The 144,179-nt window shown below is 41.2% G+C and overlaps 2 protein-coding genes and 3 long non-coding RNA genes across 6 annotated transcripts; 4 read left to right on the forward strand and 1 right to left on the reverse strand.

The window, feature by feature from the left end:
* Positions 1–11,611: 11,611 nt before the first annotated feature.
* On the forward strand, positions 11,612–44,619 carry LOC112433846 (protein NLRC3-like). Its single transcript, XM_076882275.1, has 8 exons — positions 11,612–12,366; positions 20,127–20,276; positions 20,383–20,496; positions 24,861–24,937; positions 25,054–26,893; positions 28,404–28,580; positions 41,054–41,230; positions 44,424–44,619. The coding sequence occupies exons 1-8, from the start codon at positions 11,612–11,614 to the stop codon at positions 44,617–44,619; spliced, it is 3,486 nt and encodes a 1,161-aa protein (XP_076738390.1).
* LOC143416863 (uncharacterized) lies at positions 29,482–37,209 on the reverse strand. The gene is made up of 2 exons (XR_013097113.1): positions 36,513–37,209; positions 29,482–33,395 (listed from the first exon to the last, which is right to left on the reverse strand). It is a non-coding gene; the product is annotated as an uncharacterized LOC143416863 (long non-coding RNA).
* Positions 44,620–50,188: 5,569 nt separating the features above from the next.
* LOC143416877 (uncharacterized) lies at positions 50,189–53,538 on the forward strand. The gene is made up of 2 exons (XR_013097134.1): positions 50,189–50,515; positions 51,191–53,538. It is a non-coding gene; the product is annotated as an uncharacterized LOC143416877 (long non-coding RNA).
* Positions 53,539–63,174: 9,636 nt separating this feature from the next.
* On the forward strand, positions 63,175–64,660 carry LOC143417137 (uncharacterized). Its single transcript, XR_013097356.1, has 3 exons — positions 63,175–63,803; positions 63,935–64,073; positions 64,312–64,660. It is a non-coding gene; the product is annotated as an uncharacterized LOC143417137 (long non-coding RNA).
* Positions 64,661–68,527: 3,867 nt separating this feature from the next.
* Positions 68,528–116,257, forward strand: LOC112435713 (protein TANC1-like). Of its 2 annotated transcripts, none has more exons than XM_076882497.1 (16): positions 68,528–68,811; positions 76,039–76,161; positions 78,574–78,855; positions 79,147–79,301; positions 82,565–82,796; positions 82,907–83,073; positions 87,703–88,310; positions 90,399–90,507; positions 90,745–90,867; positions 92,073–92,309; positions 108,507–108,680; positions 111,202–111,280; positions 113,697–113,811; positions 115,314–115,484; positions 115,649–115,797; positions 116,117–116,257. In XM_076882497.1, exons 3-14 carry the CDS (start codon positions 78,606–78,608, stop codon positions 115,378–115,380), a joined length of 2,316 nt encoding a protein of 771 aa, XP_076738612.1. In that variant the 5' UTR covers positions 68,528–68,811; positions 76,039–76,161; positions 78,574–78,605; the 3' UTR covers positions 115,381–115,484; positions 115,649–115,797; positions 116,117–116,257. The 2 variants fall into 2 exon arrangements, with proteins under 2 accessions (XP_076738612.1, XP_076738613.1); XM_076882498.1 differs by lacking the exon at positions 68,528–68,811 and adding an exon at positions 74,759–74,945.
* Positions 116,258–144,179: the final 27,922 nt, after the last annotated feature.

A 144,179-nucleotide genomic window follows, 5' to 3' on the forward strand; every position in this document is an offset into this window, starting at 1 on the left:
CTGTCTGGTGGCGCTCACAGTAGTCTGCTGTGACGGGGACCTCGAGGACTAATGTTACAGGGAAATCATTAGGAAAGTGCTTTGGACTGAGCTTTACTGAAATCTCAGTTTTCCCCCTGTCGGAGAGCTCCACCACCTCCACCCCTCCTCCTCCTATTCCTTCTTTTTAAACGTCAGTGCAGGTACCGTCTCCCTCCGTCCCATCCCTGTATTTTTGTTACATAGAACTTAGTGGCTGTGCTCACTGTTCAATTCAAGTTGGTTTAAGAGAGATGGTAGTTTAAAAAACACAAAAACAAGCTGTTTTGGTAAAGCAATATATATGATTATTAAAGATAAAATATAGTGTTAATTTGTTTGAGTTCCTTCCCTCTCTCTTTACTTCTCACTCTGTTTTGAAGCATCTGCCTTCCAGCAGATGGGGGAGACTGTATTGGCAGCTGCTTTCCAGGAGGATGTAGCTCATCTGTATCGCGAGGCCTGTTGGGCCATATACGTCCTAAGAGTAAGAGTAATTTCCTGCTCTCTCTTTTCCTCTCTAACTTTTCCCTGTGTGCATTAGGGCTGCCACAAACGATTATTTTGATAGTCGACTAGTCACCGATTATTTTTGCGATTAGTCGACTAATAGGATTAGGGCTGCACGATTAATCGTTAGAAAATCGCGATCTCGATTCAAACTTATTTGCGATCTCATTTCCAAATGACGATTTAAAAGAAAGAAAAAGAAAAAGACGACGACGATTGTACCGCATTTTGATCCGGGACGTACTCTGCATGAAACCAAGTGCTCACTCTTCCTGCTCAACAAATGACAAGGGCGGAGCCTTATACCACGTGATACAGAAGCTGTGCCGTGTGATGCTAATATTAGCAGGGAAAAAACAACGGTAGACTGGTGGGTAATAAGCGCATGAATAATACAGAAAACAGAGATTGGAGACGGGAAACTGTTCTTGAAGTACAGAGAGAGATAGAGAGAGAGCTAGCTGTGCATGGAGTGTGATTTTAATAGTCGTGGAAGCAAAACAGCAAAATTAATGACATTGATCAAATGTGAAGCGCAGTTTGCTGCTTCTTTTGCTGCTGGCTCTGTGAATTTTGGTTGGAGAGACAAAACCTGCAGCTCAGAATCAGCGCAAGAAGACGTAATCGCAGCGCGGACCGGACGCATCAGGATCGCTAAGCTCCGACAGCGTGTCCGTCTACGAGCGGTCGGGTGAGAAAGCCGAGAAAGACAAAGTTGATTCTGATGCGTCGGTCCGTTCTGTGTTTACGTGTTTGTGTGGAATCAGTGTACCTGCTCTCATTTACATGGATTCGCATTTGCGACCAAATTGGTTGCACTCTAGAGCCCTGTTACTTGATGAAAGTTGGTTTTGCAGAGTTAATCTTGCAGCTCAGCCACAGCATAGCCCTCAGCAACCAAGAGCATGCTAGCGGGCCGTTGTTATTATGTTATTACTGTGCTTTTCGGAAAATAAGGCACTCTAAAAATCAGTCCTTTGATTTTTCTGGAAATCGACAGTGCTCCTTATAATCCGGTTTGCCTTATGTCTCTACCAGCTTTGCACATCTACAGACTGAAATCTTTGCCCATTCTTCTTTGCAAAACAGCTCCAGCTCAGTCAGATTAGATGGGCAGCGTTTGTGAACAGCAGTTTTCAGATTTTGCCACAGATTCTTGATTGGATTTAGATCTGGGCCCTATTTCAGGAAGCCGGTTTAGTGCAAACTCTGAGTAAGTATACCCTGAGTTAACGAAAACTCTGGGTTTTCGGTTTCACAAAGCGAGTTTAGATTAATCCTGAGTGAGTTACTATGACGACACACTCCGTGAAGCTAACCTGCCCCCTAGCAGGTTTACTTCAACTAACCCTGACGTTCTCCGCCTCTGTGTCGGAAACCTGACTGTAGGAAGTGTCAGACATGGCGTGCTCCTTCCTTGAAGAGCCAGTAGATGTTGAAGCCCAAATTCTCCGCAGAGCTCTCCGCCGGGAGAGAGTGATTAGAGCGCGTTTGGACATTTTATCATTTCCTGATGATTTTCTGTGTGAACGTTACCGTTTTTCAGCACAATCTATAAGTTATTTGAATAACATCCTCAGGCCTAATATTGCTCATGTGACACATCGCGGACATCCTCTCAGTTCTGTACATATTATTTGTATTGCACTTAGGTTTTTTGCAAACGGGAGCTTTCTGTATAATATTGGTGACGCTGAGCACGTTTCCAAGGCTACCATCTGTCGGGCAGTCAGGAATGTTACAGTTGCACTGAAACGTCTCCTGTACTCGTTTGTGGTGTTCCCCCGTCATAGACCCACAAGATTTATCAAAGAGGGATGCCACAAAATTGCAGGTAGCAGGATGAACAAAATTTAATTCATGATGTGGTGATACTTGAACTACTACTTAAATTGTACATTTATTTTCACGGTTCCCAGGCGTGATTGGCTGTATAGATGGCACTCACATTCCAATTAGGGCTGGGTATCGTCACTGATTTCTAGAATCGATTCAATTCCGATTCACAAGGCCCCGAATCGATTCGATCCACGATTCGATTTAATTCGATTCGATTTAAATCTGGGAAATTTTGACAGTCAGAAATATTATAATTCAGATCAGTACATTTACATATTTTTGTATCAATAAAAAGGAAGCTGACACACGCAAGACTTTATCACAGGTGTGAGCATCACAGCAGAGGCCTTTGTGTCAAAGTAGCTGAGGATAAAACACAGAAAAACATGAAGGTGATTTTCCTGGCCTGGGATTTTATAAAAATATTCTGCAGTACATCAAAAACGAAAGAAAACCATTAATCAACATATGAACATCACCTCTGAAGTTACAGCGGTTTTATTACAGACACAGCGTTTTGCATTTTGAATAATTTTAAAAAGTTTAAATTTGTTCAGTATTGAACAGCAGAAATGAGGTTTTCTTTTCGGAAGAATGTAAAAGGGAAAAAACAGCGGCCGACAGCCTGTAAACAACAGTAGACTTGTGCGTAACAAGCAAGCGAATAATGAAGAAAGGGAAACTGTTCTTGAAGTACAGAGAGAGAGCTGTGCATCGCAGTGGAAGCAAAACAGTAAAAGTCTGAGTGAATTCATGACGATGTTTATGTGAAGCGTTTGGATCTTCTTTTGCTGCTGGTTCGGTCAATATTGTTTGGAGAGAGATCAAACTAACAGCTTTAGAATCGGCGCATAAAGGGTGTGCACACAAAGCGCAGACCCGCCGACAGATCAGAGTCAGCGAGCTGTCGGCTTTCAGCCCCGACTGTGAGAAAAGCGACATCTAACTGATTCTGATCCGTGGGTCCCGCTGTGTGTTTAAGTCTTTGTGCAGAATCCGTGTTCCTGCTCTCATTTACTGTCTTAACTGTTTGGTGGTTCTTGAAATTTTGTGAGATTTCACCTGAGATTCTGGCATTTTGGGCAAAATAAATTTATATTAAAAAATCGATTCAGGATTTTAATGAATCGATTTTACGTTATCCAAGCCAGAATCGATTTTAATCGATGAATCGATTATAAGAACCCACCCCTAATTCCAATCATTGCTCCTTCAGTAAATGAAGGAGACTATGTGAACAGGAAGTCGTTCCACAGCATTAATGTACAGGTACATAGTTCCCTGTAGCATTTCAAACTAACAAATCATTTCATTATAGTAATGGATGCTAATTTGTGTTCTCTGCACTGTGAAGATCATATGTGATGCTGCCAACATTATCACAAATGTGGAAGCCAAGTGGCCAGGCTCTGTGAGTGGTGGTGGTGGAGGACCCCCACCTGTTTTTCGGGCCTCCTCTTTTTTTCTAGTGGCCATAACGGGTCACATTTGAGCATACAGAGTAAGCAAATATGTACTTGTAATGTGCTCAGATGATTTCAATAAGTGCTTACAGAAAGAAAATTAATGTAGCCTCTAACTGCAATTGATTTACATCGGACAAAGAGACCAAGCACTATGGCTCAATTACACCTTACCTGTTTGGTATTTGGTGAGTATTGAGTTGTATTTTTGTTATTGACCAAATACTTATTTTCCACCCTGATTTACGAATAAATTCTTTACAAATCCTACCATGTGAATTCATGGATTTTTTTTTTCACATTCTGTCTCTCACAGTTGAAGTGTACCTCTGGTGCAAATTACTGACCTCTGTGTAACGCGGTTAAAGGACCAGGGCGCCTGACTGCAGCCTCATAGACAATGAGCTATCAGATTAAGATTCGACTATGGAGCCTGAGGGTGTGAATAAAACACAGGAAACAAAAGTAGAGCTCAAATATATATATATTATGTTTGTTATGAGAAGTGTATAGACGGATGTACAAAAGAAATAAAAACATATGCATATATATCACAAACAAAAATAATGTTGACAATACAAAACAGCTTAGTAGGTTCCAAAAGGAGGTGGGATGAGGTGTAGTCCAGTATGTGATTTAGTTTAGTTCCATGGACCCGTGATAGGTCATTGTCAACAATTTGTGATTCAGTCCATAGGTTCACAATTCCTACCGCAATGTAGCGGTGGTCGGGTGGCTCGCCATCTCGCGCTGATCAGGGCTGATCGCGGGAGAACAAAAAAACCTGACCTAAACAAGGTCAAAAAACAGAAATTATCATTCACAGAAGAAAATGAAACAGCATTCTACTGCTGTGACAAAATAAATACATAAATCCATAAATAACAAAGTCAAGTAATCAATGCCACGTTTCATACAACAATCAATAAACCATCATCTCTTATAATGAATGTCATTCTAAATACTATTATAGAAAGACATTCTCATGGGTCCCATCAAAGTATATCAGCGTTAAAGCTAATAAATATTATCCAAAGTTAATCAAATATATTTACAAAACTCATTTAATCACAGGTGTTGCGCAACAGATTCAATAATGTAAATGGAATTTAACTCAATGCAAAATCTCATAGGCCGTTTCGGCATTTCATCAGAAAAGTAACAAAAAACATCCAAAACGGACAAAACTACAAAAATCAAATCACTCATTCAACTCTAGATACGTTAAGTCAACATTCGGCCATAATGGAATAAACAAAAACAACAATATTCAATAGATGACACTAGTAATTGCACTTACTGTCGCTAGCCTAGCATTAGCTTACCGGCATTGTAGGATGTGCGATCGCGGCTCCGCATGTACATTAATTGTGACAAAACAAAACAAACAAATAACTCACCGTTGAGTCGAGTGTGAGGTAGTGTAAAGATGAATGAATCGGCCGGGTTATTGCACGCTGTCAACTGGCCTGTAGTGCAAAATTTGTCGTGATCTGACAAGTACGCCAACCACAGGGACAACAGCAGCCAGAGGAGCAGGGACATGCAGCTGATTGACCCGGAACTTATACAGGATTCATTCCCGCCACAATAAAGGGACTGGCGGAAGTGGGGTCAGAAGTTACCGTGGTTACATCTGTCATCATTTTAAGTGGGGGAACTTGCACAATCGGTGGCTGACTAAATACTTTTTTGCCCCACTGTATGATCCACCGGTGGTGATATTTTGGTATTTTGTGAGTTCCTGATTTAACAAATCAGCTCTTTAATCCAGGCCTGAGAGATTGAACTTTAAAGCGCTATAAAATATTCTTACTGAAAACAGTCGCAAAGTATTTTTCTCCATGATTATAATGATCTTGGGAGAAATTCACTTATATGGGACACTGATCGAATGAGAAGTCCCGAGCCTAAAAGGATTGCAGCGAGTCAATCCAGTCCAAAAACAAGGAACTGTTTCCTTCAAAATGATGACGTCATCTTGCTGGTGATGGAGGCTCGAATAGGTTGCGCGTGAGACTCCATTATCAGCAATATCTGGTATGAATGTGTGTGGATGTATGCATGTGACTGGACTGTGACGGACTGACGACTAAAAGTTTAACTGACTTGATATTGAGACAAAAACGGTACCGACTTTAGGATTAGTGAATGTCCACAACAATTCACCCAGCCTGTAAAAGAAGGGTGGATGTTTTGTCTTGCTTTGTTTTGTTTTTGCAAGAACAGAAGGATGATAGAGACTAAGGGGGGAGGCTGTAGCTTCACATGAGTGTGAACTGCAGACTGAACCCTTTGGTTGCTAATTTTGAGTTACTGATGTTTGCATTAAGAAAATTGTGTTTTTAGTAGCTGTAGTTCGATTAATGTATCATATTATATGGTTGGGAATGTTAAATGCTAAAGTGAAGAAAAGGTTTGATTCCACTCATGACGGAGCAGGTTATTATTAACCATAGCAGGTCACTGTAAAGAGTCAATTAACTTTTATAGAGGTAAAAAAAACAAAAAAACAAAAACCTCCACTGAGGTCTATGAATAACAGGGGAATGATAGACTTGCCACACTCAAAATGGAGATATGTAATGATAAACACTGGTCCCCGTCTTTTGGGTGCTTTCTTGAAATAGTCAGCAATTTAAAAGTAAGATAGACACAATGTCCTCCTGAGACCCAGGGAGGAAGAAAAAAGAAAAAAAGGAAAAGCATTTTCCTTTTTTTCTTTTTCTTTTTTTCTTTTTCAGATAAATCAAGTGTTGGGACGGTAAAAAAAACACATTACAAAAACAAAATTGTCTTTAACTAATTTTATTTAAATTTTACAACATGTGCACTACAGTGCACAAGGGGAGTTCATTGATCACGAATGTGAAACTAACAAAATTCAAGAGCTATTTAAGAAAATTAAAAGCTCCACTGAATTTGTTGTAAGCAGGATATTAAAACTTATTTATATAACAATATAATAATAAAAATGTAGATCAGGGACCAACTTAGAAGTCACTGACACTTCACTAGCTGTAAGCCATTGGTTCAGGAACAAGTGATTGCACTGGGCTTTCTATTTCACAAAAATCAATTCATTTATGATATCTGAGGAAGTACTGTGATTTTTTTATTTGGAGACACAAAGCAACATTTGGCACTTCCCACATCTCACATATGTTTTACTGTTGCACCCAACCATTCTACAACTGAAATGCCTTGGACTGTTAACCATCTCAGGCAAGTGGAGGGAACCATATTTTGCTACACTCTCATCTGATTGGGGCCTCCTTTTCTTGATTTTTGGAGAGAACTCTTCATTACTGGTATTATTCAGGTCTTGTTCACATGTTTGTCCCTGGTTTCTCAGCCAAGAGGAGCTTGAACTCCAGATACTGGGAGTTCTTTTTGCACATTGAGATCATTGATAACTTTCAGCAAAGACGTGATCGTGTAGAAACAATCAGGTGTCATGGATTCAGCTATAAATGCGACTCTTATTTTTTACTATACTGGAAATCATTCCTGCATTTTACCCATATTTTATTTTTAACTCAAATCAAAATTCCAGATTCTCCTACATGTTGGTTTTGGACCAGATAGGACGACAGATTTCAGGTGGCCCTGTGTTTTTCTCTATCACATCTGCCACTGCATCTCGATAATCTTTGTGTGGCTCCTCCTGGGTTCTCACCCTCTCCTATCTGGCTCACATGACTCTCATCTTCTGAAAAATCTCTGTTTGAATCTCGCTCAATTATTCTGTTAAGAATTCTCTCTGCCTTTGTCAAAGAGTTGTCTACTAGGAAAAAGTGAAATAAATATAAGTACAAAGTCCCGACGTGCACTAGAGTACACATTAATAAATTAGTCATGTTCTCTGTGAAACTCAATAAGCCTAATTCTTAAAGACCCCTCAAATTATTTACTAGATGTTTATTTTTTGAAAATTAATAAAAATCTGAGTTTAACAAAACATTTTAAATGTAAATATCAAGCTTACCTTTCTTTCTTCCTTAAAATGTGCTGGTGGGCATGCCAGCCATTTTGAAAAGGTGGGAAAACAATTGGCAAGGCCACACCCCCACACATGTGATATAATTTTAAAGGTACTGTTGTCCTCTCTAAGAAACATCAGGACTTAGAGGAGTGGCAAGTAGAGTATGAGAGCTACAAGAAAAAAACTAAATGTGTACTGCAGTGTGCAAAAATGAATTACTGGGTCATCAGGGGGTTATGAGGGACATTTATAAAACTAAAAATCCCACAAACCTTGAAGTGCACTTGAAAAGCTCACACAAGAAGGTTAACCTAGCTTACCTTGAAGAGCTCATCAGGGGGAGCACCCCCCCCCCCCCCCCCCCCCCTCCTTGAAGAGCTCCCCCACTTAACCAGCATCCCCAGAAAACAGCTAACCCCAGATAAGGCAGCGTGATGCGTCCCGAGACAACAGGACTGGGACATCTAAATAATTGTGTGAGTCAATCGCCTTCAAAAAGTTTATCAATTCACTTGAACCAAAATTAGGAACACCCGGTGCTGCAAGAGTTAATAGTCTCAATACCCAAGGATAAGCGGAAGAGCATGATTGATATGATGGAACTGGGATTTGGTTACACTTAATTTTTGCAAAACACAACTAAAACTATAACTGAAACTAATCAAAACTAAACTGAAATTAAGGATGTTCAGAAAATAAAAACTAGACTAAACTAGCGACTGATTGGTAAAAACTGATTACAACTGGTAAAAATTGAAAATCTGGAGTCGAAGCTAAATAAAAATAAAAACTAATGAAGATGGCAAAACGTTTAAAACCCTGGTGCAGAGATTGGCGAATCTGACCAGGAAATGTTATAAAATGGATTGTCGGAACAGCCAGCGTTAAAGTCACCTTTGACAGTCCAGACTAAGATGGCGTTGAACATCTTCAGGGCGGAAAAGGGTTGGTGTGACCAAGGTGTGGTTTGGCTTGTTGTATGTATATTTTGAGATCATATGGCTCTGGATGGACCAGTTACCAGGCCATGGAAGGAGGACAGACTCATTGACTGAGGAGAAGGAATTTTCTGGGATTGGAGATCCTCTGGGTGAGTGGTTGACTGAAAGCATGCATAAAATAAAATTTATCTGTTGTTATTGATTGGTAATAGATTGATAATTGGCCACATTTACAGCTGTATTGACTTGTTGTGGACGTAGTCGACTTCAGGTTTAAGCACTCTAATCAACAGGTTGAAAATAGTGACATTAAAGGAAGAGTATGCAGCGCCACCCTGTCAGACGCCAGTGACGGTGGAGCTTAGTGATGAATCAGGTGAGCTGCATTCATGGTTGACTCATAGCGGAGTTTCCCCTGCTGTGGTCAGTAAGGGGAGATCAGGGGGAAATAAGATTTAAAAGAGGCATTTATAAACGTTTATGTGTCAAGTGAAACGGGATAAAAGGGGGTGTTTTACTCTTATTTTGGCATCAGCTTTATTATTGCATCAGAATCATATAACTAGCATTGCATTAAACATTTATTGAAGTTTTTGACATTGTACTAACATTTGTGTTCCAGTGATTGTTATAACCGCAGGTTAATTTTCTATTTACAGGTGTCAGGATAATCATACGATCTTCTATTGCAGGTGTAACTATGATCATTTTCAGACATATTGCAGTTTGTTGCTCATTATAGAGTTGTGCTCAAGTTAATAAGGGTTAAAAGCTACAGTCAACGCGATGTTTGGCTGATCTATGGTGTGGAGTGACTTCGAGCATAGAGGGCCGCACGCGCTTACATAACATTGATATCATGTTATTCTTTGTGATTTTTATTCAATTATGTCTTTAAGCTAAGTTTTAAATAGTGGCAGTTAATTAAATGACATTCATTTAAGATTATATACTTGAGTCAGAGCATCATACGCAGATCAACTTAACAATCTGGGAAACCTTGTAGCTGCCTAACCTTTTCTTTGAATGTTCTAGCTCCGTTGATTTGACACATTGGAATGTGTCAAAAAAAGGGGGGGGGGAAGTTGAGTTTTAACATCAAACAAGGATTATTTGAACATTTTTATAACTTCATTTGTGTCTTTAATAACTTAGGAATGGTAAAGCTTAAGCTAATAGCGGCCCGAGAAGTTTCCGGTCTTTTGTAGAGAATCAGTGAGAAGCATAAATCATTATTTCCATGTGTAAGCATCAATCATTGAAATGAACTGAATAGCGTTTAGAAGATTTGTTAATTTGTTTATCTTTTGTTAAAAAGAGTGGTTTCAATAAGTTTCAGACACACCTTGCAAATGTGCTTATGATGAGTTGGCACTCGGCCTTTTGAAGGTCATAAGCTTCGTTCGGCGTGATGGTCCGGACTGATAAAGTGTAGGAAATGCCTTGAGTGCAGAGGGCTAAATGCAAACACGCTTACACACACATAGGATATGATTAGAATAAGTCCCTGGGACATTCTGAATATTTTAGACCAATTCTGAATCACTAGAAGGTCAGTAGATAACAACATTAGATTATTAGGGTTAGGAAGAGAGGTGTTTTGGTTTTCTGTCTCTTACAGAGAAAGGGACAGACACCAGACGAGGTCACAGATATGCGAGGATCCTCCGCAGCAGAGACAGACACAGTGACTGCCGAGACATCAACTGGGTCCAAGTGTCATGGCGTTTGGGCTCCAGCTAGTCACCACAAAAGGATGGATCCCATAAACACAGCAATAACCATGAAGGGGTTGGCGGAAATCCAGGAACACCAGACCAACGAAGTTCGAGAGGCTCTTGGGCAAAAAGGGGGACGCGTTCCTGATCTTTTTCTGGAGGATACACAGATCGTTGTTTGAAATCGGGGCAGAATAATCCCCTGATCTGTGCCACGACTGAAGGGTTGTCTAATCCCTGAGGTTGAAGAATGAAGAGCAGAGGATCACCCAACTGGAAGACACTGGTAGCTGCAGCAATAAAATAAAGGCTAAAAGCTCCTTGGACAGAGGTTCTAGTCTGAGTACGTCGGAAGGGTATAAGGTAGCACCAAAATAAAGCTGTGGGAGAACTGGGGAGTGTCATCTGTACCTGCTATTGTTGGAATAATAGTTTTTCTTGCATCTGAACTGCACAAACACAGAGGTCATCTCACATATGGTTCGCCCCTCAGGGGGACAAAGGGCCTCAGGAGTGAGAAGAGATGAACCCGGCGACACTGGATTATAGGGTGTTGGTGAGCTCATTATTCTAACGAGCTCATCAGGGGGAATTGTTAGATTATAATATTATTTTATGCCATGTTATACCCCTAATTAAAGATTGTGAATTATTATGTAGTTTTAGTTTGCATCATTCTCCTGAATTAGAAGATGATAACTATTGCATTTGTTAAACTGATTTGCATTACATTAGACTGCTGATTTATTGTGGATGAATGATATTGTTTTATGATGCATTATACTGCTGAGTTATAAGAAATACTGTTTGCAGAAAGTCATCACCTTATTGGTCTGATTAGAAGAGAACAGAACATACTGGAGTTTTCTGCCCCATCTCAGCAGGAGCAGATAAACGGGGAGCCAAGGTCGTAGCTTAGGCGCCGTGTGAGAGAAAGGATGTGAATGTTTAGGCTTTTATGATAAGGTGGAGGCACCAGAGGCTATAAGAGTTTGAGCAATGTGTAAAGGATACTGGCAAGTGGCTTTGGCACCAGAAGCGAGAGAGCTGACAGCCTTCAAAACTCCTTTTGGTATGTACCAATTTAAAGTCATGCCATTTGGGCTTCAAGGTGCACCAGCGACATTCCAACGATTAATGGACCATGTACTGAGAGATGTGTCAGCATTCTCTGCAGCATATCTGGATGACGTGGTGGTGAACAGCCAGTCCTGGGAAGAGCATGTCATTCACCTACAGAAGGTGCTACACTCCATCAGAATGGCTGGACTGACTATCAATCCCAAGAAGTGCTCCATAGCCAAGAGAGAAGTGGAGTACTTGGGCTTTGTAGTTGGCTCTGGGAAGATAAAGCCGCAGGTTGGAAAGATTGAAGCAATTCAGTCCTTCCCAGTTCCGACAACAAAAAGGAAGGTGAGAGGTTTTCTGGGTCTAGTAGGCTGGTACCGGAAATTCATACCTTCTTTTGCAGAGCGATCCACTGTACTGAATGACCTCACAAAAGGCTCAGCCCCCAACAAAGTGCGTTGGACAGAAGACTGTGAGCAAGCATTCAGAGACCTCAAGGAAGCAGTTTGCACACATCCAGTTCTACACAGTCCAGACTTCAACAAGCCATTCATCTTGCAAACTGATGCTTCAGGAGTTGGCCTTGGTGCTGTCCTTCAGCAAGAGGTGGATGGTGAAAGAAGGCCTGTGGTGTTTCTGAGTCGGAAACTACTCGACAGGAAGACGAGGTATTCGACGGTGGAGAAAGAGTGCTTGGCCATGAAATGGGCTATTGAGGCCTTGAGGTATTATCTTCTGGGACGTCACTTCACTCTGGAGACTGATCATCGTCCCCTCCAGTGGTTGAACCGCATGAGGGATGCAAATGCCCGCATTGCAGGATGGTACTTGTCTTTGCAGCTTTATGACTTTACGGTCCAGTATAGGCCAGGGAAGTCAAATGTGGTTGCTGATTGTTTATCTAGGATGACAGAGGACTGAAGCACTTCGCGCTCAAGAGAGGGAGGAGGAAATGTAAGGAAGAGGACTCCCTTACTGTATTTTTTTTTTTTTTGTGCCTGTCCCGTTTGGCTCTTTTGCCATCAGAATTATTGTCTAAAGGCAAAGAAAGATGCCCAACGGATTTACTTTACCAAATTGACCATCCCAGCCTTGCCGTAATGGTCCATTTGATTCACCTTTTATTGTTCATTTCATTTTCACTTACTGAATACGGGACAGACTTGACTGTATTTATATTATATGTATAGCACTTTAGAGCACACCTTTCACTTTATTAAAAGCACCTTATCAAGCAATTTATGAGCATTGCACTTTAAGCATGGATTTGCACACAAGAAGTTTAAATATTTATTGACTATTTATTGGGAATTTTAAAATCAGTTGGTAGCCTTATTTCAGATCCTGCACAGCTGCTCCTCATCAAGGAATGTGGTGGTTGTCTGTCAGGAGAGAAGAATGGTGATTGAGATTGTGATTAAGGTTTACCAGTAAGGAAAACTAATGCAAACGTGTGTGTGAAATCTAGGGATAAAAGTGGTGCAAATAAGTGTTTGTAAGTTAATGATTACTCACCTTTCTTGCCTGTGTCCTCTTCAAGGTGTTTGGGCAAATGTTTCCCCTGGGGTCCAGACACCATTTAAAGGTTCCGGGAGAGACCATTGGTAAAGAGAGTGTGGTGAATCTTTTTGTGCTTGGGTTTCTGGGTTTTTATAATATTGGGTTTGGTGTAACATTAAGTGTGAAATATTTATTAATATGTAAATGTGGAAATGTATTTATGTATTTATTTATTCTAATTAATATATTGTATACTGTGGTGGAAGGTTGGGATTTAAGAATTTACCTGAGAGTGGAATAATGGTTAAGTCTGTGACAGCTGAACATATTTAAGGCTGCCAGTTGTCATTAGAGGTGGATTTTTTGTGCTGTGAAGAAGCTCGACAAGTTAATTGTTGTAAGGAGAGCCATATAGCAAATAAATACTTTGTTCCACTACACTTGCCTTGGTCTGTCTCACTGTGTTTCCAGCCGCTAAGGGCCGCCCTGTTACAAGGACAAACAGCAGCACATGTTCTCTAAATGTTTGCAGTCATTTTTAAATGACGCTGATACTACATGAGACATTTTCCACATTTATTGTCTTTGAACAGAGAATAATAAAGCCATCAAACATACACAGGCTTCTGCAAATACAAACTTCTGTGGTGCATTTGATGACCTGCAGAGGAGAACAAGTTGGGCTTTTCAGCCCTAACACAACAAGAACAGCTGTGGAACCATTGGCCATTTGCCATAGTGTAGCTGAGTCAAAACAGCCCAAGTGCTGAGAGGGAAAACATGATGATTTATGTAAAGTCATAACTGGCTGCAGCAGCTGAGCTTTGACCTGTGAGCTGCAGCTTAAGCTTCTTTTATGGTTCAGTGTTTAATGTTTAAACTGTTTATGGCTGCACACACGCCCGCAGTCAGGTTGTATGCATATTGAAATATTATATACAGTGTGGCAGCTGACCTTTGACCTTTGACCTGCGAGCTTCAGACTCATTGCTGGTGTGAGGTGTTTACTATTGAAGCTTGCAGACACACCCACATCCTCTAATTTGTTCTCAGGGTTGTTCAGTGTGTTGGAGTTGGAGCAGAAACCTGCTGCAGGTTAATTATTGATCAAACAATATCACACAAGGTGCAGCAGCTGACCTTTGACCTTTGAGCTTCAGACTCTTTGCTGGTGTGAGGTGTTTAATACTATTGAAGCTTGCAGACACACCCACATCCTCTGATTTGTTCTCAGGGTTGTTCAGTGTGTCGGAGTTGGAGCAGAAACCTGCTGCAGGTTAATTATTGATCAAACAATATCACACAAGGTGCAGCAGCTGACCTTTGACCTTTGAGCTTCAGACTCATTGCTGGTGTGAGGTGTTTAATACTATTGAAGCTTGCAGACACACCCACATCCTCTAATTTGTTCTCAGGGTTGTTCAGTGTGTTGGAGTTGGAGCAGAAACCTGCTGCAGGTTAATTATTGATCAAACAATATCACACAAGGTGCAGCAGCTGACCTTTGACCTGCGAGCTTCAGACTCATTGCTGGTGTGAGGTGTTTAATACTATTGAAGCTTGCAGACACACCCACATCCTCTGATTTGTTCTCAGGGTTGTTCAGTGTGTTGGAGTTGGAGCAGAAACCTGCTGCAGGTTAATTATTGATCAAACAATATCACACAAGGTGCAGCAGCTGACCTTTGACCTTTGAGCTTCAGACTCTTTGCTGTTGTGAAGTGTTTAATGTGACTTCAGCCTGCAGACACAGAGGACTGATGAAGCAGAAGATTGTCTCTGTTTCTACACAGACCTGGTCCAGACAGCAGAGCTGCAGAGGGAAGACGTTCATGGGAAGAAGCTGAGTAAGTGCAACGTCCTCTTTGAATCCTGGATCAGGAAGTGAAGCCGGGGAATATTTGGTGTTTCAATAAGGTTTCTGTCTTTGACTCAGTCTGCTGTCACTTTGTTTCAGAGAGAAAAAGAGATTTCAGATTAACTGCATTATATGCTGAGTAACTAAATGCTGCTAGTCTGTGGTGTCACTCCCAGCAGCATCACGTCATTTCTTTACTCTGACCTTTAACATCAGTTAACTTAGCTAGCAGAGCAGCTAGCAGTTAGAGTATGAACTCTGTGTCAGCAGTCAGCTTGGTCCTGGTGGTCACCTGGTTTCATGTTTGCTGATGATCCAGATGTGTCCACATAATTATTTATTTCTGTAAATGTAAAGACTTTACAGATAAACAACAGCAGCCCTCTGGCTGGACTCTAACCTGTGAGTTTCCTGTGACTGAAACCACAAGCTGACATTTTCCTTCTGAAGCAGCTGAATGGATGTTTAAGTTTAACTGCATACATGGTGCAAATAAACCCGCTTTGGATGGTTTGGAGGCGGAGCCCAAAGCAGGACAGGATTCTAATGTGATTGGTCACTTTGATGAGGTGGCTGGAACTCAGGTGGTCGAGCAGGTCACCTGCTAACCAGAAGGTTGGTGGTTTAATGCCAGTCTGCATGGTGTCCTGGTGAATGTTCGACAGGAAACACTTAGACACATGGAAAAAGTGCTTGTGTGAACGTACAAGTTGTGTAAAGCTTGTGTTTGAAAAATAAAGTTTATTTCTTATTATTTATTTTATAATAAAGTTTTTTCCTGTGCAGCAGTGGAAATACTGACAACTATAGCTGGATTATTTATTTGAACTCTTTTAAACCAGAGGCTTCAGACGCAGGTTCTGCAGCCTTTAATGGTAATAGTCAAAGTGTGATCGGTGAATTGTGAGCAGCAGAAAGGAGGAAAGCACTAATGCTGGCACAAGGGGCCACAAGCCAGTGTACTCCAAGTGCCAGCCTGGGTAAATGGGGAGTGTTGCATTAGTAAGGGCCTTCTGAACTAAAGCTTTACCAAATAAAATGCGTGGATCATAATGAATAAGACTGTCATGCTACTGATGGCTGAAAGAAAAGGAAGAGGAGGAAGGAGGCATGTTAGGAGTAGGGATGGGTATCGTTTAGGTTTTATCCGATACCGGTGCCAAACCGGTACTTTTGAAACAGTGCCTGTGCTTAATCGGTGCTCGAATCAGTGATTAAAGAATGGAGAACACAAACTTTGTCCAAAAACCTCTCATGTTTTTATTTTTAGCAGTCTCTCTTTTTCTGCAAAATGATAATCAAGTTAGCCTTTTCTGTTGATACAAGATACCTCCTTTGGTTGGAACCGGTGCTTAAAGAATGGAGAACACAAACTTTGTCCTGAAACCGCTCATGTTTTGTTGTTTTTTTTGTAAAAAGATAACAATGTTAGCCTTTTGTGCAGCTATAGGGCATATATGGTATCACTCTATCAAACAAGAAGACAGCAGCATGTAACTACAACGGTGTTTGCTTGTTCACCTTACATTAATGTAATAACGTGGTTAGCCTACTCAACGTAAATTACACACAAACAACATTAAGCTACACACGCAGAGAAGAACAGCTGCTGCTGCCGTCATCATCCTCATCATTTCTGCTCCTCTGGCAGGGCTAGGGGCCAGGACTCTCCTCTTCAGGTTCTTGGGGGATGTTGCTAACTCCGTGTCCGATAACAGGCACCACACCCGCAGTAGTTGTGCTCGGTGTGAGGTCTTGCAGGAAGCTATCAAATACGGTGCATTTCTCGGCTTAAAAAAAAAACCACTATGCGTCGCCGGGTGTTTCATGGTAAACAGACTGATTCTTATATAGCGCTTTTCTACTCTCCCAGAGTACTCAACATGCCACATTCACCCAATCACACCAGCACTTTATCTGTACTCAGTGCTTTCTAAGTACATTCACACTCCGAATGTGGAGAGCAAGTTGGGGTTAGTATCTTGCCCAAGGATACTTGGCACGAGGAGCCTGGGATCGAACCATCAGCCTTCCGACCAGTAGGTGACCAGCTCTACCTCCTGAGCTACAGCCTCCCTGTTTCACCAGATTCGAGGTGTTACCTCCTTTGCACAGTATCAGCTTAAAGCACTTGTTGCAGGCTGCTGAGTTTGCATCTTTTGCTGTGAAGTACAGCCAGACTTTGACCGCTTAGCCTTGGGCATTTTTAATCTGTCGCTCTGCTCTAAAAGAACATATGTACCGGGGCCCGCCTACTATCCTTGGAAAGGTAAAATGATTGGCTAGAATCCAAAGTGTATGACATCTCAGGAAAAAAAGCACCAAAATGTGCACTGCTTTTCAGTCTGGTTACTACCGTTTATGTCAGACCCGGTGCCATAATGACATCAGATACCGGTGCCCATCCGCAGTTAGGAGGCAATGGTAGAGAAGGAAAGACAGGAGATGGTAAATGGCCTGCATTTGTATAGCGCTTTTCCTAGTCCATAGGACCCCAAAGCGCTTTACACTACATTCAGTCATCCACCCATTCACACACTGGCGATAGCAAGCTACATTGTAGCCACAGCTGCCCTGGGGCGCACTGACAGAGGCGAGGCTGCCGGACACAGGCGCCACCGGGCCCTCTGACCACCACCAGTAGGCAAACACGGGGTTAGTATCTTGCCCAAGGATATTTGGCATGCAGCCAGGGTGCAGCCTGGGATCGAACCACCGACCTTCTGATTAGTGGCTGACCTGCTCTGCCACCTGAGCTACAGCCACCCAGAGTGGAGGTGATGTATCTAAATGCATCTGAACAAAGCAGAAGTGCACACCAAACTCAACGGATAGTCAAATGTAGAATCACAGAACAGAACTGCAGGCTGAGTTTGGATGTTTGTCTTTCACACCTCTCTGTGTCTCACACACACAGTGACGTCAGACACAGTCACACTCACTGTTCCATCTGCTTTGTGCACAAATTCATTACTTTCTTCCTTCAATGATCTACATACTACGTGCTGCCCAGTGAATACTTTGCAATGTATTCCATCCCCTTTCAAGGCAGAATTACCCAGTTTATTCCCCATTACAAGACAACAATCAGTCACACTCACACAGACCACGTCTGGCCCGCACTCGCTCACACGTGCGTTTACCCACCAATGAGAGCTCTATCCTCCTTACATATTGGTGGATAAACCAAACACTCAACGCCCTCAGTGGCAGAGGAAAAACCTCCTTTCGGTGGAGCAACCATCCTTAACCCTCCTTAAAAACTGGCGAAGAAACCAGACCTCCTTAGAATAATTAAAAAACTGGTGGGGAAACCAGACCTCCTTAAAAAAAATAAAGAAAAACCGGTGGAGAAACCAGGTAGCTTCTAAAACACCATCTGTTTTAGAAAACAAAACAGATGGTGAATTCTTTAGAGAATTTTCTAGAAATCTTTTTCTTTCAAAACAGAATTCAGAATATTGATCTTTGACATGGAAGCTGTTTCTACAGGATCCTGATGGACACTCAAAGCTTTCATAAAATGTTCTCATTAGTTGTTTGCAGCAGAATATCACCTGATGTGAACCAAAACAACAAAAGTGCTCTGCACATGTGTGTGAGACTACAGATTCTAGAACCAGAACTGCTGATTTCATTACTCTGAACTTTTAAAGGCAGGTTTTGTATCTGAGAGCAGGGACACTTGCTGTGTTCAGTGTGACTCGTCTCTGCAGAAGGTCAGGGCTCTGATAGTTGCAGTTAGCGGGTGACTTACTGGGCAGGTGGCTCCTGAGTGTCTGTGGGAGTCAGGGTTCATTATGGTCCTGGTTGCTACTGGAAATAAAGAAACAAAAGGAGTGTGTGTTGTTCAGGAAGTACAGACTGTAGCTCAGCAGGTAGAATTACTAACTGGAAGGTTGGAGGTTTGATCCCTGGCTGCTCCAGTCTGCATGCCACGGTATCCTTGGGCAAGATGTGGAACCCCGACTTCCTCTCCGATGCATCCATCATAGTGTCATTGTTAGAAAAAGAAGTGCTTGTGTGAATGAAGCACGCTGTATAAAATGCTTTGACTGCTCATACAGAAAAGCAGCTCATAAGAACTGGTTCATTTTCCAGATAATTCCACTATTAAGACAACAGACATTTGGGAGGCTTTCTCTGAGAGTAACACTGAAAGTCTTGCTGCTCCTCCACAAAATGAACTTCAGATTAAAGACACAGCTCAGCTAAACACAACTCAAACTAATCTACACTATTTTTCTTTATTACGCAGCGTTTTTATAACTATTTCCAGATGTTTCTAAAGATGAAAACAGAATTAAACTCCAGCCTGATGCGTTTCTGAGGTTCCTGACTCTGACCGTCCCTCAAACGCCTCTCTGGGCGTTTCCTTCCGTCGCTTTTACTTTCGCTTTCGTGAATGTTGTGGCGCAGTTGATCGTCTTATTAAATTCAGTTCTTTGCATTCTTTTGGCGGCGAAGAAAAACTGGGCTCAAAGTGGTCAAACTCAAAAAATGATCTTTATTTTACATTCCCGGGAACGGAGAACTGTTAGGCGCTATCATGCACCCACAGCTCTGAAAAAAAAATCACAAGCTGCATGTGTATATATATTTCTGCTACGTCACATATAGTTTCGATCAAAACAACTCCTTACATAGTAGCAGTTGATGACAATGACAGCTGCAGAGTTTGTGTCTGATGTATTAAGTATGAAACACTGTTGGGCTAAAATCTGGTCAGAATGAATCCAGGTGCAGGTGTGTCAGTTTAGGACCACTGGACTAACATCCAAGTGCTCACAATATAAAGTGTATTCTGTAGTAACATCCTGGTGTTGCAGCAACAGTCCCACATGGAAACGTCAACACTCAAACTCAAAATCTCTTTTTGTCAACAATAAAATGACAGCAGACCAATTTGATCAAAGTTGGTAAAAAGCTTCAGAAATTAGTAAAATATTAAAAAGTGTCTTGATGCTCAATCATCCAGTAAATCCCCAAAAAGTTGATTCTGTTCATCTGGATGTTTTCAGCAGCATGGATCAGTGTGAGGACAGAGAGGAGGGAGTCCCTCCCTCTAAAAGCACTCTGTGTGGGGAACATGAGAGCCAGACCAAAGCTCAGAGGTGAGATGACCATCTCTAACTGTCCATGACTCTTCTCCATGTCACAGCTCAGCACTCACATCACTGCTCCATCATTATTCACACTCATACCTCTGTGTGTGTTGTTTTAAAGCCCAGAGCTGTGGGGCGTACCAGGCTCAGCTGGACATAACCCTGAAACTAATCCAGAGCCTGGACCTGAACCCAGCTGTGTTTCCTTAAAGAGCAACAGGTCGAAGGATGCTGGTGTAAAATTTAACAAAAGACTGTTATGTGACAAAGAGTAAGTACATTATTTTTATGAGATTGTTCATCATGTCTTTAATTTAATATTTCCAGTTTTTCCTTCCTGTCTCATGAAGCTGTGACATTTATTGTTTTTCTTTTAGGATCAATAAGAGGCCAGAATCTCCTGGACCTGAACCCAGCTGTGTTTCCTTAAAGAGCAACGACTCGAAGGATGCTGTTATAGACTTTAAAGGCTGTTCTTCTGCTGCTGAGAGGTAATGTGTGTCTAGATGTTGTTCCTGACTCTGTATTTCTGAATAAATCCTCATGTTTAATATCAGCTCAGCTCTTTTTCACACACATTTCTATGTTGGTATGTGAAGCGGTGTGTGTTGGAGTGTTTCCACAAACACAGCAGTCAGAGTGGAAAGAGTGGATGTTGTAGGAGGTGTTTGTGTAGTGAAGAGGCTGAGTGTCTGTAGGACTCCAGCTGCTCCAGCAGGTGTCTCCTTTGTGCTTTGCTTCAAACACAGTGTAGGGAGGAGCTTCCACTCAGGTGTTTCAGGTGTTGCTGGATGGAGGAGGACAAATAGTTTTTCCCTTCAGTGACACTTCAGCAGCTCAATGTTCTGGGAGATGTTTGTCTTTATGAAGGTTTATGGATTCTTGTTCTTACTTTGGTTAAACTGAGCAATACATTTTCCATCTAACATTTAAAGTAAATTTCCAGGTGAATAAAAGATCTGCAGCTGCAGCCTCTGTGATGTTTCACAGTCTGAAAGTAACAAATTCAACCAGAGTTCAAACAAAGGCTTAATATACGTGTGTGTTTGATATAATGCCAACAAGTACAAACAGGTGTTCTTACAGGTCTTAATCACAGAGGTCTGATAAGTCTGGTGACTTTCACACTCAGCAATTTTGCTGCCTTTTATTTTATATTGGCCTTTTTAAAGCCCTTCAAAGTCTCCCACATTCATACAGAGCTTTTAACACCAAACTCCTTTACAGTCCTTCTCCTCTCACACACGATCACACGACTGATTTGTCTGCAGCAGCTGTGTTACTGCTAGTATTTTATTATGTGTGTAATCTCCTCATATTGTTCCTGTGGTTTAGTTTGACGTCCTTCTACAAACTCAGCTGCTCTGTTGCTGATACACGTCTCCATGAATATGATTGATCAGATGCTGCCAACACCATGTGTTTCATGTGAGCGCTCAGCTGAAACCCTGGGTTGACTTATCGAGTTAATAACAAGCTTCACGTGACTGTGAATGCTAAAGTGAATCCAGATAAAGGAAAGAGACCCTGCTAATGTTGGACTCACTTCTTAGTGTAGATCCCAGGAGGAAGTTCAACATAGCCATTCTTTGTGCTAGCTCGACCAAACCTGAGAGCACAGTGCAGGATAATGATCATCATCTGTCTCTGTCAAGGACATTTAAAATCCACAAATAACAAACATAATTATATTTGATCATTAAAAATATGTTTTCAATTAAAAAAGCATGAGCACACTGGTGGATTACAGAAACATGAAAACTGGTTAACAGTAAAGTTAATTTAGGTGTAAACAAAGTGTCAAACATACTTAAGTAGAAGGACTGATGTTTGTGTTAAAATACCCTCTTAAAGCTGAAATACTGATTCAACTTCTTTCTCCAAAAGTTGATTCTGTTCATCTGGACGTAGCGTTTTGTGGGAGAAACATTTCGTCTCTCATCCAGGTGACTCCTTCAGTCTCAGCTGACTGCAGGATTCAATCTTATAAACAGGACATTTGCATAATGACTGAAACCAGCCCACTGAAGGAACAATGGGCTGTGAGGTCAGTTCCTTAATCTTAATTATGCAATTCTCATGACCATTGATCAACAACCACTGATCAATGGTCATGAGTACCATTCACAGAGAGTTGGGGAACGGCTGCAATCACAGCATGTAAGATGGTGACAGATGTACCCTTAGGCCCCCTCCTCAATTCAGAGATGGTCTTTCCCTTTTCACGTAAATGGCCTCCTTGACTCCGCCTTCAAACCAGCGTTCCTCCCTGTCCGGGATGTTACATCCTCATCATTGAAAGAGTGTCCACTGGCCTGTAGGTGTAAATAGACTGCAGAGTCCTGGCCTGACGAGGAAGCTCTTCTGTGTTGTAGCCAGAGGTTGTTTGGTTTCCTCGATGTATAAATCCTGCCAATCGTCCTGCACTTAACAGCGTACACTATGTTACTCTGTTTGTGTCGGGGGACCCGATCCTTGGGGTGGACCAGTTTTTGGCGCAGCGTGTTTTGGGGTTTAAAAGCCACAGAGACCCGGTGTTTAGAAAAAATGCGACTCAGCTGCTCCGACACTCCTGACACATATGGGATAGCTACAGGTTTTCTCTTAGGCAGCGGTTGTCCTTCTCTCCTGGATCGACTGGAACTTTCTTTAGGAGCCTTTCCAGCTTTGACAAAAGTCCAGCTGGGACACATTTACGCTACGTCCAGATGAAGAGAATCAACTTTTGGAGATTTACTTTCCTGGATGATTGAGAATGCATCAAGACGTTCCTCCTAAAGTGTTATTCAGAAAAAATGACAAAAAAAGTTTTAAAAATAAGGATTAAAATATTAAAAACTATGTTTTTGAGTTTCCTGATGTAGCACAAAAATATATGAACATAACTGTATATAGGACAGATATTTTACGGTTCTTTTAGGCAGCACCAAAAAACAAAAAGACTATTTTTAAGCTGTCTGAGGTAGTGAGTCAACATGTCACACTGGGTCAAAGGTCAGGGAGTAAAAGTGTGTTTTAAAGGAGGTTTAAAAGCAGCGAGTGAAGGAGCCTGTCGAGGTAAATCGTTCCATAACTGATCAAATTCAGTTGGTGGACCTCTGTGTGAAATCAAGCATCTGGTTCACAGAGAGGATAACCCTCACATGGGCTGTACAACATTATATAGGGAGACATTGTATTTTTATTTTATTTTTTATTCCTATTTATTCTATTTATCCCCTTTGTATATTTTATTTATATCTGTCTCTGTATTTATATGTGTGTGTGTGTGTGTGTGTGTATATATATATATATATATATATATATATGTATATATATATATATATATATATATATATATATATATATATATATATATATATATATATATAATAAAACAATTCTGTAACTGTAACTTCGGTCGTTGCTGTGCTTTTTGGAAGTCGAATTTCCCAGAGGAACCCACCCGAGGGATTAATAAAGTTCTATCTTATCTTATCTTAAAAACAGAGATTATCGTAGCCATCGCTCTCTCGCATGGACGTGGCAGTCTTGCTGTCTGCTGCGAATCCTCCCCGTACCTCCGTGACCTCGTCTGGTATCTGCTCCCTCCTCTGTAAGAGGACAGTAAAGGAAAACACGTCTCTGCCCAGTCTTGGAAATCTAATCTTATCATCCATTGTTCTTCTAGGGCCTCTTCTTCTTGTGGCCTCAGCTAACTGCTAATATTTAAATGGCTAACATTAACATGTGTGCCAGCCAGGTTCACATTTATGATGAACTATGATTAATTAACTGATGTTGAAACTGGAGCTTTACTGACCTCTGAAATTCCTCCTAAAGTGTTATTCAGTGTTGTGACAGTCAGCTGCTTCAGCTGCTGCTGGGATGGGCTGTGGCAAAGAGAACAGAGAAAATCCAAATCAGAGTTTTTCTCTGAATTAAAAGCAAGGAAACAACAATATATTCTACATGGTGAAACTGATGGTTTCTGGTGTTTGGGTCTGTTTTTCTGTATTTATGCAGATAAAGTGTAAACTCAGATGAATTATAGCATCAAATGTTAAAGGAAAATATCAGGATGAGTGTCTGTGAGCTGAGAAGGACGTGAAGCGAGCAGTTTATCCCAGAGCTGAAGCTGCTCTGTGTGCAGAGATGAGCTCAGATTCCTGCTGTGATTGATCAACAGTCACAGAAATGTAGACTTGTAGTTATTACTGCAGTATGGTCACAGCAGATACTGATAAACATGTATTATGAGGATGATGATCAAGTTTCTCACTCTCTTCTTTAAATCTCAGTTTGTTTCTTCTTCACAGTTTATCTGTTAATTTATTAATGAATAACACTGAAAGAGTTTCTGTTATATTTCCCCTTGAACATCAGCTTATTAGGGCGGCATTAGGAAATAGCCCCCCTCCAAAGAATGAATAAATGAATGATGATAATAATAAAATGATTCAAAAGCAGAGCTCAGAGTGGTAGAATGGTCAAACATGGATCCACGGGTGGTTCAACTGCATTTGGTGACGTGACTAAAGCAAATCTTTCAAATAATCCCACCATCAACGGGATGTTGTCTCCTTTATTACGGTTACTTTACTTGGTCACCGTGTGAATTTCTTGGAAATGAACCAAATTCTTTTATTTGTTGGTTGTTGCATATTTAACCTCTACAGTCAGGAAAGGAGGAGATGAGGCCTCAACAATGTTGGGTTGTAGCTGTGCTTCAGGTTAGAGTGAGTGTCCATGGAATAAATGTAAGTCAGTGAACTGGAAACATGACTGTGTTCAAACTTTGTTTTCCTTTTTATAATGAGTCTAATCAAAGGTGGACAGAAGTATCTCCACTGTGACTTTTCTGTGTCACCATCAGAGCTTCTGCACAGTGTGGAGAAAGATCCAGAAGCAGAGCTGGACTGCAGACAGCCAGTCAGAGCAGCTGTGTACAAAGTAAGACTGAACATCTGTCTGCTGATGGACTCATTTCTGAAAACTGGACTTCTTGTGTTGTTCAGACATTGAAGAGTTTTCTTTCTCTTTAGTCTCATTGTTTTTCTTTCTTTCAGCAGATGTTGGTCTGCAGGAGGTTTTAGATGAACATAAGATCAGTCTGAGGAGGAGATGTGAACGTGTGACTGAAGGAAGTGATGAAACAGGAAGTAGAACCCTCCTCAACAGGATCTACACTGAGCTCTACATCACAGAGGGACAGAGTGAAGAGGTTCATACCCAACATGAGGTGAGGCAGCTGGAGACAGCTTCCAAGATGGACGCCCTCCATGACGCTCCAATCAGGTGCCAGGACATCTTTAAAGCCTTACCTGACCAACAGAGACCCATCAGAGTGGTTCTGACCAACGGCGTGGCTGGTGTTGGAAAAACCTTCTCAGTGCAGAAGTTCACTCTGGACTGGGCAGAGGGCTTGGAGAACCAACATGTCAGTGTGGTGGTTCTGCTTTCATTCAGGGAGCTGAACCTGATCAGAGATGAGCAGTACAGTCTTCTGGAGCTGCTCCATGTTTTCCATCCAACATTACAGAAGGTCACAGCAGAGAAGCTGGCTGTCTCTCAGCTTTTGTTCATCTTTGACGGCCTGGATGAAAGCAGACTTTCATTGGATTTCACCAACAGGAAGCTGCTGTCTGATGTCACACAGAAGTCATCAGTCAGCCAGCTGCTGACAAACCTCATCCAGGGGAATCTGCTTCCCTCGGCTCTCGTCTGGATAACTTCCCGACCTGCAGCAGCCAATCAGATCCCTCCTACATGTGTTGACAGGCTAACAGAAGTAAGAGGCTTCACTGACGCCCAGAAGGAGGAGTACTTCAGGAGGAGATTCAGTGATGAAGAGCTGTCCAGCAGAATCATCTCCCACATGAAGACATCCAGGAGCCTCCACATCATGTGTAGTATCCCAGTCTTCTGCTGGATCACTGCTACAGTTCTGGAGCACATGTTGACTACAGAGCAGAGAGGAGAGCTGCCCAAGACCCTGACTGACATGTACTCACACTTCCTGCTGGTTCAGACAAAGAGGAAGAAGAACAAGTACCATGAGGGACGTGAGACGAGTCCACAGGAGCTGACGGAGGCTGACAGGGAAGTTCTTCTGAAGCTGGGGAGGCTGGCGTTTGAACATCTGGAGAAAGGAAACATCATGTTCTACCAAGAAGACCTGGAGCAGTGTGGTCTGGATGTGACAGAGGCCTCGGTGTACTCAGGAGTTTGTACAGAGATCTTCAAAAGAGAGTGTGAGATCTTCCAGAAACCAGTCTACTGCTTTGTTCATCTGAGCATTCAGGAGTTTCTGGCTGCAGTCTACATGTTCCACTGTCACACCAACAGGAAGACAGAGGTGATAGAAGGTTTTCTAGGGAATTTCCGAGAAGAATACAAAAACAGATCTTTTTTTAAGAACATGTTCAAGTCTTATAGCTTCCCATCACTGGATGTCTTTTTGACTAAAGTCATGGAGAAATCCCTCCAGAGTAAAAATGGCCACCTGGACCTGTTTGTTCGCTTCCTTCATGGCCTCTGTCTGGAGTCCAACCAGAGACTCTTAGTAGGTCTGCTGGGTCAGACAGAGATCAGTCCAGAAATCATCCAGATAGTCATCAACAACCTGAAGAAGATGAACAGTGATAAAATCTCTCCTGACAGAAGCATCAACATCTTCCACTGTCTGATGGAGATGAACCACCTCTCATTATTTCAGGAGATCCAAGAGTTCCTGAAATCAGAGAACAGATCAGAGAAGAAACTCTCTGCAATCCAGTGCTCAGCTCTGGCCTTCATGCTGCAGATGTCAGAGGAGGTTCTGGATGAGTTGGACCTGCAGAAGTACAACACATCAGTGTCGGGACGACAGAGACTGATTCCAGCTGTGAGGAACTGCAGAAAGGCTGGGTGAGTCCAGATGTGATCATTAACATCATTGATCAGTGTAGGTTAGTAGTTTAATGTTGAAAATAAAATCAGATTGTAACCACAAAGTGTTTGTGTCCGTACGCTGCAACCTTCCACACCATTCCTTTATTGTACAGACTCAGCAGCAGCTCCATGGATCCCAAATCCAAGAGTGGAGAACAGATTTGAAGTGTGTCACATCCATGCAGTCACAGCTGTTTCCACCATGTTTCCACTGATATTAATCCTGTTCAATGACACGTTTCATATCAGTGAATATGTTCTTTAGGACGTCCACTGACATGTTTAAGTGTCCTGCTGGAAATCACTCAAATCATCCATGAAATCCATGAAAAATCCTTTTAGTGTTTCTAACTTCACCCTGTGTCCTCTCTCTCTCTCCATCCTCCTCACTGCTTCTTTCACTGATAATCACACAAACATCGTATTCAGCTACAAAATAACACAATAATATCATCTGATGATCATTATTATAAGAGCAGGATCCATATTTGATATCAGAGTAACACACTGCTTGGTTATGTGCAGTCATCATCAGTGACTGTGGGTCAAACAGAAGCTCTCTGATTGGTTGCTGACCTTGGTCACCTGTCCACTCTCACCTGTTTGTGTTTGCTCTCTCTTTGCTGTCTCCATCCTCTCTCTCCTTTCTCTCCCTCTCTGTCTTTGTACGTCACTCAGGTCCAATGGAAACAGTGACATTTACAAACCAATCAAAGACAAACTGATCCATGTCAGGTTATAACAATATTCAAAGTAAATACAGGCTGCTGCTGGACACAGACAGGTAACATCATTTTGACTTGCTGTCACCTGGATCTGGACTCATAAACACTGAAGCCCTGAACAGGAATACAAATCATTTTCTGCCAACTAGCGACACAGCAGCAGATAATGGCTCAGAAAGCTAAAATGAGCCAATCATTTCTGTGTTTAGTTCCCCTGAAATCAGATCTGATATCAGCAGCTCTGAGTTCATTCATCATTATTGTCCAGTGATGAGATTTCTGCTCCGTTTGGTAACAGTCAGCAGGTTTTTCCTGCGTGTGGACGTGAACAGTCGTACCTGACAGCAGGTAGCAAACAGAGATCATCTTTCCAGCTGGAACTCTTCACTGAGCTGAACTCATTCAAAATGTTCTGGAGTCAAAACAGGAAACAGTCCAAATGTGTGTCTTCACTCTGACTCTGGATCAGATCTCAGTGACAGACTGTGGACATTATGGAAGCCTAAATGTGACACCATCTTCCTCCTTCATCTGCAGATTAAAGCCAAACAAAGATTCTCATTAAAAGTCTGCAGGTCTGAGAGAGACTCAATCGTTGTGTCATGTCAAACACAGTAAGAGGAGCTGAAGCACAGATGTGAAGAGCAGATTCATCAGATTATGACCTCACTCTGTTTTGTCTTCATATACATTCAGTCTGTGTTTATAATGCAGATTTTCTGCTTTTATAATAACACATTTTATATTTTCTATCATCACAGACTGACTGAGTGTCGACTCTCAGAGTCTCACTGTGAAGTTGTGGCCTCAGCTCTGAAGTCCAACCCCTCCCATCTGACAGAGCTGGACATGAGTAACAACCTCAACCTGCAGGATTCAGGTGTGAAGCTTCTGTGTGCTGGACTGGAGAGTCCAAACTGTCGACTGGAGACTCTGAGGTGAGTTCACTGACTGCGGCTGTTGTTGTTTTTCTATATTTCAGGTCTTTGATGTTTGAAACTTTCTTTAGTTCCTAAATGTTCAGGATGTGTCTGAAGACAAATGTGAAGAAGTTTGAGTGCTTTCAGAAATGTTGTCTTTCCAAACGACTGAACAACAGTTTTTCCTTTTGGCTCCAAACAGAAGTGACAGACTTGAGCAGGGTTCATTTAAAGGCTGACAGAAGTGGAGTGGTGACGGGGAGATGTTTGACAGGACAGTGTTTCAGCCTCCACAGGTTCATGTTGTGCTCCATCAGTCAGTGAAGATGAAGTCAGTGCTGATGAGGCTGTAGAGTGTGTGAGGGATGTGAATGAGGATGATGAAGATCTGATGATAGCAGATAAAAACAGGCTGCAGAGACTTTGAGCCATACAGGGCACACAGTGTGTGTACAGAACAGCTGAAATCATTATGGAGGCCTCACTGGAATATGGAAGCATCACAGTACAGCTTCAGTGAAGCATTAAAGTCTCTGATATGAGATGAGAAATGAAGCAGCCAGAGCTTTTTCATGAGTGGAAATCCACTGTGACTGTGAGCTGCTGCTACAGCCTCCAGATTAGCCAGCAGCTCATCCTGCTCAACATTTCCTCACCAACTTTAATGGAAGTGTGATGTTTTCAGCTGGAGTGATGGTCAGGGTGGCCTCCCTCTCCTCTTCTTCTCCTCTTCCTCTTTCCTTTGTAAAGCCACTTCTGCTGCTTTCATTCATTTGGAAGTCCTGTAGCTGAGTTTGGGAGAGACTAACAGCCTCGGCAGCAGAGGGGAGAAAGGCTGTAACTGTTGGGTCTGTGTTTCCACAAGCCCCGCTAATTCTAGAGACTTATTCATCATGAAGAAAACAAGACAGTCGATCGATCCATTACTTGCGCAAGGGAGGCCTCGTCTGTGTCCAGCACGACAATGACCCCAATGGTGGCCTCCTCTCGCTGCCTTTTATTGACAATCTTCAAACAATAGTTTACAAAGCACCTCCCCTTGCAACCCCCCTTTGGTTACATAGACAAGGCACTGTATGTAAGTGTGTGTGTGTGTGTGTGTGTGTGTGTGTGTGTGTGTGTGTGTGTGTGTGTGTGTGTGTGTGTGTGTGTGTTACCTCCTGCTGACCAAAGGGTCATAAACCCAGGAAGTTTACATCAAAAGAAACAGATCTTTCAGATAGGATGTATCTACAATAAAACCTCCCCCAGCACAGAGTGGCTGGAAAGGTGGTCAGGATCAAAGGGATGGCTTTGATCCTACTGCTTAAACTAAGACTGTACAAATTTAAGAAACACAATGGCAACATTCAACAATTAGACTTAACATTTCCCTCCTTTTTGTCATTGTTCTTAAATTTCAACTTATGCACCCTTTGTTTGGACAGTGTCAGTATAGATTTCATTCATACACAGTAAACTACATCCTATACATAAGCAAATCAGTATCAACAGTCCAAAAACAGGAATTAATTTTTTCAAAAGAAGATGCCACCAAGGACCAGACGGTAACCAAGCTATCCAGCCTTGTGGCGGATCTACTCCTGTCGTGCAATTCATTATGTATTTCTTCAAGTAAACAACTGAATGTCAAAGGTCAAACAAGAAGAATCATCATTCTCAAAAATCATATGTCACTACAATCCAACTGTATACAGACATAGGTATTTAAACGCATCAGTTGACTTTATTGTTTGTCCATATGGCTCTCAGCTAACTTCAAAGCTGCAGCCTGGTCAACACCCTTCTTTATGACTCCTATCAACCCCCCAAATCTTTTCACTGTAGGCATCCTGTGGGGGTTAGAGTCAACTGGTGAATTATCTGCATTTACAACTCTTCTCCTGTCCTGTTGTCACCACAGAAAAAGCTTTGTAAAGGAAATTGGATCAAGCTGTTTTGAACTTCTTGGCTCGAAACCTCAAGTGTTCATGATGTAATGTAGACAAAAGGCTTCTCTGTTTACATCCTTCTTGCAGAAAACAAAAAGAATAGGTGATGTTGCCATGTTCCATGGTTGATCTCCAACTTGGGCTAATCCATTGTCCTTCATACACATAGGCAATTGGCCTGTTTCCAGTTCGTTTAGCTGTTCAATGTCCTGCAACAAGTCATATTCTTTGAGTCAGACGAGCAGGTCTGTCTCACCAGAGCAGTTCACCTTCCCAGCTACTGGTGAATCAACCTTCCATTCAGGTTCAGAGCAGTTGAAAAGTTGGCAGTGTTCCCGGATGTGTTGCTAAAGCAACCAGACAAACTGCCTCGCTCTCAGTGATGCTATAGGGCCACAGTCCAGAAGAATGTGTAGCCAGTGGCATCACAAGCATAACCATTGGTCTCATTCTTTATGTGAGCGGTTGTGTTCTTAAACTGCCACCAGTAGTTGTTGAAAACCCATGCTGGTACTGGGTGTGGTTTGCTCTGTTCCAGTGCGCTCCCTGTCATCCCACTCAGGGTCCACAGGCACAAGAAGATGCACAGCACATTCCCAGCCATTCTGATGAGTACCTGTGGCTCAGTTGGTTTCTTCACCGGATTGAGACGAGGGGCCCTGGAGGCTTTTCCCCCCCCCTTTGTTCCTGGTCTTCCTGCCACTTACTCCGAGCTGGCCTGGATGTGTGTCACCTTCTTGCAGTGCGCTTGATATATCCAAGTGTTCCTTCCAGCAATCTTCACTGCTGTGGTCGTCGTCAGCAGCATCCGATATGGACCTTCCCACCATGGACTGGACCAGCACTTCCTCTCCATGGCCTTATCAACATCCAATCTCCAGACTTCAGACTCTGCTCCTGCGGAGAAACAGAATCATCTGGCAGATCATTTGTTCTCATGACTACTTTACTTTTAAACATTTTCAAGCATCTAATCTGCTAATACGCTCTCTCTTCTGCTTTTCTATCATCACTACAGAAGACTGGAACTCTAAATGCTCTAACATGTGTAATCTCAAAGAGTCAGACCATTCTCTGTTGGAGTAATCCTCATGTACTTATTCTATACAGTCTAACCATGTCCTGCCTGTCTTCCTAAATCTTAACTTTACTATTCCATTAGTTCTCTCTGCCTGCAAAAGTTTTTTTTTTTTAAAAAGTATTTAATAATCCTAGAATGAGTATAACGACTGCTCATTTCCCTCCTGTTTGAGACATGGCAAAGCCAATGGCTCAAAATAGCAGCAGTCTTATACAAATTATCAGGCAGTACTGGTTTATCACACAGATAAAAAATCATCCTGCAAGCTTGCTCCCTCTGTAAGTCACAACTGTTTTCCTGCTGTAGGTGAGTGGGCCTGCATGTCTGCTGATGCTGTACTGATAAAAGGTTAACACCATGTTTAACTACAGCTGCTTCTTTTGTGATCTTATCTGCAAAAACTTTCCCTAATGCAACTGGATCTTTCCCTCACATGTGTGCTGCACATTTACAAACGGCAATTCTACTGGTTAATAACACTGCCTCCAGCAGATTTTGCAAGAGTTTGGTGTGTTCTGCAGGTTTCCCTGTAGAGGTTGTCACACCTCGTCTCACTCACTGCACTACAAAGAAATGTACAGTAGCAAATGTATACTGCCTATCAGTGTATATTGTCTCTCTACAGCTTTACACACTTCCGTTAAAGCTAGCATCTCTGCTGCTCAAGCAAATATGAAACATGCTAGTTGTCCTACATAGATAACTCTCTCTCACTGTCTGCTACAGTAAAACGTGTTCTAGTCTGTCCCTCTGCTGTTGTAAAACTCAAACCATCAGCAAACCAAACCTTTCCCTCAACGAGTGGCACATCTATTAAGTCATCCCTCAGCTTACACTTCTTCTCCTCGCGCTCTCTACACTCATGAGAAGTGCCCTCCTCCGTTGGCAAAAAGGGTTTAACAGATTCAGAATTGTGCACCACTTTATGGTAATATGTGTGGTTGTGAGAGTAACATTAAAGACAAGTGTCTTGTAGGTGTCAGAAATGTAAGTTTAGTCTGCAGTAGTAGACATCTACCTCGTGTGGAACTAACAATGTCAAAAGGTGAAATAAACTATTGAAACATTGTACAGCTTAAACTGCTGCACATACTGATCTCACGCATGGAGGTAAAGCACGAGCAACTAGAGCTAATCTTTTAGGATAGTAAGTTACTGGCTTCACTTGTGGAAAAAGTGCTGTTAGTTATTTTACAGTCACCTGGCATTTGTGCTGTTCACAGAACCACAAGTCCATCGCTGGACCTCCTCTGCGCTGTCACTTTCTGGAGCTTGGCACGCTCCCTCAGGTTCCATTTTCCAACGCTGCTGAAGATTTAACCCTAGAACACTATCGCTATAAATAGTAACACGATCACTAATGCCGGGTGATTTTTACCCGATATAATATAACCAATGAAAAGTAATCAAATATATCAAAATATGACAACATGACAAATTAGAGTGGTCTTCTTTTACTTTCAACTGTGCCATGTCTAACAAAATGAAAAATAAAACTCCTAAAACAAAATAATGACTCTGGAAAGCTGGTCTTTGGTCCACCCATTCCTGGGACATTTGAGACTTCCCTGGTGATGGCACAGGCTCCTCGACACGCAAACAGCTTAGTTGTCTTCCTTAACGTCAACGTCGAAACTCTTTCATCTTATTTAAGATTTGCTGTGCAAAGTCTCCTCGTGACGATCCTTTGGAAGACCAGTAACACAGCTCTCTGTGCTGAAGGTGATCTCCGATCCTCCTGAAAACTCTCTCCTGGCCTCAGCTTCCATCTTGTGGACGATCCTCTCAGTCACTCCTTCTCGTCATGGCACCTCACGATATCTACAAATTAAAAAATGACACTCCTCTCGCCACACGGCTTTCGCCATGTGTCAACTCCCCAATGAGACATGTACAAGAGTGTTGCACAGTCTCCCTAAAACAATCTCCAAGGTTTGTCCCTTGGAGCAGCTTCACTCCAAGCTGTAACCCTGTGTAAAAACATTAGTCAGTATTGAAATGTTCAGCTTGTTTAGCTCCCAGCTCCTGTATCCTAGAAGACAAAGTCTTAAAATTAAAACAACTTCACATTTGCAACCAACTATAGATCATAAGAGTAATAAAGTATTCAGCATCACAGAGACAAGTATCATTGCAGGTTTATTCTAAACTCATTAAACTCCTACTTTTCCCCATAATTTGTTCCAAATTATTTAACATCTCACCGTCATTCCACATTGTAATCAGTGACGTCCCTTAAGTTTGTTACTCACCATGAGCCCAACAGTGTGGTCAGATAATGGGCCCCGATGTAACTATTCTGTAACCACTGCACATCTGTTCAATTGTCACTCGTCTGTCTGTGCTGAATCCTTTACAAGCACTCTTAAAGAAAAACAACATTAGCCAAACACAAGGTTCATCCCGGTTGTCAGGTGTCGGCCATCCAGATTCCAGAGGAGCTGTGAAAAGTCACAAAGTTAACACTCGCTGTGGAAAAAGTAACAATGGTCTCATCACAGTATGTCTCACACTGCATTCATTTCTTCCCTGTAACATTCTCTCAAAAACACAGTGTAATTTCATCATCAACATATAGCCTGTAACTACAGTTCTCTTCATACAAAATCTCAGTAATCCTGTGGTAGAGAAACATCATTAAGTTGTGTCCTGCTGTAAACCACATGATCAAATCACATGATTAACCATCTGCTGTAAAGAGAAATGTAAATGTTAGCGCTGCGCAGGTGTGTACACACTTTCTCACAGTAATCTCTGTGAGCAACACAAGGTAGTGAATGACACACACATGGTAAATTCACAGACATAGAATTTAAACTAAAAAGGTTAAATTTTCAGAGTTCACATAGTCATGTGACCCAAGTTTCCTCCTGTGGTCTCCTTCTGCTCCTGCAACAGAGACACACACAGAGACACATCCACACCTTTGTCAGGTGGGGGTTGACTTCACACAATGGTGTTAAGTCAGTCAGTCTTGTCAGCTTTTGTCAGTCAGTCAGTTTCCCATTTATTTTAAAACTCTTACTCATTCACTCAGTGATTCCTTCTTTTGCTAATTGTGGAAATTATCGTCGCATCCGTTTCCACGCTCAGCAAAACAACGTCATTTCAAAAAGAAAAATAATTTAGACTGGATTTTCTCGCTGAATCCTTTTGGACAGGAACTTGTCTCAAATAAGTGGATTTCTCCTGAGCCCATTTTAATTTTGGAGAAGCTCACTTTGCAACAGTTTTCTCGACGACGCTTCGATTCTGATCGTGCTCAAACAGAGATCATCAAACAAAACTTTCAGTGCACCATGAAAGTAACAAAATAAAAGAAAGAAAATAAAGGAAATCAAAGGAAAGAAAGGCCTTGTTTAAGTCATGACACGTGTTCTTCATGCCAGGGGGATAAATCGTCACAACCCAATTGGCAGGCTCAACTTAAATAACAAAAGACAAATCAAACAGCCAGTTTAATCTCAAACATTCATCCAATCAGCCATACACACAACATACAGCATAACCCTGTTGTCTTAGCACATAATAAGTTTTAGTTCTCATGTAACTAAATGTGTGCCATGGTAAAACTTCTTCACACACCAGAAACTCACAATCAGCTCACTCAGCTCACTCATTTAAGACCTCTCATCTATGATGCAACCATCTGTCCTCCTATAATATTCAGTCCACTAGTCTATGTATCACTTTCATCTTACTAGTGACTTGGACAAGATGACAAACAGAATCTCATGCTTAAGATGCTGTCTGGTCTTCATGAGTATCATTTATGTGTAAATGCATGTAGGGTTAGTATAGTTAATGCATTTTCAGTATGTTTTTGTGTTCTTCTCTCATCACACTTTCATTATTCTCATCACTGCTTAAAACAACACACATCTCTCTCTGTTTTTTTTTCTTTAACTGTACTTTTCTCCAAAACAGAAAATAGCATTACAGCTGTTTCAGACTTAGAAACACCAAACACTCTTCGTGCTATCATTCATCCACACAACTATTTTATTTCTTTTTGTCCACTGGGCAGGTGACCTGCAGAATCACGTCTGCCCCAGCTGGATACCTTTCACACACACCATGACGTCAGACACACTCACGGACTGGATCAGGAGAAAAACCTTCTTCATCTTCACACTCTGGGACAGAAACACCATATGTTTTTTTTGTTTGTTTGTTTGTTTTGTGTCAGGGATGGATATGTAGTTGTAACGTTTGTGTTCACTAACTTTACTTTCTGTTTCCTACCCTGCCCAGTCTGTCTTGGACTCAATGCTTCTCCCAATGTCTCTCCATACTCAGCCTCTGCTCTCTCACGCTCTTCTCTGGCTCTACTTTCTGCTAACATTCTTGCTTCTCTCCTCTTCTGAACCTGCTCCAGCCACAACTTAGCAATTGCTAACTGCAATTCCTTCCTCTGCTTCGCTTTACCTGTTTTACCAGCTACACTTACAGCTATTCTTTCTACCAGCATTTTACACTGAACTTCCACTAATGTCCCTTCAAATCCACATTTCTTACGCCAACAACCTACATACTGCGTGCTGCCTGGTAAAAATTTCTCCATAAATTTTAAATCTCCTTCTAAGGCAGACTTACACATTTTATTCTCCATTAACAATCAGCCACACTCACGCAGACCACGTCTGGCCCGCACACACACACAACATAGGCCTATCGCTTGCGTCTGCACGCACAGCTAGCGCTCTCTGTTGAAAACTCTCAAACGCCCCATATGGCGGAGAATTCAACCTTCGGACACTCTCTAACGCCCCAAATGGCGGAGATTCCGGACTCCTTCACGGCGGAGACGCCGAACCTAGGTTATCTCCACGCCCCAAATGGCGGAGAAGCCTGCGTCTCTCTCACGCGGCTAGCGCGCTCCCGGACTCACGTTTAACGCACAGCCCGTAGCCGCTCTCTAAGGCCTTCTGTACTCACTGTTTGTTTACGTTCATGGGAAGAGCCTCTGGATCCCGTCAATCGTCATCCATCCCGAGGGGAGGTCAGGAGCAAACTTCCCGGCCTGGTGGCAAGCCAAAAACACCAGGGCTTTACGTCAATCATCCCAGACGTTGCGGTGGCGTCCTCTCCCTCTCCTCGGTGGATGCAATGTGTTAGGCTCCGAAGGACCAAATAAATGTTGGGTCTGTGTTTCCACAAGCCCCGCTAATTCTAGAGACTTATTCATCATGAAGAAAACAAGACAGTCGATCGATCCATTACTTGCGCAAGGGAGGCCTCGTCTGTGTCCAGCACGACAATGACCCCAATGGTGGCCTCCTCTCGCTGCCTTTTATTGACAATCTTCAAACAATAGTTTACAAAGCACCTCCCCTTGCAACCCCCATTTGGTTACATAGACAAGGCACTGTATGTAAGTGTGTGTGTGTGTGTGTGTGTGTGTGTGTGTGTGTGTGTGTGTGTGTGTTACCTCCTGCTGACCAAAGGGTCATAAACCCAGGAAGCTTACATCAAAAGAAACAGATCTTTCAGATAGGATGTATCTACAATAAAACCTCCCCCAGCACAGAGTGGTTGGAGAGGTGGTCAGGATCAAAGGAATGGCTTTGATCCTACTGCTTAAACTAAGACTGTACAAATTTAAGAAACACAATGGCAACATTCAACAATTAGACTTAACAGTAACACCACCACTTTACTCTGTTCTACCTGTCACATCATTTTATCAGGAAACAAATATGCTCATGTTTTTACTATGTTTGTCTTGAAGATGTAAGAAGATCACATGGTGCTTTTATTATTGTGTTGGTTTGTTTGCTGTCTCTTGGATGGAGCCCAGCTGTGCGTGGCCCCTGGGCCTGTGGTCAGAGTGTGTGCTGGATAATCCGGCCCAGGATGAGGCCAAACTGACATGGGATGAAATGTCTGTCACATAATTGAGCTTTGTGATAAATGTACGACTTTAAACAAACACACTTTGTTGTGTTTGTTTGAAGCTGCTTCCTGTTGGCTTCAGCTGTTTGGAGTTTCCATTTTCTAAACTTCTACATTCTGAACCTTCTTCAGCTCTGAACAGATGATGAAACACTGAATGATTTCAAGCTCACACTTTGTCTAATAAACTTACATCTTTCATTCTTTATACAGATTGGAGAGCTGTGGTTTGTCAGAGATCAGCTGTGATTATCTGGCAGCAGCACTGAAGTCCAACCCCTCCCATCTGAGACAGCTGGAGCTGAGCCTGAACTACGAGCTGCAGGATTCAGGAGTGAAGCATCTGTGTGGTTTCCTGGAGAGTCCAGGATGTGGACTTGAAACTCTGAGGTCAGTCAGCATGTTTTAGTTGTGCTGAGATGAATATGATGTGAAAGTTGTGCTGACACTAAACTGCAGACATCAGGCTGATATTATACTGATCCACACTGAGGATCTTCATGGTAAAGTCTGTTTTCTTCTTCTCTGGTTTAGTCCATTGACTGCAGCAGAACAATGTTCACATTTCAAACAGTGAGACTCAACGTATGGCCCGCGGCCCACACGCGGCCTGCCCACCTTCCCTGATTCAGAGAGAGGGGACCCTGATTAACTGTGTAGTGTTCTTCCTCACAGTTCTAAGTATCAGACACAACAATGAATAATCCACAGCTGACTGTCTTTAGCAGGTCAAAGGTCACGGCACACAGCAGACAGTGGGAAATATTATAACTCTGATCATTTATCAGCACATATCCATATGTATAAAAACAAAGCTGACACTGTGAGACTTGATCAGAGGTGTGATCATCACAGCAGAGGCCTTTGTGTCAAAGTCACTGAGGATCAAACAGAAACACATGAAGCAGATTTTCCTGTTCTGGCTTTTTATAGCAGATAACCTTCAAAATATTCTGCAGTCCATCAAAAACTGAAGCAAACCATGAATCAACATGTGAACATGAGCTGATGCTGCTGAAGTGAAGCAAAGTTACAGAGGTTTGATTACAGACACAGCTGAGAGTTTGTAATCTGTCATCATTTTAAAAGGTTTACATTTCTTCAGTATATCCACATTTGCAGCTGCTACCTCAACCTCCACTTGTCCAACACAACTGCTGTCCACTGCCTCCATGACATTGTGATTTTGCTGTTGGTCTTCTGTCAGATCTTCATCAATCACTTCTGCACGGGGCACACCTTCAGACTCTGCAGCTGCATAACGAAAGCCTGTAAGATAAAATTAGACATAAGGTAAATGTACACCAATATTCCAATGACAGGTGTGTGATTCATCTGGAAGTTATGTGCGGATTAGTGTACAGTGATAGCAATTTAGTATGTTTTTAGAGGGGGGGGGGGGTTGTTTACCTCCGATGGGTGCTCTTTTTCGCTTCCGTTGCGTACGCCTTGAGTGCCGGTCCGAGTCTGATACAGGTATGTCGTCATGCCCCATGTGCAGTGTTGGTGCCCAGTCTGGATTTGTTACATCCATTTCATATGCTGGTTTGCCTGCAATAATGCCAAATCATAAGCTACTCAGTCGACATGACGTGGTTCTGCAGCATCACACATTAGCATGTTTTATCTCATTATCTATGACCTCAGCACATTGAAAATAACACTAAAAGCCTTTCAAGAGTGATATGAATTAATTTAGAACTCACCGGAAAGAAAATGCCGTGAGCAAACCAACAAAAAGCTGGGGATTGCAGAGAACTCGATATCCCCTCGTCTCACCGCTGCAATCCAAGCCTGACGTCTTTGTTTAGTAATATCGGATACATGGGATCCCTCACGTTGCCTCCAGGATGGAAAACGATGAAAAGAGAGCCCGTTATCCAGCTTCTTGCCTTCACGATCGTGTGATCTAACGTTGCAACCGACAACACAACACGTACGATCCATAGCTGAAATGGTATCCTTTGGCTGGCCTACTGTCATGGCGGAAGGGGGCATGGCCCATCTCCCGTGACATCACGCTCCAAAGCCCTATAGGTGGGAAAATGTACCATGTCGACCAATCAAAAATGATATGGAAACATGACATTTGGTTGTTTAGCAAAAGGGGGAAGTTTTAGGAGTGACCGGCAAGAGAGAGCGAGTGAGCGAAAGAGAGAGAGAGTTTTGATACGTGAGAGATTTGTGACGTTTACCGTGTTTGGTCTCAAGTTAGTTTGTTGTCTTGTGTATTTAGTGTGTAGCTGTTGTTTTGTTTTGTGTGTCAGTTCTACTAGTGATCGTCACAGTTGCTGCCTTAAAGCCAACAAAGGCAGATTGCAGTGTAAACGCTGAGTGACACACCTGCTGTCAGACCTGCAGGTTTATCCCTGTGCTGTTCTCATATGTGTTAGAGTGACACAAACTATTGTTTGACACCTGATTGTTCTGTAAATAGTTTGAAATGATTATATGAAAAACGTCTGAGCCTTGGCTGCATTTTTTGGTATATAGTACCATATAACTTTGTTGTTTGCAAAACGTGTGCGTATTTTTAAAAGTGTACAATCTCTATTTGCATTTCAAGTTATGAAGATGATTCGTTAAACATGTGTGTGGTTTTTACAGTCAAAATATCACTTTCTACTTGTATTTTAAATTTTGTCTGAATTTAGATAAATTGTGCTGATACAGTTGGTCAAAATGAGAAAATAACAGATTGGCAAGATAAACTGTTTTTAAAGGTAAAATATAGAGGCCACATCAAAAGTAGTCAAGAAGGGTTAAAGGCTAAAAGCAAAGTTGTCACCAAGTACTGTTTATATTTGTGTGTATTGCTGCAGCTTTTTTGAGTATTAATTTGGTGCCTTTGTGTGAAATAATGGTATTGTGAGTGATCCATATAGTCACAAAGAATAGCCACTTGTTTCTGTGCTACCAAAGTTCCCCGGCTTTCATTCAAAATGTGTTTATCGTCAGCACCTGCACATTAAACTACTTAAACATTATAAATGTCTTCAAGCTCACACTGAGGCCTGTGGGGTACTATCAGCCACTGAGACAGTACACACATTTATATGTGTTTGTATATGAATATTTCATACTTTAAGACTGCCTGTTTATTTAAGGGAGATGAACAAAATACATTGGAATTGTACAAAATAATATCATGGATGATAAATTAAATAGATTTTAAGTAGATGCTTGTGCATTCTTAAAGTCTTATATGTTGAACTGAACTATGTGATCTGTTCAAAGCCTTAATCTTAATTTGAAGTGAAATGTGCATTTTGAGTTTATACACTATGTATATAAGGCGACCGTTTCCTTTTGCAGTATTTTTGTGTGGTGTACTTTTCTATGTCTTAACAAAAGGGGAACAAAGGTGTTTAAGTTCACCTAGGATGATGTGTTTTAATTTTCACATGGTCTTGCTTGAATTTGACCCTGACAAAGGCGTATGAACTCTGTCAGCTGTTTGGAGTTTCCATTTTCTAAACTTCTACATTCTGAACCTTCTTCAGCTCTGAACAGATGATGAAACACTGAATGATTTCAAGCTCACACTTTATCTAATAAACTTACATCTTTCATTCTTTATACAGATTGATCAACTGTGGTTTGTCAGAGATCAGCTGTGATTATCTGGCAGCAGCACTGAAGTCCAACCCCTCCCATCTGAGACAGCTGAACCTGAGCTCCAACTTTGACCTGCAGGATTCAGGAGTGAAGCATCTGTGTGGTTTCCTGGAGAGTCCAGGATGTGGACTTGAAACTCTGAGGTCAGTCAGCATGTTTTAGTTGTGCTGAGATGAATATGATGTGAAAGTTGTGCTGACACTAAACTGCAGACATCAGGCTGATATTATACTGATCCACACTGAGGATCTTCATGGTAAAGTCTGTTTTCTTCTTCTCTGGTTTAGTCCATTGACTGCAGCAGAACAATGTTCACATTTCAAACAGTGAGACTCAACGTATGGCCCGCGGCCCACACGCGGCCTGCCCACCTTTCCTGATTCAGAGAGAGGGGACCCTGATTAACTGTGTAGTGTTCTTCCTCACAGTTCTAAGTATCAGACACAACAATGAATAATCCACAGCTGACTGTCTTTAGCAGGTCAAAGGTCACGGCACACAGCAGGCAGTGGGAAATATTATAACTCTGATCATTTATCAGCACATATCCATATGTATAAAAACAAAGCTGACACTGTGAGACTTGATCAGAGGTGTGATCATCACAGCAGAGGCCTTTGTGTCAAAGTCACTGAGGATCAAACAGAAACACATGAAGCAGATTTTCCTGTTCTGGCTTTTTATAGCAGATAACCTTCAAAATATTCTGCAGTCCATCAAAAACTGAAGCAAACCATGAATCAACATGTGAACATGAGCTGATGCTGCTGAAGTGAAGCAAAGTTACAGAGGTTTGATTACAGACACAGCTGAGAGTTTGTAATCTGTCATCATTTTAAAAGGTTTACATTTCTTCAGTATATCCACATTTGCAGCTGGTACCTCAACCTCCACTTGTCCAACACAACTGCTGTCCACTGCCTCCATGACATTGTGATTTTGCTGTTGGTCTTCTGTCAGATCTTCATCAATCACTTCTGCACGGGGCACACCTTCAGACTCTGCAGCTGCATAACGAAAGCCTGTAAGATAAAATTAGACATAAGGTAAATGTACACCAATATTCCAATGACAGGTGTGTGATTCATCTGGAAGTTATGTGCGGATTAGTGTACAGTGATAGCAATTTAGTATGTTTTTAGAGGGGGGGGGGGTTGTTTACCTCCGATGGGTGCTCTTTTTCGCTTCCGTTGCGTACGCCTTGAGTGCCGGTCCGAGTCTGATACAGGTATGTCGTCATGCCCCATGTGCAGTGTTGGTGCCCAGTCTGGATTTGTTACATCCATTTCATATGCTGGTTTGCCTGCAATAATGCCAAATCATAAGCTACTCAGTCGACATGATGTGGTTCTGCAGCATCACACATTAGCGTGTTTTATCTCATTATCTATGACCTCAGCACGTTGAAAATCACACTAAAAGCCTTTCAAGAGTGATATGAATTAATTTAGAACTCACCGGAAAGAAAATGCCGTGAGCAAACCAACAAAAAGCTGGGGATTGCAGAGAACTCGATATCCGCTCGTCTCACCGCTGCAATCCAAGCCTGACGTCTTTGTTTAGTAATATCGGATACATGGGATCCCTCACGTTGCCTCCAGGATGGAAAACGATGAAAAGAGAGCCCGTTATCCAGCTTCTTGCCTTCACGATCGTGTGATCTAACGTTGCAACCGACAACACAACACGTACGATCCATAGCTGAAATGGTATCCTTTGGCTGGCCTACTGTCATGGCGGAAGGGGGCATGGCCCATCTCCCGTGACATCACGCTCCAAAGCCCTATAGGTGGGAAAATGTACCATGTCGACCAATCAAAAATGATATGGAAACATGACATTTGGTTGTTTAGCAAAAGGGGGAAGTTTTAGGAGTGACCGGCAAGAGAGAGCGAGTGAGCGAAAGAGAGAGAGAGTTTTGATACGTGAGAGATTTGTGACGTTTACCGTGTTTGGTCTCAAGTTAGTTTGTTGTCTTGTGTATTTAGTGTGTAGCTGTTGTTTTGTTTTGTGTGTCAGTTCTACTAGTGATGGTCACAGTTGCTGCCTTAAAGCCAACAAAGGCAGATTGCAGTGTAAACGCTGAGTGACACACCTGCTGTCAGACCTGCAGGTTTATCCCTGTGCTGTTCTCATATGTGTTAGAGTGACACAAACTATTGTTTGACACCTGATTGTTCTGTAAATAGTTTGAAATGATTATATGAAAAACGTCTGAGCCTTGGCTGCATTTTTTGGTAAATAGTACCATATAACTTTGTTGTTTGCAAAACGTGTGCGTATTTTTAAAAGTGTACAATCTCTATTTGCATTTCAAGTTATGAAGATGATTCGTTAAACATGTGTGTGGTTTTTACAGTCAAAATATCACTTTCTACGTGTATTTTAAATTTTGTCTGAATTTAGATAAATTGTGCTGATACAGTTGGTCAAAATGAGAAAATAACAGATTGGCAAGATGAACTGTTTTTAAAGGTAAAATATAGAGGCCACATCAAAAGTAGTCAAGAAGGGTTAAAGGCTAAAAGCAAAGTTGTCACCAAGTACTGTTTATATTTGTGTGTATTGCTGCAGCTTTTTTGAGTATTAATTTGGTGCCTTTGTGTGAAATAATGGTATTGTGAGTGATCCATATAGTCACAAAGAATAGCCACTTGTTTCTGTGCTACCAAAGTTCCCCGGCTTTCATTCAAAATGTGTTTATCGTCAGCACCTGCACATTAAACTACTTAAACATTATAAATGTCTTCAAGCTCACACTGAGGCCTGTGGGGTACTATCAGCCACTGAGACAGTACACACATTTATATGTGTTTGTATATGAATATTTCATACTTTAAGACTGCCTGTTTATTTAAGGGAGATGAACAAAATACATTGGAATTGTACAAAATAATATCATGGATGATAAATTAAATAGATTTTAAGTAGATGCTTGTGCATTCTTAAAGTCTTATATGTTGAACTGAACTATGTGATCTGTTCAAAGCCTTAATCTTAATTTGAAGTGAAATGTGCATTTTGAGTTTATACACTATGTATATAAGGCGACCGTTTCCTTTTGCAGTATTTTTGTGTGGTGTACTTTTCTATGTCTTAACAAAAGGGGAACAAAGGTGTTTAAGTTCACCTAGGATGATGTGTTTTAATTTTCACATGGTCTTGCTTGAATTTGACCCTGACAAAGGCGTATGAACTCTGTCAGCTGTTTGGAGTTTCCATTTTCTAAACTTCTACATTCTGAACCTTCTTCAGCTCTGAACAGATGATGAAACACTGAATGATTTCAAGCTCACACTTTGTCTAATAAACTTACATCTTTCATTCTTTATACAGATTGAGGAGCTGTGGTTTGTCAGAGATCAGCTGTGATTATCTGGCAGCAGCACTGAAGTCCAACCCCTCCCATCTGAGACAGCTGAACCTGAGCTCCAACTTTGACCTGCAGGATTCAGGAGTGAAGCATCTGTGTGGTTTCCTGGAGAGTCCAGGATGTGGACTTGAAGCTCTGGGGTCAGTCAGCATGTTTTAGTTGTGCTGAGATGAATATGATGTGAAAGTTGTGCTGACACTAAACTGCAGACATCAGGCTGATATTATACTGATCCACACTGAGGATCTTCATGGTAAAGTCTGTTTTCTTCTTCTCTGGTTTAGTCCATTGACTGCAGCAGAACAATGTTCACATTTCAAACAGTGAGACTCAACGTATGGCCCGCGGCCCACACGCGGCCTGCCCACCTTTCCTGATTCAGAGAGAGGGGACCCTGATTAACTGTGTAGTGTTCTTCCTCACAGTTCTAAGTATCAGACACAACAATGAATAATCCACAGCTGACTGTCTTTAGCAGGTCAAAGGTCACGGCACACAGCAGACAGTGGGAAATATTATAACTCTGATCATTTATCAGCACATATCCATATGTATAAAAACAAAGCTGACACTGTGAGACTTGATCAGAGGTGTGATCATCACAGCAGAGGCCTTTGTGTCAAAGTCACTGAGGATCAAACAGAAACACATGAAGCAGATTTTCCTGTTCTGGCTTTTTATAGCAGATAACCTTCAAAATATTCTGCAGTCCATCAAAAACTGAAGCAAACCATGAATCAACATGTGAACATGAGCTGATGCTGCTGAAGTGAAGCAAAGTTACAGAGGTTTGATTACAGACACAGCTGAGAGTTTGTAATCTGTCATCATTTTAAAAGGTTTACATTTCTTCAGTATATCCACATTTGCAGCTGGTACCTCAACCTCCACTTGTCCAACACAACTGCTGTCCACTGCCTCCATGACATTGTGATTTTGCTGTTGGTCTTCTGTCAGATCTTCATCAATCACTTCTGCACGGGGCACACCTTCAGACTCTGCAGCTGCATAACGAAAGCCTGTAAGATAAAATTAGACATAAGGTAAATGTACACCAATATTCCAATGACAGGTGTGTGATTCATCTGGAAGTTATGTGCGGATTAGTGTACAGTGATAGCAATTTAGTATGTTTTTAGAGGGGGGGGGGGGTTGTTTACCTCCGATGGGTGCTCTTTTTCGCTTCCGTTGCGTACGCCTTGAGTGCCGGTCCGAGTCTGATACAGGTATGTCGTCATGCCCCATGTGCAGTGTTGGTGCCCAGTCTGGATTTGTTACATCCATTTCATATGCTGGTTTGCCTGCAATAATGCCAAATCATAAGCTACTCAGTCGACATGATGTGGTTCTGCAGCATCACACATTAGCATGTTTTATCTCATTATCTATGACCTCAGCACGTTGAAAATAACACTAAAAGCCTTTCAAGAGTGATATGAATTAATTTAGAACTCACCGGAAAGAAAATGCCGTGAGCAAACCAACAAAAAGCTGGGGATTGCAGAGAACTTGATATCCGCTCGTCTCACCGCTGCAATCCAAGCCTGACGTCTTTGTTTAGTAATATCGGATACATGGGATCCCTCACGTTGCCTCCAGGATGGAAAACGATGAAAAGAGAGCCCGTTATCCAGCTTCTTGCCTTCACGATCGTGTGATCTAACGTTGCAACCGACAACACAACACGTACGATCCATAGCTGAAATGGTATCCTTTGGCTGGCCTACTGTCATGGCGGAAGGGGGCATGGCCCATCTCCCGTGACATCACGCTCCAAAGCCCTATAGGTGGGAAAATGTACCATGTCGACCAATCAAAAATGATATGGAAACATGACATTTGGTTGTTTAGCAAAAGGGGGAAGTTTTAGGAGTGACCGGCAAGAGAGAGCGAGTGAGCGAAAGAGAGAGAGAGTTTTGATACGTGAGAGATTTGTGACGTTTACCGTGTTTGGTCTCAAGTTAGTTTGTTGTCTTGTGTATTTAGTGTGTAGCTGTTGTTTTGTTTTGTGTGTCAGTTCTACTAGTGATCGTCACAGTTGCTGCCTTAAAGCCAACAAAGGCAGATTGCAGTGTAAACGCTGAGTGACACACCTGCTGTCAGACCTGCAGGTTTATCCCTGTGCTGTTCTCATATGTGTTAGAGTGACACAAACTATTGTTTGACACCTGATTGTTCTGTAAATAGTTTGAAATGATTATATGAAAAACGTCTGAGCCTTGGCTGCATTTTTTGGTAAATAGTACCATATAACTTTGTTGTTTGCAAAACGTGTGCGTATTTTTAAAAATGTACAATCTCTATTTGCATTTCAAGTTATGAAGATGATTCGTTAAACATGTGTGTGGTTTTTACAGTCAAAATATCACTTTCTACTTGTATTTTAAATTTTGTCTGAATTTAGATAAATTGTGCTGATACAGTTGGTCAAAATGAGAAAATAACAGATTGGCAAGATGAACTGTTTTTAAAGGTAAAATATAGAGGCCACATCAAAAGTAGTCAAGAAGGGTTAAAGGCTAAAAGCAAAGTTGTCACCAAGTACTGTTTATATTTGTGTGTATTGCTGCAGCTTTTTTGAGTATTAATTTGGTGCCTTTGTGTGAAATAATGGTATTGTGAGTGATCCATATAGTCACAAAGAATAGCCACTTGTTTCTGTGCTACCAAAGTTCCCCGGCTTTCATTCAAAATGTGTTTATCGTCAGCACCTGCACATTAAACTACTTAAACATTATAAATGTCTTCAAGCTCACACTGAGGCCTGTGGGGTACTATCAGCCACTGAGACAGTACACACATTTATATGTGTTTGTATATGAATATTTCATACTTTAAGACTGCCTGTTTATTTAAGGGAGATGAACAAAATACATTGGAATTGTACAAAATAATATCATGGATGATAAATTAAATAGATTTTAAGTAGATGCTTGTGCATTCTTAAAGTCTTATATGTTGAACTGAACTATGTGATCTGTTCAAAGCCTTAATCTTAATTTGAAGTGAAATGTGCATTTTGAGTTTATACACTATGTATATAAGGCGACCGTTTCCTTTTGCAGTATTTTTGTGTGGTGTACTTTTCTATGTCTTAACAAAAGGGGAACAAAGGTGTTTAAGTTCACCTAGGATGATGTGTTTTAATTTTCACATGGTCTTGCTTGAATTTGACCCTGACAAAGGCGTATGAACTCTGTCAGCTGTTTGGAGTTTCCATTTTCTAAACTTCTACATTCTGAACCTTCTTCAGCTCTGAACAGATGATGAAACACTGAATGATTTCAAGCTCACACTTTGTCTAATAAACTTACATCTTTCATTCTTTATACAGATTGAGGGACTGTGGTTTGTCAGAGATCAGCTGTGATTATCTGGCAGCAGCACTGAAGTCCAACCCCTCCCATCTGAGACAGCTGGACTTGAGATACAACAACAAGCTGCAGGATTCAGGAGTGAAGCATCTGTGTGGTTTCCTGGAGAGTCCAGGATGTGGACTTGAAACTCTGAGGTCAGTCAGCATGTTTTAGTTGTGCTGAGATGAATATGATGTGAAAGTTGTGCTGACACTAAACTGCAGACATCAGGCTGATATTATACTGATCCACACTGAGGATCTTCATGGTAAAGTCTGTTTTCTTCTTCTCTGGTTTAGTCCATTGACTGCAGCAGAACAATGTTCACATTTGAAACCTTCAAAGAAGAAGAAAAATCCTCCACTGGATAATTCACTGTGAAACTCTCCAACTCTTCATTCCACCTTAAAGTCTGTCTGACACTGAAATCCAAAGCAAAATGTGCGTTTGCTTTACAGACAGCAGTCCAACACAAACATACACACATCATCCAAAACACAGTCCAACATCCAAATCTCCTCCACTGCCAGCATGAATGATGGGAAAGAGAAGGAGGAACACTCTGACATTCAGGGTTAGAATGAGTTTCATGAAGCAGACTGTGAAGATCAAAGCTGCATTAGAAAGCTTACATGAATGAATGAGTGGACAGAAGTGGACAGAGATCATCTGAAGCACTTCAAAGGCTTTAAATCAGCACATTTCTCTTTATTCTTTATCAACTCTGTTAGTTTCTCTCAGTTTTCTGTGGAATGAAGCTAACAGCAGGCTAATAAGATGCTGACCAATAGGTTTCTATTAAAGGTTGTAATTTGTATATGAAAAAGTGCTTTGGCTCAGCAGGGATCAGCTTACAGGTAGAATACAGCTGCTGGATGGGATTAGCATGTCATAGCTATCTACCAAACTGCTAACTGGGGCATTTCAGGCCATCTATGGATCATTTTTGCTAACTGTTTATTCAGCTTAGGCTTACAGGGCTGCAGCCTGTGCCCTAGCTGTCATAGGGCAAGAGGCGTGGTCCACCTGCACAGGTGAGCAGTCCATCACAGGGCCAACAGAGAGAGACAGAGAAGCACTCTCTCACATCCACACCTACAGCCAATTTAGAAGCACCAATGAACCTAAGCAGCATTTCATTGGACTGTGGGAGAACATCCAACCTCCACAGAAAGGCCAACAAGCTTCAACCTACAACCTTCTTGCTTTAAGGCACTAGTGCGAACCACTTTTCCCCATTTCAGCCCAAATCCGGCATCTTCCTGTTTCTGACTCCAGGCCAGCTCCACTAACACTTTCTCATCAGACACTGCCACCTAGTGGAGGAAGTCTTAGTTCCATTTGAAGCTTCAGATGACAGTTAGTTCCTTTACAAAGAGGTGGAGGTGGTGGGGCCACAGCACCATCATCACTGAGTGCCATAGGACACTTAACCTTTGTTTCCATATGCTGGGAACTTCCTGTTGTTCCAAGGAGGACTGGAAAATGTGTGAAGATCTCCCAGTCAGTTCCTCACAGCACACTTCAATCATTTCCCTCCCACAGCATCAGGACCAGGGCTTTTTCTCTCTTTGGTCCCACTAAGAGATTTCCACACAAACACCTCATCAGTGGGACTCTCAGAGCTACCAGCCCTTTGCTACAATCACAAAGCTCTTCATTGAAATCAATGATATCAAAGCTGGAATCAAATGAGTCCAAGTCTTCTGCTGATTCAGCATCACATTCATCTTTGCTCCTTGTCCTGCATCCCCACCATGGACTTCATTCCTTTCCAAGCCAGCCTTGAGTGTCCTTTATTCAGCTCATCCTCTGCTTTACTTTTACACCTGATTTTAGCTGCTTTATCTCTCTTTCAACAAGTTTCTGTGCCTCAATCTTTTTCTTCTCTCCCTCATAACAAGACAGCTTCTTCTGCCTGAGAACATGTTGGAGTGATTTACTAATCCAGGGCTGCTTATTGGGGAAAATACTTCCTGTTTCCAAAGTAATCCCCATTTTTCCCAGAAAGAAATGTAAGTAGAAATCGATGATCTAAGTGAGAACATGAGCCTTTAAAAAGTCCCAGTGGGTGCAGTCAAAGCAGTCCCTCAGTCCCAGTATAGAGTCTTTGGTCCAGACTGGAACAACTGTGTGCCCAGTTTGAGCTCTCTTCAGTCCTGTGACCTGACAGACCCAGAGGGGCCATCACATCACATTTAGAAGCTCCCCTAATGGAGCCACAACACATGTCCAACACTTAGTCTGTCTTGTTGGACCAACTGGAAGAAATGATTCAAGGACTTAGTCACAGAACAGAGATTCAAATCTCCAAAATCCAACTGGCTGCATCAGGACATATAGTCTGAAACTCTGCACAGTTTCCTGTTTGAAGCTGCTTCCTGTTGGCTTCAGCTGTTTGGAGTTTCCATTTTCTAAACTTCTACATTCTGAACCTTCTTCAGCTCTGAACAGATGATGAAACACTGAATGATTTCAAGCTCACACTTTGTCTAATAAACTTACATCTTTCATTCTTTATACAGATTGTGGGACTGTGGTTTGTCAGAGATCAGCTGTGATTATCTGGCAGCAGCACTGAAGTCCAACCCCTCCCATCTGAGACAGCTGCACCTGTACGGAAACAACCTGAAGGATCCAGATGTAAAGCAGCTGTCTGATCTTCAGCAGAGTCCAGACTACAGACTGGAGACTCTGGAGTAAGTAGAGTGATGGAGTGAGTGGGTGGTGCTATCAGCAGTATTGTACTAAACACAGTCAGTATGAAACAAAGATCCAGTGTTTCCTGTAAAGCTGCAGCTTCTCAGTGAAGCTGTGAGAGGAGAATGGTGACAGGCTTCAGGATTGGACACAAACACTTCCTGTTTCTGACCTTTATGGTCACCATGGTAACGGCTGACACGCTCTGATCAAACGCTGTCAACAGCCAATCAGCTCTCTGAACAAAGCAGCACGCAGACCAATGACTGCATTCATTTCCAAGTTTAAAGCAGTGAAGAACACAGTCTGTAGGTGAGGAAGAATCTAGTGAGAGCAGATGTTTGGATGGAATTCCTCCAGTTAACAGCTGGAACCGTCCATCTGGATTGTTGGGCTTGTTGTTGGGGTTCCTACAGAGCTCAGAGTGGACACACCAAGGTTCTTCTAATGAATGAAAGTCCAAACTCAAACTAGGAGGGAAAAACATTTTCATCAACTTCAATAAAAATCCAAAGATTAGAAAAAGTGAAGCAACAATGAGTCCTAGTACAGTCCCAGCACTGAAGTCCCTGCTGCTCTTTATACTGGATGTGCTGCATCACTGACTGACAGCTGATGAAGAGTCTCTGGAAACACTCGTTTATCTCCTCTGCTCTTCCTTCTTCTCTCTGCAGGTGGAGCTGGTGGTAAACAGGACGGTGTGTGTGCTGAGAGAGGAGGAGCTGTGTCCTGATGATCCAGAGAGGTTGAAGCAGCAGCAGCTTGTGTGTAGAGACGCTCTGACTGGGCCATGTTACTGGGAGGTGGAGAGGAGAGCTTCATCCAGCAGTGACTGACAGAGGAATGAGAAGAAGTGCAGATGACTGTCAGTGCTGCAGAGTGAACTGCTCTGAGAACAGCTCCACTGTCAGACACAATGTAGAGTCCAGCATCATCCCTGTGTGTCCCTCTGGATCTGACAGAGGATCATCAGTGTATCTGGACTGCTCTGCTGCTGCTCTGTCCTTCTACAGTCTCTGCACAGTCTCTGTCTGACTCTGGCTTCAGACCCTCCTGGATCAAACTCACCTGGAAAGACTTTCAAACATCACTCAATAGATTTGAATACAGAATATATTTGATATATACTGTAGATGTACTGTAGAGTTGCAGTTTGTCACTTGTAAATACAGTCTGTGAGCAGCTGTGAGCTGAAAGATCTTTCTAGAAACACGAAATGTTTTCACTCTTCTGTTGCTTTTTCATATATTTCCACAACATTAATATTGATCCCACCTGTCTCACCTGTTTCATGCTTTTATACATAATAACAGGACACGTGTGATCTGAGCGCTGCTGTGGTTGCTGTGCTGCACGTCTTCATTTAGATAACAGAGACATCTAGTGGTTCAGAGGGAGAACTGCAGGAGGTGGAGCTGTGTTTTAGTGTGGAAAACTTTTTATCTTTTAGGCGCAGATACAAATATGACAAGTATCAGTGTGAGATACAAAAGGTCACATCAGTCAGCAGAGGGAACAGTGATCACACAGCAATGTAAGAATAGAAACATAACAGTGAATCTGGACATGTATACAGATGGAAGCAAACAAACAGGATGTAACACTACATTAAAGCCACAAATGTGAAGAAAACAAACACAAAGGAAAATATATTTGATCTCAGGAATCCAAATCAGATGCTTTAGAGCAGGGGTCGGCAACCCTGGGCACGCGTGTCACAGCTGCCACGTGAAGGGTTAACTGATGGCACGACCATAGCTGGACTGGCCATCGGGCATACTGATGGTGATTTTTCGTTTTTAATGGGCCGATGATGTTTTTTTATTTTTTTGTAACGGTATAAACAATGAAAGATGGCGGATTGGCCGGATGCTGGTCGATGTGTAAAAATAAGTCAGTTGTTTGGTGGTGGCTTTGGCGGAGCTTCCACAGAGGCAGCAGGTGGATGAGGGAAAGGGGAGGCAGGAGGAGCAGAGACCCGAGGCGGCTGCCGGTCCGAGTGTCAGGTGAACTGAACTTCAGGTAAGAAGTTATGACCTGCAGTCTGTCTGGGTCAGATATAAACCAAGTTTAGGTGGAGTTTATTTTCCTTGTGCTGACTTTTTACAGTCAGTTATAATAACTCCCACTCAGAGGAGACCAGAGATCACATTAACATGTGTGTCTCTGTATTAAGAAACATGACATATTGGCCCAGTTTATTTTTCTTATCATTGTTGTGAGGAGACCATAAATAGCATTTGTATTTTCTGTTGTACAGTTCATTTGCTGTTATGGATAAAAAGTCTTTCTTTTTTTCAAAATAGCTGATAAATATTCGCTGATAGCTGCAAACATCTGCGCACAAATATAATCCTATGAAGTGGTTCTATATAGTGTGTAATTTATTGCTAATGCAATCATATGGCACATTGACTTCTGAGGAAATGTTAGATGCACTCATCATCAGAAAGGTGTCCGACCTAAACCAGGAGGTTTAGAGTATCATAGAGTTTTTGTGGTTTGTTTTCTTTAAGTCATTTCACAGATTTTCTCTATAATTTCAATTCCTTGAATAAAACAACAAACTTAGGGGATGATTTTGTAATCCAACTTTATGTATGAAAGATTTGACTAAACATAAAACAATCTTCCAGCTCAGTCGTCATTCTTATCTTGTGAAATCAAACCAAATGTTCTGTTGTCTCTAAATCAGGGATTGATGAAATCTTTGGTTGCATCCATTTATGAACATGTTCTCATTCATATTAAATCGTAGTCTAAGTCCTTCTTTAGAGGGATAAATGTCATTCATTGTCTTCAAATGTGTTTCTGTTGTTTTGGGGGGAAGTTTGAAGTCCATTGTTCAAAGTCTGTTAATGAAACTTTATGAAGTTTATGTAGGATGTTTTTCCTATTTTGTATTTGTTTGAATTATGATGTATTTCTGACTCTTGCTGCCATGATGCCAGGTCTCTCTTGAAAACAACATTTTTAATCTCAATTAAATTTTCACCTGGAGAAATAAAGATGATAATAATAATTTTGTCTTCAGGGAATCATTTCTCTGTAAAACAGCTTCTTCTGAAACTCTTGTTACATTTCTTGTTTATTGTTTGCTGGTTTTAGAAAAATGTCATCGTCTCTGTGTGAACTTAAACTCTACATGTGGTGTCAGCTATAAACGAGCTCTAGAGTCTAATAACGATGCTTTTATTATTGTCTGGTATCCAACCTAACCCTGGGCCTCTGGCTGAATGTGAAACACCAGCAGATGTTAAAAACTGTCTGGGTTACACGTGCATCACGTCGTGTGCTTCCTGACATGGATATGATTGGAATCTGGGCCTGTTCAAGCGGTGCTGGTATCGTTGTTGTTTCTGAGACTTTCCAAATCTTTACTGGATAAAAACGTAGCAACTGATGGATTTAACATTTAGCTCTCAGACTGTCCCAGAAAAGGCGGAGGTCTGGAAGTTTATGTGAAGCTCTGTCTTGCTGCTCAAGTCTTGTTCTCTCCATCTGCACCTCAGCCATTTGAAATCTTGGCCTTAACTATTGATCTGTTTGGAAATCAGACTGTTGTTGGCTGCTATCAGCCTCCACCTGCTTCCCCCAGCACATCACCGTCTCTGGTTCAACTTTTATCTGAGCTGCATTTTAATGACGTCTTTCAGATGGATGATTTTCATTGGGACTGGCTTTCTTCTGTGTCTGATGATTTTAAGGCACGCTGCTTGTTTTTAAAACTGACTCAAATTATTTAAAGCCTCACACGCCTTGATCCTAAACACCCAGATAAATCTGCTCTTATTGACCTTTTTTAACTAATATGCTGCGTAAGTTTTCCACATCTGCAGTTTTTCCAACGACCTGAGTGATCACTGCGTAGTTGGTGCTGTGAGAAACACTAAAATCTCACGCTCCGAGCCCGCATCAGTTTGAACTGGGGTCGTATTAAACAGGCTGACAATGTCAGTTTGGGAACATTTACAGGAGAGTTGTGTCTACTTTGTGGACAGACACGCCCCTTTTTGCCAGGTCAGGGTGAAAGGTCGGGACAGGCCTGGTTTGGTTCAGTACCGGCCGATCTCCTACATGAGAGAAACCAGGCCTGGGCAGGAAGTCTGGCTCTGATGCTGATTGGCTACGTTTTCATTAGCTGTGTAATCGGATTACTGCCTCCATCATCAAGATGTAACTATTTTTTACTTTAACGACTGACAGTCCAAACGACCGTAGGAGGTTTTGGCAAACTATAAAGTGTCTCTGCCAGCTGTGACTCCTCAGAGCTTCCTCCTCACTTAAATATCGACTCCACTCCTGTGTCACACAAAACTGAAATGTTGCTTTAACAAACACTTTGTTGCTTCTTGCTCTTTGTTCAGCACAGTATCTGATGGTAAACCTCTTGCACACAACTCTGCTCGTAGTTCCTGCTTACTGATACCTTTTCCTTCACACCTGTCACAGTAGAAGAGGTTTGTAAGGCTTTGAATAGCCCCAACACCAGAAACTCGTCCTCACAATCGTTCTCCTTCCTTCTTGCACTTGGCTGCAAATATCATAGCTGAGCCAGTGTCTTATATTTTTAATCTTTCTCTACAACAGAAGAACACCACTATACTCTGTGTTCTCTGGTTAACTGGTCCTCATTGGTCTTACACAGGATGGTCCATTAGTATCATTTTATCTATCAATCTGTTTCTGGGTTACTGCCTCCTATTCATCAGAGTACATGTTAGGCAAACAGTTTAGTCACAGCCTGCAGTCTCAGGACATCATTACATCCACTGTTCCATCAGTTCATGCAGAGCTTGGGAAGAAGGCGTTCTCCTTTTCTGCTCCGTCTTCATGGAAAACATAACCGAAGGATTTAAGGCTCTCCGTTGATTTCACTTGCAGACTTCAAAAGACGTACACATGTTTTTGTGAAACCATCTCTGGGAACTTGTTCTCGTTTTTAATGTGACTGAGTACATTACACAAACTTTTCTCTTATTGTTGTAATTTTAATATGTGTGTCTGGAACAGGTCTCTCTTGTAAATGAGACATTGAGTCTCAATGAGCCGACCTGTATAAATAAAGCTTCAATTACAAAGTCCTTTGTATAAAAGCTCCTTCAGCTGCCAGTGGGACGTGCTGTGGCACTATCGGTTGCAGAGCCTTTATATTGTTAGTTAGAAACTACAAATATAATGGCTCACTGTATTTCAGAATCAGAGAAACTTTATTAATCCAGGAGGGAAACTGAGTTGTCATAGCAGCAAATATACAAGAAACAACAAGCACTCATATAAAGTGAGTGTAGAAACAGAGTTATGATAAATAAATATTCAGATAAATAATATCAATATATAATATAAATAATCTATAATCCAGTTTTGAGTTCCCTCCCCAGACACCTTAACGCCCACTCACATCCTGGGCCATCTGACCTCAGGAAATCACATGATAGGGTGGGGCCAGGTTTCACAATGAGCTCACCCGAAACCCTGGCTGATTAGGACCCCCACCCGCTTTCACACCTTGGCTCATGTGATTACGTAGAGGATCATCAGGGGGTCCTTTGTCCCTCTTTGGGGGGAAACTCCCACTGGGTTTAAATCTGGGACTCCCCACCAACTGACCTTAGAACTGAAGAAGCTTCTCAGATGAGAGGTGAAACGTCTTCAAGCAACTCAAAGAAGTCCAGACGCTTTTCTTTGCAAGCTCCTTAGTCTACAATGACCTGGATGACTGAGAACCGTCACAGACAACTCAGTCCCATATTTTAGGTTATTCTGAATAAATCGTTCATGCCCTCTCTTTGGAAAGAAGCTGTCGTGGTTCCTGGTCCTAAATCTAGTCGTCCAAAAGTTCTAAACGACTTCAGGCCTGCTGCCCTCACCTCAGTCTTTGAAAAAATCATCAGAAATGTGATTATGGAAGACACTGAACTTCAGCTTGATTCAATGCAGATTGCACATAAGCCCAATAGAGGAGTGGAGGACGTGCTTTTGATTCTACTTCACCTGATTGTCAAACACGTAGAGAGTAAAGGACTTCAGTTCATCGATTTCTCTGCTTCTTTCAATAACACAGCCCCAGATTTGAATCAAAAGACTTTTAGAACAGTTTGAAATCCGGACAAACCTGAGCAAGTGCAGTCATATAAATATCTTGATGACAAATGCTATTATTTTTCTGTAAAGCAAATTGACCTAAAAGTAAAGTAACCTTGATATGTCAGGATGTAGATGTCCCACCCAACAACGTCACCCAGCCCTGAAACATCGGTACTGTTCAAGGCAGCATTGCTGTCCACACGTCCATCAGAGTGTTTCTTTGGACTTCATGGTGTTGCTGCTCCCAGTATTCTCTGAGACAACCTCTGAGGCCGTCACAGAGCAGCTGTATTTGTACTGACATTACATTACACACAGGTGCACTCTATTTAGTCATTAGCACTCATCAGGCAATGTCTATGGGCAACTGACTGCACTCAGACCAAAGGGGGCTGAATAATAATGCACATAACAATTCTCTTCACTCTGCTGACAAGAGATTCAACCCCCACTATGAGCACCTTCTAAAGAGCACCATTGAAAGTATCCTCACCAACTGCATCACTGTGTGGTATGACTCCTGCACTGGGTCCTGCAGGAAAAATATGACAACGGGTAGTGAGAGCAGTGGAGAGGATTGCAGGGTCCTCTCTTGCCTCCCTCCCCAGGAGATCTACTGTGCCTGCCTCATTCGAAAGGTCCTCTTCATTACAGGTGACTCCACTCATCTCTTCAACAGCGTCTTCAGTTTGCTGCCATCAGGAAGGATACTGAAGAGACCTTTTGACCTTTACATTTTCGTTAATATCTTTAAAACAGAAGCAGCAGAAACGAGAATTTTAGCAGCACAAACCAGCACAAGCGTAGCACAGTTGATTGACACCAGTTTTGTTTGATTTAATTAATGTGGGGGGGCTGGTTGACCTCTGGGGACCTCTAGAAATTTTCTTGAATATCTTTAAAATGATAGCAGCACAAACAAAAATTTTTACAGCAGAAACGTAGCATAAACGTTTGATACCACTTTTGTTGGATTTGAAGAAGGTGGGGGGTCGCGGGAAAAACCAGCAAAAGAACTCGAGCAGCCGGGCTATGTAAAAGGTGTAGGGGGGCATGTTTGCGGTCACGTCCAGCGGGTGTGTGGGCTGTTTGAGTCATCTGTTACCAGGCAAACTCCAATGCAGCAGGCTGCTGAACACACACAGGCCTCCTGCATCCTCCTCTTCAGCTCTGCTTGCCCGATATCGTGACCTAAGCAGGGTCGGGCCTGGTCAGTACTTGGATGGGAGACCGCCTGGGAATACCAGGTGCTGTAAGCTTTTGCACTTCCACACACAAACTGCAGAGGGCACTTCTGCTCCTGCTTGTGCTTAGAGGCATGAGAAGTTAACATTTATGGGTGATAAAATCCTTTTTCTATATTTTTAACATGAGAATATCAGTTTTCCATCTTGTGTTCCAGAGTAATCGGACAAAAGACAAACGTAGAACAAGGAAAAAAGAGGCCAAGTGTCTCACCTATAAAACAAAATGACTGTTTTCTGAATAGTCTCACACAGATAAACATTTGCAGGGAATACCTTTTCCTTCAAAACAAACGTCACAGACTGTGTTTTTCTTTACTGATTGTATTTGAGTAGAAACTCAGATTAAAATGGCATCAGTGCTCATAAAATGATTTAACTGTAAAAGTAGGTGTAGTGGATCACTTTGCATAGATCTAGATAAAAGTGCTGTAAGCAAAGACTACAGTGGTCATTGAGCAGCTGTTCCTATAATGTGAATCTGGGATAAAGGCACAGATTATTTGTTTGCCTTTGTTTCCTGGTTCTTTCTTTCTTATCCAAATGGAAAAAGAGAGCATAAAAGTACTGTTTACAAGCAGCTTATCTATCTCATTGTGCCCACTATCATAAAATCTTGGTTGACTGAGCACTGAGCCATCTACCACTCGAAATTGAACCTGTGTGGGACAACAACAAAGTCCAGTATACTAAGTTTCAGTAATGTGCAGTTTTTTCTGTGGAAGATGTAAATCTAAATAGATGTCCTATTGTATGCATAATATACCACTGAACTTTATAAAACAACTTCTAAAAGCAAATTTCGATTTATTTTAGATTTTCTCAAATCCAAACAGTGCTAAAAGCATGCACACAGTCAAATATTTTTCATACGAGGTGCTGAAGGTTCTGCAATGTTCTGTCAGTGCGCCCCAGGGCAGCTGTGGCTACAATGTAGCTGCCATCACCAGTGTGTGAATGTGTGAATGATGTATCTGTGGCTTTTTGTCACACTTGGAAACCACGGTGTTGTGCAGCTATTTGCCTTGTTGCAGGGTTTTAAAAAAACTGCAGTTTTGATTTTAGTGAAAGACACCGTCTCATGACTCATTGAGTGCCGCGACTGACAAGCCAATCCGTGGCCTGCAGTCTGACGATGTCACATTTCCTGACTGCTTGGAACCCCGACTAAGTCGTCCTGTAGCCCACATCATAATGTTTCCATCTCTCTGCTTGACTGCGGGGATGCTATTTTTTGCATCACACTCCTATTTCAAAAGGTCAGTTAAAGCCACATAATTGGAATTTGGTTTCATCTCCCCACAGCACTTTCTCCAAAGTCTTCCCTGAATCATTTAGATGTTCACTGGCACTTGAGATGGGCCTATACATGTTTCTCCTTGAACAGGTAGCTACCCTATGTTAGCCTAGCTTTCTATCACTGATGCTCTGTGTGTATGCTGCTGCCTCTCTCTCATGTTACTTAAAAAATTAACCCCACAGCTTCAATAACCGTATCTAAAAATCTCTCAGTGAAAGTTACGGTTGTAGGTTTGGAAACATTTTGGGGTAGCCAGTGTTAAATAGAGACAGGGCCACATTCTTTATCTAGTCATTGTAATGAAAGAAGCACATTAAAAACTATATGAGAGTTTGCTTTTAACAAGCATGTAATGACTCTACTTAGTTTAGGTAGTCTTAGGGAGTCAAACTGAAAGTAGCATTTTGTGGATGTTTTCCCTGCTGCCCGATCCCATCAGTCTCTTAAAGCATCATTTCTTATGCGCCCTGGTGTGACAGTGGTTTCATGGCGCTACAGGTTACCTGAGCACATCAGGTATATTACGGTTGAAAACCAGTGCCCGGCCTTCCAGTGGGTGTTCGACCCCTCGTGCACAGCTCAGGAGTCTAAACGACCCAGCAGTTATGGACATGTGTGTTTTTGGTGTGCTGTCCCTCGTTCTCCCTGCTTGCAGGTATATCTGTGTGTGTGTGTGGATGCCGGAGTTTCTGAGAGCACCTGTTTACAGGCACCTTCAGGCCTGGTGGGTGTGGCCCTGCCAGGTGGTTGGCCACACTTGAAGACCATCACACAGCTGATCAAGCCTTGTCAGAGGAGCTACTTGAGAATGCGGTGGCGCTCTCTCTGACGCTGGATCATTGCGTGACTTCACGTTAGTCTCTCGGCCAGTCAGTACGGATAGTCTGCCACATTGTATGTGTCTTACGGCTGCCTGTTTGTTATCTCCCCAGGAGAAGCGTGGAGACGAGAGGGCAGCGAGCACGGGGTGCTCAGACACTGAGGAGCGGAGACAAGGAACACTAGCACTGGGAAGAGGACATTTCACGGGAGTCGGGAACGCACTGCGGATTTATTGTTATTTTCCATTCACTGTAAATAAACGCACTGCTTGCATTCAGAGCTCCGTGCCTGGCTCCTCCTTCCTCACATCCCCACGGTTGACGCTGGCCAACCGTGACAAATAGCTTTTCTTAGATTCATTATTAGTTCAACATTGACAAATAGTAGTTGACTAATATCAGGAGCCAAAAAGAAAACAAAAAACAAACTAAATAAATATTTCAGACGCTGAAAATAAATTATTACGGTTGTTTAAATTTGCTGTCAGCAAGTTAGGTCTAATGCATGTAGTCAATCTAATGAATCAATATTACATGTAAAAAGTACAGAACTGAAAATGAAACTAAAATATAACGGTAAATGAACTGGTTCTTGTATAAAACCTTTCTACTCTCTACAACTTGCCTCATTCATGCACTCACTTTTTTCTATGCTTTTTCTCTGTAAGTGCTTTCTATCTAACATTAATACGCATTCATCCTCCCGATGGATGCATCGGAGAGCAACTTGGGGTTAGCGTCTTGCCCAAGGATATTTGGCATGCAGGCTGGAGCAGGCGGGGATTGAACCAGCAACTTTCTGATTAGTAGGTTTCCTGCTCTACCTGAGCTACAGACACCCCAATTTGTGGTGCTCTGGAAACAACACGTTCTCATCCCAACAGGTAACGATGCTATGTGACAAATCATCGGTATGTGTAAATGTGTTTTTTGTTCTAATCATGAATCGCTTTGTAAAACAAGACCTGATAGGGTTAAGGTTAAAGTTATGGTTAGAGTTAATGTTAGGGATAGGGCTGGAATGGACGGCTGGAGCCTCTCCTCCAAGTGTGTGTTACTGCCGCCATCAGCATTCTGTTGTATTCTGTTGTCTGCTTTTCTCTGTAAGCGCTTCGAGCCTGTACTTTTTTGCTTTAGCTGAGTAATGAAGTTGAATCAGTACTTTAACTTTCACTGGAACAATAGTATTTTTACTTCTACTTAAGTGGAGAATGTCTGATCTTTTGCCAACTCTGGCTGTCTCTCAGTCTTGGAATACCCACTTGTTGTCCAGCGGTGTCCTGGGAATATGGGAACTAGACAGACTGGGGAAACAATGGGAGGAGACACAAAGATGGAATCACTTTTACCATCTTTTATGTATTTGCTGGTCGTCTTATTTCTTCTATTTTGCAAGCACAGTGTTGCAATCATTGTCTTTGTGGTACAATGACACAGGTAGAATGCAGGTGTTTTCATGTAACACGATGCCAGAAAGATGAGTAATGTGTTTTGAAGAGAAGATAAAACATCATGTTTGAACAAAGATAAGCAGCAGACACGTCTGTGTGTGAGTTGTTCAGGTTCAGTAAGAAGGTAATATGTCTGCAGAATTTGTAATTCTTATGAAGATATTGCTTGTACAATAAATAAAATCCCTTTAACTTCTTCTGGAGAGTGTCTTTATATATTTAGTCATTTTGGGGCGATCCTTTATTTAGTAGTAACTCTAGTCGGGGATATATATCAGAGTTTACTTTCAGATATGAGCATTGTGTTTCCTGTGGATGAATGAATGAATTATTTATTTATGTAATTTTTGAAAGACTGGCTCATGTAAAATCTCTGAAAGTATGACAAAGCTCTCCTGTTACACTTTATGGACACCTGAGCGTCACCATGAGGGCCTGTCTTTATTCACTTTATTCACTGAAATCCACTTTTATAATGAATTCACAGTAATCACTGACACCTTCAGAGCATTACATTCATTAAAGACGTCTTCTACACCTACTCTTCCAGACGACCGACACATGCTTCAACCACTGCAGGTTAACCAGCCACTCATCAGTAAAGCAAAAACTAAATGTAAATGTCCTCATGTGGAAAAGACTGAAACACAACTCCCATATATCACTAATGTAACAGATCCATTTAGGGAGAGTGAGAACACTAGGCTGGATGTGTTTTAATGCAGGAACATTCATCATGTCTTCAGTTCAACAAATCATTTACATTGAATATGTGAGCTGGATGGTTACACGACACAATGTGATTGTCAACAATAACTGCAATGAACGCTGGTTTGAGGGCGGAGTCAAGGAGGCCATTTACGTGAAAAGGGAAAGACCCTCTCTGAATCAAGGAGGGGGCCTAAGGGTACATCTGTCACCATCTTACAATGCTGTGATTGCAGCCGTTCTCCAACTCTCTGTGAATGGTACTCAGGACCATTGATCAGTGGTTGTTGATCAATGGTCCTGAGAATTTGCATAATCATGATTAAGGAACTGACCTCCCAGCCCATTGTTCCTTCAGTCGGCTGGTTTCTCTGACTGAAAACGCTACGTCCAGAAGAACAGAATCAACTTTTGGAGATTTACTTCCCTGATGATTGAGCACGCATCAAGACCTTTTAATCAGGCCAACAAATATCTTGTACTCAATTTTAGCAGCAGCCATTGTGACACTGATGATAAAACTTGTGTAAAAGTGCGAAGCTGTAAAAAAGTAATTATAAAAAAGCGTTTTTGTAGCTGAATGTTACTGGATAGCTGTTTCATCTGTAACACATCAAAATAACCTGCTAAGGTTTAATAGGCTATAAGGAACACACTCACTTCCTGAGCCCTGGGCAATAAGAGACGTTTTGTGTTTTATGATTTATTGATATGTTTGATCCTTTCTGACCTGCGTTAATGAAGCAGTCATTAGAGCACCATGTCCGCTAGAATAGTTCTGTAGTTTGATGCTTGAGTCGTTGCAGACTTGTTGAAACTCCCTCACCCGTCAAAGCAGCGTCTTTGTTATTCGAGTCCAGCAGATGGCAGTGTTTCACTGTCTGACGGCTGTCTGAAGCTTCAGCTGGATTATCCGTTTTCATGTTTGATTAGAGGTTTGTGTGTGTGTGTGTGTGTGGGGGGGGGGGGTTTTTAGCCACGAGTTGTCCACGATAAAGCATATTGAATGGCCTGTCTAATATTGTTAGAATTCTCCTTTGGGTTAGTTTCATTACTCAATCGGGACATTTATTTGGAAAAAGAAAAAAAGAGGGGAAAAAAAGAAAAAAAAAGAAAAGAATTAAAAATAAATAAATCCTCATAGTTTACATTTACAAATATCAATACTGAATGTTACGTCCCTCTGCAGCTTCTAATCGTCTCAGTGTTTTCAGCTGGTGCTAATTGGCCACACCTAGTCAGGTGTGGATAAAAGCATACCTGAGGCAAGCTTCCCGGCAGTGCACTAGTCTTTGCCTTGGTGGCACCAGCCATTTTAGCCAACCTGGTTTTCCATTTTAGGATGAAACCTCTTCTCACCCACACTCTGCTATTCATCTCTGTTTTTATGTTGCGGCTTTTGAGCCGGGTCGTAACACTGAAGATTACAAAGATCAACATTAAGACCAGTCTGTGCATTCAAAGCAGTGACAGAAAAGAGTGTGGGGCATTAACCCCCACTCACTTCACAGTTCACGTTCACAGCGAGCTTCGTCGAAATTTACAATGAGACCCTGAGGGACCTTGTGTTCACCGGCAAGTCCAGCAAGAGACCTGAGCATGAGATCCGCAAGACAGCCAGCAACGAATTGACAATCACTAATCTCACCTATGAGCGGGTCTCCAATGAGGATCAGGTACAGCAGACAGACATCTGTAGCTCAGAACAAATTAATTTCAAATCTGCTGACAAATTGTTACCAAACTTTGAAAATACATCAAACTTTATCGATGCTCTATGTTTTAAAACGTTCCCTCGTCCTCTCAGGTTCTCCGTCTGATTGCTTTGGCCAATCAGAATCGCTCCACTGCCCAGACAGCCCAGAATGACCGCTCGTCTCGCTCCCACTCAGTCTTCCAGCTGGATATTGAGGGAGTTAATGCCGGCAGGGATGTCAAGTGCAAATGTATCACACTGGAAGTACCAGCATCAGGAATGTGGTTTCTTCTTTTTGGATCTATAATATTTAGTCTGGTTAGTTATTGTTACTGTAACCAGTGCAAAATCTGCTCTGATGACTCAACGTTAATGTTTGAGCCCCTGAGCTCTAAAAGAAGTGTTTTGTAAAGTATTAAAACTACCTTTAATGGAAGGAAAAACGGATCACTGCTTCCTATAAGAGTTGGTTTTCTCTGTGTGTGTAGCCACTCTGTGCCTGGTGGACTTGGCTGGCAGTGAGCGAATGGTGAAGAGCCAGTCTCAGGGTGACCGTTTCAAAGAGATGACCGCCATCAACAGCTCACTGTCCAACCTGGGCGTCGTTATCGCCGCTCTGGCCAAAAAGGTCTGCAGCTGACTGGTTTTTTAAGGAAGCAAAAGAAGATCAGATCAGATGAGCATGATGTGTCTATTGGAAACAAGTTCAAAGAATTGTCTAATAATGAGTTGCTGTGCATCCACACTGCCTGACATATTTTACCTTTACAAATAAAGCAGGTACAACAGATTCATATACCAAAACAAATGTCAGGAACTTCACCAGATCACAGGGCATTGATCCTTTCTCTCTCTCGCTTTTTTTCTTTTACTCATCTCTGGAATTTTTCTTTTGTGTTGATCTTTACTCATACCAAGGCTGCTGGCTTGGGGCTGGCTATGAGCGCTGGATAGCTTTAACTTTAACAACATCTTCTTCTTCCTTACCTTCTTTAAAATATTCAATGTTCAGCTGGGTGAGGGTGATTTAAGGGTCTGTGGAGTTTGATGTTGGAAACACAGTGAGGCGGTTTGCCTCTAACAACAGGTTAGTGTGTGTCTGTGAGTGTGTGTGCCTATATGTCTGTGGCACTGTGCACATATATGAAACTAGCTGGCTTGTAATCAGACATACTGGAAGCTGATCAGCCAGTCACTACTCCATGTCGAGAAGTTGAATATCGTCTGATTCCGATCCCTGGCCAGTTGATTGGTCCATTTGTACTTTGTACTAAGGATCTGACAGATTAAACAACATTTAATGTCGACTTTGAAGGATATTTGAATACTCTTTACGGGGTAATGTGTACAGAAGTTCAGGGTTGCGCTGTATGCATTTAAAAATGTCTTACTTTGTTCATAATCTAGCAGCTATACACAGGTCAGAGGTGGAAGTAGGTGGCACTTAAATTTCATTTAAATGAATGGTCTTTGATTAAACTGTTACTTTTCACATCATCTCTTTTAATCCAAATTACATAAATCTAAAAAAGAAATTTTCAGTGAAAATAATTTCTTTTGTGCATAGCTCAGAAATATGGCCTCACCATTGCCTCCTCATTTAGTTTGCATGGACCTGTGCAAATTAGTCCCCACCTCACCCTTTCAACCATGTGTCCTGCATGACTGAGCAGCTTGGTGCGAGATGCACTAGTAGCACAGCTCATAGCAATGACAAAAATGTAACACCAGCCTCCAATTTATCACTTGTAGCTTACCAGTGCCTGCACTGGTTTCTGGGTTTGATGAGAACATTAATAATACCAACAGCTCTGCTGATTCCTTAGTAGTCTATTAGTTTGCACTTTAGCATGGACACCCAGTCCCCTTTGCAGCATTGCTTATAATCACTAATCACTTCCTGTGAAGCTCTTCTAATTTTAATTTGCAATCTGACTTGCTTCATCTGCACTATGAGTTAGAACAAAGAAAACACACCTGTGCAGTGTCAGTCACTACTGTGAAACCTTTTGGGATCGAATACCATCTGTGTCACATTATATTCATCCTTCCCCATGTACGTCATTGGGTTTAGACAGAGCTGTATCGGCATGAGACGGCGTTAAGGTGACAGTTGCCACAGTGTGACGTTGTGCTGTATCTGTAGTAATAGCCCTAAAAGACGTCAGGGGATTTACTCAAGCTGACAGGAAGATGGCATAGTCTATTGATGCATTAATTCAACTGCCGTTTCTACTCACAAAGCCTCCAGTGCCTATAAAAATGCTGGGATTCCATTCTGAGTGAGGAATGAATAGCAAATTGTAACTCTATGATGCTGTATTTATCCACTGTTGAACCCCCCCCCCCCCCCCCCCTTTTTTTTTTTTTTTCCCTGACTGCACTCCTAGACTAGAGGACAGGGTGCCAGATTTTAAACTTTTCCCTTGCCCTTATATTTGTCTGATATTCTTGAACTAATAAGAATATCGGACTTGCTGATGAAAATTATAGTTATGCAGGAGAAAGTAATGCATGCCAAAGCAAGATCCAACACAACAATTTGGATTTCCAATACTCCAGAGTTGACATAAATGATTACCATGATTCAGTCATTCTGCCCCCCAAAGCAATATCATTGCTAACGTGCTGAATAATTTATGTAAGCTGCGATATAGTATCTTCCAGCTTGCAGCTTTGACACCACCCAGGATAAGATGTGCACTGGTGCCAAATGTGTTGCTGTCAGTTGCACGCAATTACGTTACTTTAGTTAACTCAAAATGAGTTTTGTGAGAGAATGCCATCTCTGCAAGTGTGGTTGTTAACTTCAGTAAGCAGGTTTCAGGAAAGTTAGCGAAACGAGCTGGTATGAAGTAAAGTCATGCTGCATAAAACCCAGTTCTTAATGGAAATCGGTGCCTCCGTCTCTCTCAGCTCTTTGCTGTGGTCACAGACAGATTGCTGGGAGGGTGCATTAGCTGCTCAAACCCACAGACCCACACAGACATGCAGAAAGTAACACTAGTTGTGCATCAAAATCTGTCAGTAATGAAGACGTTATGAGCAACTATCAAACACCTGAACTTTGAAACGGACAGAACACAGTTTTGCAGAAATGCAGCATGTGCTATAACTATGGTCAGCTTGTTTTCCTTTCTTGATCCCTAATTCTACGACCCCTTTATTGTACACCCATTACAAACTATGAAATGCCATGTGCATGTAATTTTCGAGTCTAATTAGCTGTGTTTAGCTATCCTTTGAAGCTGTGACTGACTGGCTGCTTCACTGCTAACAGCAGATTCTTGAGCTGTATCTGCAGCAGAGGGCTTTTAAATCTGCAGCAGAGTGATGTTAAATTAAATTGTTACATCGGTGACTATGGCATGCTAGTCTGCTATGTACTTGAGTGGGCGGGTGGAGTGTTTTTGGGAAGGGGGTGTAAAGTACCACTGGTCTACAACATCCCACCCACACTCCTTAATAAAATTGTGCAGGAAGGAAAAGAAAGAACAAAGTCACAGTGCGTCCACAAGTCAGACTGATGCCTGTGATTAATGTTCTCTGTTCTTTGAAGTTTCACTTTGACTCTGATTTCAGAAGCACATTAATTTGGCTTTGTTTTGCATTAAAAGCTCCTTGATGGAATTAGTGAGACTTTGCAATGTCTTAACATTTACAAAACAGCTCCCTCAGAAGGTCCTTCACGAGGGGCCTGGACTTGACTGCATGTAGTTGTTTATAAAATAAAAATTCAAATTTTCACTAAGCTTGAATAAATAATTACATATTCTTCTTAGCAAGGTCCTGTAGTTTAGCCAGTCAGATCACGATGACTTTTAATGCCGTGGTCCGAGCAGGGTTTATCGTGACTGCTGCCATGAGAGGACTTCATGTTTGCCCAGGAAACCAGCGCAGGAATCACAGGGTCCAAGATGTGTTTGTTGTATTAATATTAGTGGTGATGCAACGTGCTGCGCCATTATGAAATCCAGATTAGTAGTGTGTGATGCAAACATGGCCAGCTGGCTGGCCGGCTCCAGTCCACTAACAGTGCTGATGTTCCTGTATCCAGCTGCCTGTCATCATGGAGAGTTAGTCCTTTCCTTTGCTTTTAAGATTGTGGTAGGTCGCTGTGTTGGCTCGAGGGGAGATTAAAGGAGTTCTTCTTCTAGAAGAGACACCTGTCTAAACTGAAGGGGTAAAAAAAAAATGTCCATGTTTGGTTTTATATTGTTATTCCTGCTCTTTTGCATTTTCCCCTCCGACTAGTTGTTGCAGTTGCAGTTGCTGTTTGCACTGGATGATTCCAAATCATTCAAACGCTGATTCTTAACAATAACAATACATTACGTTCTATAAATCTGTGCAATATTACTTTCCGAGTTTCACGAGTATAGGAAGACGATCGCTGTAAATATAAAATGAGCTTCTGAGAACTGTTGATAGGGCAATCAGCAAAACCACCAAGCCACTCAAAGCTGAAAGTTCCATTACAGCTCGGTGTCTCACTAGAGATTAAGACGGATAAATGTTCATCGCACATAAAGACCATTACTCAGATATATCTTGTGCCTCTTCCCCTCATTTCACCTCCCTCACTTGCTGAAAATCCCTTCTCTCTCTCTCTCTCTTTTTTTTTTTTTTTTTTTTTTTAAATTTAAATCTGCTCTCAGCCACCATCACTAGTTCTTCAGAGAATGATGACTCCAGCTCCGGCTCCAGCCTGGAGTGGAGTAAAGATGGCAGCCTAAGAGGCAGCGGTCGCCATGGCCTGGCACAGAGCGTGCGGGCGGACACCTGCTCTCCTGTGGCCGAAGAAGACTCCAGCAGTGCCACAGCAACACCTGCAGACACCCCATCCAGGACAGACCAGCAGCACCCTAACATATCTGCGGGTGCTCCAGGGCCACCACACCCTCCAAGTCACTCACCTGAGGGACCCATTGCGTACCCGCCACAGACATCAGCTTCCCTCATGATGCCGAGGCCAAACTCTGTAGCAGGTAAGACTCCTTGGTTTTTGAGGTCTTGACATCTGGAGCTCAAGAAGTATACAGGAAATGCTCTGTATACTTTTCATCTGTGACTGCATTGTGTTGCCTGTCAAGATCGTAACCGTGAGATACGACCTGTGCCAGAGGCTGACATGTGGCATGTCAGTTTAATCCAAGCGAGTGATAGACACCGAAGAGTGAGAGCATCTGTAGTAGGTTTAGAAGAAATAAGAAGTCAATAGTTCAAAGAACGGACTGTGCTTTTCAGAACAGGAGTATCAAGGCAGAAGTTTGGGATTAGACAGCTGCTGTGTGGTGTGGCTCGCCACTGCCTCGCCATGTCAAACCTAAGCACACGCTCCGGTCTGGCTGATCTGTTCTGCATTCCTGCCCTGGAGCCTCCCTGTTGTGGTTCAGCTTACCATATCCACACAGCTGTCACAGTTGTTGATATTTCCCCCTTCACCCCCTTTTCCCTTATGTCTTTTCACCCATAATATTCCCAGGTCTCCTCATACCTTATTGCTTTTGACCTCGGCCTATTTTTGGTGAATCAAACAGCAGTACGTTTAGCATTTTCCTATATATAATTTTGCCTAAATGCAGTTTGTAGCTAAGCTGACAGTATGAGTCATGTACAGCTTTTATCATCCACTCACTCACCCACCTCCCTTCTTTACTCCTTATCCCATTCAGGGTTGGAGGCGTTGCCTGCAGTTTATCCTAGTGGGGTACGCCCTGGACAGGTTTGACTAGAGATGCGCAGGACCCCCCCCCCCCCCCCCCCCCCCCCCCAAAAAAAAATTACCTTTCAAATGCAAAATATTATTTTTTATTACAAAAGACATGATCAAACTTTCCCTCAAGCTGCAGTAAGTTGCAAGATCTTCTCACACTTAGTTGAAAATAAAGTGCTCTGCTATTGCAAAGAGGCACAAAGAATTATACCCAGCTTTCCCTGACATACTTCACACTAGCAACATATTAGCATGTAGCTATAAGTTTGATTGCGACTATTTGCCTGCACCGCCGTGTACATGTTCCGCATGGACATAGACTCGGTGCATCTGTATTTTGACACGTAAGTGAATCTTGAACTAATCAGGAGTATATTTTATGGCTCAAATGTTAATGCAAGCTTATGCTAATGATTTTACTCCATAATTAGCAGGGCTGCCCATGCTTGTTGATAGAATGAATGTACACTTGAATAAACGTTGACGGACCAGAGTGGTATGTTAACTGTAAGGCTGTAGAAACAAAAGAGTGAGACTACATTAGAGTCCAACTCAAAGGAGCAAACAGAAAGAGAAGAAAAGACAAACAGTTTAGAGCACAGATGAAATGTTTGTTACATTGAATTTTGAAAGCAGACAATTCTGCCAGTGAGGGAAAATCACAGCAGGGGCAACCTGGGCTGAGCTGTGAAAAGAAGCATAAAAACATGAGTGACTCAGGTCAAACACCTGGCCTAGACAGAGACGACTCAAAGTTTAAAAGACCTCATGAGACTTTTTCCTCTAGAATCTTCCTTGAATATGTTGTTTTGCTTTACCTCTTTAGTCTGTATGTAGCAGCTGCCAATGTTTTGAAGTTCAGATACTTGACTCCTGCCTCCCTTGGGTTTATTCTTGATGAAATATAGTAACAGTTCCCGTGTGTCTACTTCTAGACTGTTTTCTCTCTTTGATAAAATCTAGTCCCAGTTCCTATTCAACATACCAGAGAAATGCAACTGTGTAATGTCCACTCTAGGCCCTTACAATTAGAAGCAGGTAAGCAATTTAACTTGTGAAGGCAGTAATGGAGTAAGATGGGATGAGGACAAGCTATAGAAGAAGTAAGGAGTAGTACATGGTAGGCTCACGGTACTGATATTTCCTTGCATACCATAGCTCATAGCTTGCGCATGTATTTTACACAGTGGCCACTGCTTTGATATTTTCTGCAGCCCACAGTTGGATGTGTTGTTCCCTGATGATTCTATTGTTCCAAGAGTCCGTACCATTTTTACATCTCATCATTATTGTGTGTGACATAAACCTGGACGGTCCAGGCGCACAGTGGCTCATAAAGCTTAACAGACCAGAAAATGTTTGGCTGTTTATGTGTGTTGGTTTGCGTGTGAGCACCGGTGTGCTTGTGTCTGTCTGTCCTCCCAGAGTTTATGGGCTGATGTCATAGTTATGCAGTGTTGCCCTCTGAGACCGGCAGAACACGCACCTTAGATTGGTTCAGGCCATAAATGAAGTTGTCTCATCGCGTCCTTGATGCTCTCTCCCAGGGTTTCGTCACACAGTGTAAAATCTTTCTTGGGGTCACAGCATAGCAGAGACGGCACTTCTGTTCAAGGAAATTGTATTCGGTAAAAACCCCCAAAAAGTAACGAGTCTAAAGAAGCAATGAGAGAAAAGAAGCTACCACGGCGAAACATAATATGTATTCATCATTAGTGCATTCATTCTGTGCCAGAACCTTGGTGACTATTGTTTGTCCTGTGTTTGTGAAACAGCATCTGAGATAATGAGCTGTCTGGTTAATCTATAAATTTCTCTTTATTTTATTGATAGATATTAAATAGGAGCACAGAGATTAAAGGCAGAAGCAAACAAATAATCATGAGTTCATTTAGGGCATAATTGCTTCATGCTACAGTATTGCTATTAGTTTTTAATTTTATCTTATGATTATCTCCACCAAAAAGACAAGGTGCTGGAAACATTCCTCAGAGTGATTGAAATTATGGCATGATATAGTTGCTGCTCATCCATGATGTGAATCTCCTGTTTCACTACATCCCAAAGGTGCTCTATTGGATTGAGATCTGGTGACTGTGGAGGTAGAGTGAGTACTGTAAACTCGTTTTTATAGACAGAAGATGAGTACACTTTGGACACAAGGGATCGACATGGTTAGCAACAATACCCAGGTGGCCTGTGGCATTTAAAACCATGTTCAGTTGGTACTAACAGGCTAAAAAGTGCAGAGAACCACCACCAAGAATGGATCAATGCTTTCATGTTGTTTAAGCTAAATTCTCACCTTAAGCATTCAAGTGTCACAGCAGAAATCAAGACTCACCAGACAGTTGTTTGTAAAATGGCTCGTTGTTGGACAAAGGTCACACTTTCTTAGTGTCAGAGTGTATTTTGGCCATCTGTCTGATGCCGATCAACAGATGCATTGCTGGGCCTCTTGAAGTCTCCGTAATTATGTAGAAGGAATGTCTGCATATTGCTGAGAACTGTCGTTTGCACTGCCTTGATGTTGCATGTAGCGTGGGTGTCCCTAGGTTTTGGTGGGAGCGCCACTTTTTGGTGCCAACATGTCCTGTGACAAATTGCACAAATGTTACAAGAACAACATGAATTCATTTAGATTTGTCTTTAGCAGAGCTTTATATTAGGGATTGTATATTACTGTCCACCTCCTAAAGGAAACTGCTGCTGAGGCAGATTTAAAAGGTTGTTAAAATTGTTACTGATTTTCATCTGGCATCGAAATATTGCATTTAAAGATCTAATACGTTCATTAAATCTAACAAACGTGGCAGGTGCATTGGGTGTAAGATGCACTAAGAGCCTGAAATAAATGGGAACAGCTTTTTCCCGGGCTTCCAGGTGCTTTGTGAACTTCTCTATATCAGTTTCTGTGAAAGTGAAGCCAGTCTGCCCTGTTTCCCCCAAATAGTTCCATCAAACCAAAAAGCAGTGCTGTGGTAAATTAAACTTGATGTCAAATTTCAGCATCAGGATTAGTAATAAGCACTTGTAAATTAACTCTATGCTCTGGTGTTTTCTTTGTTTTATTATTTGCAATCCACTATTTACATCTATCTGTCGCCTCTATTGTAAGATCTTCTGTATAAACTAGAGTTGTTGATGGAATTTCACCTCCTCTCTGAGGTGATATACTCAGTTTATAAGAATCCTAATTTTGAGTAATTGGAGTTGAGCTTTTTTCTTTTTTCCTCTATAAAGGCTTACAGAGTCAAAGGGCCATATTAGTGTTGGCTACTGGAATTCCATGGTTTTGAAATCTTAGCCTGAGCTGCTTGTGGTTGGGTTTCTCAGACAGGGAGATTTGAGTGAGGGTCACCGTGGCGGAGGAATGGTGCTACAATGCTTGTGTGGTGTTTAGCTATTCAGCAGAGCTTTGTGGTTTGAGACAAAGTCAGGTATGGCGCACTCATTGCTCGCTTGTACTCCAAAGTCATACATTCCTCTGGCAAAGCTCGTGCGCCGGGCTCTCTTCACGAATGATAACGGAGCCAAGACTGTGGACTGCTGACAGGCAAATTCGAGGATATGTTGTTTGTCTACTAAAACACTGATGAGGTAACATCTGAATGCTTTTGTGTTTTATTAGAACGACTAAAATCATCTTAACCTTTTCCACATAAATACAACCTATGATTTAAAGATGTTTGCAAAGGTCACACAGTAATTACAAACTCATAAAGTGGCGTAGCCCTTAAATTTAATAATCTCACACTGATTTATCTCATTTGCTCTCATTTGCTGTCTTTCCCGGTAGTTTCTGAGACCATGTGGTCTATTGTATTGTTTTAGGCTGTGTGATCATGTTTAAAGACATGCCAACAGTGTGTGCGATGTCTCCAGGTAGACACGGGAGTCACTTCTGCTTCTGGCTTCATGTATATATTGATCTGTTTAGTGCAGAGTTTAAAATGAAAACAAAAAGAGGAAAGAAAGCCCATTCATTTTCTCGAGCATGAAAAGGTCACAGAGACATCTTCTAACATGCCCTTTTTTCAGAGAATTGTTTGGTCCAGCTGTCACAGCAGGAGAAAAATAAAATCTGTTACAGATCAATCCGTTTGAAAGCCCCTTTTAAAATTGTGCTCGGCACTCCATTGACAGATTAGGGCTTATCAAATGCCCAATCTTAAAAGGAACAGAGCGTTAGCTAACCACAGAGGCATTTATATATATGAAATAGCTTATGGAGCAGTTACAGTGGTGGTTTGTTTTTTAGATCTTAGCATAAGGCTATGCAATTATTACAATAATAATTATCCCTTAATATTTACCACATCACATTTTGGGTTATTTAGACCAAAATACTCAATTCTGCTCTACAAGGGCCTGATATCCACTTATGAGGACATTATACTGCTACTGTTCTCTCAAAATTTTAAACTAATATCCTCATATGTGGCTCTTATTTTTCAAAAAAAACAAAAATAAGGTTAAAAAGAAAATCTGGTAATTCTTTGTTTTTACATTCATCGGGCCCCAATGTGACCAAATATCAAAGAGAAATTAAAAATCGTGGAATCGTGTGGGAAATCTTGGCCTTGGGAAAAAATGTTGATAACGACTCAACAAAAGAGAAATGTAGTTATGGTGCTGGGTGCGCTGTCTGCCACGGACGTGAATCAAGGAGTCTATGCAGCTATGCAGCTCCTTTAGCAAGTCAAATTCGGTATTACGTGTCTGTTGAATAAAGCTCTACTGTGCTATTTCTTTTATTCCATGCAAAACAAAGAAGGAAGGGGGGGAAATAGACTGACATCTTGCGGCCCTCCTGTGTCAGCATGAGGATTTAGTGGCGATTTGTTGCATAAAGCTGATTTTTCTCTTTATTCTCTTTTGAGTCTTGTCCATACCTCCCACAAAATCCACATGATACTCTTTGTTGCACTCATTTATGAGTCTGCTGCTTTTTCGCCTTCAGTTTTTTCCACATTCCCCTCTTTTAACCCCATCTCTGTGCAGTCTGGATTGTTGATTAATACTGCAGCCGTTGGATAACAAACTTTAATCAACCACTGCGAAGTGAATCTCTTGGTTTTCCGTTTATATTTCCTCTGATATTCTCAATTTCCCCCTCTGCTGCTTGCATACCGAGTTATTTATGTGTGTGTGTGTACGTGCAGCATGTGGACAGAGATGATGTACGCATACGTGTTAAAATTGTAGAGAGGGTGATGCTCTGTTGGAAGGCAGCGCGTTCATTTAGCAAGTGCCTAATGCTGTGGGTGCTGTGACTGACTGAACACTAGAGAGGAAGCAGCCAAGCACTCGGCTCGGCTGCCAGAGTGCCGGCATGGGAGCACCGGGGTGGAGGAATCGCTTTTGTGCCCTCGTCCACTGGGAACACTCTCCAGAGATTTAGCTGTGAGTTTACACCCTGCCTACTTGACTGTATGCCTGCCCAAGTATCTCGTCACTGGGGAGATAGAGAGGGCTTTGAGAATTCCCACCATCCTTCCTTGCTTTGGTCTTAGATGTAAGTAGTTGTAGCTGATGAAAAGTGGCATTTGCTTTACAGCAAAGTCTTTCCCAGCTGATATTGATAAAGAAGAAGAAGAGAGGCTTTGATTCTGCTCTTCACTAAGCCCAGGAGAGCGTGGATCGCAACGGCGATAGCATAGTTGAAAAACGAGCAGCAGTTGGAGGAGAGGCCTCGCCGCACTAATGCACATTTTTATTATGTTAACAGACCGTGTCTTAGACTTCAAATTAAAAGCTGAGTTGTAATCACTGGCTCATCAAGTGGTTTTAATCTGTAGACTAGTAGTTTCAGGAGATATCCTGTGTTTGGGGATGGAAATCATTGCCTGCTTTGAGACTTGTTCTCTCTCTGCTTCAAAATGAAGCTAAATCCTAATGAAATCTCAGTAGATTTGAACTCCATAACAACTCAAGTTGTGATCTGGTTTTAATTAATTTTATTATTTCATTTCACGTCAAATGACTTACAGATATTGTAGTTTGTAGTACACAAAAGTCCTGAGATTACACCTGTGCGTCCTGTAGATTGACAGTGATGAGTGCCAAACCCGCGGTGAAGCATTTCTATAACTCGTTGTAGTTTTATGAAAGGTAAAGGTAATCTGCCCTCTCCGTACAGCCTAGCAGGCGTGCTTGTGGGGATGGACCTCTCATTGCTATATCGTGTCCAGCTGTCAGCTCAAATCAAAGAGAATCGGTGCATATTGCTCTTGACTTTAGAATACTGCTATTCTTCCTGCCACAGTATATGCTGGTAGCTGCTCACACTGCCCCTGCAAATGTCAGAGCGCACTGGCTTTGTTCTTTCCTCACTCATCCACCCTCAGACATGGCATAAGTGCCACAAGGTTTTACTCTAGTGTGTGTTTCTGTCTTTCTCTTTATAGTTGTGATGACAAATGTACTCGGGAGGTACTAGACGGTCAGCTTCACTCTTTGTGTGTGTGTGTGTGTATGTCTTCTCTCTTGTCTACAGCCACCAGTTCCACAAAGCTTGAAGACCTGAGCTTTCTTGATGAACAGCGCAATACCCCCCTCCGGACATCCATTCGCCTACCCTGACATAATACAGGAGGAAGGCCCCCTCAGGACGCTAAAGGTGACTGGGCTATTCATACTACTGCTGTAGGCACTCAGGGGAGATATTTGTAAAATAAACGTGTAAAATATCGCAGTACATAGGATAATGTTATGTGGTATGACTCTGAAAAACCCTGAAGTTAATAGGCAGCCAACGGTAGTTCTGAAGTTTCCAAAGTACCACGTCTGAGTGCAGAGCCAACAACAAAACTGTGCAAATACTTGAACACTGCAATGTAAACAATGCAGCACTTATGGGTATTAACATTATCCTCAAAAGCCTTTTTTTGGCTTTTAAATCATGCCTTTTTTCCCAGCTAACTTTTATCTTGGTTATGTGTTTTGAATCCTCTGAGAGATCCTGCAGATTAAATATTTCATGGGAACATGAATTACTGAATAAGTCATCACTGGATATATACTCAGACTATTTAGTCTTCCTTTTGAAAATGTCCTCTTTCATTTTCACTCAGTCTCAAACATGAAGCTGATACATAAGCATATGGTCAGTGGTTCTGAGCAGGTTTTTTCTACATGAATTCGTACATACGCAACAATCTTAAACAATTGGATTCTTTTCTATAAATTTTATGGGAGATTCAGTTCAACTCAATTCAGTATTATTTATGCAGCGCCAAATCACAACAACAGTCGCATCAAGGCACTTTATACTGTAAGGTAGACCCTACAATAACGCATACAGATGAAAACCCAACAATCATATGACCCTCTATGAGCAAGCACTTTGGAAATAGTGGGAAGGAAAAACTCCCTTTTATCAGGAACAAACCTCTGGCAGAACCAGGCTCAGGGAGGGGCGGCCATCTGTAGCAACCGGTTGGAGAGAGAGAAGGAAGACAGGATAACATACATGCTGTTGAAGAGAGCCAGAGATTAATAACAAGTATGATTCAGTGCAGAGAGGTCTATTAACACATCTTGAGGGAGAAAGGTGACTGAAGAAGAAATATTCAATGCATCATGGGAATCCCCCAGCAGCCTACACCTATTGCAGCATACCTAAGGGAGGATTCAGGGTCAGCTGATCCAGCCCTATCTATATGATTTATGGTATTTGTTTTTCAGATTTGGGTGTGATGGCACCACCTTTACCTAAATTTTGCAACAGTAGGTCAACATTTCAGTGCAGTTCATTGCAGTTGTATTCATATATTGCAAAAATCCCAACATGTGCCATCTTAGGAAACTCAACCTAGTACGCTGAGGACCTTACAGTTCTGATTTGAGCAACATTTAGTGACTTCCTTTTTGACTGGGCGAACCCTCCGACAGAACTAGACTCGGGATGAGCAGCACTCGTTTGATTGCCATGAGAGGAGAGTGAAAAGAAAGGGGGGAAAAAAGATGAGAAGGAGAAAAGCTTCAACTGTGGGAGAGAGAATACACAAACTGACATGCATGAACAATGAAATGGAGAAGAGGTGAGGATGTCGGTGCACCATGTGAGGCCTCCTGAAAGCAAAGGCCTGTCGCAGCATAATAAGTAAGGGGTGATTCAGACGTTAGCTGAGCGAGCTTTAACTATAAATCTATGAAAGGTTTTGAGGCTAATCTTAAAATTAGAGATTGGGTTTGGCTCCCAACCCTAAACAGCCAGCTGGTTCCACAGGAGCGAAGCAGCTTTAGCCTCTGCTTGTCATTCCGGCTTAGGATACTGAAAAAGCAAGTCATGGTCATTAGGGGCTTTATATTCAAGAAGATGGATTTGAAATCTAAGGGGATCCAATAAAGAGAGGTTAATAAAAGATAACTCTTTTTCTAGTTCCCGTCGATACTCCTTTTGCTCAAGTTAGAGTTTTTCAAACACTGTACTTATTTTGCTGGTATAGTAGAAGGTGGTGATCATTTCAAGTGTCTCAGAACCAGCTCGTTCGCTTTTTGGTTTCATTGTAGGGCACTAGAAACATAAACAGACCTACACCTGCCAATATAAACACTCTCAACTGCCCCTCCAATTACAATAGGCTTTTGTGAACACAGGCAAACTCGCAAGGTGAAAACACTAGCAGCTAACAGCAGTGATAGTTGTAATGTTGAAAGGTGCATTAGCACTAAAGGTAGCAGTCATTTAGTGATGTTAGTTAACAAGTGTTATGAGATCTAATTAGTGCTGAAGTAGACCAGATAAGAGTCCTCTTTCAGGTCTTCACTCTGATTCCACTTAATTGAAAATGTATCCTCTACAGTGTTCAGGGTTTTTCATGTATGTGGCTCCTTCTGGGAAGAAGAATGCGGGAGATGCTCAAAGCATGTTTGTAGGTTAACTGCAACGGAAAACGATTTATTACAGTAAAGTTTCCAGCATTTAAAAGAAGTAATCATTTGTTAACTTCCCGGAGACATGGGGAAAAAAAATAGAAGTAGTGTAAACAATTTTAATCTGTTTCATTTCTTTTCCCGTTTCCTTCAGCGCGTTTTGCTCCCTACAAACCCGTGGACATCATGCTCAAACCTTTGCTGTTCGAGGTTCCCAGCATCACCACAGATTCTGTGTTTGTGGGCCGAGATTGGCTCTTTCAGCATCTGGAAGATGTCCTGAAGGCCGGCGAGTCCACAGAGAACCACGGTGCTGTGGTGGTGGGCAGCGTGGGGTATGGGAAGACGGCCATCATCTCCCGACTTGTGGCGCTGAGCTGCCATGGAGGACGCATGCGTCAGATCGCCTCCAACAGTCCCAGCGCCTCCCCGAAAAGTAATTAGTTTTAGTATTTGCCTTTGGATGTGAGCACTACATTAACTGCTCGTGTTTAGCTAATGTTATTATAATTTCATTTCAACATTAGCTTGCAAAGTGTGGGAGGGAAGTAATTATATATTCGTTGGCAATATAAAATCAAGTTGACTAATATTACATTTACCTTACAAAAGAATGCCCTCACACACAACTAATGTTATTAATGCTAGCATATACATATATAGAGAGATGTTAGTTTATATTAATGTAATAACTTTATATATTGGTGACCATGTGCATGTCTTCCAGCTGGCCCAGGACAAAGCACAGAACTTCCTCTCAGCCAGCCTCCACAGCCCACTCCACCATCCAGTGCTGCCAACACACTGAGGACCAGCAGTTGCCCAGGAACTCCCGAGATGCAGCGGCACAGGGAGGAGGCTGTCAAACGCCTGGCTGCAAAGGTGCGCCTTTCAACATCTAAGAGAGCTCACAGTAACAAAGAAGCAGGAATCAAAGAAGCTGAAAAAAGATTGCACTAGTTATGGTGGTGTTTACTCAGGGAAAAAATGTTTGGTGTGTGCACTGGATCAAAAAAAGTAATTTTAACAATTTTCAACAGTGAGTAGATTATTTTTTGTTTTTGATGGATGGATTTGTTGTTTCTTCCTTTCTTTTTTAAAAAAAAAGGAAAAAGAAGGAAAATCGACCAAAAAGCATCTCAGGTTTTACCAAGTACTTCTACAACAGCTTCAGTCTGACTTCTGAAAACTCCTCTTTAATAGTGACCACAGATAATTGTGATATATTCTGTTGAATGATGCATAAAATTATACATAACAATAAGGGTAGGTTGCAGTTTACTAGTCAGTGATTAGAACCTCCTCAGGGAGCAACAACCCACAGCGAGCCCTGTCAGCCATGACCTGAGAGCACAGAATGTAAACACACACCAACGTCAAACAGAGCCAGCTTCATCAATATTAGACGTCATTTAGGAATTTACAAACATCAACACACGTTTCAAATAGCAACACCATTTATCTAGGCGGCTATCAGTTATACCGACATGTATGGCACTACTACTGCTTAATTACTGGTTGGTATCCGTTCCTGTGTCAACTTCAAATAGGTGCTTAAATATATTGTAAGGCCGCCTGTTCAAGTGTTGAACTGGGATGTTTGAACATGATAAGGATCCTCAAAATTCCATGAAGCGGAGCAACACTGACTACTGAGGACAGTGCTTACTTTTTTGACAGATGAATATTCCATCTGTTGATTTTTCTGGCGTTACAAGGATCGCAAAATAAAGTCTAAATACTGCCTCTCTGGGAAGTTTACGTGTCAGCGCTGTTGAGCAGAAGATTAAGTGTTTTCTTGTATAAGCTTGTCAACATTTTTCACAAGATATAAAGTACTGCACGGTAACAGCTTTACATGTGTTCTGTTACTCCCCCACACCGTCAGTAACATTGTTAACCACTTGTCTGTGACCGAAACCCCCCCCCCCCAAACATGCATACCAGACACTGAGCATATTTCTGCACATCTTTCTCTTTCAGACTTGTGAAGTGGACAGACAAGTCCTCGATGTTTCACTTTAAAATGTTCCTCTCTCGATGCACGCCGACTAAGCAGTGTGCGGTTTTTGCCTACGACTCTTTTATTTTAGTTTTGGAATTGTTCGCTCTGTTTCCACTGAAATTTCTCTGTCGATTTTTCACTCCCGCATCTTTACTCGCACCACCTCTTCTTGTGTTGCTGAGGGTTCAGTCACATAGCAGGTGCACGTTCACTACATTTTGGAAATACTGCTTGCTAAAAGCACCATTTGATGACTTTGGCACTGCTATTGCCTTGTAGCAGGTCTAATAAAGATGATTGGGGGCCACCGGGATTCAGAGAAGATTTGTGATCCACTGTTGTAGTCAGTTGAGTTTGAATAGTGCTGTGATGGTAGGTTGTAAGGTAATTTAATAGGTGGCAGCTTTGTGAAGGACTTTCTCAGTGGATGTGACGTCTCCTACTGATTCTGCTGCGTTTAATGGTACTGATTACAACCTGTTGTCCTTCTAACACCTTTAGAATTTAATACTCTTATCCTGTCAGGGAGGCCTCCTAATTAGTGACCCTGTCAAAGGGGACAGTTCATGCACCAGACAGCTAGGGTAATGCAGTGAGCTTCATGTAAATGTCTGTGAAACTCAAGCAGTATCTCTTGAGCCAATTATGGTGAAAAGTGTTTCCAATAGGCGCCTTCACAGGGGCTCTGTTCCTGTGATGTGTGATGCAACGCTGAGCAGCTTCTGTCAGATTCTGCCAGTGCTTTTTTAATCATTGATTTAAAAGTGGTCTCATAACAGGAGCACTGAGGCTACTACCCTTTCTGCTTTATTCTTATTATCGAGACGTGCCTTTAGGTAACATTTCTGAAAATGCATTTATTGTTTTGCCAGCAGATGAGCTACCGAGGTTTGACTGCAGAGCCTTGCATCATCGTGTGTCGAGATTCGTATTGCTCATTGATGAGGCGGTAGTCTGCGTGACTTGTATGCTAAATTAAATCATCACTGCAGTAGGGGGCTTATTAAGAGTTGTGTTCATGCACACAGCAGGTTACTTGACTTTGTACAATAATAGGCATTCAATATATCAGTTTCCCTCTTTGTTATGTCACATTTGTGATGAAGCTCAAAAAACGCGTGACGCAAAAATGACAGAAAGGAGTGTTCGGACTTCTCTCAGACGTTTGCTGCTTTTAGGGTAAAGCATAACATCAGAGAAAAATTCTGGTGGTCGTGATTTTTGACAGTTTCTGGAGAAGATGTGAATCAGTGGTTGTGTTATTGTTTCAGTTGGTCCATCTTCTGACTGGATGTCACATGTTTTCCTTACTAAAGATGGGTTATATACATCCAGGGAGTTCAGCTATAATTTTTAAAATCTTACCTCCCTCTTTTCTAATTTGCGCTAGCTTTAATTGTGCCTTTATTGGCATGTGAGTTATATGTTATTATTTGAAAAAGAAAGAACCATAAATATGCATTTAGATCTGTGCTGTGGGGAGAAGTTTGGGTCCAAAACATTTATTGATGCTAAATGTTAAAAAAAAAAGTCTCATATCTTGAGGCTTTAGTCATTTTTCTAGAAGCTGGTCATCGGTTTTCTGTGGAGAACTAAACAGCAACAGCTGAGGTTGAGCCGTCAGAGGAACCGATCACCTGCTCCTCCTCCTGTGGGCCTGGAAGTGTGTCAGCTCCTCCAGGTTGGACTGTAATTAGTACAGTCATCTTCCTTCTTCTCCACCTCTGTCCCTACATTTTCCTTTTAAATCAGACCTCCTTTGAATGCTGCGGAAACCTGCTCAGGTACAGAAGATTCTACCTTTAGATATCCACCTGGGATCTACTCACTTCTTTTTATAGCTTTTCATCCGTTGCCCAATCTCTTCATCATCCCTTCTGTGTGAAATAATGAAAGGATAAAATCATGTCTTTGACATTGTAGAGATAATATGTAGTTTTATGGAGGCTTGTTGGTATCAAAAGCCTCACTTACTTACTTTGTCATGGTAGTTTTTCAGTCACCAGAGATGTTGGTGTTTGTAAACGCTTTAAAGTTATCAAATGTACCCATCAGTCAGTGAATCATATTTTTAATTCTTCCTGATTCTCAAAAAGCAATGGCTTCACTCGCGTTTGTTCTCGTTCCTTTTGTCTTCCAGGTGGTGGCTTATCATTATTGCCAGGCAGATAACACGTACACTTGCTTGGTCCCAGAATTTGTGCACAGCATCGCAGCCCTTCTGTGCAGAGCTCATCAACTGAGTGCGTACCGGGAGCTGTTGCTGAAAGAGCCCCACCTCCAGAGCATGCTCAGTCTGCGCTCCTGTGTCCAAGACCCCATGGCTGCTTTCCGGAGAGGAGTCCTGGAACCGTTGGCCAACCTTCGGAAAGGTAAAACACTGTAGTTGTATATTGCACTATTTCATTTTCATCGTGTATGAGACCACTAATCTCATTTCATAGTATTTTAATATTTAGTTTATTTGTAAATGTCTTTGCAGAGCGAAGGATTCCAGAGGAAGATTACATAATCTTAATAGACGGGCTGAATGAAGCGGAGTTCCACAAACCAGACTATGGAGACACCATTGCATCCTTCATCACAAAAATCATTGCCAAGTTCCCCTCCTGGCTAAAACTGGTTGTCACTGTTCGAATCAACTTGGTGGTAAGAAAGAACTTATAAAGCATGGCTCTGAGTTCACTCAGATGACAAAATATTCACTGTTATAATCACCTCGAGTCAGAATTACAGATGTCACATTATACTGGTGATGAGTTTTAGTTTTAAAAAGTTTATCACTCTTTCTTCCCTCTCGGTAACTACTCTGCTTATCCGCACACTTTACGGCTGATTAAAGTAAGTACTGCTAATGGCATTCACTCTTCTGTTGCTGCAGCTGCTTCTCTCACACACTCAGAGACTCGCTTCCCACAATGAACTCACACAGGTGCAGTTTGGCTGTTACACTGTTGAGTGAAGTACTGGATACAGGCAAGCTGTTAAGGGCTTGATTCTTAACTTAATTACCAGTTTCGTGTCTGCTCTTATCCTCTACTATCTGCTTTCCAAGCGCTCTGAGCTGAAGCTTATCAAAAAGTTTGAACACTCAAGACTTCTGTTGTTATATTTTTTTATACAAATTGAATGAAATTTGCACAGGCTGGTTTAACTAAGCATCTTTAACTAAGTGCTTTTACAGTCTTACCTTTTAATATATTTTAATGTTATTAGTGCTAGTTTTCACTTACTTAATATACTGTATTTTTCGGACCATAAGGCGCACCGGATTATAAGGCGCATTAAGCGAAACAAAACAGTCAGATAAGTCAACTCATTTTTCTTGCTTCCTCCAATCCACATTGATTCATAAATGCTGAATTCTCTTGCAGCTGCTCTATTCCCATGTTGTTGCAGCATATTAATGACTAACCTTTGTATTGTGGATGGATTACCTCAGTTGTTCTCCTGATTGAAGTTTGGTCCGTTTACAGCATCCCGCCATGCGATTGCATTTGTCCCTAACCCTCGGGAACCCTCACATTAACTTTTATGAGTGAAAAAAAGTTAGCCTTCATCCTCTAGCTTCACTGTGTTTATGTTATGCTAACATAGCTGTGTCGCTAGCATATCATTTTATACCAGCTAGCCAAGCTTCAGTAACCCTATAAATGTCACTGCTGTTTAGTTTTCTGTCTTCATTTATGTCGAAAGGGACGGCAGAGCTGTACATTTAAATTTTTTCAGAAATCTCTTAGTCATGTATATCATGTTTAGGTGGAACTAGTGAGCTAACTTCTAACTCCGTTAAATTTAATAAATTTTGTTTTCATGGATGCTTGGATGTTGAACTTAATAGTTACACCTGATAAAGCATCAACGCTGTCGATTTTTGAGAAAATTAAAGGATTTTAAGTGCGGCTTATAGTGCAGGAAAAAAAAGTATGCCGGTTGTAGCCAACAGTCCTCCTGCACTTACAGTTCACACGGGCCCTGTTTCCCAATCCATAAAACACTGTAAAACACATTTATTGATTTGTTGACCAGAACATTTCATATCCTAAATCGGAAAATCTAACACTGTGGCAACCCTAGAAAAGAAATGAATCAAAATTCTCTCATTTTAACAAATGTCTAGCTGGACATGCCGTCACCTCTCTAGGCACTCACTCACTGTCACCAGACCTTGCACATTTTTACATTTTGACAAGTGTTTCCTGAGCTGCTCCCGCTTGTTATTCTACTCTTTACAGAGTCAGGCATATCCAGCAACATTCAGGAAAGAATTGAGACACATGACCTGCAGGGCAGGAGAGAGATGAGTCAGTCACTTTGAGCTGACACTAGGTTGACCAGTTCCAGAAATGCTATGGACTTGGATTAAATTCACGCTGCTGACAACTGAGGCTTTGACACTACTGATGAACTACATGAAAACTTATTTTCCTTGCTGGGGGAAAAAAGAAAGCACTGAGCCTTGGATAATAATGTGGTTTTTGATTGACATCTGGAATTTGAGTTATTATTGCTCAGTCAGAAGCCAGGGTCGAGTGTTGTCCATCAGTGTGGGCTGTACTATATAGTGAATTCAGCCTAGCTATTAAGAATTCAGGCAAGGCCCTGTCAGTGTGGTGAATCAATATATTGTAGCGCTGATATTTTGTATTCACCTCTTATGCTCTTCTATTAATGCATTAGAATTGGTTTTTTGACGTGGAAAGATGTTCCAGGTGACTGCACTTAAAGTAATACATTTCGACTACACTGCAACATCCATCCATCCATCCATCCATAAGCAGAACACTGCAACATATGTGTTGTAATGTCTTCTGACAAAGTGAAACAGTGTTTAATGAGAGGGAGTTACTGTTTGTGTGAATTTGCTAGGGTGACGTTTTTAGCCACCTGGAGGCTGGCAAAGCAAGAACAGCAACAACAACAAGGTTGCAGTCGGTTATCGGAGATGTGTTTTTGTTGTCCGTGTGGTAGATTTCATAGTAACAACTGTGCTGGAAAGGAAACGTGTGGTTTAAGGCATATGTAACAGTAGCTGTTTTTTTTATAACCTCTGTTAGTGAATCCTGTGCACATGCTGGTCTGTGGCAAAGGATAGCACATTGTTAACCATGCCATATGTGTCTTTTACTTTCTTGTAATCATATTTTTCTTGTTATATTTCTGTTTTGTTCACATTCCCACTGTAACCACTTAGCAGTTGTCTGCAGTAATGAATCAAATGGCACTGTTGTTTTAATGGGAGCTATATGACGACTTCGCATGTGAAAACCTCGGAGTCGGTTTGACAATGTTTTTGTAAATCAGGCTCCTATGATGTTCAGTAAGTTCCCTTTAAGTGCAATGGAAAGGCTGTTAGTCACTGACTGAAAATGTCTAATTTTCCAAAAATGTAACAGAAGTCAGTTAAATAGTTTTTAAGAGAGTTGGCAGTCTTTTGCAGAAAAACCCTGTATGTCCTCTCTTTTTATTGTTTTTTTTTTGGGGGGGGGGGGGGGGCTACGAGTCCACATATTTGGGTAAGATGCAGGAAATGGTTGCAAAATCACAAAGAAATTCCAAAATTGAATTCTCTATGTCCGGTGGGACGTGATGAGAAATATTACAAAAGCAGAATTCAAAATGAAAACAATGAACAAACAGGGCTGCGTACAACCACATGCCATGACACATAACGACAGCACAATGCTTAATAACAGAATTAATGATAAACTGAAGATATTCTACGATAACTGGACCATGCACAGCATTCAAAATAAAATAAATAGAGAAATAAATACAGTAAATAAAGAAAATGTATATAAAATGTTGTTTGGACATGATGGTTGTCAGTCCTGCTCCATGCAATAGACTATAATGACCATACACTTGCATTACTCAAAGGTTCTTGAAACTGAAATATGAGCTAATGATGATGGTTCCTACTTCCTTCAAAAGTTTTTAGAGCAAGTTCCTACAAAAGATCAAAAGCACAAACTATACGCTCCATGCTGTATTCTCATACCGTTTCCCCTAACATTAAAGCTCTGGACACAGCAGTCAGCAGCATTGCCATTCAGTGCAGACAGTGGTTACATTCGGCTTTGTAAGTTATCTGAACCATTTGGCCATCATTAATATGCAAAAGCCATCGGTAAACCTGCGTCTGTGTGTGTATGGCTTTGCTATCTAAGCTTTCGGCTACAAGTTCAGAAACTCTGCAGCTTAGTGTTTGTGTAAGCTGCAATTTAGCTTGAAATTGGAAGCACTAAATGATCGACTTTAAAGCATTATCACTTCATACTTGTAATATTATGCGTGTACATTTGTACTTGTCGCTTGTACTCAGGTGTCTCTTGCAAAAAACCCCTCAGTGAATAAATAAAGCTTATCTGCTTTACTGCCCGACTAACTCGGGGCATAGCAAAAATGAATCATGGAAGAATAATCAAGATAGCATTGTTAAGACAAGAAAATATGAAGGCATGAAATGTTTCTTATTTGCAGACAGAATCCGAGTTGTGCATAGAGATGAAATTGTCACGCTATTGTTTTGTGCTTTGAACAGACAAATAGCATCTCACCTCGGAGGAAGGGTTCGATATATTGGCCCTTGCCTGCTAGACTAATATCTGGACAATCTCTGAGGTGTTGTTTGCACCCCCTCCCCCCAATCTTGTGGATTGTGTTCGGTATGTTTTATTGAGCGTGTGCATACATGTGCTTGTGTGTGTTTGTCTGTTTGCGCTGCCTTCTCATGATGAGGGAGAGGAAAAATGTTATCTTGCGGAGGCAATGTTTCTCTAGCCTCAGACAGGCAGAGGATTGGAGGATTAAGGTGCATTGATTTCTCCAACCCCTGGGACACAGATTGAAATGTGAGCCCTAGTTCAGACCTCTGCTTGCCCGCTAGCTACCATCCCATCCATCCCCTGCCTCTTAATACTCAGTTTCCCCACTCCTGTTTTCCTCACAGCCACATTTTGAACAGTAACAAGTGTCTGCTTTGGCCTGATAGCTCAGCATGCTTGCTTCCCCACTGCTCAAAGAAACTCTTCTGATAATACACGTACACAGGCAGATTTTGTTTTTCTTAATGGCAGCTCAGGATGCAAAGAATATTTTTGCTTTTAATTAATTAAATTATTTATTTATTGGCTGTGGTATTGAGTAATACAGCTGTGTCTGTAATGCAAACACTGCACCAAATTACTTTTTTTCATGCATTGACACTTTAATAGTACATTGAAGCTCAGATGTATGTTTTTATGTCACGCTCTGTCTTTATCTTGTCTTCAATAGGAGATCACCAGCCTCCTGCCCTTCTCCAAAATCTCCCTGGATGACTTTTCTGACAACAAAGAGATCAGCAATGACCTCAACGCATATATCCAGTATCGTATCAACGGCAGCAAGGACATCATGAACAATATTAGCCTGAACGGCAAGGCCGATCCTATCACAGTCGGCAAGCTAAGTAGCCACCTGATCTCCCGCAGCCAAGGGTCCTACCTGTATCTCAAACTCACCCTGGATCTGTTTGAAAGAGGCCACCTCGTGATCAAAAGTGCCAGTTACAAAGTCGTGCCTGTTTCACTGGCAGAACTGTACCAGTTACAGTGTAACATGAAATTCATGACCAATTCAGCCTTTGAGCGCTCACTGCCGATCCTCAACATATCGCTCGCCTCGCTGCACCCCCTGACTGACGAGCAGCTGTTCAACGCCATCAACGCGGGGTTCGTCCAGGGGGAGCTACAATGGGAGGACTTTCAGCAACGCATGGAGCTGCTCTCGTGCTTTCTCATCAAACGGAGGGACAAGACGCGCATGTTTTGTCACCCTTCCTTCAGAGAGTGGCTGGTGTGGAGAGCTGATGGAGAGAGTACGGACTTCCTTTGTGACCCCAGGTCAGTTTTCTGCTAATGCAATAACTTCGCAGCTCTCAATTTGGTTTGCAGGCTTCTGTAATGCATTTAGAGTTTGCGTATGTTTCAGTAATGCATTTAGAAAAGGTTCTTGAATTGCACAAATAGGCATGTAGGACAGTAAGAAAAGTACAACTAATGCTGCAGAATAATATGATAAACGTGTCTTCATGTGAATGAAGTTTTGCATCTCAGAGTGCTTCTGAATTAGTTGTTTTAGGTCTCTGACAGCTTTAATCATGCCTAAATTTGGTGTCCATCCTGTCGGTTGTCACAAAGTTCTTACCTAAAATGTTTAAAGCAGTGTCCTGCTTATTTCCGGTCCTCAATTTTAATGCAGGAGAGCAGAATTTAACGTGGGATATGTCTGCAGAAGGGGAGAATAGCTGGCTCTGGATGTATTAGAGGCAGTAATTCAGTGTTTTTCTTCACATATCTGCGCAGAAATCGGTCCATAATAAACACTGCAGACTGCACCAAAGCTTCCATTTGTAAATAAACCCCTTTAGTCAGCAGTTTGCATACGCAGCCCTGCAACATCATAGATCAGATTTCAAGCAGGCTGTTTCACTTCTTCGAGTCGTCTTCTCTTGCATAATGACTCCATTGCATAACATTTGTGAGAATGTGAGAATACAGCTGTGGAAGTGAAGCATGTTAGATTAATGCTCGAATCTTGCAACAATGACATTCAGGCTTCACTGAATGTAATTTGAGATTTTGCAGAAACATTAGACTCCCTGAAGTCCTGTTTGTTGGTGTCAGCTTGTTGCATGCCAAAGTCTTTCCTTTGTCTCGGAAAAAATACACACGGCATGCAGAAAAAAAATTGAGTGTGAAGTGATGTGATGATGTGAGCATTTACAGACACATCACAGCACTAAATTCATTAGCACAAGGCCTGTTTGCGACGTACAGCACATTCAAAAGGTCATCTCAGAATGCACCTTTGATACAGTGAAGCTGTTTGTAATAAAGCAGCACCTCTGCAGATAAATCCTGTGCTCTTTTGGAGCTGTCAGGATTCATCCGAGTTCAGATGCCTGACTGCAGACTTCACCCTCATATCAAACACATCGATTCTCCTTCCACTGCCTCTCCCCGGTCTGAATTGTTCACATGTGCTGGTACCGTATTATAATTGTCAAATTTCAAATAACAAGCCGCACCAGCGTTGTTAGTGGATTACTCGCTCCCTCATCTGCTTGTTTGCAACCCACTAATTTGCGCTGCTGTTGGCAGCTTGCATTGGTCATCGGTAAAATGAACTGCTGCGTCTGTGCTCATGAATTTGTGCTTTGTTAGTAGATCACCCGCACAACTTTTGACTCCTGATCAGTGCTTTTTTTTTTTTGTTGTCTTGCAGCCTCACACTGATTTGCCCTGTTTTAATAAATAGTGCTTTTTGTGAGGGAGGGGGGGTACTGACCTATGCATTTTGCAGATATTGCATGTTGCAATGCGAGGCAGGCTTATCTCTTTTAGCAGTACTTGCAGTGCTTACCTAATTGAAATGCTGGAGCCACACGCAAATGAGAGATTTCAGTCATTCACACTTCATAAATTGAATGATGTCACTTTTTTCCTCCCTGTTGCTCACCTCTGCTCACACGGCGATGCCTCCAAACGGACGAGAGCTGAGCTTCGTATTCTGGTCATTCACAGCCTTCCAGCTCCATCATTAAAAAAACAAAGGCTTGTAGTCTGGCGCAGGAGATGCACAGAGAGACAAAAGCCTCCTGCACTGCCTCTCTGTTTGTGCCTGGGCACAACTAGAGAGGATTTTTATCCAGATCAAAGGGATTCGCAATCATGCATGCCTTTTTAATGAAGTTCTGCATTAATTAGTGCCTCAGTGACACTCTTCCCCCCTGTTGTTCAGAGGGTCATTGCCAAACATTTTTAGCTTATTCACACTAGCTCCAGAATACAATAGTTCTCCATGACAGTGCCAGGCTCCTCGTCATCAGCAGAATGAATCAGTACTTTCATGTCGTTTGAAGCAGAGGAACAATCATTCCTACTGTTGACGACTGAGTATCCTATCTGTTCCCTTGTTTTCTAACCCAGGACCGGTCACGCTCTCATGGCTTTCATGTTATCGCGCCAAGAGGGGAAACTGAATCGGCAGCAGACAATGGAGCTGGGACACCACATACTCAAAGCACACATCTTCAAGGTATAGATGTGGAACCTACGTGGTCTATGCATTCATCTTTATTTGAAATCCATCCCTTGCAGGAATTTCTTGGTGTTCACTTTCTCTTGATTTATGCACTGTGACAATGGTTCACCAGAGGATAAGCCGTGGGATGTGGAAAGCAACATTGACAGCTTATGCCCCTCAGATTCGCTGGTTTTTACATATGTGTGTTTGTGTATTTACTCATGCATTTATGCATCGGCGTGCGTGCAGGGTCTGAGCAAGAAGACAGGCGTGTCATCCAGTGTCCTTCAGGCTCTGTGGATAAACTGCAGCACTGACGGCCTTTCTGCAGCCCTGGCCTCCCTGAGGAACCTCTACACACCTAATGTCAAGGTAAGCCTTTGCTTCAGGTTTGCTCCTGCGCGTCTGTTGAATGCAGAACAATCGGCTTATTAGCTAACGATGAAAAAAACACATTATTGATAACCTGAAATGCCTAAATGCAACAGGTTGCTTTTGTTGAAATGCAAAGTATAAGCTTCTTGAGGGGATATAGGAAACCTTTAAACACTATATATTAAACACACAGTATATGTATCCAATTTTCAGCATTTTCATAACCCTTTTGTTACATTGGAGTAATATAATCATATACACTGGTTAGGTCATTTTAAAGCAAATGCATCTCAGAAATAACTGCAACTTTCTTTAGATTTTAGTTACACTTTTAATCCCCGAATGTTGCTCCACGCAGAGAATGTTTTATTAATAACCGCTGTCCTTTTATATTGTTAATGTGTCCAATTATAATTTGACAGGTAAATGTTAATAAGCTTCGCGCACGAGCCAACTTCCTGTGTACTGCTTTTCAGTCGTGTTTCGAAGGGCGATAATCATTTGGCCTTTCCTGGAAAGGCTGTTCTGCCAGCATGATGCATTCTGGCTCGAAGAAAAATTATCCTCCGTACTTCTTTGCCGTTAGTGTTATTGTTTCAGAGGGCGTTCCATCACCTGGTGTCTGTTTGTGAGTTATTGTATAAATGTGTAGTATTAGTCAAACAGACATTTACAAAATGACCTTATTCTCTCCTCTGGGGGAGGGGTGGGGGGGTTAATTATGCTACAGAGGATCCAGAAAATAACACACACTTTCATCTCCTGTCGTCAAACACTCATTTCACTCTTTGGTTTTGTTTGACTAGGCCTTTATTATTGATTTACTCGTAATGAAAGCGAATACCACACTTGATAATTGCATTCGCTAGAATGTGGCCGTTTCATTTGCCGTCTGAAAAATCTGAAGATGAGAATAAGAAGTTTGATCTCTGTATGAGCCATAAAATGAGTAATGGAAACAATTCTGCTGCTCAAACATGGGTGGTAGTTCACATTTTTAAGTGTATAATTTAGCCAATAAAGAGTAAAATAGTTAAACAGTCATCTCTTCTTAAGAGAATAACATTTATTTTTAATTCAGATTTCTTTCACCTTTAAGTACATGTGATAAAAAATTCACTTCTTTGCAAAGACCTTGAAATAAATATTCAAACGTGAATGCTTTCTGCATTTTTAATTTATTTTTTTGCTTGTATGATCAGGTAAGCCGTCTCCTGATGCTGGGAGGGGCAAACGTGAATTACCGCACAGAAGTCCTGAACAACGCACCAGTGCTTTGCGTCCAGTGTCACCTCGGTCACCAGGAAATTGTCTCACTGCTGCTCGAGTTCGGCGCCAGCGTGGATGTTGTTTCAGAAAACGGCATGAGCCCCCTCTGCTTCTCAGCTGCTGCAGGACACTTGGGACAAGTCATGCTGCTCTGTAAAAAGGAGGCTAAGGTGAGGACTTTTCATATTGTGACTACTTGACAACTCTACTGATGTAGTTTTCTTGTGATCATAGACATTTGGTTTCATTTGGCCATCTTTCTGGATTTCTGGCTTTTTCATATGCAGGGTTTGTATGGGTGCTTGAAATCATTAAAAAAGGCTTGAATTTAAATATTGTCTTTTCAAGGTTTGAATAGTGCTTGAATTTTAGATGTGGTGCTTAAACGTGGTTGAAACCATATTTCATTCACCACAAATAACTGAATGAGTCACAAAGTGTGAAAGCAAAATTTCTCCATCTGGTCTGCCTTGCACCTCTGCGTGCCAGTCTGTTTCAATGTGTGACCCCGCCCTCCCCCTGGGGATGAGTGCACTAACTTGACGTTGCTGTTTTAATGAGTGTTTGATGGAAAACGACACTGGTGGAATTTGCACTCTGAGTCACATGACAGGTGAGTCCTAGTAAATAATTTTCGAGTATGTGTACATAACACATGCTAATTTTAAAACTATTATTATTATTTTGCTAGCTATCAAACGTGCTGGAGAAATGCACTGAGTGTGATAGTACAGTAGTTGGTTATGGCATGGTGATTTATGGTATATGCTGTAAACATAGCTAACATTACTTAGCAGTAGCAGTAATGTGAGTTACTTCACTCAAGTAAAAGCTTTAAACGTTAGTCTGATACTTAACTAGCCAACTTGAGGCTTAAGGGAATAATGGTAATAAGAGGGACTGATCCATATGGGCACAGAGAATAGCCACTTTTTGTGGTACTGAAGTTCCCGGGCTTTCATTCAAAATCTGTTTATCGTGAGCACCCACCCATTAAACATAAAAATTATAAATAGCTTCAAGCTATTTCAAGCTATTGATGCCTGTGGGCACTATCAGCCACTGAGACAACAGACAAATTTTAGTGTTTTAATGAATGAATATTTCATACATTAAGGCTGCCTGTTTATTTAAGAGAGGTGAACAATACATTATAATTATACATAATAATATCACAGATGATAGACTAAATAAATAGATTTTACTTAGATGCTTGTTCATTCTTAAAGTCTTATATGTTGAATTGAACTGAATGTCATCTGTTCAAAGGCTCTCCCAGTCAGTGCTGTTCTCCATGCCTGTCTTACTGTACATGATGTTATTAGCACAAACACTTTAAAAGTTACTGTGACTCAAACATAGAAAAAATGATTTTTTATTTCCCTCACCTAATTTTTAAAAGTATTTTATAGCATATAACACCTTTGAAAATATGCTTTGGTTCCCATTTAACTCCAGAAAATCATAAATCAAAATATGGATATTACCTGTCCACAGATTCATGGTGCAGTAACTGCTCTTTTAACTGTCTGGTGTCTTTGCTTTGTTTGGTGTTTGTAGACATGGTTTACATGAGTTTTTAGCTGAGATTCAGAGGTTTCTGTGGACACTACTCATGTCAGCACTTATATTTCTGACCTCGTGTTATAATCGATTAAACGTGATCTCCTCCCTTTTGCCCCCATTTTTGATGTTGTGGGTGCAAATGATCAGGCGTGACATTCTCATAATAAATCTGATAAAATACTGCAAAGAATTAATCCTGCGTTTGTGTGATTGAAATGTGTGTGCAGTGACACTGTTTTAAAGATTTGGCCTAAATAATTCTGGAGTGAATGAGCCTAAACATGATGACCGGACTAATGACACCATATCACCTGTGACACTCACACACGCACGTATGACTTTGCCAGTTTCAGCTGAAACAATTTCAGTGTTTCAAACCATGTTCCAGAGTTTTTAGTTCACCGTTCATGAGGTTTCAAGAAGAAAATGAAAGACAGATCTGAATGTTTGAAAGTGTTTTGGAAAAACTCTGTAAAGATTAGATGAACAATACTCAAAGGATAAATTCAACTGTTTTATTTTGTTAGATAAGTTGAAAAAAAAGTTAAACAAGCAAGTAAATAACGAAACAAGGTTAAATGAAGTAAGAGCAAAAAGTTAACAAGTAAATAACGAAACAAGGTTAAATGAAGTAAGAGCAAAAAGTTAACAAGTAAATAAAGAAACAAGGTTAAATGAGGTAAGAGCAAAAAGTTAACAAGTAAATAAAGAAACAAGGTTAAATGAGGTAAGAACAAAAAGTTAACAAGCAAATAACGAAACAAGGTTAAATGAAGTAAGAGCAAAAAGTTAACAAGTAAATAACGAAACAAGGTTAAATGAAGTAAGAGCAAAAAGTTAACAAGTAAATAAAGAAACAAGGTTAAATGAAGTAAGAGCAAAAAGTTAACAAGTAAATAACGAAACAAAGTTAAATGAAGTAAGAGCAAAAAGTTAACAAGTAAATAACGAAACAAGGTTAAATGAGGTAAGAGCAAAAAGTTAACAAGTAAATAACGAAACAAGGTTAAATGAGGTAAGAGCAAAAAGTTAACAAGTAAATAACGAAACAAGGTTAAATGAAGTAAGAGCAAAAAGTTAACAAGTAAATAACGAAACAAGGTAGAGGAGAGAAAACCCCAACAATCCCCTCTGAGCAAGCACTAGGCGACAGTGGGGAGGAAAAACTGCCTTTAAACGGGCAGAAACCTCCGGCAGAACCAGGCTCAGGAGGGGGCAGTCAACTGCCGGGACTGGTTGGGGGGGTGAACAGAGGTGGAGCAAGATGAGGCTACATCAGTTGAAGAAGCAGTATTGTCCCTCTACCGGAAAAAGCTGAAGAATCTTTTCTTCTTTTTCATGGACTTTTCCACGAGCGCCTTTTTGTCCAGGATGAGGGTTCTCAACTCATCGATGGTTTCTGTGTTTTGCCTCTCTAGTTTCTTGCATGTTTGTTCCACCTGTTCTAATGTTGCTTGTGTTTCTTCAAGCTTTTCTTTGAGGTCTTTGGATGTTGCCTCCTGTGTCAGCTTTGCCTTCTGCAGGTCTGCATTTCTCACTTGATCTTCTTTGTGCAGGCCTTCTAGCTGCTCATTTCTTTTCTGGATATCGCGGAGCGTACACTGCAGGTCCTCATGCGTTTTGTCTTGTTTTTGCTTTTGGGCCTGCATTTCTGTGTTTTCCCGCTTCAAGTTGTTGAATTCCAACAATATCCCCTTAATGAGCTCTGAGTTGTTTTTGGCCATGTGATCAATCTTTTTCTGCATGTGTGAGCATCGTTTTTCTAGTGTTTCCTTTTCTCCCTCCAGCTCACTTGTTTTGACCTTCAGTTCATCACAGAATCCTTGCAACTTTTGATTTTTACTCTCAAAGTCCTTGATAATGCACTTTTCTTCTGGCAGTCTTTCTTTCTGTTGCTCTTTCTCTTGAAGGAGGTCTTTATTTTGGACCAATGTTTGTTCCAACTCTGCCTTCACCATTCTGTACTTTTCCTGCATGCCTTGGAGCTCGCGCTGCAGGTCTTTTTGCTTTGTGTCCTGTTGTTCCTTCTGTTGGAGGACTTCTTTATTTTTTTCTTCAGCTTCATCAAGCTTTCTTTGGAGCAGGTGATTCATTTGGTCCATGTATTGCAGATCCCACTCCATTTTATCAATCGTGGCTTTCCTGCCTTGAAGCTGCTCGGACATTTCTTTAACTTCAGCGCTCTTTTTCTTGTTTTCTTTGATGAGGGATACAATCTGCTCTCTGGCTTGAGCAAACTTGATCCCCCAGCCCTCATTAATAATGTTGATGTCGGGCTGGCGCTGTAGTGTTTCTTCCAGGTGTTTGTTTTGTGCTTCCATCTGTAAGCACTTCTTCTCCAGGTGACGTTTTTCTTCTTCAATTTGTCGAATTTTGTTCTGGAGGTGGTTGTTTTCATTCCTACTCTCCTGTAATGCCCTTTGGATGGATAAGAGGCCATTTGGAGAAATTGGCCGGCCACGCGTGGAAGGAGAGGCGGCGAAATCTTTTTGTCTCGGTTGCCGTAATCTTGGATACATGTTGGCGTTTGTATCCGATGACTCTGAGAGGTTTCCAAATTTTTCTGTAGTCAACGTTTGAAGGCTGCAAACACAAAGGCTGCGAAGAAACGAACTGAAAATTGCTGTTTCTCACCCCTATTTATAGAAAAACTTCAAAGGATCCTTGTGACATCCTTGTGACATCCTTGTGACATCATCACTCCTAAGCCAATCAGATTGTCACATGACATTTTGGAATGTGGAATGGGGATATGTTTTTTTTTAAACAGTTTTCAAATGTAACTTAATATTTAAGTGTTTCTTACTTGACCCGCTTAGTCGATTAAAAAGTTAATTGCCACGAACACCCCTAATGTTATATAACAGACCACAGAAAAAAGACAGGTTTTTTTCTACGTGACAGAGCTATAATAAATGTTTTGTTTTTTTAATTATCCTACTTTTTCTAAAAGGGAACATTATTTAAAGAATATGTATTTAATTAAAAACTCTGTATTCATCTAAAGGGTATACCAAGAAGGGTGAGCTTCCTGCTTGAAAAGGAAATGACCAAAATAAATGTATTTCTCTGCAATTACAAACTCTGTGTAAACAGTCTTGGTGTCAAAATAAAGCTAACACTGGTGAGATGTCATCAGAGCTGTAAATATTACTGCAGATGTTACTATGTCAAAGTTACTGTGACTCAAACATAGAAAAAATGATTTTTTATTTCCCTCACCTAATTTTTAAAAGTATTTTATAGCATATAACACGTTTGAAAATATGCTTTGGTTCACATTTAACTCCAGAAAATCATAAATCAAAATAGGGATATTACCTGTCCACAGATTCATGGTGCAGTAACTGCTCTTTTAACTGTCTGGTGTCTTTGCTTTGTTTGGTGTTTGTAGACATGGTTTACATGAGTTTTTAGCTGAGATTCAGAGGTTTCTGTGGACACTACTCATGTCAGCACTTATATTTCTGACCTCGTGTTATAATCGATTAAACGTGGTCTCCTCTCTTTTGCCCCCATTTTTGATGTTGTGGGTGCAAATGATCAGGCGTGACATTCTCATAATAAATCAGATAAAATACTGCAAAGAATTAATCCTGCATTTGTGTGATTGAAATGTGTGTGCAGTGACACTGTTTTAAAGATTTGGCCTAAATAATTCTGGAGTGAATGAGCCTAAACATGATGACCGGACTAATGACACCATATCACCTGTGACACTCACACACGCACGTATGACTTTGCCAGTTTCAGCTGAAACAATTTCAGTGTTTCAAACCATGTTCCAGAGTTTTTAGTTCACCGTTCATGAGGTTTCAAGAAGAAAATGAAAGACAGATCTGAATGTTTGAAAGTGTTTTGGAAAAACTCTGTAAAGATTAGATGAACAATACTCAAAGGATAAATTCAACTGTTTTATTTTGTTAGATAAGTTGAAAAAAAAGTTAAACAAGCAAGTAAATAACGAAACAAGGTTAAATGAAGTAAGAGCAAAAAGTTAACAAGTAAATAACGAAACAAGGTTAAATGAGGTAAGAACAAAAAGTTAACAAGTAAATAACGAAACAAGGTTAAATGAGGTAAGAACAAAAAGTTAACAAGTAAATAACGAAACAAGGTTAAATGAGGTAAGAGCAAAAAGTTAACAAGTAAATAACGAAACAAGGTTAAATGAAGTAAGAGCAAAAAGTTAACAAGTAAATAAAGAAACAAGGTTAAATGAGGTAAGAGCAAAAAGTTAACAAGTAAATAACGAAACAAGGTTAAATGAGGTAAGAACAAAAAGTTAACAAGTAAATAACGAAACAAGGTTAAATGAAGTAAGAGCAAAAAGTTAACAAGTAAATAACGAAACAAGGTTAAATGAAGTAAGAGCAAAAAGTTAACAAGTAAATAACGAAACAAGGTTAAACGAAGTAAGAGCAAAAAGTTAACAAGTAAATAACGAAACAAGGTTAAATGAAGTAAGAGCAAAAAGTTAACAAGTAAATAACGAAACAAGGTTAAATGAGGTAAGAGCAAAAAGTTAACAAGTAAATAACGAAACAAGGTTAAATGAGGTAAGAGCAAAAAGTTAACAAGTAAATAACGAAACAAGGTTAAATGAGGTAAGAGCAAAAAGTTAACAAGTAAATAACGAAACAAGGTTAAATGAGGTAAGAGCAAAAAGTTAACAAGTAAATAAAGAAACAAGGTTAAACGAAGTAAGAGCAAAAAGTTAACAAGTAAATAACGAAACAAGGTTAAATGAGGTAAGAGCAAAAAGTTAACAAGTAAATAACGAAACAAGGTTAAATGAGGTAAGAGCAAAAAGTTAACAAGTAAATAACGAAACAAGGTTAAATGAGGTAAGAGCAAAAAGTTAACAAGTAAATAAAGAAACAAGGTAGAGGAGAGAAACCCCAACAATCCCCTCTGAGCAAGCACTAGGCGACAGTGGGGAGGAAAAACTGCCTTTAAACGGGCAGAAACCTCCGGCAGAACCAGGCTCAGGAGGGGGCAGTCAACTGCCGGGACTGGTTGGGGGGGTGAACAGAGGTGGAGCAAGACGAGGCTACATCAGTTGAAGAAGCAGTATTGTCCCTCTACCGGAAAAAGCTGAAGAATCTTTTCTTCTTTTTCATGGACTTTTCCACGAGCGCCTTTTTGTCCAGGATGAGGGTTCTCAACTCATGGATGGTTTCTGTGTTTTGCCTCTCTAGTTTCTTGCATGTTTGTTCCACCTGTTCTAATGTTGCTTGTGTTTCTTCAAGCTTTTCTTTGAGGTCTTTGGATGTTGCCTGCTGTGTCAGCTTTGCCTTCTGCAGGTCTGCATTTCTCACTTGATCTTCTTTGTGCAGGCCTTCTAGCTGCTCATTTCTTTTCTGGATATCGCGGAGCGTACACTGCAGGTCCTCATGCGTTTTGTCTTGTTTTTGCTTTTGGGCCTGCATTTCTGTGTTTTCCCGCTTCAAGTTGTTGAATTCCAACAATATCCCCTTAATGAGCTCTGAGTTGTTTTTGGCCATGTGATCAATCTTTTTCTGCATGTGTGAGCATCGTTTTTCTAGTGTTTCCTTTTCTCCCTCCAGCTCACTTGTTTTGACCTTCAGTTCATCACAGAATCCTTGCAACTTTTGATTTTTACTCTCAAAGTCCTTGATAATGCACTTTTCTTCTGGCAGTCTTTCTTTCTGTTGCTCTTTCTCTTGAAGGAGGTCTTTATTTTGGACCAATGTTTGTTCCAACTCTGCCTTCACCATTCTGTACTTTTCCTGCATGCCTTGGAGCTCGCGCTGCAGGTCTTTTTGCTTTGTGTCCTGTTGTTCCTTCTGTTGGAGGACTTCTTTATTTTTTTCTTCAGCTTCATCAAGCTTTCTTTGGAGCAGGTGATTCATTTGGTCCATGTATTGCAGATCCCACTCCATTTTATCAATCGTGGCTTTCCTGCCTTGAAGCTGCTCGGACATTTCTTTAACTTCAGCGCTCTTTTTCTTGTTTTCTTTGATGAGGGATACAATCTGCTCTCTGGCTTGAGCAAACTTGATCCCCCAGCCCTCATTAATAATGTTGATGTCGGGCTGGCGCTGTAGTGTTTCTTCCAGGTGTTTGTTTTGTGCTTCCATCTGTAAGCACTTCTTCTCCAGGTGACGTTTTTCTTCTTCAATTTGTCGAATTTTGTTCTGGAGATGGTTGTTTTCATTCCTACTCTCCTGTAATGCCCTTTGGATGGATAAGAGGCCATTTGGAGAAATTGGCCGGCCACGCGTGGAAGGAGAGGCGGCGAAATCTTTTTGTCTCGGTTGCCGTAATCTTGGATACATGTTGGCGTTTGTATCCGATGACTCTGAGAGGTTTCCAAATTTTTCTGTAGTCAACGTTTGAAGGCTGCAAACACAAAGGCTGCGAAGAAACGAACTGAAAATTGCTGTTTCTCACCCCTATTTATAGAAAAACTTCAAAGGATCCTTGTGACATCCTTGTGACATCCTTGTGACATCCTTGTGACATCATCACTCCTAAGCCAATCAGATTGTCACATGACATTTTGGAATGTGGAATGGGGATATGTTTTTTTTAAACAGTTTTCAAATGTAACTTAATATTTAAGTGTTTCTTACTTGACCCGCTTAGTCGATTAAAAAGTTAATTGCCACGAACACCCCTAATGTTATATAACAGACCACAGAAAAAAGACAGGTTTTTTTCTACGTGACAGAGCTATAATAAATGTTTTGTTTTTTTAATTATCCTACTTTTTCTAAAAGGGAACATTATTTAAAGAATATGTATTTAATTAAAAACTCTGTATTCATCTAAAGGGTATACCAAGAAGGGTGAGCTTCCTGCTTGAAAAGGAAATGACCAAAATAAATGTATTTCTCTGCAATTACAAACTCTGTGTAAACAGTCTTGGTGTCAAAATAAAGCTAACACTGGTGAGATGTCATCAGAGCTGTAAATATTACTGCAGATGTTACTATGTCAAAGTTACTGTGACTCAAACATAGAAAAAATGATTTTTTATTTCCCTCACCTAATTTTTAAAAGTATTTTATAGCATATAACACCTTTGAAAATATGCTTTGGTTCACATTTAACTCCAGAAAATCATAAATCAAAATAGGGATATTACCTGTCCACAGATTCATGGTGCAGTAACTGCTCTTTTAACTGTCTGGTGTCTTTGCTTTGTTTGGTGTTTGTAGACATGGTTTACATGAGTTTTTAGCTGAGATTCAGAGGTTTCTGTGGACACTACTCATGTCAGCACTTATATTTCTGACCTCGTGTTATAATCGATTAAACGTGATCTCCTCTCTTTTGCCCCCATTTTTGATGTTGTGGGTGCAAATGATCAGGCGTGACATTCTCATAATAAATCAGATAAAATACTGCAAAGAATTAATCCTGCATTTGTGTGATTGAAATGTGTGTGCAGTGACACTGTTTTAAAGATTTGGCCTAAATAATTCTGGAGTGAATGAGCCTAAACATGATGACCGGACTAATGACACCATATCAACTGTGACACTCACACACGCACGTATGACTTTGCCAGTTTCAGCTGAAACAATTTCAGTGTTTCAAACCATGTTCCAGAGTTTTTAGTTCACCGTTCATGAGGTTTCAAGAAGAAAATGAAAGACAGATCTGAATGTTTGAAAGTGTTTTGGAAAAACTCTGTAAAGATTAGATGAACAATACTCAAAGGATAAATTCAACTGTTTTATTTTGTTAGATAAGTTGAAAAAAAAGTTAAACAAGCAAGTAAATAACGAAACAAGGTTAAATGAAGTAAGAGCAAAAAGTTAACAAGTAAATAACGAAACAAGGTTAAATGAAGTAAGAGCAAAAAGTTAACAAGTAAATAACGAAACAAGGTTAAATGAAGTAAGAGCAAAAAGTTAACAAGTAAATAACGAAACAAGGTTAAATGAGGTAAGAGCAAAAAGTTAACAAGTAAATAACGAAACAATGTTAAATGAGGTAAGAGCAAAAAGTTAACAAGTAAATAAAGAAACAAGGTTAAATGAGGTAAGAGCAAAAAGTTAACAAGTAAATAACGAAACAAGGTTAAATGAGGTAAGAGCAAAAAGTTAACAAGTAAATAAAGAAACAAGGTTAAATGAGGTAAGAGCAAAAAGTTAACAAGTAAATAAAGAAACAAGGTTAAATGAGGTAAGAGCAAAAAGTTAACAAGTAAATAAAGAAACAAGGTTAAATGAAGTAAGAGCAAAAAGTTAACAAGTAAATAAAGAAACAAGGTTAAATGAGGTAAGAGCAAAAAGTTAACAAGTAAATAACGAAACAAGGTTAAATGAGGTAAGAGCAAAAAGTTAACAAGTAAATAACGAAACAAGGTTAAATGAGGTAAGAGCAAAAAGTTAACAAGTAAATAACGAAACAAGGTAGAGGAGAGAAAACCCCAACAATCCCCTCTGAGCAAGCACTAGGCGACAGTGGGGAGGAAAAACTGCCTTTAAACGGGCAGAAACCTCCGGCAGAACCAGGCTCAGGAGGGGGCAGTCAACTGCCGGGACTGGTTGGGGGGGTGAACAGAGGTGGAGCAAGACGAGGCTACATCAGTTGAAGAAGCAGTATTGTCCCTCTACCGGAAAAAGCTGAAGAATCTTTTCTTCTTTTTCATGGACTTTTCCACGAGCGCCTTTTTGTCCAGGATGAGGGTTCTCAACTCATCGATGGTTTCTGTGTTTTGCCTCTCTAGTTTCTTGCATGTTTGTTCCACCTGTTCTAATGTTGCTTGTGTTTCTTCAAGCTTTTCTTTGAGGTCTTTGGATGTTGCCTCCTGTGTCAGCTTTGCCTTCTGCAGGTCTGCATTTCTCACTTGATCTTCTTTGTGCAGGCCTTCTAGCTGCTCATTTCTTTTCTGGATATCGCGGAGCGTACACTGCAGGTCCTCATGCGTTTTGTCTTGTTTTTGCTTTTGGGCCTGCATTTCTGTGTTTTCCCGCTTCAAGTTGTTGAATTCCAACAATATCCCCTTAATGAGCTCTGAGTTGTTTTTGGCCATGTGATCAATCTTTTTCTGCATGTGTGAGCATCGTTTTTCTAGTGTTTCCTTTTCTCCCTCCAGCTCACTTGTTTTGACCTTCAGTTCATCACAGAATCCTTGCAACTTTTGATTTTTACTCTCAAAGTCCTTGATAATGCACTTTTCTTCTGGCAGTCTTTCTTTCTGTTGCTCTTTCTCTTGAAGGAGGTCTTTATTTTGGACCAATGTTTGTTCCAACTCTGCCTTCACCATTCTGTACTTTTCCTGCATGCCTTGGAGCTCGCGCTGCAGGTCTTTTTGCTTTGTGTCCTGTTGTTCCTTCTGTTGGAGGACTTCTTTATTTTTTTCTTCAGCTTCATCAAGCTTTCTTTGGAGCAGGTGATTCATTTGGTCCATGTATTGCAGATCCCACTCCATTTTATCAATCGTCGCTTTCCTGCCTTGAAGCTGCTCGGACATTTCTTTAACTTCAGCGCTCTTTTTCTTCTTTTCTTTGATGAGGGATACAATCTGCTCTCTGGCTTGAGCAAACTTGATCCCCCAGCCCTCATTAATAATGTTGATGTCGGGCTGGCGCTGTAGTGTTTCTTCCAGGTGTTTGTTTTGTGCTTCCATCTGTAAGCACTTCTTCTCCAGGTGATGTTTTTCTTCTTCAATTTGTCGAATTTTGTTCTGGAGATGGTTGTTTTCATTCCTACTCTCCTGTAATGCCCTTTGGATGGATAAGAGGCCATTTGGAGAAATTGGCCGGCCACGCGTGGAAGGAGAGGCGGCGAAATCTTTTTGTCTCGGTTGCCGTAATCTTGGATACATGTTGGCGTTTGTATCCGATGACTCTGAGAGGTTTCCAAATTTTTCTGTAGTCAACGTTTGAAGGCTGCAAACACAAAGGCTGCGAAGAAACGAACTGAAAATTGCTGTTTCTCACCCCTATTTATAGAAAAACTTCAAAGGATCCTTGTGACATCCTTGTGACATCCTTGTGACATCATCACTCCTAAGCCAATCAGATTGTCACATGACATTTTGGAATGTGGAATGGGGATATGTTTTTTTTTAAACAGTTTTCAAATGTAACTTAATATTTAAGTGTTTCTTACTTGACCCGCTTAGTCGATTAAAAAGTTAATTGCCACGAACACCCCTAATGTTATATAACAGACCACAGAAAAAAGACAGGTTTTTTTCTACGTGACAGAGCTATAATAAATGTTTTGTTTTTTTAATTATCCTACTTTTTCTAAAAGGGAACATTATTTAAAGAATATGTATTTAATTAAAAACTCTGTATTCATCTAAAGGGTATACCAAGAAGGGTGAGCTTCCTGCTTGAAAAGGAAATGACCAAAATAAATGTATTTCTCTGCAATTACAAACTCTGTGTAAACAGTCTTGGTGTCAAAATAAAGCTAACACTGGTGAGATGTCATCAGAGCTGTAAATATTACTGCAGATGTTACTATGTCAAAGTTACTGTGACTCAAACATAGAAAAAATGATTTTTTATTTCCCTCACCTAATTTTTAAAAGTATTTTATAGCATATAACACCTTTGAAAATATGCTTTGGTTCACATTTAACTCCAGAAAATCATAAATCAAAATAGGGATATTACCTGTCCACAGATTCATGGTGCAGTAACTGCTCTTTTAACTGTCTGGTGTCTTTGCTTTGTTTGGTGTTTGTAGACATGGTTTACATGAGTTTTTAGCTGAGATTCAGAGGTTTCTGTGGACACTACTCATGTCAGCACTTATATTTCTGACCTCGTGTTATAATCGATTAAACGTGGTCTCCTCTCTTTTGCCCCCATTTTTGATGTTGTGGGTGCAAATGATCAGGCGTGACATTCTCATAATAAATCAGATAAAATACTGCAAAGAATTAATCCTGCATTTGTGTGATTGAAATGTGTGTGCAGTGACACTGTTTTAAAGATTTGGCCTAAATAATTCTGGAGTGAATGAGCCTAAACATGATGACCGGACTAATGACACCATATCACCTGTGACACTCACACACGCACGTATGACTTTGCCAGTTTCAGCTGAAACAATTTCAGTGTTTCAAACCATGTTCCAGAGTTTTTAGTTCACCGTTCATGAGGTTTCAAGAAGAAAATGAAAGACAGATCTGAATGTTTGAAAGTGTTTTGGAAAAACTCTGTAAAGATTAGATGAACAATACTCAAAGGATAAATTCAACTGTTTTATTTTGTTAGATAAGTTGAAAAAAAAGTTAAACAAGCAAGTAAATAACGAAACAAGGTTAAATGAAGTAAGAGCAAAAAGTTAACAAGTAAATAACGAAACAAGGTTAAATGAAGTAAGTTCAAAAAGTTAACAAGTAAATAACGAAACAAGGTTAAATGAAGTAAGAGCAAAAAGTTAACAAGTAAATAACGAAACAAGGTTAAATGAAGTAAGAGCAAAAAGTTAACAAGTAAATAACGAAACAAGGTTAAATGAAGTAAGAGCAAAAAGTTAACAAGTAAATAACGAAACAAGGTTAAATGAGGTAAGAGCAAAAAGTTAACAAGTAAATAACGAAACAAGGTTAAATGAGGTAAGAGCAAAAAGTTAACAAGTAAATAACGAAACAAGGTTAAATGAGGTAAGAGCAAAAAGTTAACAAGTAAATAACGAAACAAGGTTAAATGAGGTAAGAGCAAAAAGTTAACAAGTAAATAACGAAACAAGGTTAAATGAGGTAAGAGCAAAAAGTTAACAAGTAAATAACGAAACAAGGTTAAATGAAGTAAGAGCAAAAAGTTAACAAGTAAATAACGAAACAAGGTTAAATGAAGTAAGAGCAAAAAGTTAACAAGTAAATAACGAAACAAGGTAGAGGAGAGAAAACCCCAACAATCCCCTCTGAGCAAGCACTAGGCGACAGTGGGGAGGAAAAACTGCCTTTAAACGGGCAGAAACCTCCGGCAGAACCAGGCTCAGGAGGGGGCAGTCAACTGCCGGGACTGGTTGGGGGGGTGAACAGAGGTGGAGCAAGACGAGGCTACATCAGTTGAAGAAGCAGTATTGTCCCTCTACCGGAAAAAGCTGAAGAATCTTTTCTTCTTTTTCATGGACTTTTCCACGAGCGCCTTTTTGTCCAGGATGAGGGTTCTCAACTCATCGATGGTTTCTGTGTTTTGCCTCTCTAGTTTCTTGCATGTTTGTTCCACCTGTTCTAATGTTGCTTGTGTTTCTTCAAGCTTTTCTTTGAGGTCTTTGGATGTTGCCTCCTGTGTCAGCTTTGCCTTCTGCAGGTCTGCATTTCTCACTTGATCTTCTTTGTGCAGGCCTTCTAGCTGCTCATTTCTTTTCTGGATATCGCGGAGCGTACACTGCAGGTCCTCATGCGTTTTGTCTTGTTTTTGCTTTTGGGCCTGCATTTCTGTGTTTTCCCGCTTCAAGTTGTTGAATTCCAACAATATCCCCTTAATGAGCTCTAAGTTGTTTTTGGCCATGTGATCAATCTTTTTCTGCATGTGTGAGCATCGTTTTTCTAGTGTTTCCTTTTCTCCCTCCAGCTCACTTGTTTTGACCTTCAGTTCATCACAGAATCCTTGCAACTTTTGATTTTTACTCTCAAAGTCCTTGATAATGCACTTTTCTTCTGGCAGTCTTTCTTTCTGTTGCTCTTTCTCTTGAAGGAGGTCTTTATTTTGGACCAATGTTTGTTCCAACTCTGCCTTCACCATTCTGTACTTTTCCTGCATGCCTTGGAGCTCGCGCTGCAGGTCTTTTTGCTTTGTGTCCTGTTGTTCCTTCTGTTGGAGGACTTCTTTATTTTTTTCTTCAGCTTCATCAAGCTTTCTTTGGAGCAGGTGATTCATTTGGTCCATGTATTGCAGATCCCACTCCATTTTATCAATCGTCGCTTTCCTGCCTTGAAGCTGCTCGGACATTTCTTTAACTTCAGCGCTCTTTTTCTTGTTTTCTTTGATGAGGGATACAATCTGCTCTCTGGCTTGAGCAAACTTGATCCCCCAGCCCTCATTAATAATGTTGATGTCGGGCTGGCGCTGTAGTGTTTCTTCCAGGTGTTTGTTTTGTGCTTCCATCTGTAAGCACTTCTTCTCCAGGTGACGTTTTTCTTCTTCAATTTGTCGAATTTTGTTCTGGAGATGGTTGTTTTCATTCCTACTCTCCTGTAATGCCCTTTGGATGGATAAGAGGCCATTTGGAGAAATTGGCCGGCCACGCGTGGAAGGAGAGGCGGCGAAATCTTTTTGTCTCGGTTGCCGTAATCTTGGATACATGTTGGCGTTTGTATCCGATGACTCTGAGAGGTTTCCAAATTTTTCTGTAGTCAACGTTTGAAGGCTGCAAACACAAAGGCTGCGAAGAAACGAACTGAAAATTGCTGTTTCTCACCCCTATTTATAGAAAAACTTCAAAGGATCCTTGTGACATCCTTGTGACATCATCACTCCTAAGCCAATCAGATTGTCACATGACATTTTGGAATGTGGAATGGGGATATGTTTTTTTTTAAACAGTTTTCAAATGTAACTTAATATTTAAGTGTTTCTTACTTGACCCGCTTAGTCGATTAAAAAGTTAATTGCCACGAACACCCCTAATGTTATATAACAGACCACAGAAAAAAGACAGGTTTTTTTCTACGTGACAGAGCTATAATAAATGTTTTGTTTTTTTAATTATCCTACTTTTTCTAAAAGGGAACATTATTTAAAGAATATGTATTTAATTAAAAACTCTGTATTCATCTAAAGGGTATACCAAGAAGGGTGAGCTTCCTGCTTGAAAAGGAAATGACCAAAATAAATGTATTTCTCTGCAATTACAAACTCTGTGTAAACAGTCTTGGTGTCAAAATAAAGCTAACACTGGTGAGATGTCATCAGAGCTGTAAATATTACTGCAGATGTTACTATGTCAAAGTTACTGTGACTCAAACATAGAAAAAATGATTTTTTATTTCCCTCACCTAATTTTTAAAAGTATTTTATAGCATATAACACGTTTGAAAATATGCTTTGGTTCACATTTAACTCCAGAAAATCATAAATCAAAATAGGGATATTACCTGTCCACAGATTCATGGTGCAGTAACTGCTCTTTTAACTGTCTGGTGTCTTTGCTTTGTTTGGTGTTTGTAGACATGGTTTACATGAGTTTTTAGCTGAGATTCAGAGGTTTCTGTGGACACTACTCATGTCAGCACTTATATTTCTGACCTCGTGTTATAATCGATTAAACGTGGTCTCCTCCCTTTTCCCCCCATTTCTCTGGGCATGTGTGCTTAACTAGTTAAAATAACAAACATCTGTCTCCTATTTTTGTGTCACAAAAATTATTAATTATTATTAATGATTAAAGACTTATTAATTTGTGCAGTTTTCTTGTTTTGTGTGGTTGTTGTTTTTTGTCAAGTGGAGATGAATATCTTTAAGTTGATTTGTTCACATTTGCACATCTTTCTGTTTTAAGAGAAATATGTGTTTTGAGTTTGTACACTATATGCATATAAATCAACCATTTCCTTTTTCAGTGTTTTCGTGTGGTGCATTTTTCTCTGTTTTAACAAAAGGAGAACAAAGGACTTTTAAGTCGACCTAAGATGATTTGTTTCAATTTTTACATGGTCTTATTGAGGTAATGCAAATTGAAACATTCATTCTTTTTTTGGTAATGTACTGGAAAAGCTTGATAATGGACTTTGAAAGTGCGTAAAAATTACTTAAATTTGAAAAATGCGTCTGAACCATGCATACGGTATATTTACCTCACAGGTTTTTGCTGTTTCTGTTTATTAAAACCAATAATCTTCTTTTTGCCAGGTTGATCATGTAGATAAGAGTGGCCAGTGTGCTCTGGTCCATGCTGCCCTACGAGGACACCAGTACCTGCTGGAGCTAGAATGGAGTGCTGAGGGGCAGCAGCAGGACTGCTCTCTGAAGAGCAAAGCTCTGCAGCAGGCTTTGATTGCAGCCTCGAGCATGGGGCACACACAGGTCTGACTGACACACATGCATGTATTTTACCAGATCCATAGACATAAATGCCCTTTTTTTTGTACTGTTTCTCGCTACAAAAGAAAGAAAACATGGATGTACAAAAAACATACTTTAAGCCACACAGGATCCTGGTTTTTCCAGTTTTAATAGTGAGACAAGACCTTTTCTTTCTTGCATGGTTTCACAACAGCCTTCACAAAGAATTTCTGATTTATTTTTTTTTAAAGATCAGAAGGAACTATAGATATATAAAATAAAAATGAGCACACAGCGTTCTCTGTGAATATGACTCAAAGCCAGAAGTACTGTTCAGAATTGCATGTAGATTCACAATCGATAACAGTGCAGCGCCTTCAGCTGCCCCGGTGAGACGTAGGCTCAAGGTTTAGTTTGGCTCCCTCGTTAGCTGGAATTGGCTCCCAAGGCCTGGATTAGAATAACATAACTGGGCCAAGTGAAGTCAACCTGCATGCAGAAAAGACCCTTTTAATTCAATTCAATTCAATTCAATTTTATTTATATAGCGCCAAATCACAACAAAAGTCGCCTCAAGGCGCTTCATAGATACAGAGAAAAACCCAACAATCATATGACCCCCTATGAGCAAGCACTTTGGCGACAGTGGGAAGGAAAAACTCCCTTTTAACAGGAAGAAACCTCCGGCAGAACCAGGCTCAGGGAGGGGCGGCCATCTGCTGCGACCGGTTGGGGTGAGAGAAGGAAGACAGGATAAAGACATGCTGTGGAAGAGAGACAGAGGTTAATAACAGATATGATTCAATGCAGAGAGGTCTATTAATACATAGTGAGTGAGAAAGGTGACTGGAAAGGAAAAACTCAATGCATCATGGGAATCCCCCGGCAGCCTACATCTATTGCAGCATAACAAAGGGAGGATTCAGGGTCACCTGGTCCAGCCCTAACTATATGCTTTAGAAAAAAGGAAAGTTTTAAGCCTAATCTTAAAAGTAGAGATAGTGTCTGTCTCCCGAATCCAAACTGGAAGCTGGTTCCACAGAAGAGGGGCCTGAAAACTGAAGGCTCTCCCTCCCATTCTACTTTTAAATACTCTAGGAACAACAAGTAGGCCTGCAGAGCGAGAGCGGAGCGCTCTAATAGGGTGATATGGTACTACAAGGTCATTAAGATAAGATGGGGCCTGATTATTTAAGACCTTGTATGTGAGGAGCAGGATTTTGAATTCAATTCTGGATTTAACAGGAAGCCAATGAAGGGAAGCCAAAACAGGAGAAATATGCTCTCTCTTTCTAGTCCCTGTCAGGACTCTTGCTGCAGCATTTTGGATTAGCTGAAGGCTTTTCAGTGAGTTTTTTGGACATCCTGATAATAATGAATTGCAGTAGTCCAGCCTGGAAGTAATAAATGCATGAACTAGTTTTTCAGCGTCACTCTGAGACAGGATATTTCTAATTTTAGAGATGTTGCGCAAATGGAAGAAAGCAGTCTTACATATTTGTTTAATATGTGCGTTGAAGGACATGTCCTGGTCAAAAATGACTCCAAGGTTCCTCACCGCGTTACTGGAGGCCAAGGTAATGCCATCCAGAGTAAGAATCTGATTAGATACCATATTTCTAAGATTTTCAGGGCCGAGTACAATAACCTCAGTTTTATCTGAATTAAGAAGCAGAAAGTTAGCGGCCATCCAGGTCTTTATGTCTTTAAGACATTCCTGCAGTTTAACTAATTGGTGTGTGTTATCTGGCTTCATGGACAGATAGAGCTGGGTGTCATCTGCATAGCAGTGAAAATGTATGCTATGTCTTCTAATGATACTGCCTAAGGGAAGCATGTATAATGTAAACAGAATTGGTCCTAGCACTGAACCCTGTGGAACTCCATAATTAACCTCAGTGTGTGAAGAGGACTCTCCATTTACATGCACGAATTGGAGTCTATTAGATAGATATGATACAAACCACTGCAGCGCAGTACTTGTAATACCTACAGCATGTTCTAATCGCTCTAATAGGATATTATGATCAACAGTATCGAACGCTGCACTGAGGTCTAGCAGGACAAGCACAGAGATGAGTCCACTGTCAGAGGCCATAAGAAGATCATTTGTAACCTTCACTAAAGCTGTTTCTGTGCTGTGCTGAGCTCTGAAACCTGACTGAAACTCTTCAAATAAACCATTCCTCTGCAGATGATCTGTTAGCTGTTTGACAACTACTCTTTCAAGGATTTTTGATATGAAAGGAAGGTTGGAGATTGGCCTATAATTAGCTAAGACTGCTGGGTCTAGAGATGGCTTTTTGAGTAAAGGTTTAACTACAGCCAGCTTGAAGGCCTGTGGTACATAGCCGATTATTAGAGATAGGTTGATCATATTTAAGATCGAAGAGTTTTTAAAGTTCAACTATTTGAATGCGCGTTTTTGTTAATGTTTTTTAAGATTAGCATTTTGTATACTGTAACCTCTCAAAGGTTTATTTGATTTTTTTTTTTTTCTGCTGAAACAGCATGTCATTAATCTAAGTTTCTTTTTTGGCAGGTTGTGAGAGGCTTGCTGGCGTTGAATAATGAGCACGCTGTGCAAATTGATAGTCATGACACACTGTGGGGAGAGACAGGTATGTTCTCATCAATCTTTTTGCATTACACGGCTCTTTTGTACTATCACCAGCTGTTTTTGCATTCTGAACCACACTGCTGTAATTGAATGCTGCAGTGGAAAGTCCTGTATCTGTGCTCTCCACAGTAATGCTCTCTGTTTGATGCAGAGGTCGCTCAACCCAAATGTGGGTGCATTTTAATGGCTGTTGTAAGTCCTCCTGTGCTGTACTTTCTGGTAAAAGCATTACTTACTCTTGTCGTGTAGCTTTCTGCTTGGAATTCAGTCCACACAGTATTTTCCTTTTTTTTTAGAAAAATTGTCCCACTGAATTTTAGGAACAGTATTGCCTCGGTGCTTTATGTTAAAACAACAGCGTCGACTCCACAGTTGGTTTTATACGCTGCTAGTCCCACTCAGATTTAGAATGAGTAGTAGTTCCTGTTTTGTTTTCCCTGAAAGGATTATTTTGGACTTTTTAAAAGTTTGTCCTTCCCTCTGTGGGACAGTTTGTTTTCATTTGAAAGTGATTGAGGAGTCAAAGCAAAAAGCCATGTGGTGCTGCAGGAAACGGCATGAAGTCGGAAAAGCAGAAGGTGGCTGTCAGATTTAAGACGGGTTACTTGAAGGTTGTCTGACAGAAATGATACAGCAGACTGCAAGGCTGCATTGGCCGGGAAGCGTTCATGCATCATAATTTTTAGCCATTAAAGCATTACTACTTTGTCTTTAATGCAGTATTTTAACGGTAACTCATTACTTTTGCTGAACTCAGTAATCGCATTAGAGTGAGTACTTAATCATGTTATTACTTGTGTTCCACGAGTCTTCAATCTGAATAATGGCAGGGAAAAAAATCATTAAACATACAATTTCATCACGTGCACAGCATGGTAAATGGCCTGTATTTATATAGCGCTTTACTAGTCCTTAAGGACCCCAAAGCGCTTTACATATCCAGCCATCCACACATTCACACACTGGTGATGGCAAGCTACATTGTAGCCACAGCCACCCTGGGGCGCACTGACAGAGGCACTGACAGCAACCACCTGACGCCATTTTTAAAATACGAGACGAAACAGTTTTTAAGTGTTTGACGTTTTTCGAATGTCTATAATCTGTGATGGAGAAAGGGAAAAATTTTATGTACTACATAAGATTTCTATTTTATGTCACAGTGCAGAGATCCAGATGTTCAATACAGATGGTTAAAAAGCACAGCTATGCTTTATTTTTCATTGATCCTAGTAATACTTGTGATGCATTATGTAAGAATGAGACACATGTGGTGTTAGAGCTTCAATATTCCTCACAATCATTAGTGCAGGTTGTGTTAAAACATTGGCCACATTTTTGTCATCATCATTATGAACATCTGCCCTGAGAGTCAAGTGTCCAGATAGCATTAGACAACAGTATTAGTTGTCGCTGCAGTCATAGTAGAATATGTATAAAGAAGAATTCTCTTTGTGTGTCTCTCAACTCTAACCCAGCAGGATTTAGCATTCAAAGTTGGCTGCTTTAAGAATGTAGGTCAGCTTCTTAGTGGAGAGGTTGTCCAAAGTGTGGCTAACTGCTGCTTGTTCTCTGTTAAATGACTGCTTCAGATGATTTTGCAGTGCTGGCCTGGGACAAAGATCTTTCCCTCTGAAATATAGATTAGATCTGCTTGGAGCAAAGTAAAATCCAATAGTACACGTGGCTTTCCAGTATTTGACTTTCAGCTCTTTTTAACAAAGTGGATGTTTAATCATTGCTATCACCTCACCTCTTCCTCCTAAAGTAATAACATAGTGGGTCACAGGTGGCAGTAGTCAGAGCTGTGGCTCCGCTGACCTGAAACACAGTGAGTCTTAACCCCTTGACATGACCTTGAATTAACATATTTTTGCACCCACCTGGCACTCATTAAAACTGTGATCCTGGCTCATCTGTATTCAAGGGGATTAAATCAGTAAACAACAGTAAACACAGTTATGACCACAATGTAGATTTGTCTGCACTCAGTCATGCTTGGGGGGGAAAAAATGAATAAAAAAAGCTGGAATTTTGCTGCAGACATAAATTGAATATTTAGTGGTGGAGTGGCTGCACTGTCTAGAAATGACTAGATACAAACACCAGAAATTATTAGCGATGAAGCAATATTTGAAATCCCTTTGCTGCTATTCAGCTGCAGGTTTATTAATCCAATTGTTGTGCTGTGATGCAGAGAAGATGGAAAGCGAAAAAGAAAATTCAGAAATATCCCCTTGAAAACCAGCCTTTTGTCGTTGCCTCAGAAACGCTCCTCTCATAACGATGTGTGAAATGTTATAGCGTGTTTAAAATTCATCGGAGTATTACATCTCACTGCAAATAGACCTGCTGTCTCTTGTGTTTAAATAGAAGAAGATTTGATTGTACATCTGTGCAAACTCTATCTTTTAAAGTGTTAGTGACGTCACACCTATGCGCCACTGCCCTCTGTGGAGAATGGGAGAAATGTGCTTGCACCTCAACCTATGGACTCAGACGGACATTCAATCATCATCTTCCTCACTCAAGGTAACCTTATGGCTTGTAGGAACACTGCACGTGTATGATAAGACTGTAGCCGTTCAACCGGCCCTGGTAAGGTTGCTGAAGACAGTGAACACCGTGGAATTCTCAGTATCACTGTGGCCCTGGGTTTTTCCACTGTCCTGCTAAGTGCTTATGTAATTGTAACCAACATAGGAGAGAGACGTAACATCGTGGAAGAGACATAAAGTGAGTAAAAACGATCTAAATGCATTTAGAATATATTTAGAACTACAAATTACACTTTTCTTAGCAATTATTGTTTTTTATGTCAAGCTTCAAGCTAGCTTCTTTATTGGGGCTTGGGACCAGCAAAAGTGACCCGAAATTTGGTCTTTAAGTCTGGTCATTAGCGTGTCTGGACCCAAACTACACTGCAGGTCCCAAAGTCAAATGATCACTGAGAGTTAAAAATCTGTCTGAAGTTAGAAGTTAGCAGAGAGTTAGCTCACTAGTTTCCGTCTAAATATAATATACCAGGTTCTGACTGAGGGATTTCTAAAACAAATTAAAAGGCACAGCTCTGCTATCACTTCTGACATACATGAAGACAGGAAAGTAAGCAGCAGTGATGTTTGTAGGGTTACTGAAGTTTGGCTAGCTGGTATATAGTGATGTGCTATGTGACTAGCGAAACAGCTATGTTAGCATAACATTAACACAGTGATGAAGGGGAACTTTTTTCCACTGGATAAGAGTTAAGGTGAGGGTTCCCGACGGTTAGGGACAAATGCAGTGGCATGGCAGGATGCTGTAAACGGACCAAACTTCAGTCAAGAGAACAACTGAGATAATCCATCCACATACAGGTTAGTCATTAATGTGCTGCTGCATTGCCTGGGCTGTAGTTACATGGTAAGGTTTTAAAAACTGAGCTTTAAAATGAATAGTTGTAATAAAAACTGAGAGAGGCCGACAGTGATCGCTTACTTTTTGTAAGGGGCTTGTTGAGATTAAATAGAACAAGTTACAAAGCATTAAAACATGTTAAAAACACAACAGCCTTATTAAACGCAGAGTAGTTTGGGCCCAGAAGTAGGATTGATCACGTCATCACTTAAAGACCGGATAGACACACGGTGGAGTTACTCATGTTTACTGTTGTTGCCACTTTCTAAATGTAGCAGGATGAATATTATATGTACTGGTTGATCCCACTTTTAGTCAGGCGCATTTTGAGGAGAACTAACTTTTCTTGTTATCAAATTATCAGTATCTTTGGAAACATTTAATACATCGTGATGGTTTAAATGCTCAGTCGTTTTCTGTTATAGAATTCATATTCATAATAATATTTAGACAGCGGCACTATAGGTGTTTGCAGTTTTTGCAGTTTTACAAGCCGTCACGGTAAAAATATGGAATTAAATGTCACTAATGGGCTCTTTTCAAAAACATCAGCATCTCTGTCACACTGATTTTGATTAACTGACTTATTTTATTGTAATCAAACCTATTTTGATATTGTTGTCTTTTTTTTCCTTTAGCGAGGTGGTTTCCTTCCAATTGTTGCAGGACCAGTATGTCTGTCAGCTCCAGGTAGAGCTCCAGTGACCAGGAAGACCTCAGCATTCGCCAATTCCTGTTGAATTACCGCAAACAGAAAGAACTGGCAGAGGGCATTGGAATAGAGGATGATTATAACACTGAAGACCAAGGTAATAGGTCTGTCTAAGGGCCAGTGGAATATAAGCTATAGGTTGTAGTGGTGATTATTTTAGATTCAGAGTGTAGAGGAGATGGATCATTGTAATTAAGAGTCATAGAAATCTGAACCTCACTGCTAAACTGGCAGTCTAACTGTACATGTGCTCCATTGCAGAAGTCCCTCCCACTGAGTGTGAGGATGTTGAAGATACTGGTAGTCCTGATGTGAAAGCAGAGCTTCCCTCCCACCTCAGCATCACTAAGGATGTTATGGAGCGCTGCATTCATCTGCTGTCTGATCCCAGCCTCAGGCTCCGACTCAAGGTACTGTATCAGTAGTTTTACGTAGAGTCAACTGTTGGACTAATAACAAAAATAATCATTCTTGTGAAGGTAGGACCGCCAGCGTTGGTACAATTCATCCTGTCAGAACTGTGTGGATGACTGTTCAGTGGTGTAATGCTCATCAAGGAAAAACATTCAGTCTGGTCCAGGAGTGAAACAGAAATAAGTCTGTGCTGAAGTCGTGCCTGCTCAGGAGTTTGGGCTCTCGATGAAGACCTCAGTAATTAGTTTCAGCTCACATATAATCAGGATCAAAACAGAGATAATTGTTAGGTGTGTTGTGCGTCTTTGTCTTTAGGTACTAGACGTGCTGGAGTTGTGCGTTCAGGTGCTGAGTGAGAGGGAAAATGAACTGCTGCCTATGGCTCGTCGCTGCTGGCCAGCACTCCTGCAGAGACTCACAACTGATGACCCATTAGCAGTCCTCAGAGCCTTCAGGGTAAGAAAAACAAACCTCTCTTTTCATTATGTGAGTCAAAATTATTCAAGTCGTCTTTAGTTTTAAACTCTTAATAGTGAAAGAATGAAAGATGCTGCCCAACAACAGGCTTATTTCATTCAGAAATAGTTCTATTATTTACTGGACAGGCACAATTAGTGTTGGTAAGCTTTAACGTTCTAACCTGTCAAAACACACGTCTACTTTTTATACTTTTTATACACTGTTTGATCAGCGGACATCAGAGCAACTGGCATGTCACTTTTTAACACTGGTAGATTATTTCAGCAAAAGAAGTTAAAACATTGCTCTGATTCTATATTGACTTGTAACACAACAACATGATCTACAGATATTGTCTCAGAGTGTCTTTAAAATTCCACACGTGAAGCTGTTAAAGCCACAGCACATGATCCTAATTTACGATTAAAAACTGGCCACGTGGAATATTTAAGAAGAACGGGCTCTTTCTCGTCACACAACCTCACAGAGAATTGCAATCAAACTGCGCAGTTCAGCAGCTGAAGCGCTGCACATAGTCAGGCCCATAAATAGTGGAAGAGTGGATGTCTGAAATCCAGGGATGTGCAAACAGCCTGCTGTGAAATCCTCCCTGAACCACCTCAGCAGTTTTACTGAGCTCATTAGGAGTTAGCAGAGGTTAAGTCCAGGCTTGGTCTACTTTTTATACTCTTTCATCTTTTTCCTAGTTCCTCTTCTTTCCCTCCTCCCTTCTTATCTTTACCCCATATTTTTGGAACCAGGATCATATTTTTAAAGGATTTGTTCTTTTGGTGTAGATAGTTCAGGAAGTTAACTCAACCAAGCAGTCTTTGGGTTTCGGCTAAGTAATTCAATTCAATTCAATTTTATTTATATAGCGCCAAATCACAACATAAGTCCCCTCAAGGTAGGGCTGCTCGATTATGGCAAAAATGATAATCACGATTATTTTCACTGAAATTGAGATCACGATTATTTGACGATATTTATTTAACCCTTTAAGACCTACTATGGAACCAAGTCCACCAGAGCTTATATTATTTATTTATTTTTTTTACATGCTGTAGTGCCATTTGTGGGAGCATTTCAAGTTGCTATACATCAATACAACTGTTATAGCCCATATTTTAATAATATGTATGCATTAAGTCCATAGTAATTACATAAATTGCAAAAAAGTGCAATAAACTACAAAAGAAATTGAAAATCGCTTTTGTTTTGTTTACATATATTTCTACTTGGAGAAATTTAAGAGGTTTATCCCTCAAAACTTTAAATACAATAAAGTTGCAAAAAATAGTTTCCCACCACAGGAAATTTATTTTGAGTGTCTTCATAGTTTTATTTTGGAGATACACCAATTTTTATATACTGCAGGAAAAACAAAAAACAATCCTATGATGCAAATTTGCAAAGAAAACAGCATGTGCATCATTTCACTGTGGGAAGTGTTACGAACAGCTGATAGGATCGGCAAAGCGTGTTTCTGGAATATTATGTTTTTGTTCCTGCAAGCGCTTTTTATGCAATTTTTGCAAAGCTATATGTGGAAGGAAACCGTGACCGAGGACAAGCTGATGGCATCAGATGTAAGTACAACTCCTCCGGTTTCATATGCAAAACAAATTATTGCGCTAGCTTACACGGTTCAGGTTCTACAGGGATTTAAAAATAGTTACGCAAAACGGAGCGTGCTGCTCTGACCGGCTTTAAAGGGTTAACAATGACTTTAAAAAAATAATATAAAATAGTGTGCAACACCACTGAAGTTTTTTTTTTTTTTTTTAAACTCTCTTTTCAACCAACGGCAGTCACTCTCCAAATAACTTCTGCTTAGCTTTCCGAGCTTCCCTCGGGTCCTCTTAATCAGCGGTCTCCAACCTTTTTTGCGCCACGGACCGGTTTATGCCCGACAATATTTTCACGGACCGGCCTTTAAGGTGTCGCGGATAAATGAGGGAGGGGCTAATAATCGGCTCAGTCATTTTTAATGATCGTTGAAAGCCCAGATCGTAATCGTGATTAAAATTCGATTAATTGAGCAGCCCTACCTCAAGGCGCTTCATAGATACAGAGAAAAACCCAACAATCATATGACCCCCTATGAGCAAGCACTTTGGCAACAGTGGGAAGGAAAAACTCCCTTTTAACAGGAAGAAACCTCCGGCAGAACCAGGCTCAGGGAGGGGCGGCCATTTGCTGCGACCGGTTGGGGTGAGAGAAGGAAGACAGGATAAAAGACATGCTGTGGAAGAGAGACAGAGGTTAATAACAGATATGATTCAATGCAGAGAGGTCTGTTAATACATAGTGAGCGAGAAAGGTGACTGGAAAGGAAAAACTCAATGCATCATGGGAGTCCCCCGGCAGCCTATGTCTATTGCAGCATAACTAAGGGAGGATTCAGGGTCACCTGGTCCAGCCCTAACTATATGCTTTAGCAAAAAGGAAAGTTTTAAGCCTAATCTTGAAAGTAGAGATAGTGTCTGTCTCCTGAATCCAAACTGGAAGCTGGTTCCACAGAAGAGGGGCCTGAAAACTGAAGGCTCTGCCTCCCATTCTACTTTTAAATACTCTAGGAACAACAAGTAGGCCTGCAGAGCGAGAGCGAAGTGCTCTAATAGGGTGATATGGTACTACAAGGTCATTAAGATAAGATGGAGCCTGATTATTTAAGACCTTGTATGTGAGGAGCAGGATTTTGAATTCAATTCTGGATTTAACAGGAAGCCAATGAAGGGAAGCCAAAACAGGAGAAATATGCTCTCTCTTTCTAGTCCCTGTCAGGACTCTTGCTGCAGCATTTTGGATTAGCTGAAGGCTTTTTGAACATCCTGATAATAATGAATTACACTAGTCCAGCCTGGAAGTAATAAATGCATGAACTAGTTTTTCAGCGTCACTCTGAGACAGGATATTTCTAATTTTAGAGATGTTGCGCAAATGGAAGAACGCAGTCTTACATATTTGTTTAATATGTGCATTGAAGGACATGTCCTGGTCAAAAATGACTCCAAGGTTCCTCACAGTGTTACTGGAGGCCACGGTAATGCCATCCAGAGTAAGAATCTGGTTAGATACCATATTTCTAAGATTTTCAGGGCCGAGTACAATAACCTCAGTTTTATCTGAATTAAGAAGCAGAAAGTTAGCGGCCGTCCAGGTCTTTATGTCTTTAAATCCTGCTACTTATTTCTGCGTCTTTTGTGATCTTACAAAGCTTCAAACGACGATTTTGATAGTCGACGTAATCGTGACTAGTCGACTAATCGTGGCAGCCCTAGTGTGCATCAGACTTTTGCCCCCCTCTTCTTTGTCACTCCAATGTTCTCAGCTCAGGCTGCATAGGAAGCTGGCATTTCTCTTGCCGGGCTTATTAAAGCCTGTGCTTTAGAGCTCTGGAGGGGGGCTAACACTCGAGGGGGACATGACAGTCATTGGCAGCGACAGCAGTTTAGTGACAGCTTCCTAATGTCAACAGTCACATGGACAGGTAAACATCTAAACGGATAGAAGAGAGGTGGATGGAGAGAGACAGGGAAGGTCAGAAGTTGTGGATGAACTCAGCGTGCGGTTCCTGCGTCTTCTTTCCCTGCGCCGTGCAGCTGCTTCAGTGGGAATAAATCCTCATTAGGATGGAAATGGGAAGGCAGACTAACAGAGACGGCTGCTGGAAATGAGTGGGAGTAAAAACGAGATGGAGATGAGGGAGTAGATGATCAAACCTTCAACGTTTTCAACTTTTTTTTTCTTTTTTTTAACATCCGTTGGGCTCCCAGACGGCCAATCAGTCCTTCTGTCTGTAAAGACTGACAGTAGCTGCTTTTTACTTCTCATCCCTCCCTTCTTTGCACCTTTCAAAACCAACTCTCGTCTTTACTGCAGGGCTCTAGACTAACTTTTTGCCATGGGCGTACCGGTACGCCTAACTTTAAAAAGTTAGGCGCACACAAATTTTATAATAATTGATATAATATAATGTGTTTTTCTGGATACACTGTGCTTTTTCAGCATTCAAAGATTGATGACACCGTGTCAGAGCACTGGCTATGAATTTCAGAAGGATCAGGCCTTAACTTAACAGAAAAGTTAGCAATAGTTCTTTTCCTATTACAGCTACATCCACTTCTGTCGTGCCTAGGCTGCTCACTAGGGCTGAGTATCATCACTGATTTCTATAATCCATTCGATTCCGGTTTTCAAAGTCCCGATTTGATTCCACTTAGCCTCAGACAGTCAGAAATATTATAACTCTGATCATTTATCAGTACTGACTTCATCAGAATTGTGAACATCACAGCAGATGCCTTTGTGTGAAAGTAACTGAGAATAAAACACAGAAAAACATGAAGGAGATTTTCCTGGTCTGGCTTTTTATAGCAGATAACCTTAAAAATATTCTACAATGTTCTGCATATGAAGTTTAAATTTCTTCAGTATTGAACAACAGAAAAAATAGGCTTTCTTGTCCGAGGTCATTTAAGTGAAAAAAAGAAAAAGACAGCAGCCACAGCGCTGTAAACAACGGTAGACTGGTGGGTAATAAGCGAATGAATAATACAGAAAACAGAGATTGGAGACGGGAAACTGTTCTTGAAGTACAGAGACAGATAGAGAGAGAGCTAGCTGTGCATGGAGTGTGATTTTAATAGTCGTGGAAGCAAAACAGCAAAATTAATGACATTGATCAAATGTGAAGCGCAGTTTGCTGCTTCTTTTGCTGCTGGCTCTGTGAACTTTGGTTGGAGAGACAAAACCTGCAGCTCAGAATCAGTGCAAGAAGACGTAATCGCAGCGCGGACCGGACGCATCAGGATCACTAAGCTCCGACAGCGTGTCCGTCTACGAGCCGTCGGGTGAGAAAGCCGAGAAAGACAAAGCTGATTCTGATGCGTCGGTCCGTTCTGTATTTACGTGTTTGTGTGGAATCAGTGTACCTGCTCTCATTTACACGGATTCGCATTTGCGACCAAATTGGTTGCACTCTAGAGCCCTGTTACTTGATGAAAGTTGGTTTTGCAGAGTTAATCTTGCAGCTCAGCCACAGCATAGCCCTCAGCAACCAAGAGCATGCTAGCGGGCCGTTGTTATTATGTTATTACTGTGCTTTTCGGAAAATAAGGCACTCTAAAAATCAGTCCTTTGATTTTTCTGGAAATCGACAGTGCTCCTTATAATCCGGTTTGCCTTATGTCTCTACCAGCTTTGCACATCTACAGACTGAAATCTTTGCCCATTCTTCTTCACAAAACAGCTCCAGCTCAGTCAGATTAGATGGGCAGCGTTTGTGAACAGCAGTTTTCAGATCTTGCCACAGATTCTTGATTGGATTTAGATCTGGACTTTGACTGGGCCATTCTAACACATGGATATGTTTGCTTTTAAACCACTCCATTGTTGCCCTGGCTTTATGTTTAGGGTCGTTGTCCTGCTGGAAGGTGAACCTCCGCCCCAGTCTCAAGTCTTTTGCAGACTCCAAGAGGTTTTCTTCCAAGATCGCCCTGTATTTGGCTCCATCCATCTTCCCATCAACTCTGACCAGCTTCCCTGTCCCTGCTGAAGAGAAGCACCCCCAGAGCATGATGCTGCCACCACCATATTTGACAGTGGGGCTGGTGTGTTCAGAGTCATGTGCAGTGTTAGTTTTCCACACAGAGCATTTTGCATTTTGGTCTCATCTGACCAGAGCAGCTTCTTCCACATGTTTGCTGTGTCCCCCACATGGCTTGTGGCAAACTGCAAACGGGACTTCTTATGGTTTCTGTTAACAATGGCTTTCTTCTTGCCACTCTTCCATAAAGGCCAACTTTGTGCAGTGCACGACTAATAGTTGTCCTATGGACAGATTCCCCCACCTGAGCTGTAGATCTCTGCAGCTCGTCCAGAGTCACCATGGGCCTCTTGGCTGCATTTCTGATCAGCGCTCTCCTTGTTCGGCCTGTGAGTTTAGGTGGACGGCCTTGTCTTGGTAGGTTTACAGTTGTGCCATACTCCTTCCATTTCTGAATGATCGCTGGAACAGTGCTCCGTGGGACGTTGTTTCTTTTTGTAGCCTAAGCCTGCTTTAAATTTCTCAGTAACTTTATCCCTGACCTGTCTGCTGTGTTCTTTGGACTTCATGGTGTTGTTGCTCCCAATATTCTCTTAGACAACCTCTGAGGCGTCACAGAGCAGCTGTATTTGTACTGACATTAGATTACACACAGGTGCACTCTGTTTAATCATTAGCACTCATCAGGCAACGTCTATGGGCAACTGACTGCACTCAGACCAAAGGGGGCTGAACACACACCCCACTTTGCAGTTATTTATTTGTAAAAAATGTTTGGAATCATGTCTGATTGTCGTTCCACTTCTCACGTGTGCACCACTTTGTGTTGGTCTTTCACGTGGAATTCCAATAAAATTGATTCATGTTTGTGGCTGTAATGTGACAAAATGGGGAAAAGTTCAAGGGGGCCGAATACTTTTGCAAGCCACTGTATGAATCCTGGTTGTGTTTACTGATTTGGAAACGATTTTATGTGCACGGCGCTCGAAAATCTGTCAAATGTTTTAGTACGACTTTGCTAAGCTACGAAGCCGCACCGCTTGATGGATTGTTGGAGCATTACGGCTATCGTAGGCAGGAGCCTCGCGGAGTGATACGTCCTGTGCTTCAACATAATATTACTGTACTGTGTGTTTGTTTAACCTCTTTTTAAGTTTTGTGGATATTATACATGGTTGTGCTGAGGATATGTCGGCCAGTTTCCACTGGAAATGCCTTTTGGTTAAACTGTCAGGGAGGAATTTGCATTTGCACTGTTACATTTTTATATAAGTTTAATGCACATGAAAAGCAGCTGCTTATTTAAGTGAAAATACATTGATTGTTGATTTTTTTTTGCACAAATGAAGTGGAGTTGTAAAGTATTTTGTCTCGTGTCAGTTATATCGTTATCGCACATTTTCAAATTTATATCGTGATGAATATTTTTGGCCATATCGCCCTGCTCTACTTCTACAACACGCCTTGTGTAGATGAGTTAGTGAGGCAAACTGATCAGCTGTCTTATTGTGTCTGTTGAGTGTTTGGTTTTGTGAACGGCCTCTTTAATGCACGAGGGTGTGACCATCCACATCCTTGTATCTGTCCACTGTCAGCCATTCATTTTGTGCAAATCTGGCCAAGTCTTCCAAGTGTGCGTGTTTTTTTTCCTTCTGACCAGATGCAGCTTTCTGCAACATCACTTTAATGTCCTTATACTGATCACCACACTGTGTATGTGCACTAAAACAGCAATCATTTCACTGCTCCTTTGTAGTGACAGGTTACAAAATGTCATTAGATGCTGCGTGGCTGTACAAGATAGACTTTGGTTAGCAACAACTCTCTGAGGCCTTTACTGTGAAACAGAACGCTGTCTTATCCGGCTAACTTCAAGGTTTAATGTGGGATTTTTTTGTAATCCAAGACATAATGCCAGGTCAACTCATGCTTTGAACCTAATCTGCTCCACAGCAAATCATGTTCCAAATGAGAGATCAACAGGTAGAAAATCACAACCTACTAACCAGTAAGACCGAAAAAGAACAAAATAAATAAAATCCCCGATCCTGGAAGGTCCCTCAGACCGCTGTGTGCAGAGAGTAGGAGTGTAAAATCTTTCAGCAGAGTCTGATGTCTTTGTCTTTCCATGATGAGCAACAATAATGAACATAGATTCTCTACAACAACTTTATTGTTTTGGAAGTATTAATATATGATCCCAAAACTTCTACATTTAACCTTTTAATCAGACCAGCAAAAATCTAGTATTGAATCTTAGCACAGTCATAAAAAACTATTTGCTAAAAGCATTTTTGCAGCTGAATATTTTAAATTACAGTTAGGATCACTGGTTGGCTGTTTCACCTGTAAGACTTTAAAATAACATGCTAAGGTTTAATAGTCTATAAGGAATACACTCTGAGGCCTGGGCAGTGTTGTGCTAATGAGAGAAGGTTTGTGTGTGCAGTGAAACAGTAATTTTTTTATTTCATAATTTATTGATATGTTTGATCCTTTCTGACCTGCGTTAATGAAGCAGTCATTAGAGCACCATGTCCGCTAGAATAGTTCTGTAGTTTGATGCTTGAGTCGTTGCAGACTTGTTGAAACTCCCTCACCCGTCAAAGCAGCGTCTTTGTTATTCGCGTCCAGCAGATGGCAGTGTTTCACTGTCTGACGGCTGTCTGAAGCTTCAGCTGGATTATCCGTTTAAATGAGATCGTTTTATAAAACTTACAACAACAGGCCTGAACCTGCTCAGCTCCAAAGAGCTGGCTAAACGATGGGGCATGTTCAGAATCTTCCTGAAGTTTAACAATTTCCCAAAAAGCTCCACAAAGTGAATTTTCATATAAGACAAGAAGGAAAGAACAGGGTGTGACGTGGAAGGGGCCCTCTGGCAAACAAATTACTGCTTTTATTAAGTTACAAAACTCGCAGTCCTGTTCACGAGTGATCAGAGAAGGGAACAGGAGATGGACAGATGGATCGGTGCTGCGGCTGCAGACTCTTCACCAGTCCCTCTTTACCAGTCGATTTACGTCCTTACCCTCTGTCACAACGGGACTGAACGGACTCACGCGTAGGCTCTGAGTAGGGAACAATAAAGGTTTTTTATTTACAGAAGCACCAGGTGATCTATTTACACAGTGGGGAAAAGACGGGTTCCGGGAATCCACACACGAACAGGAGGGGGGAAAGACACTTGCAGTCCACACACGCTCCAAAGTCCTCACTCCATCCACGCTCCACGCTCCTCTTCACACTCCACAAGAAACACAAAAGCTCGCTCCAATCCTCACACACTTGATCGCTCAGGTAACACAGGGGCAGGTCCAGGGAAATCTATTCACAGAGATGCAAAAGGTTTCCTAGGTAGAGTTTCCTATCTATCTGTATTTTTACTTTAATAGTTAAGCACGATTAACATTTAGGAAACAAAAATAAACAAGTTAATAAATGAAATGAAATAATACTGATTTATATATTCACTCTGTTTACTTTTTCCATATAGAAATACAATGAAGACTTCCATGTTCCTGCTGGTGGCGCTCTCTGGCACTGTGCTCTGCATGACTAACGGACGTGTTCAGAAAACCAGCATATCATCAACATGATCCCACAAGGGGGATGTGATGATCTGATAGCAAACAGAGATAATAATGGTAACTGTAAGCGCAAGAATACCTTTATCATTGGTGACTTTAATCAAGTTAGAACAATTTGTGATCCAAGCAATCGTATCAATGCAAATAGAAATCTTTATAAAAGCCCCACAGACGTGCACATTCTGTATTGTAAACTGCTGGGACAAACAACGATACCCATTGTACATCCAGATACAGATGAAAAGGCGTATTGTAATTGCATGTGATAAAATCAATACTTTCCTTCAGCCTGTGCACTTTGAATGTTGCTCTTGAGTTGAGAGATGCTGTGAGCTTGCTGCCATCTTTAAACATCACTTCATGATGCTGGTTTAGATGCTTTATAAGACTTTGTTACGTTTCTTAAACAGTGATGAAAATAATAAAGAGGAAATATGAGAGAAGTGATTTTCAGTGAATGTTGAAAAAAATCCCACAATAACAAAAACGATGGCAACATTGCTACACTTTGCTTTCTTAGCTTGCATATTGTACATTTTCACAGTTGTTTCTGATTGGCTCCATCTTCTCTCGTTGTCACAGCTGTTGCTCAACTTTCAGCACTCATTCAATTAAAAAAACAACAAACAAAAAAACCAAGCTGCTGCTGGTAAGGTTGGCATTCTTGCAAGACTCAGTAACACAAAACAAATAAAAAAATGCACATCCCATGTTTATCCCATGTGATTCCAGGCTGAGTTTATGCATTTATGCTTATTTGTTTATAAAATATTATAAGCTGGTCTGAGGTCATTTGTTACTAAAGAAAAACAAACAAACACTGTGTCATTATTTAATCCACTAAAACTAAGACACAATGCAGAAGCAGTGTGTGAAAACTAAGTGCACCTTCACTGGTGTAGCATCTGCCTTAGAAACAATGAAGTCAAATGAAACTGTTGAATCATCTCTATGTGCTAAAGGCTCATTTTAATGCAGCATTAATCACGTTGCTTTAACAGTGCTGCATTTTAATAATGTTTATCACGTTCTTTGTAGATTTTAATTATCACCATCGTCGCTGTGAGAACATGTCTGGTTGGAGCAGGCGGCACTCAGGGATCATGTTGTGTGGAAGAAGAGTCATGTGATTGTTTTTTTAAAGATTTTTTTCTATGAGTGCACAGAGTGTGAAACAGAAAGATAGGATCGACAGAGAAAGCTGATCATGTCTGTTGTGACACCTGCAATCTCTGACTAGAGTTTTAGGTTCTGTCAGGCAGCTAACACAAAGAAAGCCTGGCTTCATTGTACAAATACAACTTACATATACAACACATGACATATTACACAGAGTCATTATTTATTCAACAAAAACTAAGCCAGATGCAGTTTTTGGATTTTATTTCAAAATGTTCTTATTCTGATTGTTTACTTAATATATTTAGACACATTTGGTTTATTTCTATAAAAATGATATTTTACACAAAACTTCAAACAGCTGCCTGCAAACATGGCTCTTTATTGTAAAGCCAGGTATGAACAACAACCTGCAGCTGCATGCTGTTGTGCTCATTGGTGTCACATTAGGTTCTGAACCACAAACAGAGAAGTTTCTTAGAACTGCTGGGCTAGTGATGTAGGTGTTGATGCAAATGATGGCTTAGGGTGGTGCTACGACAGTGTATAAAAACTGAAGCTCCCAGAGCCAAGTGTTATTTGTTCTTCCGTAACTGAGGTGAACTATAACCTGCTCAGGTAGAATTTAATAACAGCGTGTCTGAACTGCTCGTCTCCAGGCTTCACGTCTCATTCTGTAAGAACTTGTTGTTTGTTTATGAACTTTTTAGAAACAACAGACTTTTGTATACTTCCAAGAAAGAGGGAGAACTTACTCTTCTGCCACACTCACGTTCATCTTTATCTGTCATCAGTTCAGATAAAAGCATCACTGATTATTCTGAACACTGTTTTAAAGCTTCTGCGTCACTCTGATTTCTTCTTAAAGTTGGCAGACAGGATTGTGAAGAAGGACATAGTGGATCCCCCCTTTTAATGAGCATATTATCTGTGAACACTGAATACAAACAACCTAAATGCTCATTAAAGAAGCAGGTTGGCTCATAAAGTGCTCTGTACTTGTTTTATGCAAGTGCTGTTTCTGGAAACAACCACCATCTGTAATCAACACAGGACTTATTGAACTGTCAGGTGTGCAGACAACATGGCACATTTTGGGAACACCTATAGTTGATGTCTTAATTATGAAAATAGCTACTATGTAGTTGATGCTTCCTGTTCTGCCAGAGCAGGTGCAGCCTTTGTGGAAGTGGGTTCCACTGGACCAGCGTCTGTGAACGATCCATTGTGGGTGATTTTTTTTTTTGACCTTACATCTGTGTGTAAGGACCAACCACAACCATCTAAAATCTTTGCATGTTATTTTATCTTCTGTGTAAGAAGTACACAGCATACCCTGATGATCAGCTTCAAGGGTTCTCAGTGTAGGATGCATACAGTATGTCATGCTGAAATATAGAGCACTTACAATAGAACCCACTAGAAACCAATTATTTTAGCCTGGTTCCTTAAATCTATGGCATTTTTCCCATGCTGACTGATATGCTGCTCAGTGTCTTTTGCTGTCTGTCATGATCCTGGGCCATGTTGGCCCAGCATTCTTAGTTTTCATATGTTTTGTGTGTTGTTCTTTATTTATGCCATGGTTTCTGTTAAGATGTTCCTTATTTGATTACCTCCTGTGTGCCCCTCTGTTTATCTGTGAGCCCTCGTTTCCCCTCCTTGAGTTTTATTCCATGTTTTCCCAGCCCGTTATGTCCGTGCTCTCCCCGTGCTGTCTCTCCTCCTCTCTGAACCTCCGTGTACTTCCTGTTTTACTTTGACAGTCTCCCGTCAGTGTTGCGTTCACTCCTGCCGTGTCTTGTTATGATTATCAGTGTCACCTGTGTTCCCCGTGTGCTCCCACTTCCCTCGTTAACCCTCTGTGTATTTATGTCTGCGTCTCCCTCAGTTCTGTGTCGCGTTCTCCCTCATTCATGGCCGTGTGTTTCTCTGTGTATTACGTTATAGTTTCCTCGTTTAGGTTGTATGGTTTCTCTCTCCAGCAATAAAGCTGTGTTTTGAGTTCATTCCTGCCTCCGTGAGCTTGCGTTTGGGTCCTCATCCTGCCTGCACACAGCCGCAACCATGACAGTCTGCTTTTAAATCAGATGTCACTCTGAACATAAACACAAGCCACAGCAGCCCAGCTGTCTTAGCTGAGTACAAGGATACATTTACTCTCTTTGTGTAAAATATTGTGATGATTTTACATTATATTAGGCAGGCAGCTGCCCAAATTAAACCGTGACTATTAGCAGTTTGGTTATTTTGAACGCCTCGGCTGGAAAAAATTCAAAATGGTTTGTAAGGTTGGCCACAGCTTTGTATGTAAAGGGGAGTTAGAAGATTGCTTCATATTTTAAGATTGATTAAGATTAATTAATATTTTTAATTGTTTTATTTTACATCTCACCTTTTACACTGCATTGAGTTGCTGCCATGTGATTGGCTGAGTGTACATCGTTCTTTGTTTCAAAATGGACTTAATGCTTGGTTGAACAGTTGTGATGTTTATCTCCTTTAGATTTATTTTTTATTGTCATGATGAAAAATGGTTTGTTGGTTCATACCTATGAAGTTACAGTGTTTCTGAAAAGCCTAAAAAGATGCATTGTTACCATAGTAAACTTCAAAACAGACTTTATTATATGATATAGTTATAAAATTGGATAAAAACTGACTTCAGCATAATATAAAATAATGTGTTGTCACTATGTATGCATTGGTCAACTTTCAGATCTATGAAGTTCAGCTCCCCCAGCTGTGTCTCCCTTCTGTGGCCCATTCCCTCATTCCTACCCTGTGTATTTAAGCCCTGTGTTTTCCCACGCTTGGTGTCGCGTCGTACCCTCAGACCCTGCCTGTGTGTTCCTGCTTGGTTTCATGGTTTGGTTTCTGTTTTTGTTTCATGCCAGCAATAAAAGCTGTGGTTTTAGTTACATTTCGTCTCGGAGTCCTGCATTTGGATCCACATTTCCACCTGCCCGCACTCAGAGCCCTGACATCAGCATAATATAAAATAATGTGTTTTCCCGATACCTGATTTTTAGCACTATGTATGCATTGGTCAACTTTCAGATCTATGAAGTTCAGCTCAGTTATCTATGTTTTCATTTTTAGTTTCCATTTGCATTTAGATGCACGGCCGATTCTCTGATGTGTGATCTGTTTCTACCTGTGCTGATGCTAGCAGGACTAAAGCTGATCAAGCAGCAGTAAATATGTGAAGCAAGGCTGAAGGATACACTCATAAAATGAACAGAATCATAAGAATATAACAGCACGAGCACTGCAAATGCAACTAAAACATGTTGACATCAAATGGTATGTTATTTGAAATCTATATGAAATAATGACACATCTATATTTTCCAATTTATTTATTTTTTTTGTATTTATTTAGTTTTTCCACAGTTGTGTAAATCAGTCTGTCTGTGGACTGGTACAGCTGAAAAGCCGACGCAGCCAGTTCCTCTTCTTCTTCTTGGGTTTTTTCTCTGGCACAGTCTTAGCTTCAGTTTCGAGTTCAGCTGGATTGGTAGTTATCGTTTTCTCTCTGTCTTCTGTTTGTTGTAGAGAGTCATGCAGAGACATCTCAGTTGATGTCAGGGAGTCTTCTTCTTCTTCCTTGTCCTGTTCTTTGGTGTCTTTTTCCACCAGAAGCTCAGATTTTCCATTTGCTGTGTTGGAATTTTGTTCATTTTGCTCCTGTGTGATTTTAATGTAGGACGCTTTGACTTCTTTCAACTCTTGATAAAGAGTCTCTACTTTCATGTCATGAAGCTCCTTGTTGGAGCAGAGCTGGGATTTAAGCTCACTGATTTCCATGTTCAGTGTCTCCTGGTCCTGCCTATGTTTGTCTTCCTGTTCCTTGAGTTGGTGTTGAGCTTCTAGGAGCTGTTGTTGGAGTGTTCCTATTTGCTCTTGTTGAGTCTTGTATTGGACTTCAAATTGAGCCTCCTTCAGACCTACACAGTCCGTGTGTGAAGCCTCTGTGGTTTGTGTAGAAGAATCCACACACTGCTCTGTGGTAGGGTCGCTGACGTCTTCGTGCAGGACACGGATCATGTCATCCAGCATGACAACTGCTTGGTTGTCCTTTGCTTGAACCTCTGTTTTGCTCTTATCAGGCTTATTATTATCATTAGCCTCCTCCAGTTGCTCTATGAGCTCTTTAATTGTTTCTTCATGCTGTTTTTTGTCGGCGATCATCTGTGCATGAAGTTTGGTCACCTTAGACTGGTAATAAGAAGCCCTCTTATTAGCAGCTACCAGTTTCCAGTAAAGCTCGTTCTGGTGGTTTTGGGAAGCTTGTAGTTGATGCCTGAGAGCAGCAATCTCACAACATGAATCATACTGGACTCTGCCATGATGGGGTATAAATCTGGGATTTGGCTGATGTTGCCACGTCCCTCCATTTGGCCCAGGGTTTTGTCCACTGGCGTTATTCATGTTTGCCTCTGTCTCCATATTCACGTCGTCCTTTGGTTCTGACATAGGGAGGGATTCAGGGTTTTCCCTTTCAGAGGTTCCTTCAGGGTTTCCTGACACTTCTTCATTTCTCAGGTTGCTTCCATCAGCCACGTTGTTTTGGGCTTCTAGAAGAGCCCGAGCATACGCCCGAGTAATCAGTCGTCTGGGTTCTTCAGCCACTCTTTTCTGTTTTTGCCCCCTTTTTTTCTTGCCTTTCACGACCACTTCTGTTTGAACTTGTGCCAGAGGACGTGTTTCAGGATTTGGTGTTTGGGCTTTTTTGAGGTCATTTTCCGATCTTTGCAAAACTGTTATATTTGGGCTCACGACCACTTCCATCTGTGCTTCTGCCATTTTATATGCGTCTGCTTCAGCGTCTGCTTCTGCGTCTGCTTCTGCGTCTGCTTCAGCGTCTCTGTGTCTTCCTTATCTTGGTTTTAACAAACAGGTTGTTTTGTAGTTCTGCCACCAAAGAGTTGCTACAGTTGACTGAATTTCTCCTTCCAATGACAGAATGTGATGACATCACAAGCTTTGTGCCTTTGATGACATCACAGGCTTTGTGCCTTTGATGACATCACAAGCTTTGTGCCTTTGATGACATCACAGGCTTTGTGCATTTGATTCTGTGATTGGATAGTTTGAAAATAAAATGTCCACAAATGTACTTTAAAAAAAGTCATTTTATTTTGTAGTATATGTTGAATTAACACTATAAAAGCTACTCGACCAGAATTGCAGTTAAAAATAAAACAAAAGCAAAACACAAGTTTTTATAAATGGTTGTTACAAACAAACCAAAGGAGAAGACGACTGTTTAGTGGAAAAATATTAGACATGCTCTCTCATAATAACTGTGTAATAATGTAAACTAAGACATGTCGAAAACATTGATATTTAGTTAAAGGTATTTATTCAAACGATCCAATGACCAGCATGTTTTAGTGAATGTCTGTAGGCACTGGGAGCTTGGTGGTTGCCTAGGCGACAATATGTCATCTATGTTTTGTTTTTAATTCAGTTTCACTGGTGAAACTAAGAAACAACAGGCTGTAGAGGGACACGTTAACAGAGCTTTACTAACTCTTACTGTCATATCCAGTGTGGACAAATCTGTATAGATTCATATTAATATATTAATCATTCATTTGAATAACCAAGGATGCAAAATAAAAATCACAGGAGAGTTTATGAGACGAGGTCAAGTTCAGAGACACACGTTTAGCAGAGGTGAAGCCTCGAGGACAGCTGGCAGCTACACCCATGTATGACAGCACCCACCTGTCACAAAGAGCAGCCTTTCCATGCCTGACTCTGCATAATTGTCAGCATCCAAGCATTTTAAATGAGTCATCATCCTCAGAAATCATCCTTTGCACAGTTGTTATGAAGAGAAAAATAAACTTTAGAGCTGAAAATCAGATATGAACCGTGATCTGGGAGGGGAAGGGCACCTGCTGCCAGACAATGTTCACCTTGGAAAAAGTCAAAAGTGGTTTATAAATTTTGCCACAGGTCTGTTTGTCAGAGGGAGTTAGGCCATTGCTTCATAATTAAAGACTGATTAAGATGATTCATATTTTCTTAAAGGTTCTTTTTAGACCTCACCTTTTACACCTGCATTGAGTTGCTGCCATGTGATTGGCTGATCAGATATTTGCATTAATGAGTATTTGAACAGATCTACCTAATGAAGTTTTATATTCATGATGAAAATGCTTTGATGGTTCATACCTATGAAGTTACAGTATATCTGAAGAGCCTTAAAATATTTTTTTTACCATAGTAAACTTCAAAACAGACTTTATTATATGATATAGTTTTAAAAAAGGATAACAATTGACTTCAGCATAATATAAAATAATGTGTTTTCCCGATACCTGATTTTTAGCACTATGTATGCATTGGTCAACTTTCAGATCTATGAAGTTCAGCTCAGTTATCTATGTTTTCATTTTTAGTTTCCATTTGCATTTAGATGCACGGCCGATTCTCTGATGTGTGATCTGTTTCTACCTGTGCTGATGCTAGCAGGACTAAAGCTGATCAAGCAGCAGTAAATATGTGAAGCAAGGCTGAAGGATACACTCATAAAATGAACAGAATCATAAGAATATAACAGCACGAGCACTGCAAATGCAACTAAAACATGTTGACATCAAATGGTATGTTATTTGAAATCTATATGAAATAATGACACATCTATGTTTTCCAATTTATTTTATTTATTAATTTAATTTTTTCCACAGTTGTGTAAATCAGTCTGTCTGTGGACTGCCAGCCAACACATCCACAACACCAACAACTCAGACAGCACAAAGCCTTTTAAGTTGGCGAGGCGTGATAGCAAATGCAGCGCAGGTACATCCATCTGACCTGCAGCAGCATCGCAGACCACGCCCCCCCTCCACACCACTCTTTCCTCATAGTTGCTCGCCATCGTTGCTCTCAGAGGGTAGAAGGTCCCGATTGAAGTGCACAGGTAACTTCCCTTCACATTTCACCACAATGATCCTGTTGGTGAGAAGCCTGCCTTCATACTGGCAGCTGGGTTTCCTGGCTCCCTGATGCTTTAGCTTACATTTAATTATGCGAAACGTTGCGGTACTATACGTCATGCCGCTATTTTCATCGTACCTCCCATCACCTCTACAAATGGATTTGACCTTTGCTGGAATGCTGAGGATGAATGTGTTGGTTTCCTTACAACTGTTGTCAAGTTTGTAGATATTCCTATTTGATATTTCTGTGTTACACAGCTTTTCAGTCATCTTAGCATCTACATGCTGTCTTCTAAACTTTTCATAAGGTGTTTCTTCAGGTCGGTGCTCGCTTGGTTGAAAATTGTTCACTTTGGAAAATCCGGAAGCAAAGAGCAGCACGAGCATCATGCAGACAAACAGTGTCTTCATCGTCTCCTGGAGAAGAAAACACATGGACTTTTTTCCACATTAAGAATTTGGCAGATACATCCTTTTGGATCCTGAAGCTCAGCAAGTCGTCTTTGTGAGCTGCAAACACACACGACAAGAGGACTGATAGACCTTTTTCTTTAAATGAAAGAAGTCGTTTTATTTATAGTTTTCTTTTTTATTTATTTCTAATCATATATATTACTTTGTTCTCTGTTTATTTTTTATTTTTCAACTGTTAGGACGATTTCTAAATATCCTGAACAAGCCTGATCTGGACGGCTCCTGGAAGCAGATTCAGGCGTGATGATGTCATTTTCAACTGGAAAAAGAAGCTTTGAAAAGCTGAAGTAGTTTAAATGTTTAGATATTTAACCTTGTTGTATTACTTTATATTTTATATTCATCGTATTAAGACATCAAGATATTTGTTTTTGCCTTAAAATTTTGTGTTTTAATTTATACTTTTTGTTATTCTTTTTTTTAATTTTGTCATTTTGCCTTTTTTACTTGATGTGATTTGGATAAATATATATTTATATCTACAGATATATTGAGAGAGTTTTCCTCTGGGTTTCACAAGCCCATTTTATAGATAAAAGTCCAGGTCATAATAGATCCGGTTCATTAAGAACAAAGTTTAAATCCGATTTAATATAAAAGCCTTTCTGCACTCAGTTATTCTTTCCTGTCACATGTTTCAGTGTGCTCTGTAGTAACAATGACACACTGCAAAATAAAAATAATAAGACACTCACCTTTTTTTCCTTTACTAATGATGATGATTAACCTGCAGTGGTTCAGGTATAAGTTGGTTGTCTGGAACAGCAGGTGATGAAGATGTGGTGAAGGGTCTGTGGTTCATGTATATAGTGGGTTCATTACATAACTGGATAGGCAACATCTGACAGTCAGTTTAAATAAGATCTTGTTGTATTTGAACACAAATCAGCAAAAACAGGTCTCTCACCGTGCAAATATACAGCTTACGTAAGTTTAGTGTGCTCACCGAATGCAGTGTTTAGTGTAGCAGCAGAATTATGACAGTTTATGGAGATGTTCAACGTGAGCCTGCTGCCCAGCTTTAAAAGGAAAATCATTTTAAATGATACATAATAAGTTCTTAGCAAAAGAGGAATGCAGACGGAGATGAGCAGAGATCTCTTCTGCAGTTCAGATGCTGCTGTGAGTTCTAGTTCACTTCTGTCACAGAGGAACAAAGTGTGTTTGGATCTGGACACTTTGATTTTTATACTTCTGATCAGCACCACCTCAAATAATCCTTTGCATCCACACCTACATCACTGGCCCACCACTTCTAGGAAACTTTAACACTTCCCTGCTTGTGACTCAGAAAGATAATGCAAATATGATGACCACTGACCACAAGAACCTGCATGTAGATGCAGCCTGTTTTTCCACATCTGGCTTTAGAAAAAAAATTAATGCACAAACAAATAGATTTAAAATAAAAAGATGTGTTGGTATATTTTGACCTTTCAAATAAACTATTAACACTTCTTTTTTCCCCTTTTTAAGTATAATTTTTGGCAAATAAAGTGAGTGTTTTGACCATTTGCAGTTAAAATGTTGAACAATCTTTTTATTTTTGTTTTACTACCAGTTGGTTGTAATAATTTCATATGAGGATTTACATGGATGTATAACAAAACAAAGGATAAAAGTATATATAAAAGTATATTTAATGAAGCTGATCGAACAACAGTGCAATATGGCATGATGACAGTGTTTACAATTTTGGCAGGAGAACAAAAGATAAATATTATAAAATACAAGACATGAAAATCTCAGAGGTCGGGGGCCCAGGAAGTCTGACCCGCAGATTCCAGGTCTGACTTCGAGTACATAAAATATCATCTTTCTTGTGGGGAAGGAGCCTGAGTTAGAGCAGGAAGTTACACCATATTGATATTGTTGGGGTAGCCTCAATGCCAGTGTTGGACTCTCCAGTTTCCTTGAAGGAGGTTTGACTTTGTGCCATCGTTGGCTGGACTCTGTGCTCATTGATATCCCCGTATCAGTGAGTTAAGACACCATGCATTTATTTTCTGTGTGGCACACAACAAGAAAACAAGCCAAGAGAGAACACATCAGCCTCCAATGACAGTTTATTAAAAGGTTTATTGGAGGTTATTTGTTGTGTTATTGAACCTGTGTGCTAATGAAAGAGTGTCCTTAATAAACGTACTCCATAAGGAAGTGTGTTCACAAGTGCACAGAACACATTAGGGCACAGGTCAGTGATCGATTTTACAATTGTATTGTCAGATCGATGGACACTTTCGGATACTTGGATATTCAGGTGATTAGAGGAGCAGAGATGATCAGCTGATCAGGATTTGGTGGTGTGTTGGATCAGGTGGTGGAGAGATACAGGACAGGCCTGACATACACAAACGTATAGTGAAGGTGCAGAGGCTCAGATCTGTGACATCGTCCCAGCTCAGTGTCCATATTTAGATGTAACAGTGCTATAGACTTTACCTGACAACTTGTATGAGTAATGTTTTCATCTCAGGCATGTCAATTTCATTTGTGAATATATTTTTAATACTTGTACAACAGATTTTTTTGAGTGTTAAATAGAAATTATATGCTGAAACTGAAGTGATGGGTCGCACTCTTTAGTTCACCCCTGCTCTCGAAACAATGTAGGTGGTCCAGTTAACATATTTACATTTTTTCATTTGCTGTTTCACTTGCAAAATATTTCCAGTGTGACATTTGATCAGGTCTTGTAAACCTTGTCGTTAACCAAGCAGTCACTCCCAGGCTGCTGTGCTGATCACCGGATCTTAACTTCATTGTCACAGTGCACTCAGAACAAAACAGCCATGCAGAGATATGAGTCACAGTGACATTAAAACTGATGAAGACCGTCGTCGTTAGAACCAGCAAACTGAATGAACTAAAAAAGATCATCTAAATTCAACTGGTCTAAAATATCAGGATCTCAGTGTTAAGTCCATATTTTTGAAGTAGAAGCTTTTACTGGTTTTACTTAAGAAAAAGAAATAATAAGGAATTGTTTTGGAATTTGTCCAGGTTAACAGATGAAATCATGTTCAGTGCTTTGTCCTGTCAGTAAACACAGATTCTTTATTTGCACTGAATGGGACAGCATATAATTTCACTGCTTTTGGCGTAATGACAATAAAAGATAGTTTCAAAGTCTGACCTGCAAAGCCCGTCCACCCAGTGTCCTCCTCAGTCCTGCTGGTTGCATGATTGCTGTAGAAGTGCTAAACTACTGTGACCTGATTAATTGAACTGAACTCACACTGCAATAACTAATCAGTGAGGTGGTAGTTTAAGTACTTCATTACCAAAATGTATAAATGAAGTACATCAGAAGATGTTGGGGAAGAAGCACTTCACCAGGTGGGCCTGGACCCCCAAGGCCTGTCCCTGTGCCGACCTCGTCTGAGTCTAATAGATTTATAAGATAGAGCTCATCAGAAGACTAAGATATGAATATAAACATGATATTTGTCAGTTTAATTTAATGTTAAGTTGAACTGGAGTTAACCAGAATCCTTTACTCTTCCAACTCCTCTACTTTGTCTAACAGTTAGCTTAGCTTAGCCTAGCCAAGTTTTCTTTGCAAAATTGCTAATTGCATGGTTTCAAATTGCAGTTTTGATTTTAAGTGGACTAATTGTTCAGACCTGCTCTGGGGCCTGTCTGAAGTATTAAATTGACATATATTTGTCTCAACACCTACGCAGGAGAACTTTTTTGTAAGTGTGAAATGGAAAATAGAAGAAGAAGTAGAGATGTGGGTGTTCCTATTTACATGTTTTTATTTTCTGTTTCTTTAGCCAAACATGTTATTTGATCAGAGCACCTGCCTGTACACCTGCTGTTAACCAAGCAGTTATTTTCAAGCTGCTACACTGATCACAAAGTCAGGACATATGAATGACAGGAAGTGTCCAGTGTCACGTAGCGATATTAATGACAACAATGATGGGTCAAAGCAACATATGATGAGCATTTATTACGATATCCTGATAAATGTAATGCAGCGGGATAACTTCTACAGTTATTATGTTAGTGATGATGCCTCTTTGCTTTTCATTTATTCACAGCTTTGTGGCGTACGATGGAGTGTCAGGGCCACATTAAGATGATAACCTGCCACGGCTGCAGTACCCTCTACAACACGGCTTGTGTCGATGATTTAGTGAAGCAAACTGATCAGCTGTCTCATTGTGTCTTTTGTGTGTTTGGTTTTGTGTTTTCAATGAACTGAAAGCCCTCTTTAATGCACGAGGGTGTGACCATCCACATTCTCTCATCTGTCCAGTGTCAGCCATTCATTTTGTGCAAATGGTCAAGTCTTCCAAGTGTGCGTGCTTTTCCTTCTGACCAGATGCAGCTTTTTGCACCATAACTTTATTGTCCTGATACTGATCCCCACACTGTGTATGTGCACTAAAACAGCAATCATTTCACTGCTCAGGTTACAAAATGTCATAAGATGCTGCATGGCCGTACAAGATAGACTTTGGTTAGCAACAACTCTCTGAGGCCTCAACTGTGAAGCAGAACGCTGTCTTATCCGGCTAACTTCAAGAGCCAAGTTATCCTTTGAACCTAATCTGCTCCAGAGCAAATCATGTTCCAAATGTGAGATCACCAGGTACAAAATCACCACCTACTAACCAGTAAGACCAAAAAAGAACAAAATAAATAAAATCCCCGATCCTGGAAGGTCCCTCAGACCGCTGTGTGCAGAGAGTAGGAGGGTGTAATATTTTTCAGCAGAGTCTGACGTCTTTGTCTTTCCATGATTAGCAACGATAATGAACATAGATTCTCTACAACTTTACTGTTTTGGAAGTATTAATTTATGATCCTAAAGCAGGACACCTGCACTGTAATTAATGACCTCACATCACATGTTTAAATTATGCTTTTACATTTAACCTTTTAATCAGACCAACAAAAAGCTCATACTCAATTTTAGCAGCAGTCATTGTGACACTGATGATAAAACTTGTGTAAAATTGCAAAACTGTAAAAAGAAATTTTAAAAAAAAAATGCATTTTTGTAGCTCAATGTTGAAATTACAGGTAACTTCACTGGTTGGCTGTTTCACCTGTAACACTTCAAAATAACATGCTAAGGTTTAATAGGTTATAAGGAATATACTCTGAGCCCTGAGCAGTGTTGTGCTAATAAGAGACGTTTTGTGTGTGCAGTGAACCAGTAAGTTTTGTATTTCATAATTTATTGAGTTTCTATTATCCTTTCTGACCTGCGTTAATGAAGCAGTCATTAGAGCACCATGTCCGCTATAATAGTTCTGTAGTTTGATGCTTGAGTCGTTGCAGACTTGTTGAAACTCCCTCACCCGTCAAAGCAGCGTCTTTGTTATTCGCGTCCAGCAGATGGCAGTGTTTCACTGTCTGACGGCTGTCTGAAGCTTCAGCTGGATTATCCGTTTGCTATGTTTGCCATGTTACAGTCAGTGGGGAGGAAAAACTCCCTTTTAACAGGAATATCTAGACATGAGTGATTACTGCAGTGGGGCACTATCTGTGCTATCTATAAGAAATGTTAGCAACAATAAAACTCTGAGGATCAGGGCTCCATTTCACTCCAGTGTTCAGTGGCATTTTAAAAGAGTGAATACCGACGCTGAATGTCTTTGTAAAGCAAAAGCACTTTGTTAGCCTTTACAGAGCAAAGCTATGGATCAATGTGCAGTGAAGAAAAATCGAGGTGGCCAGTCTGTCCTTTCCTAACCAATCACAGAGCTCCTTACATTGCACCATGTGGCTAATTTGCGTTTTACTGATATTGCTGGGCTGCTGTCAATCATTTTGTCTTTATATTACAACAGAGCATTGACCTTTAACCTGTTTAATTCATACTGAGTATTTTTTTAAAAAATGTATTGTCATAATAAATTGTGCCTCACTGAAACACCATTTTGCATTAGCCTCTATCACCTGACTTGTCACTGATGATATCACTGCATGAGCAGGCGAGCGGTAGCGGCGGGGGGGTGTAGGTGAAGCTCGTGAAGAACAAAATTCTGTACGAGCGGACGCAGTGAGTCCAATAACCAGGGGTAACTGGAAATAAGGTGTTGTAGGCTGGCTTCCACAGTGTAAAGAGACACTTCTCCCTCATGCTCTAACAGCTGGTAAATCAATTTAGAAGCAGAGTCGATAACGGCCTCCTGAAGCTCCCTAGGTGGGGTGACTGCCGCTGGATCCATATCTGGCTGGTCCGTACTGTCACGGCGGGTGAGGAGAGCCGTGTGAAAATAATAAATGAGGATCCAATCGCAGGCAGTAGTGGAGAAGTGAAGGTGGTTTATTGAACACAAAAATAAATATGGACAAACAGCAAATGGAGCACGAACTAAACTAGACTGGAAACAACTAAACTACAGAGCACAAACACACGGGTGAGACATGGTGGATACACAGACGGACCAGCAACTACAATGACAGAGGACACGACTTAAATACACAGAGAAACACAGGGGAATTACACACAGGTGGTGGACACAGCTGGGAATAATCACCAAGACGAGACAGAGGTCAAACTGAACACACTCACATGAGACGCAGACCTTCACAATAAAACAGGAACAAGAAACCATCACACTAAGACGCAGACTCGACATAGAGAGAGAGACAGAAAATGACACATGGAACTAAACTAAACCTGCAAAAACATGACAACTCAAAATACTGGGTCAAACTGAGCCAGAACCGTGACAGACTTTCTATAATGTTTTGCTTGAGCATGTCCTGCTTTTCTGTAATGTTATTTCTACAGTTTTAGCAGTTCTTCTCGAGGGAAAGAGAAAGATGTAAAAATCTTATACGTTATATATGTTAAATAACATGTGTAGTGCTCACATGTAATGCAGATGTTAGCTTTGATCTAACCAATAAATCCTGATTGGATGTTGTTAGCGTTAGCACTTGTGTTTGCTTCCCTGCTGTACAACAGCATTACCAAAATACAACTGAAGAAACAAACTCAGTTATGAAAAGTTTGTGTTCAGTTTGCAGTCGCTGAAAATAATTACACCTTTGGGAATGACATGGAAATGCTCCCACACTAAAGATTGGGTTTTGTTTTGGGGATTTTCCATCTTAATTTATCTGTCTTATTTGGCTACATCTACGACACTGCTATGCTCTCTCTTGCCTATGTTTTCGTGGCTGCTGCTATCTGTATTTTTTTTTTTTTTTTTTTTTTTTTTAATAAATAGGACAGGGGGAATGAATGAGAGAGAGAGGGGGAGAGAAAGAAAGAAAACCAAAGAGGAGAAGAGACGGTGAGAAGGGGGGGGAAGAGAGAGAAAAAAAAAAAAGAACTCCTGGGTCACCTGTATGGAGAAAAAAAAAAAAAAAAAAAAAAAAAAAAAAAACAAACAGAGGAGACAGCAAACAACAAAGAGCAACATAATAATAGAGAAAACAAAGCACCATCACAATAAACTAGCTAGTCATAGATATCAATATTTACTAAATAATAAACGATATTGTGCAGCACGCAAGATAGACAGCGCACAGTGTGCTTTGAGGCAGCAGCCAAGAAAGCTTTAGTCCGTGTCTGTGAATACCCATGTGTGCATACCTGTGTGGATCAGCATGCTTGCATTCCAAAGGTTTCTCCATGTAATGATCTGCTAGGGAGTGTGGGGGGGCCACAGCCCCGTCCTCCAGGGTGTGAAGCGGGTATGGAGGAGATCAAAACTCCAGACATCCAGAGGCCCCCAGAACACAAGAGACCATGGAAGACCAACAGAGGGGCAGCCGCGCCACTGTCCCAGTAAGAGCTGAGGAGAGTCCCAGATGAGGGCTCGCCCAGCAGCCGCGGAGCAGAAGTCAGGGGGAGTTGCAGTGACGCGCCCGTGAGCTCCGCCGGCCCCCAGCTGCGCCTGAGTGACCGAGCCCTAGGCCGAGAGGCCGGGGGCACCCCACCTCCAAAGGGGCCCGAGCGAGCCCCAGGCCCCAGGCCCCGACAAGCGGCCGCCAAGGAGTGAGCCGGTGTGTACCCGGACGCCCACCCCCAGACACAAAGAACCACCAACACACCGACACCTGAGGGAGTCCGCCACCGGCAGGGGAAGTGGTGGTGGGTGGAGATAGGCCTCCAAACCTTGGAGGACCTGAGGTGTCCCCAGAGAGGTGGCGTCTGATACCCAACCTGACATATAGACACAGACATACAGGCACACACAGACACAAACATCCATTCCCACCCTCATGCTCTCATATGCACTCACTCCACACTCAACCAACGTGGAGACAGACATAAAGAGACGCTGTACACACAATCACACTCCCCAAGCGTACTCTACAAACCGGGTCTAGGTACCCTTGCCCCTGGAGGGGGGAATTGCACCCAGACCCAGGTGGTGTTACCCTTTTCCCTGCGGTGGGGAGAGGCAGACCACCCCGACTCCGCAGAAGCAGGGAGGCCCCACACCCCAGACCGCAGTCGGACGGCCAACTCCTCCTACTAGCCCCCCCGCTCCAGCAGGCCGCAGAGAATGGGGGTGGGAGAAGACTCCAAACCTCCCTCCACCCGCTCATTGTAGTGTTGATGCATGTGTGTTCTAAGGTGCAATTAAAACCCAGGAGGGCATGGAGCTACCTGCCAAGGAGCAGCAGGTAAGCGCATAGTCCCTCCTGCTAACCCTCAATGACTAAGTGTATTTAAAATTGAGAGGTGGGCAACGACGTCAGGGGTGAGGTATACACCCTGATGGTGATTTGGACTCCGTGATTGTGCCCACCCCCAAGATCCTATATGCATGTGTAATGAGAGTGTGAATAATGTGAATGTCTAAGTTGTGGGATAAAATTGAGGCAGAGGCAGCCAGAAGGGGACGGGGGGGGGGGGGGGGGGGGGGGGGGGGTAGCCTCCTCTGCACCCTGGTGACATACCCCCACTCCAAGGCCCTGCATGTGTGGGTGGTTGTGGAGGAGCGGGAAGAGGGAGGCAGCTGGAGATGGGGAGGGAAGGAAGGGAGGGGCAGGTAACCCCTCCATGGGGCCAGCTCCCCCGCTGACCCCAGTAGGCACTCCCACCCTCCGCGACCCGCCAGGGAAGGGGGGTCCAGGCCCATCAGACCGGGGCCCAGTGCAGTAGCGCCCCCCGGCTCCACAGAGCCCTGGACAGTCCACCCAACCCCACCACAGAGAAAACTGCACCCACCCCACCAACCACACATCTTCCAGACTACATAAGACAATAGACGCCCAGGCTGAGATCTTCCTCCACCTCTCCTGTATCTCCCCCTCCCGCAGAGAGTTCCTGAAGAGAAGAAAGCTCCTGCAAGATGTGACCATCCCCCCCACCAGATGAAGAGCCCCCCAGGCGGCTCGACGCACCGGCGGCACCCTGCTCCAGGGCCGGGCCCCCATGCACCCACCCGCCCACAACCCCGGCAACACACCAACCAGGACCCAAGCCCCCGAGGCCCGGCCCGGGCCCCAGCCCAGAGACGGAGCGCCCCCAGAACCTCACGCCCATCCCGGACCCACCCAGGGGCAGCCAGGTTGCCAGGTCAGTAACCCACGTCCGTCAGCACAGACCCTCCCCTAGCCCCGCTGCACGCAGCCGCGAGGAAACAGTCACCTGAGAGCCAACAGAGCCCTCAACCGGACGTGACCGCTACCCCGGGTTGAGCCCCCCAAGGAAGATGCCTCCGGGGAACCCCCCGACGCCCTAAGCCTGTCCCTACCCCCTCACCAATCACAACAGTGAAGGCGGGACCAAACTATGACCCCCCACCCCCACTAGGTGATGGAGCTGATAAAAGGGGCCCAGAGCAATTGATCTAATGTGGTGGCAGAGGCTGTATCAAGACTAATGTAATCTAATAGATAATTTCTATATTGGTTAGAATTAAGATTATTTTTATTTTTCCAGTTCATGAGGACTGTTTTCTTGGCTATGCATAGGGCGGTGAAGATCATATGGGCTATATTCTTTTCTGAAGTGATATTATCTAAGCTGCCCAACAAACACACTAAGGGGGAGGTTGGAATGTTACATTTCAGACACTTTGATAAGTCTTCACATATCTCGCGCCAAAACTTTTGCACTGGTGGACAGAACCAAAGAGCGTGGATGTAATTGTCTGGTGTATTGCCTTGACAGTGTGAGCAGTTGTTGGAAGATGTAAAGCCCATCTTGAACATCCGATGACCTGTATAGTGCACTCTATGAAGTATTTTGTATTGTATTAATTGCAGACTGGGATTTTTAATTAATTTAAAAGTTTT

The sequence above is a fragment of the Maylandia zebra genome, linkage group LG3 (genome assembly GCF_041146795.1).
Source record: "Maylandia zebra isolate NMK-2024a linkage group LG3, Mzebra_GT3a, whole genome shotgun sequence".
NCBI classification, from domain to species: Eukaryota; Metazoa; Chordata; class Actinopteri; order Cichliformes; family Cichlidae; genus Maylandia; species Maylandia zebra.

Coding starts and splice junctions, on each gene's coding strand:
- LOC112433846 (XM_076882275.1), top strand. CDS start 11,612: ATGGACCATGTACTGAGAGATGTGTCAGCATTCTCTGCAGCATATCTG. Junction 12,367..20,126: donor AATGCCCGCATTGCAGGATG/GTACTTGTCTTT, acceptor GTTGTTTTAAAG/CCCAGAGCTGTGGGGCGTAC. Junction 26,894..28,403: donor AGGAACTGCAGAAAGGCTGG/GTGAGTCCAGAT, acceptor CTATCATCACAG/ACTGACTGAGTGTCGACTCT.
- LOC112435713 (XM_076882497.1), top strand. CDS start 78,606: ATGCTCAAACCTTTGCTGTTCGAGGTTCCCAGCATCACCACAGATTCT. Junction 78,856..79,146: donor TCCCAGCGCCTCCCCGAAAA/GTAATTAGTTTT, acceptor CATGTCTTCCAG/CTGGCCCAGGACAAAGCACA. Junction 113,812..115,313: donor CATCATCTTCCTCACTCAAG/GTAACCTTATGG, acceptor TTTTTCCTTTAG/CGAGGTGGTTTCCTTCCAAT.